The sequence below is a fragment of the Lissotriton helveticus genome, chromosome 6 (assembly GCF_964261635.1).
Source record: "Lissotriton helveticus chromosome 6, aLisHel1.1, whole genome shotgun sequence".
In the NCBI taxonomy this organism is placed as follows: domain Eukaryota; kingdom Metazoa; phylum Chordata; class Amphibia; order Caudata; family Salamandridae; genus Lissotriton; species Lissotriton helveticus.
Window position 1 is genome coordinate 2,062,936,892 of NC_136067.1, and position 144,179 is coordinate 2,063,081,070.

Below are 144,179 nucleotides of genomic sequence, written 5' to 3' on the forward strand. Positions count from 1 at the left end.
GAAACGAAGATGAAGGCTAAACACACTTCCAGCAAACATCACCTGGAGGACTAGTAGTAGCACGTCCTCACAGATAATTGTTTCTTAAAAGTGTGGGGAATAAACCATAGAGTGACCACCACTCTTCCCCATTTGATATAACTGGAAATTCTGCAGTGAGGATGATCAGAGACGATGTGCGCTGTAATTAAAAAAGGCAGTTTACTAGAAGCTTGAATTCACAAGGCAATGAGACTTTTACAAACATTAATGCATATAAAGTTCAGTGCACGACTCAACAAAATATGATCTTGGGATGTCTTGGAAATCTTCAGCAGCCTCTCATTGGATAATAGCCCTTAATGCAGGTCGGGAAGAGGATTTCTTCAGCTAGCTCAAGGGTTAAAAGTGAGGAGGTTACAAACTGGATCACTCTCATTCAAACACTCACTCAGGAATAGTCTGGGGATCACTAGATGATAAACACAAGTGAGAAGGATAACAGAGCAATGTTAGGCAGAAACTGGAATGATAAAGTCAGTTTTCAGAGGAGCAGAGAACACTCTATGATAGGGGTCAGAGCGTTCTAAAGAGGCTTCATGAATAACAGGTAGCGTGACTAACTCGCTCTTAAAAGACTGAGGAATGTAAGGCGTGCCGTCCAGCCCCGGGGGTAAGGAGAGGGCGGAACAGCCACGCACTTACGAGGGAAATGCCAGAAATTTCGTCCGGCTCCGGTTGAGGAGTAATGGAGAGGAACGACCATTGACAGGGAGGAAAACAGCAAAAAGGAAAACCCGGCGTGCAGTCAGGCTCCACGTGCTGGAGGAGCGGGACCACGTAGCACAGGCAAGGTCTCTTCATCCGGCTCCCGTGGAGGTAATTGGAGCGGAACAGCGAGACACTTGTAAAATATAAACAGAATGACAACCAGGCTAGTCATGTGACTCAAAGGGGTGGAAAAACGAGCGGAACAACAACGCACTGGCCCATAATGATAAGGCATGTCGTCCGGCTCCAGAGGGGTTCAAGGAACGGGACGCGCAAGCACTTACCGGGGCAAGAAGGCTTGCTCGGGGGAGTCTTCAGGAACAAGCTGCTCGGAGCTGAAGAACGCTAGAAGCGATAACAGGAATTGCAGGAAAGGAAGAGGGCGTGGTCACGGCGAGTCAGGAAGTAAGCCAAGCAATGCATTACGAGAGAGACAGCTTTTTACGTGCCTTAGGGACAGTCTCTAAATCACCCCTCAAGAGGGAGACACATCGCAATATATGCAGTAATGTCACTCTCTGGCCCTAAGAATACATTTGTTTCCTAACAGGTGTAGCAAGAATGAGAAAAATGGGTGGGGTCCTTCACCTTCTAGAATGGAAAACCTTATGAACCAATGAAATGATTTCTTTTAAAGTCACAAGGGAGTCGTGCACCCGGTGTAACTTTGCAAAAGTATTTTTAAGAGAAATATAACTTTATTGTAATTAGAAATATATGATTTTTATAATTAGTTTACATAATCTCTTGGTCTAATATACATATTGAACTACTATACATATAATTTTTTAAACATTTTTTGTTTTTTATGGGAGTCGTGCACCCATCGCGACCCCACACATACATAACGCTATATGGGGCAGGGCTGCGCGCACCCATCGCATACCAAACGCGCAAACAACACAATCCTATACCTATATGATGGTGCATGCCAGCAGGCACCACATACCTGTCGCTAACCCAACACGCATAGTTAATGACTTTGGCAATATGGCAGCTTCAATCTGCGCACACACCGAGATAGGTACACGATAGGTACGCGACTCCACTGTTTTCTAAAAAAACATATATTTAAATTTAAGAAACACAAGACATTACATAATTTTAATAAGAAACAAAAAAATAAGAAAAAGTATTTTAGGATATTCCATTTACAAAATATTTTAAAAAAACAGTAAAAATTACTGGAAAAACCATAGGCTTAATGAACATTATAGTTAAAAATTAGCATTTAAAAAACCTTTGAAATTCACTGAAACAACGTTTCAAGGACGTTATAGATAGAAATTAGTATTTAAAAAAAACATTGAAATGCACTGAAAAAACATAAGTTTCAGGGATGTTACAGTTAGAAATTAGCATTTAAAAAAACCTAAGAAATTCACTGAAAAAAACATAGGTTTCAGGGACCTTATAGTTAGTTGGACATTTCACACGTACAAAACTAACTGTATCTCATGCAATGCACTGCTGATGATGTCACATATTACATCATTCATGACATGGTCAGTGACCTTGAGTCAAAGAAAGGGACTAGAGGCGTATTACCCACTCATAGAGGAGTGGGGAGGTCCAACATAAAGATGCCTCAGTAGAAACAATACAAAAAAGGGGTTTTATGCTGTTCCTCTCTTAAACGATGCTGGTTGGAGACACAAAGTGGCTGGATCTCACTGTACCCTAGAAAGGGCATAAGTGGAGATCCATATGTTGGATCATAATGCCCTCACACACCCTTTCAGGCAACATGCTTCATCATCTGGTCTGCTCCTCGTTGGGGCGGCGGTGCAATCCCCAACGGGCCCCCTGAAAAGGGGCTCTTTGTTGGAGATCTTCTATCCAAATGCTGTATGGTGAAGTGCGGGTATGGGGCCAATTGTTGTGTAGGTGAAGTGAAGTAAAATAGGACTGGGAGTACCTAGAAGGACACATTTTTATTCTGGGGATCTCCTGTCCTAATTAAAACCAGTGTACAAGGCACTTGCCCGAAAAGGTTTTCGTGCGTCTTCGTGTCCTTGTTAAAGTGTGTGGGTCTACATGTTTCTTGCTAATGGTGTATTAACCCTGCGATTCGTCAGGACCTATGTAAAGAAATAAGCTATCTACAATTCATGGGAAAAACTATCTTCTAGGTCACTAATAAATAAATAAAATAATAATGGGATAAGTAACCATTTCAGGCCATTCAGAGTGGGTATTTCCTGGGTCAGTCCATTATCCCCACCCAACTGAACTTTTCACCATGTAGATGAGTGAGGGGCTATCATTAATCTTAAGAGGGCTGCTGGAATTCAACTATCCACTAGCTTCTGCCATAATGTGGGTCCATCTACCCTGTCGAAAAATGAACAAATGCACTATAAACCACCTGAGATTTAATAGGCACATGTTTGCAAAATTGCAATATTATCTGTCACTGAATTATCTGGTCAAAAACTGGAATGGACCATAGTAATGGCATTTCTTCACAAGGTGCAGTCTTTTAGATGGTCTAAGATGGTGGTTGCAAAGAGCTTCCTTGTGTTGTCCAGGAGAGCAAATTGACGGTAGTTACTTGGAGACAGGCGGAAGCCTTTCTTTAGAAGTGGAATAGCGATGCTTCGTGTCTAGGAACTTGGGTTATGGGCAGTTTTATAGCAATAGGTGAAAAGAGGGGTCAGATATTTACTCCATCTTTCCTGATTACCCCAGAAGAATGTTATAAGGATCATATCGGGTCCCAGTGCGGCAGTCGCTCTTGCCTTCCACATAATTTGTGCCATTTGTTTTTTAGGTGGAGCCATAATTTGCTGAACATATTCCATACAAAAAGTTTTTAAATTGCAGTAGTTGACTGCGTTTGATCTGTACAGATCAGAACATTCATTTACCCATTCTTTTTCCGGAACTGGTGTCACATTTGTTTTATTTTCTTCCATTCACTCATGTGATTAAGCCCCTAAAAGCCTTGATTTATTTTTTCATTACAGCCTCTTGTAGGTCTAGCCAGTTTTTACCCATTATGTCTATCTTATGTTTCATAAGAATTCTCTTTTTCCTTCAAATAGAGTTTTCTTCTTCCTGGGAGAGGAAAATGTATTACACTGGAGTCAAATTAGTTTATTTCATTGTCCCTTGCAAGGTCCTTTAGACATATCCCTTTTCCTTATAAAGATATTCTTGAAAGCCTATCGAGGTAAGGATATATACAAAATGCAGAACTGAATTGTTTCCTTTGATGACTTGGTTAAACAGTTGGGACTCTATTTTCTTATTTATTTCACTCATGTTCTCAGCATTCCATATGATTCGATCCTGTTTTTGTGGGATTTTAACTTCTCAGTTTCTATTCAAGACCATAAGTTTATATCTTGCAGATTTAGTTCAAATTCAAGGAGAAGGATTGCATGGTCACTACTATGGGTAAAATGAGTCTTAAGGTAACAAAATTTATGGAATACTACATGATTGCTAATAACGTAGTCTATTATAGAGGGCCCTTTCTTCTGAAGGTTGCTGGGATATCACCTTCCGTTCTTCCATTCAAGCTGATTCAGTTTATTCCATGTATTAATTCCAACATCATCTTACCATGCTTATCTGCCTTGGAGAAAACTGGCAGAACAGAAGATGGTATGGACCAGGTTACCTCAAGGGCTACATTTCTGTAAGCTTTCAATGAAGCATTAGAAATGTATGGGTTAAATTCCTCCATAACAAGGATCTGTACGTTTCCATTAGCTTGTAGAATCGTTTCAATTCAATTACATATTTGTATTAGTAATTGATTGTGTTCATGGCCCAGAGGAACATAGTAGTTAAAGAGGTGTGATACTTCAACTGAGCGGGTTCACTCATTCCGGAATTTTATCTTGATGCATTGTGAATTGTACAAGATAGATTGATTATTTCAAAATCACACCTCTCCTCCTCTAAGAGTAAAATAGACAAGCCTCCCTTTGCATGACCACATCGTACCCTCGTGGCTGGAATGTCAAAGATGGAATAATTATTTAGATCAAATTTTCCTGTCAACCAGGTCTCTTGGAGACAGACAATTGCAAGAGAGTTATCCAGAAGGTAGGTTAGTTTTGTTGGTTCCATTCCAGTGATTTGCCATGAAGTAATTGTAATACTTTTGCTAAAAAGTTAATTTTATTCCTCTTCCATGTCTATTACTATTCAGGTTACTCGGGAGCGAAGTCCTGGAGACATCCTTTTCTATATTATCTTTTTTAGATATGCTTTGGTTCCATATCTGTCTATCTCTATCATCAATGCAGATTGTTAGTTTTTTCACAGCCACATGATTGTTCTCTTTCTCTGGGCATAATGCTCAGATGATTTGTTGGTTTGTTCTTAGATTTTCCACATGCAAACTAGGAGGAGCAGTTTGGGATTTGTGGCTGGCGCCTATTACATCAAACACATATTTGTGTAACTTTTCACTTTATTGGAGCACCAAGGTTGATATCACACTTGACCAGAATTCCACATGTGCCAGGAATGTATTTTGCTTATCTGGGAACAACTTTATTTCGTAAGAGGCGAAAGACCGTAAAGTGTAAACATTATGTAAATGTTTTATAATCCTTTGTGGATTCATGGAATCATTTCCAGTGGCAAAAAAGTCAGTGGGTTCCCAAATACAGAGAGGATTCTGTACACTGATTGCATTTTTGTTGTCATCACATGACTTGTTACTCGCTGGAGAATGAATAGAAGACTAAGGATATTGAAGTCTAGTGCAAAGGGATTTAGTTGCATAAATACATCATTTTTTCACCGAGGATAACCCAATACTAACTCTTTTAAGGTCTTTTGAAAAGATGCATTTTGAACTTCATTATTCGTATCATCTTGTAATGCGTCTTTTGATGTGACTTTGTCTAGGTGATTATCATTAAAACCCTTATTTTACAAGCTTTGCTTTTAAAATTCTAAGGCTAGTTCACCTCTTCTTCTTTGCAAATTTTGTTTTTATTTTAGTATCGAAGGTCTTTGAAGGTGGTAAACTCATATCAGGCTCCTCTGCTTGTATATTCAATAGAGAAGCATCTGGTTTTGATTGCGGTAGGACCTCTGATTTCTTTTTTCTGTTGAATATCAGATACCAAGGGAAAACTTTTTTACCATTAGAATGATCAATTTCTCCTACTGGATCCATAAATAATTTACAAAGCGAGTCGACAGTGTCTGCATTACTTTTTTCCTTCTTGCCTCCTCCTGCATTTGTTTCACCGTTTTTTTTTTTTTAATAACTGTGCCTCTACCTTCCCCTTAAATTGTATTAATCTTGAATCTATGTCCTTCCTTTTTTTCCACGTTGAAAATTTTAAATAGTTGATTTATTGTGGTGATTCACTAGATATTGAAGAATGGTAGTTTGTATTTCTACTAAATGATTGGAAAAGTAATGATTGATTCTAATATCTTTTGCAGAGGATGGTGATTCAGAGATAATTACTTAATTATTACTGGAATGAACCGATGAGTTTAATGGAAAGTCTGGTGAATGAGAAAGATTTTCTGCAAGGTCAGAGAGATTGCTTGAGGTACAATTAACCAATTTGAGTGCCTCTTTGGGTTGTCTGGCATCATTAATGGGGGGAAACTGACAAATTAAAATCAGGAAGTGTATATTCCAGAACAGGTATTTCTCTTGTGGTTGCTTGCAGAGATTTGTTGCTCTGTCAGTATTAAGGAATTCAACTTGTTGTTTCCAGTGATTGCTTCTAAATGTGGATCTTATGTGTTCAGTTGATTTAGGAATTTCTTTCACCAAAATATCTCAAATTCCTGTTAATGAAGAAACTGGAAAGAAATCAGGAGTTGTGTATGTTCCTGGGATAGCAGCCATATGTGCTGATCTCATTTTACTTTTCCTTAATCATTGTGGTGTTTCCACGATCTTCATGAACACTGTATGGTTTCTTAATTTTGTAAATGCCATCATAGAGAAGGGTTACATATTACATCTTAATAGAGTAAGACGTAGTCCTCTTTCACTGGTGGCTATCATCTCAAATTAGTTATTTCTATTTACAAGGGAGAGCTATGTTGGTTATGGAAGTAATTAAGTGTTGATTCCACAAAGGATGGTCTCCGATAGTATTGACTCTAAAATGAACACAAGCTGCACTGTCCAAATGCAAGCCGCCTCTGTGACATGTCAATGGCACCGCCGATAGCTCAATTTAAGCAAACTTATCCCACCTGCTCCTTTCTGATATTCTTTCAATCTTTTACACTCCTTTCTATCTGGTGCTGCCTCACATCCCCTGTTGTGGATCTACCTAAAATGTAAGAAAGGATAGAGACGCACTGTGCTTCAATATTTTGATTCTGTACCAACTATGGGGTCTATTACGATGGTGGTCGGACACTTTCTGTCTCTGAAACCACCTCCCCATTATTTCAAAGTTCGAGAGTCCAGCAACAGCTGCACTAGCATGTTTTGGCTAGGTGCGAGGGTCTGTCCAGAACACAATACCAAGGGGCATTGTTTATCAACCTTGCTAACAATATTCAGACTAAACTCCAGGACTGGCAGAGAACAAACACAGTTGACTGTTATCTTGTGAAAAGCATAAACAGTTATTACAAAAAATTAAGTCATGCAGTAACGTCTGCAAAAGCTGCATCATGGCAGCAGGGCTCATGCTAACTTAGTGATGTCGACAATGCCCCCATCTGCCACGTGACACCCTCTCCTTGACCAGATATTAGTACATAGAAAAAGAAATGTGAAAGGTAAGCAGAGTGTTTGTCAAATAATGCCGAAATAAAAATTGCAAAAACAAAAATATATATATATATATTTTTGGTTCGAGTTCGGATAAACCATTAAATTAATCGGACCGTGGGATGCAAACTGCTCCAAAGATTCATCCCTGTCATTCGTAGCCTTCCAGTTTAGCAAGTCAAAGGAACCGACGTGTTCCTCATAATCCAATGCATCCAAGACCATAACCAGGCAACTTGTGTGATATTTGGTAAAACTACGATGCAAGACGATCTGTGCAGCCTCACAGGTTTTCCAATCTGCCAAAACTCCAAGTGCAGCTGCATGCATCAAACGACCATTCCCAGAACAGGCCTGGTCATGGGCCAACAAGGGACCCACTAACAGATCATAATTCAGGTAAGCATGCAATATATCCATGGCACAATGGAACGGGGATCGTCGACAATAGAACACAGGTTGAACTCAAATAAACTTACCTTTATATGCGGTGTCTCCGTGCTGCCCTCCTCCTCCTTGCCGTGGTCTCTGCATACCCCTACGTCATATGTACGTTGTGGTTGGGGGTGGAGGAACACAGCGGAGTTCCACTGAGTTTTTGCCCAAATCCGTAGAACTCTGTGTAGAGCAACTATGCTAGCTCTACCCGGGCTTAATTCTGATATGCAAATTTGTTTTTATGGTTGCAAATGCCTCCATCTATCAGTCAATGACACTTGTGAAAGTGCACAGCTGCTTCAAAGAAAGTGTTCGGGTGCTCCAGCAGAAAGTATAGGCAGGCCAAAATAGCGGAAAACTAAACAGAGTCAAATAGCCAAGTTTTAAGTTATCTTTAGAAGGCTGATAGAGACAGAACGTTCCATAATTTCAAAGCTTTGTTGTGCATACATTAAAGGAGATGCCACCAAGAGGAGACTTCAGACATTTTGGAGTCTGCAGAAAGCGGTTATTATTGGATTGAATTGCCCTCTTTTGAGTATATTGAGTCAGTCTATTCAACCTATAACGTGGGGCCTCACCAAGGAAATCTCTTCAAGCCAACGTAAGAGCTTTAAAATTGATACGCTGTTTCACTGGAAGCGAGTGCAGATATATGAAATGTGAAAAGATATGATGGCACCTCAGCACTCGCCTGATTATTTGTGATGCTGTGTTTTGAATTAGCTGAATTCTGCAAATAAGAAATGTGCAGGAAGATCAAGACACACCATGTTAGAGTAGTCCGGATGGAACGTGATCATGAACATTTTTGCTAGTTTTCATCTTCATAAAACAAACAGATGACATACATTTAATTTGCACCATAACTTCCACCTCGAGAACAATGATGACATCAACTCCACCACCCTGATCGACAACCTAGGCAACCTCGGACTCAGACAACTCGTCACAACACCCACCCAGTCCGCCGGTCACACGCTTGACCCCATCTTCTCCGCAAGCCCCCACGTCTTCTTCAACCATACCACCGAACTCCACTGGACAGACCACCGCTGCATCCACTTCACCTTCAAGAAACCCACCACACACCACCGCACCCAACAGATGCCTCACCGCTGCTGGAGCAAAGTCACCGAAGACCAGCTAACCACCACCCTCGCCAAAAGCCCGCCAGCCGGCCATACCGACCCCAACACCGCCGCCCGCAACCTTAGACTGTGGATCAACGACTGCACAACACCCTCGCCCCGATCAAGAAATCCTCCAACAATCATACCAACAAGAAAGCCAGCTGGTTCACTGAAGACCTCCGGGCCTCCAAGCAAACCTGCGAAAAGCTGGAGAAGATCTGGCTCCGTGAACGAACATCGGACAGCCACGCCGCCCACAAGAATGCCACCCGCAGACACCATCACCTTATCAGATCCGCCAAAAGGGCCTCCTTCAAAGACCGCCTAGACAACAACGCACACAACAGCAAAGAGCTCTTCAACATCGTGAAGGAACTCTCCAACCCCAGCTCCAACACCAACGACGTCCCACCCTCGCAAGACCTGTGCGACTCGCTGGCCACCTTCTTCCACTGCAAGATCACAGACATCCACGAGAGTTTCAATGCCAAGACCGCCCCAACAACCACTGAGACCTCCGGCCCCACGACCACCATCCGCACCAACCGCCTGCTCTACTGGACCAACATCAACGACGATGACACCATCAAGATCATGAATACCATCCACTCGGGATCTCCGTCAGATCCATGCCCACACCACATCTTCAACAAAGCCAGCACATCCATTGCACCCCATCTCTGGAAAGTCATCAACACCTCCTTCGAGACAGCAACCTTCCCGGAGAGCTGGAAGTATGCCGAGATTAACGCCTTACTCAAGAAACCCAAGGCGGACCCCGAAGACCTCAAGAACTTCCGGCCCATCTCCCTGCTCCCGTTCCCAGCAAAGGTCATCAAGAAGACCGTCAACGAACAACTGACCTCGAGGAGAACAACATCCTGGACCCTTACCAGTCCAGGTTCCGTAGCAACCACAGCACCGAGACTGCCCTCAGCGCCGCCACCGATGACATCAAGTCCCTGCTGGACAACGGAGAAACGGCGGCCCTCATCCTCCTGGACCTGTCAGCTGCCTTCGACATGGTCTGCCACCACACACTACGAACACGCCTCCACAACACTGGGATCCAAGAGAAGGCCCTGGACTGGACCACCTCTTTCCTCTCCGGCAGAACACTGAGCGTCGGCCATCCCCCCTTCCGCTCCAAAGCCACCGAGATCATCTGCGGCGTACCCCAGGGCTCAACCCTCAGCCCAACTCTGTTTAACATCTACATGGCAACGCTCAACCACGTCGCCCATCGGCATGACCTCAACATCCTCTCCTACACCGGTGACACCCAGCTGATACTCTCCCACCAAGGACCCCCACACCGCCAAAACCATCCTTCACGAAGGAATGAAGGCCGTTGCTGAATGGATGAGGAACAGCCGACTGAAGCTGAACTCGGACAAGACGGAGGTCCTCATCCTCAGATCCAACCCTTCGGCCTGGGACGACCCCTGGTGGCCAACCGCACTGGGAACCGCTCCAACACCCACCAACCACGCATGCAACCTAGGGGTCATCCTCGACTCCACCCTCTCCATGACTAAACAGGTCAATGCCATCTCCTCCTCCTGCTTCAACACCCTCCGTATGCTCCGTAGGATCTACAAGTGGATCCCCACTGAAACAAGAAGAACAGTCACCCAGGCCCTTGTCAGCAGCAGGTTGTCCTATGGAAACGTCCTCTACGCAGGAGCCTCGGCGAAACTCCTGAGACGGCTCCAACGAATCCAGAACGCCTCTGCACGCCTGATCCTCGACATCCCTCACCGCAGCCACATCACACCCCACCTGAGAGACCTGCACTGGCTCCCAGTCAACAAGAGGATAACCTTCAAGCTTCTCACCCACGCACACAAGGCACTCGACAACACCGACCCAACGTACCTCAACAGACGACTCAGCTTCTGCACCCCACCCGCCAGCTTCTCTCCACCGACCTCGCCCTCGCTACAGTCCCCCGCTTCCGAAGAGCAACCTCAGGTGGCAGATTGTTCTCCCACCTTGCCGCCAAGACCTGGAACACCCTCCCCATCCACCTACGGCAGACCCAAAACCTGCTGACCTTCAGAAAACTCCTCAAGACCTGGCTTTTCGAGCAGTAGCAGCATTCCCCACCCCAGCGCCTTGAGACCCTCACGGGTGAGTAGTACGCTCTACAATTGATATGATTGATTGATTGATTAAAGGAGAGGGTGGAGTCAAAGATAATGCCCCCATTTCTCACATATGAGGTAGGCTTAAGAGAAGTAACAAGTTCTGCAGGCCACCAACTAGAAGATGACAGAGTCCATTTTAGCTAAAACCCAGAGCTTCTGTTTTGTTGGAATTAGGTTTTAAATAATTTGCATCCATCCAAGTTGCAACACCTCTAAGGCATTTTTCACAATTGTGAAAAGCTTCCTCTGTGTTATCTTGGAAGGAAAAAACTATTTGCTGACATCAGGGTGTCAACATCTATGTGCTCCTGGATTTCTGGCAGGCATTTATGGATTTACTACTGCAAATTTCTGTCACGTGTAGTGAAATCTGCATTCATAAATCTCACTTAGAGTATCTTAAGTAGATCAAAGAATGATTAACATACAGGACTTGACTCTATGCAAGCAGAAATATGTATTCTTAAGAAGATCTAGAGTATAGTAACAAAAGGAATATGTTATGAATCTATGCCTGCCTGAGTAATTTGAAATATTTTATATTTAAAAATGTTAATTCCAAAACAATTGGACATGTCTAATTCAGTTTCCTTAAACACAAAAAGAGAACATAGATTGGGGCAAGGTCCTCAATATTTTATGTCACTGTTAATTCGATATGGGCTCATATTTTTATTTCTAGAATATACTGATCTTCCTAACATAATTGTCTCAGCCAAATGCAAAATGAATAGCTCATGATTCAAGACCAAGTTCATTTTCACAAGAAGTTGACAAAAGTATTGCTTACTGACAAAAGGAATCTTTATACATGTATTCTGCTCGCTTATCCCTCAAAGCACAATTTGGACTATTTCATCCATGCTTTTTTAAAGTTACCCATGTGTAGTGAAATCTGCATTCACAATCTCAATTAGGGTATCTGAAGTAGATCAAAGAGTGATTAACATACAGGACTTGACTCTATGCAAGAAGAAATATGTCTTCTTAGGAACATCTAGAGCATAGTAACAAAAGGAATATTTTATGAATTTTTGACCATTTCTTGAGCTAATGAATTTTACTTTTCAGGTATCTGTTGTATCAGCTCCTCCATTTCCTTAATGGCCTATGTGTATTGTCACATCTCAATGGGATATTTTATGAATTTTTGACAAAATAATCTTGGACTATTTAATCCATGCTTATTTAAAGTTACATATAAGAATAAAACAACAACCTACAAACATCCTATGAAATTAAAGAAATTTTTAGATAAGTGCACAGGAGATGGTAAAGACATATCTTTTTTCTCATGTTTTTATCATACTCTAGTGCATTTAGGTTGCTTTTAATTGTGCTTTACATTGCTCAGTTGTGAAATTAGTTCTATTGATTCTTTCTCTACCATTTCTTAAGCTAATGCATTTCCCTTTTCATGTATCTTTGGTATCAGCTCCTCCATTTCTGTAATGCCCTATGTTTTTGTCACCTCTCAATGGGTCTCCCTGGGTGAAGATGTGCCATCTCCACTCCTGATTTGCATTCCCCATAGGTATTTTTGCCTTGATCCTTTTAATGTTTACTCATTTATCCCTACTCTTCTCCTTACTCTCCCTCCCTTTTGTTGATGATTTAACAATAGCTCCCTTACCCTAACGCAATATGCTGTATCTTCTTTTTTATCTTTTCTTTTACCTCACACGTTATCGCAGATAATGCTTAATCTCTATTTAGTTCTTGATGTTTTATTGTTGTGGTACTTTAAATAGTCTTCTGGACTATTAATGGACATATATATCCTAATAAAAGAAAAATAATTATGCAATATATAAACGTAAAATTGGTATTTCTCTGCTGGAAGAAACTCATTTATGTAAATATGAATCTAAATAACTTCGATAGAAGTGAGTTGAGAAAGTCTTCTCTTCACATGTTCATAAGAAGAAAAATGGTGTTAATATTCTCTGTTCTAAACAGACCGTGAGTGCATAAAACAAGCGCCATCTTAGAGTATGTGAAGGGACGATAGTCCCAAAAAGCCTTGGGCTGTTGTTTTAGTTATATTTACTTCAATGACATGCAAATTCAATTGTTAATTGTTTAACAAGGATGATATCTTAAGAAATAAATATAATAATTTGTAACAATACAACCTTTTCTTGACTGAAAACACTTAGATTCGTATGAAAAATAATGTAAGTAATTCTACAGTATTTTATTGTTAATTTGTGTTAAATATATGAATATACTGTAAGTAGTGTGCACCTCTGTCCAAGTAGCCAGTTGGCTGCTGGCCCTAGTCTTTCCCTAAAATTGGGACACAATATATCATTTTATCAAACTGCCCAGGTGACAGTAGATTTATCCAAAGCATATTGCACTTTATCCTAATCTGCAGTTTTTACAAGGACCTTAGAAAACAATTTCTAGCACTGATTTTTAAAACTGGCAACTATATTTATTATCTGGACACTTTTTACTATTTATGTGCTTTGGAAAATGGGTATATTTGTCTACGTGTCATAGCATTCATCATATCTGCCCTGGGAAGAAGGAAAAACCTTAGACATTTGGAAGTCTTAACCTATGAGCCTGCTTTGTAAATTTGTCTTCCAAACACTGTCTTTGACTATAACAATACTTGGGGAATTGATTAAATTATAGTAAATGAGTAATGGGAGACCCCGGCGACTGTGATTATTATTAGAACCACTTTGTCATATAGAACTTGGTCTGCCTTTCAAGAGATGGAGCATTCGGGTATGAGCTTCTGCTTTTATTAAGTTATTTATTAGTTGTGCTGTTTTTATTGAGTACTGTTATGGTTTTATTTCTATAAACCGAATAAAGAGAATTGAATTGAATTGACAGTATTTTTGACAAAATAATCTTGTCACAATGTTTTTTCTTTGCTATTTCGATGGAATACAATCATGGGGATCTCTCAGGGTTTTTTTGTTTAGGTAATGTGTGGAGTTGCCGTCACAGAGAGACTGAGTGTGTCCTCAAGTCAATCTCTTTGTTAAGTCCAGGATAGGTGGTGGATTATGAACCTATGATCCCTGCAAGAAAACACAACAGCCTGGTGCCCTACCTTCCCATAACATCACTTTATACTTTTTTCAAGAAAAATTACATGTGTCAGCTGGATTTATGGTGTGATACATGTATTTATTGAGCACAGATTACTTATTTAGCTCCACAAAAAGAAAACAGAAAGCTCTCCTCAATGGTGTTAATGGCGTGTGAAGAAGGAGAAGTCCATGTAATAGGTGAACTGAACATTGTGAAATTGAGAACCCGGAGTTCAATCCCAGCTTCCTTGCTTGACCACATTGTATGATCCTAGTCAATTGCTGTACTTCCTGTGCCGTATTTTCCTTTATGAACTAATTTTGGTATGTTGGCAATTACTTATGGATATGCTTATTCAATGTTTCTGAAAGAACAGTCTTCCGGTCCCTACTGACTAGCTGAAGCTGCTTCAGAGTATTTTTGCATTTGTTTTGATTATGAGGGTGGAGATTTGGGCACTTCATAACTTTGCATTTAATGGTTTTCCCTTGCAAAGCCTGCTAGTCTACACAGCATACGCTTTGCAAAGAAAACAATACTTGACTACTAAGGATCAGAGGTGGTTATAAATGATGGGTTACACTGTGTATGAAAAATAATATTTTATATAATAAATTACTTTAATGTGAATCAAAGTGTAATTGTGTAAAGTATAATGGTTCTCATGAATACCAGACAATAAAACTGTAACATTTGCACGACTTTATTCATCCTCTCTTTTACAGCGTGAAAACCTTCATAAGGCATAGCGTGTACATAAGTAATACAGTCATAGGAAAAGGAGACAATGTACTAGATCAGGAATTTACTAAAAAAATCACCCGTTCTGATGGCAAAGAACAACAATTTAGAAAAACATTTGTACTGATTTTGATAAAATTTCAACACATGTTCACGATTGCATAACATGAAGCAATTATCCTTGAAGGTATATCATATATGTTTGATATGTGAGCCAATTGATAATATTTGATAGTAATAAAACATTATCCATTCAGAGAATCAAGCTATGAAGCAGTGCAAGTGGTGTGGTAAGCAGTGCCAGTTTTATAACCCTATGTAGACATTTTTATAAACTAAGAATGTTGACTCTCTTGTCATAGTGGTGAAGGTGTAGGATGCAAGTGTCCACAATCCCTTTGGTGCCGGGAATAGGGAGTATTCTTCATTTGAGACTGGATTCATGCCGGTGTGGGGAAATCTTGAAATAAAAAAGAATACAGTGAATGAGACATAAACCATGATATCTTTACTTACAACACAACTGAGAATGTCAAAGTAAAACTCTACATACACTACAGGTTGTTATAGGTTAGTATCAATGGACAAATTGTGGCAGGCGTCTTGAAAACAACATTCAAGAATTGGTTATTTGTGTAGGTTTACTTAAAGTTTGTCTCAAACTATGTAAACTCTTAACATAAGAAAAATAAAATACAAATATTCATCAAGCCTCTGATTTAGAGATTGGTGGACGGGTACTCCACTATAAACATAAGGATATCCCATGCACCTTATAACAAGTGCAACAGGATATAATTAAGGCTACCGGTTTTCCTTTTTTTACTAATTTTTAGAGATAAATTCAGACAGAAACCCATAGGAAAATCCAGAAAATGTGTATTCTTTTGAGTGACGCTGTGTTTCATAAATTTCAGACCAATACACAGCATGGGGAGTTAAAAAACAGGAATTCGATTTTCTAAAATCACTGCATGTGTGCTATTATGCAAATAATTGCATGTGTGCATTTTGTTTAAATATATTTGACTGTATAATGTGCTAAAACCTGGCAGGCATCAAATGTGAGTGCACATTTAATAAATAAATGGGACAAATATTCTTTATGATTTCATTTGTTCAGAAAACACATAATAAATACGTATACCTGTTAATAAGATGGACATAAAATAAAAATGGCTAAATATAAATGAACATTTTAAACACATAAACACCATTTAACATGTAGCCCTAGATATACTGCACTGGTGCTAAGAAGGAAATGAAATGAAATGAAATGAAAGAGGGATTTATAAAGTGCATGGCTGCCCGGGAGCGTCCCAGCGTTCGTGAGTGTGCTGGCGGTAGTGGGGAGAAGAATTATGGGAACAGCCAAGTTTTCAGAAGTTTGCGAAAGGTGGGGTGGTTGGGTCAGCACGCAGGGACAGGGGGAGGGAGTTCCACAGCTTGGGGGCGTTATAGGAGAAGAGAAGGCCTCCTGTGTAAGCCCTCTTGATTCTGGGTATAGCGGCTAGGTGGAGGTGGGCGGACCGCAGATTTCTAATGAAAGTGTGGGGTCCGATCATGTAGCTAAGGATGGGGGGTCCCTTGCCGTGGAGGATTTTGTGGGTTGTGCATAGGGTCTTAAAGTGTACTCTCTCCTGAATGCAGAGCCAATGGAGAGCTTTCAAAGCAGGTTTTGCTGAGCTCCTATTGTTTGTGCAGGTTAAAAGTCTGGCTGCAGAGTTTTGGACGACCTGCAGCTTAGCGATGACTTTCTTGGGGCCCTCCAGGTAAAGGGCATTACCATAATCCAATCTGGACAGTAGAAGACCCTGGATAAGGAGTTTCATGGAGTCTGGGGGAAGGAGGGGCAGGATTTTGCGGGTAGTCCGGAAGATGCCCTAGCAGGCGCCCGCGGTCTTCCTGGCTTGTGTGTTGAACGATAGTTCATAGTCAAGCCAGATTCCCAGGCTCTTGATGTCCTTTTAAGGGGTAGGTACGGGTCCCATGCAGGGCGGCCACAGAGTAGTGGGTAGTGAGAAAGATTGGTGGCCCAGTATGAGAATCTCTGGTTTGTCACTGTTCAGTTTGAGGTGTGAACTGTCCATCCAGTGGGAAATGTCTTGAAGGCAAGAATGCAGGTTGCTTGGTGACTGGCCCTGCTGGCTCAGAGAGACAACGAGCTGGAAAGGATATCCGTCAGGTTTGTGATGGAGTAACCTTTCCACCAACCTCTAAATCAGGCAATATGTCATTTTCTTAAATATGCAAAAGATTATCGGGTTCAACATCAGTGTCAACATGGAAACAGAAATGTGACGGACATTTTTTTTTATTAAAGAGCTTATTAAGGGAGATTCCCCTGTTTATAAACACTTCCATTCAGATGCCAATGAAAGCCTTGGGTATTATGGAGTTCTCTCATTGCTCGTTTCAACAAAACTAGACCACTTAATTATACACATTGTACATTTCCAACATTATTACCTTTACCACTTTTAATCCTACACACTGATAAAGAACATATTGGGTCACAAAGGTATTCGGAGCTTGCAGATCTTTGCAGACTGCACATTCTGCGGGGAATGCAGAGTTTAGGAAAAACTCCTACTCCGCAACAGAGCAGAGTTCTGAGCCCCGTGCCCCGCCTTTAGCTTCCCATCTCAACCCCCATATAAATATTTAAAAAAATAAAATAAATACGATTTACAAAAATACACTTACTTTTATATGGAGCGTCTCTGGGATGCCCTCCTCCTCCTCTTTACCAAGGTCTCTGCATACCCATACGTCATACGCACATTGTGGTAGGACTGCGTAAGCACGAGCAGTCCTACCATTATGTACGTATGACATAGGGGTTTGCATAGACCGCAGCAAGGAGCAGGAGAGCCGCCCGGAAACACCTCATATAAAGGTAAGTTTATTTTTTTAAATCTTATTTATTTAAAAATATATTTATATGTATTAGGGGAGGGTAGAGGCACAGAGCAGAGTTCCACTGAGTTTCTGCCCAACTCCGTGGACCTCTGCACAGAGCAACTATGCCAGCTCCACCCGGGCTTAATTCTGAGATGCAAATTTTTGTTTATGGTTGGAAATACCTCCATCTATCAGTCAATTACTGTTGTGAAAGTGCGAAGCAATTTCAAAGGAAGCATTCTGGTATGCTACCAGAAAGTATAGACAGGCCAAAGTAGCGGAAAACTAAATGGAGTCAAATACCCAAGTTTTAAGTTATCTTTTGAAGGCTGACAGAGACAAAACTTTCCATAACTTCAAAGCTTTGATGTGCATACATTAAAGGAGATTCTACCACAAGGAGACTTCAGACATTTTAGCATCTGCAGAAAGCGGTTGTTATTGGATTGAATTGCCCTCTTTTGAGTATTTGGAGTCAGTCTATTCAACAGATAACACAAGGCTTCACCATGGTAATCTCTTCAAGCCAACATCGGAGCTTTAAAATTTTACGCTGTTCCACTGCAAGCTGGTGCAGATATCTGAAATGTGGTGAAAAGATTTGATGGCCCCTCAGCACTCGCCTGATTAGTTGTGATGTTGTGTTTTGAATTAGCTGAACTCCGCAAATAAAATATGCAGAAAGACCAATAAGCACCAAATGGAACATGATTAAAGAACAAACTATTGTTTCCCTATTTCTTAAAGAACCAGATCATGAAACTTCTTTATAGTTTTCATCTTCAAAAAACAGACAGATGACATATATTTAATTTGCACCATCAAGGTTAGGGTGGAGTCAAATATAATGCCCACATTTCTCACAGATGAGGTAGGCTTAAGAGTAGGACCACGTTCTGCAGGCCACAAAAGGGAAGATGGCAGAGTATATTTTGGCTAAAACCCAGAGCTTCCGTTTTGTTGGAATTAGGTTTTAAACAAATTGTATCCATCCAAGTTGCGACAGCTCTAAGGCATTGTTCACAATTGTGAAAAGCTGCCTCTGTTTTATCTTGGAAGGAAAAAAAAGAAGTTGCTGACACCAGGTTGTCAAAATCTATGCCCTCCTGGATTGCTGGGAGGCATTTTTGGGTTTACTACTGCAAATCTCTGTCACATATATAGTGAAATCTGCATTCATAAATCTCACTTAGGGTATCTGAAGTAGATCAAAGAGTGATTAACATACAGGACTTGACTTTATGCGTGACGCTATGCAAGAAGAAATATGTCTTATTAGGAAGATCTATAGCATAGCAATAAAAGGAATATTTTATGAATTTTTTACAAAATAATCTTGGACTATTACATCCATGCTTATTTAATGTTACATATACGAATAAAACAACAACCTACACAGATCCTATGAAATGAAAGCAATGTTTAGCTAACTGCGCAGGAGACGCTAAATAAATAACTTTTTTCTCATGTTTTTATCCTACTCTAGTGTATTTATGTTTCCTTTAATTGTGCTTCACATTGCTCAGTTGTGAAATTAGTTCAATTGATTCTTTCTCAACCATTTCTTGAGCTAATGAATTTTCCTTTTCAGGTATCTTTTGTATCAGCTTCTACATTTCCTTAATACCCTATGTTTCTTGTTACCTCTCAATGGATCTCCCTGAGTGATGCTGTACCATCGCCACCCAAGATTTGCATTCATTATAGGCATGTTTGCCTTTTTCCTTTTAATGTTTTATGCTTTTATCCCTATTCTCCTGTAGCGTAGTTCCTATATTTCCAATAGGCTCTGCGCATTGGAATAATATCTTCAATAGTATAGACGTAGGACAGAGGTTAACTAGGTCTTCTACTGACGATATTAGACTTAAGTTTTGTGTGCCAGCTAGCTCAGAGTTCACTAGAAACTTTCTCGAATAGGCGAGGAGGATTTTAACCTCCCTGAATAGACAAGAAGGGATTTAGTTTCTGACAACCATAGAACATGACAACTTTGCTCTCCCTGATCAAGAGTATATCGCTAGAGTCGTGTGAAAACAAAAGACAGCTATTTTACTCAGTCAATACGTGCATACTTAGTTTCACCAGATTGCAGAGAAAAGGAGAGATGGGCGTTTTCAATAAAAGGTGTTATTTATTGATCAGTCTCTTTTCTCATACAAGAGAAATGAATCGCTACAATTGCAATACTTATAGTTAAGTAAAGTGCATACAGTAAAAGCAGGATCATGAAATAATACTGTAAAAGCATTGATATGGTTTCTTAGCCATATGATACTTTAAAATGGATAAAAGATATACATACATTTATACATTGACTAATCGTACTCAACTGGTGCTTCTAACTACGCCTACCCCGGTGTACCTGACCTAAGCCTAATACATGGGAAGGAGTAAGTAAGTAGCAGTTTAAGTTAAGTTTGGTTTGCCAAGAATCTGACTCAAGAATTCTCTGTAAGGGTTTAGTCAGTTCAGTACCTGGGGATTTGAAGGCAGGAGGGCTGGTATCTCTCTCTCAGAACTCGATATCCCAGTTCTCCCGCAAGGGCAAGCTGGAAGCGCCGGAAGCTGGATTTCTCGGCAGGAGAAAAGACAGCGTCTCTCTCAGCGCGTCAAAAGGCAGGGGCAGCGTCCGTGGGCTCTCATCAGCTGGGCTCTCGGCAAGTAGTGGCTGCTCCAGATTCACCACCACCGTGTCTCTGCTTAGGACAGCGTTGGTATATTTATACCTGAGAGGTGCTGGTTTTGACGTAAGGATGGACATAAGACGTCAATAAGGATGTCACTAAGAACTGAGCGTTCTTGCAGTGCTTTACAGGAGTTCTTGGACTAAATCAAAACATGGCAGGCGGGGATTTCCCAGGTTGCTCGAGGCATGGATTTGTTTAAGAACTCGGTGTGCTTTCTAGGGGGCTGGAGGAATAGTGCTTGCTTAATGTGACAGCATGCGCTATGACTAATTTATGAAACGGGTTTCTGTGCCGTTGTATGGATATTAGTGATTTATAACTGGGCAAGGGTCAGAAATAGGAGTATCGATACAGGTCCCTAGATAAATACACTACACTCCCTTTCTTCTCCTTACAATTCCTCCCTTTTGTTGATGATTTTACAATAGCATCCGCATCCTTTTCCTTTACCTCACAAGTTATCTCATATAATGCTTAATATCTTTTTTGATCTTGATGTTTTATGTTTTATCGGTGTGATACTTAAAATAGTCTTCTGGAGTATTAAGAGACATATATCTCCTATTAAAAGACAGCGAATTATGCAAGATATAAGCTTAAAAATTGGTATTTCTCTGCTGCAAGAAATTCATTTAAGTGAATATTAATCCAAGGAACTTCGATAGAAGTGAGTTGAGAAAGTCTTCTTTTCACATGTTCATAAGAAGAAAAATGGTGTTCATATTCTCTGTTCTAAACAAAAGAATGTTGTTGTAGTTTCTAAAGAACATTACAGTAAACAAAAATGGTTATTTGTTAAAAAATTATTGATACAATTCCTGTTTAAATTTTTGAACTTCATGGGCTTTTTTTGAATCTTTTACTTCTAAGTTAATGAAGTATGCTGAAGATAAAACAATTTTGGTACAGATAATAATCAAATACTTGATCCATACCTTGATAGGACTCACCAACCCCAGCTCCAACTCCAACACCAACGACATCCCGCCGTCGCAAGCCCTGTGCGACTCCCTCACCACTTTTTTCCACCGCAAGATAGCAGACATCCACAACAGCTTCATCACCCAGACAGCCCCAACAGACAGCAACACAAGAGACTCTCCGCACAACATTGACCACGACCCCCTGCTAGCCTGGGCCAGCGTGAGCATCAATGACACCATCAATACCATGAGCACAGTCCACTCCGGCTCCCCGTCAGACCGATTCCCGCAGCACATCTTCAACAAAGCCAGCAGCTCTATCGCACCCCACCTGGGCAACGTCATCAATCTCTCCCTCAAGACTACAACCTTCCCAGAGAGCTGGAAACACGCCGAGATCAATGCCTTACTTAAAAAACCCAAGGCAGACCCTAGAGACCTCAAGAACTTCCGGCCCATCTCTCTGCTCCCGTTCCCGGCCAAGGTCATCGAGAAGATCGTCAACAGACAGCTAACCCGATACCTCGAAGAAAACAGAATCCTGGACCCTTCCCAGTCAGGGTTCCGCAGCAACCACAGCACCGAAACCGCCCTCATCGCCGCCACTGACGACATCAGGACCATGCTGGACAAAGGTGAGACTGCAGACCTCTTCCTCCTGGACCTCTCCGCCGCCTTCGACACCGTCTGCCACCGCACATTACGCGCACGCCTCCATGCCATAGGGATCCAAGGCAAAGCCCTGGAATGGACCACCTCCTTCCTCTCCGGCAGAACCCAGAGCGTCCGCCTCCCCCATTTCCGATCCAAAGCCTCCGAGATCATCTGCGGCATACCCCAGGGATCCTCCCTCAGCCCAACACTGTTCAACATTTACATGTCTCCGCTCGCATACATCGCCTGACAGCACAACCCCAACCTAATCTCCTAAGCCGATGACACTCAACTGATCCTCTCCCTCACCAAGGACCCCATTACTGCCAAAGCCAACCTCCACGAAGGATTGAAGGCCGTCGCCGACTGGATGAAGATCAGCCGACTGAAGCTGAACTCGTACAAAATGGAGGTCCTTATCCTCGGCTCCAACCCATCAGCCTGGGACGACTCCTGGTGTCTGACGGCACTGGGTGCAGCCCTGACATCCACCGACCACGCACGCAACCTGGGAATCATCCTCGACTCAACGCTCTCCATGACTAAGCAAGTCAACGCCGTCTCCTCCTCCTGCTTCAACACCTTCTGCATGCTCCGCAAGATCTACAGGTGGATCTCAACAGATAAAAGAAGAACAGTCACCCAGGCCCTCGTCAGCAGCAGACTCGACTACGGAAACGCCCTCTACGCAGGAGCCCCGACCAAGCTCATCAAACAACTGCAATGCATCCAAAAAGCCTCGGCACGACTGATCCTTGATGTCCCACACCACGGCCACATCACCCCCACCTGAGAAACCTGCACTGGCTGCCCGTCAACAAGAGGATATCCTTCAAGCTCCTCATCCACGCACACAAGGCACTCCATGAGACCGGCCCAGCCTACCTCAACAGACAACTTTCCTTCTACATCCCTAACCGCCAGCTCCGCTCCGCCGCACTCGCACTCGCCACCGTCCCGCGCATCCGAAGAACAACCACTGGCGGGAGATCCTTCTCCCACCTTGCCGCCAAGACCTGGAATACCCTCCTACTGAGCCTACGACAGACCCAAGACCTGCTGACCTTCAGGAGACTTCTCAAGACCTGTCTGTTCGATCAGTAGAGGCCCCCCTCCCCTCTCCAGCACCTTGAGACCCTCACGGGTATGTAGCGCGCTCTACAAATGGTTGATTGATTGATATAGTTAAATGTATTCTAAAATCCTTGCAAAACCAATTCTCTAAAGCCATTGCCCTTGCCCAACACACCTTTACTAAGGCTTTCAAGAATTATATAATGAAAAAGATAACATATCCATATTATTCTCCATTTCATTGTTCCGCGTCCAGGGTAGATTACAATTTTCTGCGTAATGCACTGACAAAATAATAAATTAATTCTGAGATTGAGCCTATAGTAATATCATACCATGCTCCAGTACTCGTAGAATTAGACTTTTATTTGACAAATCTTTCATGCAACCATTTCATATTTTTACTGAAGATTTTTTTTAATTTGACCTGGTACTTGTTTTACATTTTCCTTGACTCCTTTTAAGCAGCTTCTGGAGAGTTCATCATGCAATTCATCTCTGATGAAAAGAAGACTAAACAGTGAGAAATTTGAAGTTCTACTCTTAAATACATTTTGATTTAAGCACATATTAAACAACTCAGGATTTTCTAGGAGTCCTATTAAAATAATATATTTATGGTTGTGATTTATGAATTCCATTAAAGCTATGATAACATTCAATTTCACTGCATCATTTAACAAATGCAATTATGTAGAGTTTCATGTAGAAAAACTTTGGGAGATCAGAAACTCCTATTTGTGACCACATAAAAAAATTTTGAAATGTATAGAAGCCAAATTGTGATATGATAACTTATTACCAATTCACAATCTCGGTTTGCTTTAGGTATTGGGGAGGGGCATGTTTAGGGCGTCACTTCCAAATACCAAATTGCAACGGTATACGTTTATGTTTTTTGACTGAACGATGGCTGTGAAACAATCTTTTTTTCCGACTACTGAAAGGTAGTGATTACAATTCACAAAGGCAAAGGGGTCCCCACAGAAACCCTTCCCTTTGGAGAATGTTAAACAAAATATTTTTCAAGAAGAGGCAGTGGTCCCACAGTTTCATATTTTGTTTTCCTTTTGAGGAATCCCCAATGCATAACAAAAATTCAAATGTATTTTCTCAAAAGCAATCACAGACATGGCGGTCTGCTGACCCCAGCACCCCACCATCCTTGTGATGGTTATTGATTCCTGTTGCAAACTACCAACCTACCTCATTAACGTTCATGCAGTAGGTTAATATGCAACCTTCTAGGAATCAGTAATTTTGTAAGAATCACAATTTAGAAATAGCAATTCTTCATTTTTGGACATCTGGCCCCTATGTTTTAGTTGGAACCCCTTTTTGGTGGGGTTGTCTGGATTCAATAAAGATGATGTTGGTTTAATTATCCTATAAACTCTTGCCATGATACCCCTAAACTTTCCAATTTCTTTTATTAAGAAATATAAGTCTCTGCTCATACATTTCTTATAGAATAATAAACAGAATCCCTGTTTCATTTTCCAGTGTAGAGCTGTCTAAATAAGATGGAGCGGCTCATTTTCTTGATTTTAAATGATATCACCAAGCTTGTATTCATAATCATCTTTTTGGCACTTAGAGACTTAAAACTCTCTTCTCCAATTATAGATGGACATGGGAATAGCCTTCTTATCTCCATTCATGAATTTTTACAATCTACCAGAAGACCATCTATATTTTCATTACCTATAATAAAATGTATGTCTAGTTTGCTTCAACCCATGGTTTTACTCACAAAAAATAGTAGACTGCTTTTCTTAACTCACTTATGCGATATAATAAATTCAATAAAATCAAGCAAACATCTAGATACTGGCCTACTTAGGGGCATATTAGCAAGAAAGGCGATAACATTATCCATACGTTCTGGTATGAACATGGGCTTCGATGGACATTCTCTACGGCGTATTATCAAGCCCATTATCGCCGCTTTAGCAGCAGTTTTCTGCCGCTAAAGGGGCAATAATGTTAATGCCGTGCTTAATAATATGCCCCCAGAGACTTAAAGGCCTTAAAGGGATTCACCAACTCATTTCAGACTACTGAAATAAAACTGAAAGATACCTAGCCACCATCAAACATCTTGAACATATTTAGGGTACTTCCGAAAAACCATATACTTTAAACTTATTTTAAGGTAAATTCCAGTTTAAAAGATGCTCTACTGAAAATGTCTCCTCATTTCTTCTTAAAGCCAGCGGTAGATATTATGGTGGTAAGACAAGACATGAAAACTACTAGCTTATTATATGACAATTGAGAAAGATCGTACAAAAATGAAAAGCCTCCATACAGCCAATATTAAGTTCATTTTAATGACTTAGAAATATCCCAACCATTTGGAGATTAATAAACTATTTACACTTCAGAAAAGTGTCTCTTCTGCAGATTAATGCCATTTTCGATTATTTTGATTCTTTAATTAACACGTTTTACACTGATTTTCATTTCAGGCCACAGAAAAATACATATTCTTAGATGGGTTTGCCTGAACCATTAGTTTAATTTGAAAAGATAAAGCTTCGGGCCCAGATGGTTTTACCATTGAATTGGATAAATGTTTCCAACTTTATATTACCTAAACATTTGTATCTCTTCGTTATTTCTCAAATTCTAACTCAAAGTACTTTTCAAAATTGCCCTAATTTGTTTAATTCCTAAATATGATTGTGGTCCCCAATTTTGCAACAATTATTGACCCATATGATGGTTACCACAGATTATAATATGTTTGCCAAAATGATTGCACTCTATCTTGATCTTCTGTTAGTAAAACAAATTGGTCATGAACAGAATATGCAAAGACTGCCTTTGGGAGCATCATCTCATTTAGTCTGTTGAGCTGTCATTTTTCCACTTGACACCACATACAGTATGATGCATTGGGTCATCCATCTTCAGGGTATGCTTTCGGAGGCTTGCATAAAGAGTGCAGAGATATTTCCATATGGCAAAGCATCAGTGGTAGATTGCTTTTGCTTGGGGATTGTTGTATGTGGAAAGGCTCTTTGCTGCCTCCCAAAACAATTGTGTTGCTTCTTCCGTTGGCTCTGTGCTACTCTCCTGTGACTTATGGGCAGGTGCCACTTTATGATGTGGTGAGGTGGCAGTAGTCCAGAGGAAGGGTGTTGGGGCCTAGATCAGGGATGATGCTTCTTCACAGGTCATGATGTCTCGATGTGGTCGGCAACCCCCCATTTATCCATTGAATAGGAGGCTGTCACTCGACCCATGCTTTTTGTTGCACACCTGGTCCTAAGATGGCAGATCATCTCTTCTGAATGAGTTTAATGGATCTGTGCTGTAGCCTGGATTTGGGCTGTTGTTTTTGGGTTGTAAAGGTTGTCCATATTTGGTGGGTACTATGAACAGCTGCATGTTTTGAGACGGAATCATTGCTGTGACAGTGGGGTAGAGTCTCATGTGGCTCATGTGAAGACATAACCAGTAAATTACTCTTTAAAACTGGGTTCTTTGGTAGAATGTGAGTCCAAGTAGTAGGTCCACAAGTTTCTATTTACTGGGAACCAAGCACTGCATCCATTGTAGCACTTGAATCTCTCTGATTAGTCTAAGGCAAACTCAGGGGAGGTGCTGTGGCTAATTATCCGAAATAAATCATTGTCCAGTCAGTGTTTTAAAAAAAAACAAAAAATCAAGAAGCACTGTTATTACACACAAAACTAAACACTTCTCCAGCAATTACAAATTACAAAGACTACTCCATAAATTACAGAGAGGTACAATTGGGTAGATTAAAATAACTTTGATGGCACTCATAATATTTCTACGCCCCAAGCGAACCCTGAATTCTAAAATCACTATACCTCTAATAGGCACACTGTCATACTATAAGGGGGCATGCATAAATAAGGCAGGCCTATTGGCCTTGTCCTGGTTTCAGTATCAACAGGAAAGGCCCATTTACTGGCCAGTGTCACCACAATAGTAAAAGCAAAAAACATTATACTTCTCATTTGCAATCCTAAGGGGACAGTACCAACAGTCAAAATTTATATGGCAACGTAAAACTTTGCGTATCAATTATCAATATTGCCCACGGAGCATCATACAAAAAATATGTAATTGAGTCATTGTTTTTATTAAATTGCTACTGCAGCTCCAGGACCACTCAGTAGAGGTCCCCACACCCCAAATCCTCTAAGCAAAAGCACAAGTTCCAAGAGATATTTAAATGGCAGCAAAGACTCTATTCAGCCCTGCACAACACATTTCCAAAACATTAGAGGAGCACCCCAGAAGGAAGCAAAATTTCCATGGAAAGTGTCCTCTCAAAGGCTTATGTGGCACTGATGGCCCCATGGGGGTGGGGTGTTGAATGTGCTGCTCCACGCCATTTGTCTTTTAACTTTGTGACACCCGCACTTTACCTTTCTGTTTTTTATTTTTTTTAGTGTCTCTGTACCATCTGCAAAGGAGGCCTCGCTCTGGAGACAATGCTCATTGTCTCAAATGCATTTTATAATTTCTTGATGGCCTCACAACACTAATCTCATTTTAGCAAAATACTTATCCCAGACAAATGACCTTGGCTGCTGCCATGGAGTAGCCCAGTCTGGAAATATTTGGCAAGAATGCCAGGAAGTAATGGGCGAGTTGCTTGTTTGTCAGCGGTGCCAATGCCACCCCCGGTGCTGACAAGGAGGAAACTGAAATGGTGCGCCATAACATTATGGCACATCAGACATTGTTTTTAGCAGTAGGCCTTTCAGCTTAATTTGCCAGGCCACACCCAACAGCAACACACTTTGCTGCTCCTCTGGCCCAATAAAGTCATGTTTTGTGTGTCTACTTGTCTGCCTAGCTGTTCCTCCATTCAATCTGATGTGCTGCACATTGGGTATGTGCCAAACACCCCTGCACATAGACATGTTTGGCTCTGGGGTTCTGCAGGTTTCAAGGGTCACTTTTAATGCATGGTCAGCAAATGATGTTCAGTGCCCTCTCAGTCTGGCTGCTGGCAGCTTTTGGTAGCTCTGGAGTGCGTCTAAATGCTAGTCCAGCCCTGTGCCTACTATTAGGCACAAGTAAGAAAAGGACACAGAAGCTGCTGCTCCTCCCCGCTCTGTTTAATCTAGCATCAGAATTGCACATTTCTGTGCATTTCTGTTCACACCTACACCCTGGGTGAGGGTCAGCCCTGGTGGAGATTTCTATGCCACACCTGCCACATACCAGACTAGTGTAGTCTGAGCTCCAGATCTTGACACACACTGCAGCATACCTGCACTAGAACAAGAGTGAGGCCACATTACAGCATTCCCTTCACAGGCGCTAGTGTCGCACCTTTTGACAACATATTTCAGTTTTACCTGCGTTAGCGTCTCACCTGTGGGTGCCTTACTGCATCATTACCTATGCTAGTCTTGTACTTGCTGACATCATACTGCACCATTCACTGCACTAGCATCGTACTTGCTGACATCATACTACACCATTCCCTGCACTGGTATCTCATGTACTGACGTCATATTACAGCATTCCCTGCAATACCATTTCTCCTGTTTGAAGTTTGAAGTTTTTATTACTTTAGCACAGTTACTTAAAACCATTGCTACAAAAGTCAGCATTAACACGTTTATCATATTAAAAAAGACAAAGCTAAAAAACAACTCTCTAGCCTTAATGACCATTACACTTGTAAGGAAACAGTCTTATAGTTGCCAAAGTAAACATATTACTGTGCTAGACCTAAAATAAAAGATAAATTATGACAAAGGATACTAAACCGGGGGACAGAAAAAGTCTGTAATGAGTTTTTGAGGGGGAGGGGGTGGGAACACAGGAACCAAAGAAGGTAAAAAAAGATTGTCCAAAGATCTCACAAATTTTCCAGACCTTGCAAGTACTTGAATGTCTGTGGACGTGAAGCACAGCATGTCCTGATGCCCCATTTTAAATACAAAGGTTTTAAGAGAGACCTAATAGGGGCAGCCAGGGCGGGGCAGCAGCACAAGAGATGCAGCCATGATTCAGAGTGATAATTACACAGTCTGCAAGCCCCCCCTCACTTGTTGGGGCCCATCTGTTAAAGGCCATCGAACGCAGGCCTAGAAGTCGCATAAACATTATGTTCTTCCGTGCCGCTGCATTTAAGTTTTCCTGGAGATAAGATTGCGGTTTCCCGGGAAAGGTACGAGTTGTTCAAGGGAAGGAAAATGGTAGATGCTTTCACAGCCTGAAGGTCCATGCGATGGGCGATTAGTTTGACCTGCTTATTGATAAGTTTTTTCCAGACTAAGTATGGAATGGTGTCTGAAAGAAGAGATAAGTTGTCAATCTCTAGCACTGTTATGGCCTTTACACTCTGAGTGTTCCAGGGGTTACCAGGACTAGAAAGAGTTTCTTTTAGCAGGGATTATAAGGTATTATCTCCAGCTTTTAGTGTCCTTATAAAATATTTCAGGGTGTCTGCCTCACAATAGATTGATTGTCTTTGTACACCCAGCTGTAAACGTAGTCTTGCCCGCTGGATGAAACTTGGGAGATGGAAGATTTTTTTAAAGGTGGAGATTTGAGCGAGGTCAAGACTGACAGAGCATGCGCCGGGGAAGGCCTGATGCCCGTAGGTTAGGGCAGGAAGTAGAGTAGCTTTGATCACCCTCAGAAGGGATTCTGCAGAGGGGCTGCTCAGCGACAGGTTCAATCGTTTCAGGGAGTATGTAATTGCTCCTGCTCTCTTTTTTTCAAGGCGGCTAGATGAGCTGCTGGTCTAGACGTCTCGTTGAACCAGACTCCCAGGTAATTATATTTTAGGGTTGTGTTCATCCTGGCAGACCCAATGTTCCACTTCAAACTTTTCTTATTCTTGCATCCGCCAAATATCAGTACCTTGGTCTTTTCCTGGTTGATTTTGAGGGCATTGACGGTATTGACGGTATTGTATGTGTGGAGCATTCTTAAGGCTCTTTGGAGACCCGATTTTGCATGGTCCATTATTACAATGTCATCAGCGTATTGTAATATGTGCAGAGTCCTTTTAGCAGGGCCCAATTTTAGCGGAAGAAGATTACTGTTCTCCAGAAATGTTCCAAGGTCAGCTGTATAAAGATTGAACAAGAGGGGGGGCAAGAACGGAGCCTTGCTTTAGCCCATCTTCAATAGCAATTTTTGAAGAGACTGTCTTTGGGCCAGTTTTAATTCGCACCCACGTGTTCTTATGCAGGGAGATTAGTGCTCCTAGAAGGCACTGCGGAATCCCCCACTTGTTCAGCTTCCTCCATAGGATGTTACGAGACACTTTCTCAAAGGCCGCACTGTAGTCTATAAAGTAGCAGTAAAGTGGGAAATGGTTTTTTTGTGCTGCTTGTTGACTCAGAATGGCTAGAGTTGTAATATTGTCTATTGTGGAGGCCGATGCCTGAAATCCTGTTTGGTAATAGGGTATGATGTTATTTTCTGCCACCCATTTTTCAAGAGACCTTAGAAGACACCGGGCGTATGCCTTTGCCTCAAGATCTAGTAGGGCGATAAGTCGATAATTGGCCGGTAGCGTGGGGTCTCCTTTCTTAAATATGGGGCAGCGAGTCGAGCCTAACCATGAGTCCAGTAGCTGACATGACTTAAACACGTTGTTATGTAGGGGAGTCAAACATTCCGCCCACTCTTCCAGGGCACATTTGAATACCCCAGCAGGAAGGCCGTTGGGCCCTGGGGTACCGTCATTCTTCATGTCTCGCAGATATTTGGAGACCTCGGCTACAGTGGTCAGCTCATAAATTTCTATTTGGATGGAATCAACATGGTCTCTTAATTCAATCACCACATGGTCCGAGGCGTCATTGCGATATAGCTGAGTTACGTGCAGGGCCCAATCTTCTTCACGAACCGCGTTTCCTCTTGTCTTGTTCGTGGAACGGAGCTTGTTCATGTAACTCCAAAACTGGAACTGATTGTTGCCTTTTAACAAGGCAAATATTTTTAGCCACTCATTCTGGTCTTTTAGTCTCTTGGCCTCCCATGAGAATTTCTTAAAGGCCTTTCGCAGGGAGGCCACATTATTGGCAGTGCATACAGTTCCGATCTCATTTCTCCTGTTGACACCACATTGCTGCATTCCCTGCACTCATTTCTCACCTGCTGATGCCATACTGTATCATTCCCTTATGAGCGTCTCACCTGCTGATGTCATACTGCAGCAGCACTTCCTAATTAGTGTGTCACCTGCATACATCATACTGCAGCATTCCCTGCACTAGCTTTCACCTGCTGATGGCATTCTGCAGTATTCCCTGACTAACTTTGCACCTGCTGACACCACACTGCAGTATTCCATCACTAGCTTTGCACCTGCTGACACCACACTGCAGTATTCCATCACTAGCTTTGCACCTGCTGACACCACACTGCAGTATTCCATCACTAGCTTTGCACCTGCTGACATCATACTGCAGCATTTCCTGCACTAGTGTCTCACCTGATGATGCCATACTACATGATTCCCTGCACTAGTCTCTCACTTGCTGACAACATACGGCAGTATTCAACACAATAGTGTCACAACTGCTAACAAGATACTGCAGCATTTCCTGCCCTATCATCTCACCTGCTGACACCACACTGCAGTATTCCCTCACTAGCTTTGCACCTGCTGACATCATACTGCAGCATTCTGTGACTAGCATCACACCTGCTGACACCATACTGCAGCATTCCCTTCAATAGTGTTGGCCTTCCTGACATCATACTGCAGCATTCTGTGACTAGCATCACACCTGCTGACACCATACTGCAGCATTCCCTTCAATAGTGTTGGACTTCCTGACATCATGCTGCAGCATTTCCTTCACCAAAACACCTGCTGACATCATACTGCCGTATTTACTGCACTAGCATTGCACTTGCTGACATCATACTGTAGCTTTCTCTGCACTAGTGCTGCACCTGCTGACATCATACTGCAGTATTTCCTGCACTACCATTGCACTTGCTGACATCATATTGTAGCCTTCTCTGCACTAGTGTTGCACCTGCTGACATCATACTGCAGTATTTCCTGCACTAGGTCCGCACTTTCTGACATCATACTGCAGCCACCCCTACACTAGCAGCACACCTGCTGACAGAAATCACTGACTAGCATCACACCAGCATTCCCCGCACTAACATTGTACCTGATAATATCATACTGCAGCATTCCCCGCACTAACATTGTACCTGATAATATCATACTGCAGCATTCCCTGCACTAGCATTGCACTTGCTGACATCATACTGCAGCATTTCCTAAAGTAGAGTCACACCTGCTGTCATCATACTGCAGCATTCCCTGCACTAGCAAGATTCATCTTGCATGCTGACATCATGCTGACATCATACCCCTGCATTCCAACACTAGCGTCTCAACCAGTGCTTCACCTGCTGAAGCCAAACTGCAGCATTTCCTGCACTAGCATGGCATCTGCTGACATCATACTGCAGCATTCCTTGCACTAGTGTCTCATCTGCTGATGCCGTACATCAGCGTTCCCTACACTAGCATTGCACCTACTGACATCATACTGCAGCATTCCCTGCAATAGGGCCATACCTGCTGACAGCACACTGCAGCATTCCCTGCACTACCATCTCACCAGCTGATGCCATACTGGAGCAATATCTGCACTAGCGTTTCACCTGCTTATACCATACTGCAGCATTCCGTGCACTAGCATTGCAGTGTTGACATCGTACTTCAGCTGTCCCGGCACTTGCTTTGCACCTGCTTACATCATACTACAGCAGTCCCCGCACTAGTGTCTCACATACCACCAAACACATGCAGCCACTGCATCCGGTTACTCCACAGTTCTTTTTTCTCTGCCCAGCATGGCTCCAAACTTGGTACTTAGAGATGCACATTGCAATTATCTGGAATACTGGAGGTGAGAAGGTAAGTGTGCAACACAAGTGATCCACAGGCCTTTTGTGTTTTACATCAATTGCAATGTTGGTGCCACATACCAGGCCTGGGAAGATTATTGTGTGCGCCATTGGACTTGCTAGTGAACTGACACTCCAGCAGCATCTATTTGCAACTGTGCATGAAATGTCTTGTGATGAGGATAAATGTCATACCTCTGTCCTACCCCTGCAAACACATGCTCCTCTGACCGAGTTTCCCTCCATAGTGCTCTACCTTCTTCCTACCGCTTCCTTGGCCAGGAGGTGGCGGGAGGCATCATGGATGGATTGCAGCAGCAGATTTGGGCACCATGTAGGGTAATTTGTGCACCATGCTGGGATAAAGAACAAGATGCTAGTGCAGCTGTGGTAGCATGCTACCCTTCAGGGTGTCCATGCCGAAGAGCAGACATTGCAGCCGGGTGAGAACACTTAGTTATGAAGTGACTAGTGAGGGGGAGACTGTGATAGACCACTGAACACCTACTTGCTCCTATCTATCAATCACTCAAAGATTTAACAAGTGCAACTACTTACCCATGAGGGTCTCAATCTGCTGGGGTTCTGGGTCTGCGGTTCAGTTGAAGAGCCGGGTCTTAAGGTCCTTACTGAATTGCGGCAGTGATGGTGATTGCCCGAGGTGCAGAGGCAGGGAGTTCCAGGTCTTCATAGTGAGCTATGAGAAGGATCTTCCTCCAGCTGTGGTCTTGTTGATCTGTGGGATGGCGGCCAGGGCCAGTTCAGCAGAGTGGAGATGTCCGGTTGGGGTGTAGTAGGAGAGGCTGTGGTTGAGGTATGGAGGTCTGGCACTTTGGAGGGCTTTGATGGCATGCATGAGAAGCTTGAAGGCGATTCTCTTGTTAACAGGTAGCCAGTGAAGGTCTATCAGTTGGCCGTTGATGTGATTGTGACGTGGGATATACAGCACAAGTCTACTGGAGGTGTTCTGGATGGACCGCTGTTTCTTTTAGAGTTTCTAGGTGGTGCCTCTGTAGAGTGGGGTGCAGTGGCTGAGTCTGCTGCTGATGAGCACATAGGTGACCATTTTTCCTGAACTCGGTGGGATCCACTTGAAGAGCTTGCAAAGGAGGTGGTCTGTTGAAGCTGGTGGACGTGATGTTGTTGATTTTGTGTTTATGGAGAGTGAGGAGTCCAGGATGATACTGAGGATTTGTGCATGGTGCTTGGCTGTGGGGGGGATTCTGAGTACTGCGAGCCACCAAGAATCATCGTAGGCAGAGAGGGAAAAGCCCATAATGAGGACTTCAGTCTTGTATGAAATAAGTTTGAGGCAGCTGTCCTTCATCCAGGTGGCAACTGCCTTCATCCCATCGTGGAAGTTGCTCTTGGCAGATATGGGTTCATCTGTGAGGGATAGAATCAGCTGGGTGTCATTGGCATAGGAAAAGTTGTTGAGCCTGTGGTTTCTGATGATGGCTGCAAGCAGGGCCAAGTAGATGCTGAAGAGAGTGGGCTCATGAAGGATCCCTGAGGCACCCCATAGCTGGTCACTGTGGGTTCTGATTTGAATGGTGGAAGTGTGACTCTTTGCGTTTGGCCATTGAGGAAGGAGCTGATCCATTCCAGGGCTTGGTCGTGGATGCCGGCATTGTCGAATCTTGTACAGATGGTGTGGTGGCAAAGAAGGTGAAGTCGAGGCAGATGAGGGCAGCAGTCTCGCCAGTCAAAGAGGGTGCAGATGTGATCTGTAGAAGCGAGGGGAGTGGTCTCAGTGCTGTTGTTGCTTCTAAACCCCGATAGAGAGAGGTCCAGGATGTTGTTTGTTTCATCAAACTTGTGGATTTGGGCATTGATGGCTTTCTTCATTACTTTGGTTGGGAAGGGGAGCAGAGGGATGGGTATGTAGTTCTTGAGGTCCTTCGGGTTGGCATAAGGTTTCTACAGCAGCGGGTTGATCTCTACGGGCTTCCAGTCTTCCATGAAAGTTGCAAACTCGATGGAGAAGTTGATGGTGTGGTAGAGTTAGGGAGTGATTATAGTGATGGATCTGTTGAAGATGTGGTGATTGCATGGGTATGAAGGGGCTCAGGAGTGGATGCTCTTCATGAGCCTGAGGATGTCTTCAGAGGTGAGGGTAGTCCAGTTGGTCAAGGTCTACTCTGGACCGCATCAATTTGGGTGTGATGGTTGTGGGTAGGGTGGGTGGCACTTGGGTTGGGAAGCAGTTGTAGATCTCCTTGATCTTTTTTTGGAAGAAGTCCTATTGTGGGGTGGTCCAATCGTGGGGCAGTCCAATGCCCTTCTTCAGTGGGGTTGAACATCTGTCCCTCCAGGTGGCACGGACTGAAATGGGTGATTGTGCAGAAAAAGGGCAGATGCTTTACTTCCCTTTCTAGGAACCAGAAATGGAGTGGTGAGTGTAAAAGGTGGGGTTACATTCAGGACTGTGATGCAAGTTGTGGCCTCTTAAGCCAGCATCATTGTCCCATGCTGTGATGCTGGCTTACGTGTAGGGAATGGCCTGGACTCAGATCCCTTTTTCTGTATGAATTAACCAGGTACCACATATTTTCTGAGTTTACAATCACTGAGCAAGTAGATCAGTAATATGGCTGTAAGTGTTAGGCAGGCCTATCTTGAAGGCCCCCAGGATGGGCTTCCTTCTCTTGTGTGGCAGTAACAGGTGGGGTGTTCAGGTCCTCATCAACATTGAGGAGTCACAGGTGGTGCAGGATGGACAGTGTCAAGAACAAGCACTCTGCATAGTTGGTGGAATTGAAATGAAGGCAGGTGCTCTCAACTCCCTTTTATTAGCAGGGTCATCTGACTGATGCACATTACAGCCCGTATGATTACTAGGGCCAGTGTCAATCATCTTGGCAGAGGTCATCTTTGAGTACGTAGCTCATCCTGTGATGAGTGCTCTTCCTACTTCTGAGGTCCCCAGCATCTCAGTGCACTTGCGGAAGCACAATTCTGTTCTATGTGATCATCATATTTTCCTCCTTTCAAGAAAAGTACAGTCGTATGTGAATCCTGGGACAGACAGAGTGCATGAGTGTTTAGCCACCAGGGGCTCGGAGCATGCACATGCCAATTGAACATCAAGAATGGAATTGATGCAGACCTTTCATCTTACTCAAAAGGCTGAGTCAATCCATAGAGTGGTCAAAGATTTTTTGTGTTCATGAGAAGTGAGCCTCTCTCTAAGTTGATTAGGGCACATCTCTATAAATATATGCCCTTCAGTTATCCATAGAGTTTACCTCTTCACAGAAAATGACAATTAAGAAAAGATCACTCAATGATGGAGACAACAAAAGATCAGATTTACTTCTCCGAATCATTCCTGCCTGCAGATTTATCAGGTGCCCACTGTCTGCTTGGAGCAGATTGTTTCCCTCAAATTCTTTCAGGGTGTCACTTGCTCGATGCATGGTTGATTAACAGAGCAAAACTCATATAAAGTGGATGTTTCTCATACTAAAGTTTTTGTTGAGGTTTCAAGCTTGGATACTGCAGAAAGTGTGGCTAACAGCATTGCCTTTTATTAGTAAAGGGGCTGGGTCATCAGACAATTGACATGGAAGAAAGATGTTTCAGAAGGAGAGCTTAGTGTCGGGCAGGGTCTCATTACTGCATTAAGTAGTAGGAAAAGTAGCATCTGTTTTGAAAGCGGGAGCGCTTAATCCTCGCTGCGCGCACTGCTCCCATAATCTTTGCCTGTTTTTCTAAATTGTAAAATCACATTTCTTTCGTTGGACTATATTGCTGTTTTTATTGTTTTATAACGCGCCTACCTGTTTCTTGGTCTTTTACTCCTCAAGCTGCTTTCCACCTCCTCGGTCCACCACAGTAATTAGCGGGCTGTTTGTGTGGAGGTCCTAGGATGCTTGATTCCGGTCCCTGGAAGACACGGCTTGGCAGTTTGGGCTGGACTGTTTCCATGAGGCACAGGGTCAAGGCTGATTTGCATATGGCCATGTCTGAACTGGGGTGGCATGGTGAGCAAAATAACGATGGATTAAACCCAGATCTGTGACTGGGGGTGAATGTTTTGCAAATGTGCAACATTCCGTCCATCATCTTGTGTGTTTTGCTGTTCGCCCTTTTGGGAAGGGTATGCCCAGACTTGGGTCCTGTTTTCACTACACCACTGGAGTCAAGCTATCCTGGCTGATGACGACTGATATACAGAAACCGGTCGCAGGATGCTTGATTCCGGTCCAGGGAAGACATGACTTGGCAATTCGGGCTGGACTGTTCCCATGAGGCACAGGGTCAAGACTGATTTGCATATGGCCAAGTCTGAACTGGGGAGGCGTGGTGAGCAAAATAACGATGGATTAAACCCAGATCTGTGACTGGGAGTGAATGTTTTGCCAATGTGCAACATTTTGTCCATCATCTTGTGTGTTTTGCTGTTCACCCTATGTTGGAAGGGTATGCCCAGACGTGGGTCCCCTGCTCACTATGCCACTGGAGTCAAGCTACCCTGGCTGATGACAGCTGATAGCCAGAAACAGGTCCTAGGATGCTTGATTCCGGTCCAGAGAAGACATGACTTGGCAGTTTGGGCTGGACTGTTCCCATGAATCACAGGGTCAAGACTGATTTGCATATGGCCATGTCTGAACTGGGGTGGCGTGGTGAGCAAAATAACGATTGATTAAACCCAGATATGTGACTTGGGGTGAATGTTTTGCCAATGTGCAACATTTCGTCCACCATTTTGTGTGTTTTTCTGTTTGTGTGGAGGGAGCACTGGAAAGCCTCAGCTGGGGGAACCTACTTCCGGTGGGCCATTTTTTGGTTGCCATTTTGCTTGGGGTGGCGCTCTAGTTCTACTGCTAGCCTGCATTGGAGACTCTATTTAAATGGCACATGGCGCGAGAGCGCAATTGAAAAGTAGCAGCTGTTTTGAAAGCGGGAGGGCTTAATCCTCGCTGCGTGCACTGGTCGCATTATTTTTGCCTGTTTTTCTAAATTTTAAAATCACATTTCTTTAGTTGAGCTATATTACTGTTTTTATTGTTTTATAACGCTCCTACCTGTTTCTTGGTCTTTTACTCCTCACAATGCTTTCCACCTCCCGGTCCACCGCAGTGATTAGCCGGCTGTTTGTGTGGAGGGAGCACTAGAAAGCCTCAGCTGGGGGAAACTACTTACGGGGGGCCGTTTTTGGTCGCCATTTTGCTTGGGTGGCACACTAGTTCTCCTGCTAGCCTCCATTGGAGACTCTATTTAAATCGTACATGGCGCGGGAGCACAGTGTACGCACGCAGCGGGCGAGCCAGCGGGGCGCCGAACGCCAGAAACACTGGTGGAATTGAGCTAGGCGTGCCTTTGTACACTAGAGAGGACTTACTGTCCATCAGCAATCTGGTAAGCCCATGCAACCAGTGACTGGGGGTTTCTTTGGAGAGGCCTTTCTGTTGCTCCAGCTGTGGATTTGATTCTCACCCTTAGCTACCCCCCTATCACCCGCGGTCCCCGCTCAGGCCCTCTATGAAAATCTTGTATCTTAACGTGCGTTCTCTGGCTAAACACCATATGGAAATCTATGATCTAATACAGGACGAAGTTCAGGATGTTTTCTTTTTAACTGAAACTTGGTTGTCAGATGCGATGGTGGCCGAACCTGGTTTGGCGCTTCCCCCCGGTTTTAGCATCCTGACTTTAAATAGGGAATCTAGAGGAAGGGGCATAGCCGTTATTTTTAAATCTATCATCTATCTTTCGCTGCTCATTTGTTAAGGAGGAGGTGGCGGGCTGCGAATGCGCTTGCTTCGGTCTCTCCTTTAGCGCTCATTTTACTATGATAGGGCTCTTAATTAATCGCCCTCTGGGGCCAGCCACGGAACTTAAAACTGCTATCCTTGAGGGTGTAGGCTCTCTGGCCTTGACGGCGGCTAATTTCAGTGTCATAGGCGATTTACATCTACTCTTTGATTGTTCTGCTGAATCGCAAATCAGCAATTTACTTGCTGACTTCACTGCTTGTCAATTAAATCAGCTTGTGGTGGGTCCGACCCATAGTGCTGGTCACCTGCTCGACCCCGTGTTCTTTAACATCTTGTCCCTTACTGTCAAGACTCCCAGCCCAGTATGCTGGTCGGATCATTTCTTGGTCTCCATGTCACTTCCGCTGCATAAGCTTGTTTACAGAGTTGATCCAACAGCTTTGTTTCAACAACGGTGGCACACATTGAATCTGGAGGTGTTTCATGCTATTCTCTCAATTAGTCCCCCTATTTTAGCCAGTGACCCCGACCAGGCATACAAAGCACTTTGTGACTGGAATCTATTTGTCCTAAATTCACTTATTCCAGCTAAATGGTCCAAGGGCCGTTGTACTAATTCCAATCCATGGTTCAATGATTCTTTGGCCACCATGCGCAATAAATGACTAGAACTGGTCTGGCGTAGGGACTATGATTTGGTGGCCAAAAAAGGCTACCAGGATGCCATCAAGACCTATTATAGGGCCATACGCTCTGCACGTCCAGAGTCCAGACAGAACCCTGCCAAGTATATTTTTAAAATTCTTAACGATCTTAAAAGCAGGAAAGATTCGGCTGCTTCTGTAATTACATCTGAGCAGCAGTTTGAGGACCTGGCTACTTTTCTGTGAATAAGGTGGAAGGGATTTATAAGTCCTTTCCTGGGGCAACCACATGTTTTCCTGGCTCACATGGAACCCCTCCCCCCCTATGTATAATCTGGCAGCAATTCCCTCTATCTCACAGGATGAGGCAGCAAATCCCTCTATCTCACAGGATGAGGTTCTCCTGTTAAGTAAGAAAGTCAAATCGGGCTCGCCTACAGATCCTATGAAACCTGCTCAATTTAGGGACTCCCTACCTGTGCTGTTCCTAGGAGGTGGAAGCAGGCTAGGGTAGTTCCTCTACCTAAGAAACCCTCACTGGATCCAGCAAAATTGGAAAATGTCCGTCCCATAACGTTATTGCCATGGGTAGCTAAAATAGCCGAGGCACACATGAATAACACCCTCGCATGCTTTTTTAATGACACCGGCTTCTTGGATTTGTCCCAGAATTGTGTCTGCCTTGGTCACAGCACGGAAACTGCTCTCCTAGCTGTGACTGAACATCTGCGGACCATTCTGGATGGAGGGCGCACCGCGCTGATATTACTTGATCTTAGCCCCGCATTTGACACAGTCTCCCATCGGATCCTTCTAGATCATCTGGAAGAGGCCGGTGTAGTAGTTCCGGCCTTGGAATGGTTTAAATAATTTTTGTCAGATAGAACTTTCCAAGTATCTGCTCCCCCCTTTCTCTCCCGCGACCAGGTCATCAGGCAGGGTGTCCCTCAGGGCTCTTCCCTCAGCCCCATACGTTTCAATCTGTACGTCCAACCCCTAGCCACGGTGGCGAGGGACAACAGTCTCACCATGGTCTCGTATGCTGATGATACGCAGATGATGGTGGCCCTCTCCGACGACCCTACGCAGGGCGCTACCAAATTTCGGAATGGCCTAGCGGCGGTCGTGGAGTTGATAACCACCAACTGCCTTCAGCTCAATGCCAACAAATCTGAGGTGTTGTTGGAGGGGAGAGATCAGAGACTATGGAGCGAGCATTGGTGGCCCAAGACCTTGGGCTGCGCTCCCACCCCCAAGTTGGCAGTAAAAAATCTTGGGGTTTAGCTGGATGCCACTCTCAGCTATCAGGACCATACCAAGAAATTGGCAGGTACCTGCTTTGGCCTACTCCAAGGGCTGAGACCCCTGTTGGGGTTCTTTGATCTTTCTACCCACTAGACGATAGTATAGGTGGCCATCCTGTCCCGATTGGACTATGCTAATTCGCTCCTGTTATGGGCAAATAAGGCAGAACCGACTCTTCAGCAGCGTGTTCAGAACATAGCAGCTTGTGTCCTGCTGAGGATTTCTAGTTCTGCGACTGGGGCGATTCGTCGCCTTCATTGTCTGCCTTTGACTAAAAGGATCGAATTTAATACCCTGTGCCTGACTTTTAAAATCAGCTGGGCAACACCTAGCTATGGTCCCCCAAGTGAAGCGTCTTCGAGCTGGTGGATGATCTTTTCGCTGCCTGGTGGCTTAATTGTGGAATTACCTGCCTACGCAGATTTGTTGTCTGGACAGCTTGATGTCTTTCCGTAAGGCCGCCAAGACCTTTCTTTTTCCTGTAGCTTAATCCCGTTCCTCTCCATTGACACTGCAACTAGCGCCGGGATACCTCTTCGCTGAGGCAGCTGTGCGCTATATAAAATGATTTAACAAAGCATAACATAACAAGTAAGAAATTGGGTGAGTAATGGGGATGAGGGGGGAATGTGCTAAAATGTGCAAACAGGTGTATTTTATTTGCATATGCTAGCATAGTAAAGCCGGACTTATTGGCTCTCCCAGTGCTTCACGTTAACATTAATGGTCTAATGGAATGTAATATATGGCCAGCCCACAAGGCAAGAGAATGAGCCAGAATCATTCCCAGGACATACTACAGCTTTCCTTGTTGAGGCATGATGGGCAACAGTTAGCATTGAGGTGGGTGAGTAAGATCAGGGGTTGTGCTCCACGGAAAGCCAATGGAGGGCAGGGATCATGGCCAAGTTTTATTCTCTACTCCACTCACCCCAATCTCTGGATTCTGGAGTGACACAGTCTTATATTTATAGGCCGTAACTGACACGCTTTATCAACAGCTCTGTAAAGGAATCTGAAAATGACATTGGCACCTCCAAATGTACATCCTATTAGGTCCTGTCCTAACTAATTGAAGCCCCTTCCAAATCCTATTCCTGACTCCAAACACTCCCCAACTGCATGTCATCAGCTCCCTTTCCACACCCTCCAAGAGCCATACCATTCCACCTGCAGTGTTTGACGGCAAATGCAAAGCGAGGAAAGTCCTAAGACGCCACAGCTGGGACAGCTAAGTGCTCACCAAGTACCAGACGCATAAGAAGGCAGACTTGTACAAACGCAGACCCACACATCAGGCTGGAGCCACTCCTTTCTGCTTCCATGTCCTCTACTCCTTCTACAGTCAACTGAGAGCCACCCAAGACCCACCCTAGACCACCATACTCTGATCCCATCAAGGACTCACCCTAACCCATCACACTCACGTCTCACTCTGATGCTACCCAAGGTTCACTATTGTCTCACTCTGATTCCACGGAAAGCTCACTATCATCTCACTCCGATTCCACCCACATCTCACCATTTTCTCACTTTGATTCCACACAAGGCTCATCATTGTCTCCCTATGATTTCACCCAAAGTTTACTGTCATCTCACTTAGATTCCACCAAACGATCATCCTAGCTTACTCTGATTCCAACTAGAGCTCACCATCGTCTCACTCCAAATCCATCCAATGCTCAATATCATCTCACTCCGATTTCTCTAAAAGCTCAAAATCACCTCACTCTGATTCCATCCACGGTTCACCATCTTCTCACTCTGATTCCACACAAGGAACATCCTATTGTACTCCGATTCCACAGAGAGCTCACCATCGCCTGACACTGATTCTACCCACAGTTCTCCATCATCTCACTCTGATTCCACATGAGGAACATCCTACCCTACTCTGATTCCACCGAGAGCTCACCATTCTCGCACTCTGATTCCACCCACAGGTCAACATCGTCTCACTCTGATTCCACTTATGTCTCATCCATTCTACTCCAATCCCATCTCAGCCTCACTCTGACTGATGCCACATCATCCTACCTCATCTCTCTGTAGAAGACATGTCAGCTCACCTTTCACCGGCTCTGGCTCCCCACCCCAGCTGTCTGTTTGCCTACTCTTATAAAGCTATTTATACATAAGTAAAAACACTAATGGATAAATGATTGAAAGTTGGAGACGCACCTCATGTGGACTTCAAACATGCTTTGCGACAGATTGCTTTCGTGCAGCACTTCTCATCATCAGCACAGCTGGAGTCATTTTGGCAGGTGTTATTTATCATACTTGGGAGACACACTATACCAATGTGACCAAAAATGACTTTAGGACAGGAACCAGCATGAACTGAAACCACAGAAATGAGGTAAAGATTAAAATGTGGATTTTACAAGCTCGGTATTTATCAAAACAAACCCTTGATCCCTTTACACAGCACACAAAGCACAGCAGCTTATTTCTCATTGTTCTCATAGGCCATGTTATCTCTGCCTCTCTTCCCTGTAATTCTGCCTCTTTATTCTTTGTCTCTACTCTCAATACATTTTGCCTCTTTGCCTCATGTTCCTCTGTCTTTCCTCCTCTGCCCATCTTCTCTGTGCATCTCTATTTTTCTGCCTCTCTTCCCTCTGCAGTTCTTCCCTCTACTTCTCTGCTACCCATAGCTCTTCCCTCCCTCTGACTAATGAATTCTTGTTTTCTCCATCTATCTTCTTCTATCCTTATTTCCTGGCTTCTTCTCAGACTCCTATCTGATTCTCTCCTATTTAGGTTCCCTTCCTGCCTCTTTTTCTTTGTCTCATGTTCCTGACTTTTCTCTTCTCTTCTGTTGCTTTGCCTTCTCATTGCTACATTCACATTTCCCCCTTCCTACTTCCCTGTACTTCTCTTCCGTTAACCTCTCTCCTCTCTGTGGATCTCTCTGGTTTGTTTCCTTGGTTTCTACTGTTCACTGTCAATCTTCTTTCATTCATCATTCTTTTTGTTTTCCTGTATTGCCTCTAATTCCTGTTACTGTTATCGCTCGCCCCTACTTTTCCTTATCCACTTTCAATCTCTTTTCTTTTCCTCTCCTCTTTCACCGAATCATGAGTCCATTTTTAGGGTGCATGATTTTCAGATCAAAATGATGAATATTCCTCATTGTGTCAAAAAGGGGTAGAGGAAAGTTCAGACATCTTCTACACCTAGGTGAATCAACCTGCTGCCACCTGCATGCTGCATGATGAGGTGGAAGAAATACAAGAACAACAGATACCTGGTGCAATCTGACCCTCACACCGGGGAACATCTACAGCAGCCAAGGCTATAAAGGGAATAGAAGAAATGCTGTCGGTGCCTGGACTGGATGGCATCAATAGAAGTGGCGCTGTCAGTGCCTTGACTGAATGTCATCAATAGAAAAGGCACTGTCAGTGCCTGGACTGGATGGCTCTAATATAAGTGGTGCAGTCAGTGCCCAGCATGGATAGCATCAATAGAAGTGGCGCTGTCAGTGCCTGGAGTGGATGTCATCATTAGAAGTGGCGCTGTCAGTGCCTGGACTGGACAGCCTCAGTAGGAGTGGTGCTGTCAGTGTTTGGCCTCAATGGCATCAATAGAAGTAGGGCTGTCAGTGCTTGGCCTGGGTGGCATCAATAGACGTGGCGCTGTCAGTGCCTGGCCTGGATGGCATCAATAGAAGTGGCGCTATCAGGGCTTGGCCTGGATGGCATCAATAGAAGTGGTGCTGTCAGTGCCTGGCCTGGATGGCATCAATAGAAGTGGCGCTGTCAGTGCCTGGCCTGGATGGCATCAATAGAAGTGGCGCTGTCAGTGCCTGGCCTGGATGGCATCAATAGAAGTGGCGCTGTCAGTGCCTGGCCTGGATGGCATCTATAGAAGTGGCGCTGTCAGTGCCTGGCCTGGATGGCATCAATAGAAGTGGCGCTATCAGGGCTTGGCCTGGATGGCATCTATAGAAGTGGCGCTGTCAGTGCCTGGCCTGGATGGCATCAATAGAAGTGGCGCTGTCGGTGCCTGGCCTGGATGGCATCAATAGAAGTGGCGCTGTCAGTGCCTGGACTGAATGTCATCAATAGAAGTGGCGCTGTCTGTGTCTGGCCTGGATGGCATCAATAGAAGTGGCGCTATCAGGGCTTGGCCTGGATGGCATCAATAGAAGTGGTGCTGCCAGTGCCTTGACTGAATGTCATCAATAGAAAAGGCAATGTCAGTGCCGGGACTGGATGGCATCAATAGAAGTGGTGCTGTCAGTGCCTGGCATCAATAGAAGTGGCACTATCAGTGCCTTGACTGAATGTCATCAATAGAAAAGGCAGTGTCAGTGCCAGGACTGGATGGCACTAATAGAAGTGGTCCAGTCGGTGCCCGGCATGGATTGCATCAATAGAAGTGGCGCTGTCAGTGCCAGGAGTGGATGGCATCATCAGAAGTGGCGCTGTCAATACCTGGACTGGACAGCCTCAGTAGGAGTGGCGCTGTCACTCTCTGTCTTGGATGGCAGCGATTGAAGTGGCACAGCTAATGCCTGGCCTGGGGGGCATCAATAGAAGTGGTGATGTCAGTGTCTGGACTGTATGGCATGGGCAACAGTAAAAAGGACACCATACACGTAGTCTATGATGTAGAGTTCTGCAGAGCACAGTGTGGCACTGAATCCAAATGCACCATCAATACTTGTGGCTAGCCAAGAAAAGTTACTTACAGCCACTGGTGCATCCACGATGTCCAAGGAGCAAACACCTTGCTGCGCTGCATTACAGGGAAAGGGCAGGAATGCACTGCATTTATCCTATCACGTTGCATTCCTGCCTTTTCCCAGTGCTGGCACACCAAAGTGCAAGGGAGCCTGCATTGTAGCCAGGGGCATCTTCCTGAACAAAAGCAATACCCTGAGGCATTTTCCTATTTCTATGTGCGCTGCAGAATGTCTTTCACTTTCCCACCAAGTCGAAGTGGAACTAAATCCTAAATCCAAGGCCTTCCAACAGGTTTAATGGGATTCTCACAGTGGAACTGTTGGTTTGTCAGAGAGAGTAACCAACACTAAATCCCTTGCCTACTAAAGTAGTCTGTGTGATTACATGTAATAACAATTGAAATCTGTAGGCTTTAATTCAGAGTAATACAAATCTACGTTTAAACGCCTACTGACTTTAACATATGCTTTTTACAATCAATATGCCATGCCTACTGTCTTTATCACCAGTCAGGCCTATAGCCTTTATCATTGGCATGTCACCAAACAACTCACGCCTACTCTACTGAGAATACGCTTTCTACAAGTCCATCATCTGACGCACAGTCATAAAATTACAAATACATACAAAATTAAAGTTGGCAAAGCTACATCTCTCTATCACTATAAACAATCTCTACAAAGAGAGTCTAACAAGGATTAATGAAGTGCATATCTTCTATCACTGCAGTTTGTTCAGATGAATCCCCAAACTAAACTCGTTGCCTACTATGGTAATCTGTGATGGTCCATGTAACAAAATACTTGTCCAGAGGGTTTAGCAGTGTAATAACCATACATTCTTAAAGCCTGTTGCCTTTACTGCCTGCTTTTCACAATAAATAGGACAGGCTTTGTTATACCACTGCATATTAGAGAGATCAAACCTCTGAAGGGTAGCATGACATTTTCCAATGAAGCCTATAGACTTTAGCTTTGGTTTTACACTTTCCTTAATACAGATCTATTCAAGTCCAACTTATTTCAAATGATCATGCATATAGTCATGAAATTAAAAAAAGTAAATGTAATAGAGCATGTTAACCCCATCCATGAGATCATCGGCCAACGGCCGACGCAAGCACTACCACCGCAGTGCTGCGCACGTCCGTTGGCCAACACGGCCCGCCCACTCTGCTAAACCACTGCACCGCGGCGGAATTGCCGCCAAGCGACTAATCAATATACAATCTCGTTCAAAAGGGCCTAATAAGAATCATCACAATGGAAAACTCCAGGGATTGTGGGAGGCCAATGAGTTTGTGGATGCAGATCTTTCATACATATATACCCTGGGGACCAGAACAACTTAGGGAATGAGTGAACAAATTCAGGCGCGGTGCGTCCACTGGGGAGTTGGGGCGCAGCCCCCCCGCTCGTGGCTCCCTCGGTGTTTCTGAACTAAAGTAAACTTAATCAGTTTACTTAAGTTCAAAGATGCCGAAGGAATACTGACAATCATGTCAGTCAGCATGACGTCGGACCCCACACCCCTTCAGAGACTGAAGGGGGTGGGGGGTCCGGCATCATGTTGACTGACATGATTGTGAGACCTCGGGCAACAGGCAGCAGCACAAGTGCGCATGAGTGGGGACGGAGGGCACATTTTTTGCCCGTGCCCAGTCATGCGTACTTGTGAGCCCCTCGGTCTCCTAATGGGCAGGCTGCGGGCGAAGAGAAACCATGCCCAAAGCCAATCCTGGCACTGCTGGCAGGGCCAGGATTGGCTGAGAGGGGCTGCCAGTCCACTCCAGTGCCATTCGTGGAGGTGCTATGGGGAGCAGAGGTAGCGCGGACCGGCTGTGAGGTAAGTTTTCTGCTTTATATTTAATTCTCACCCCCGCGCTACCCCCCTCCCACACCGTACCGCGACCCCCCCTCCATCGAGCTACGACTGAGGCTAGTGCCTAGAAGAAGCACACAATAGCTAGTTTCCCGGAACATATATTGCATAGCTTCCAAGCAATAAGAAGAGGGATAACAAAATATTAAGAAGTCGTATGTGCAGAATTCCTTGGTTAAGCAAGACTGAGGTGCATGGAGCTTCTTGGCACTATGAACGTTCATAACTTAGATAAGATGTACCGTGAGCGCGGCAGAAGCTGGACTGTATCCTGGTTTCATAAACATAGTTGTCCCATGCTCACTTACATTGATGCTTCATAGTTCATGGCTGCATGACTACACGTCCAGGCAGTAATCACACTATTTTGGAAAGAGCCATGCTTGGCAACCAGTCCCTCCAACCTTTCAGAGGGAGCCCCAAGGTATGCAGTGGGCAGAGCATCTGCAACGATATGTTACATATGGAATAATACTGTGAGGGACCGAAGGGTCTCAAGCTATAGGATGGCCAGCTTTTTACCTATATGAGACTGTGCGGCTTGCCTTTGGCTGGAGACTATCGTCTCTTCCCTGGTGCGACTCGCCTTGGCTCTGGATTCAAGAGTGAATTGTCTTGTACAAATGCAACTCAAAGCAATGCAACAAAGGGACGAATTTGATGGGTGTTTCCCTTTGTTGTAGATGTCTCTCTGCGCCTCAAAGAATATGTTATTGGTTGTCTTTATTTTCATCTTTAATCTTTCTATTATAACATGGGTGTGCTACAAAAACCTCTACATTCGGGTTTGGTGCAGTCCCTTGTGTTGAGTTAGAGTAGCTGGAGGCATGGCACCGGATATATTGATATTTTAAATGGTGCAGGCGCAAGCTGACTGTTCATTTGCCCCTTTACCACAGGTGTTACTATCAAGGAAATTAAATCAACTATTCGTTGAAACATGACTGACAGATTTCTGCACCCTGCACTAGACACACAAGGCTTTCTCTCTGCATTGAACTTAGCCCAGAGATGTACTTGTTTCTGACTCATTGGGTCATCCAGTGTTGCTTATAAAATGCTTCTGGTGAGCGATATCTGGAGATGTTGTTACTCGAAGGTGCACCGTGAGGCAGGTATTTTAAGCACTGAGGCCTTAGAGGAATGTTGGTTTCCCCACAGGGGGCATTTTCATAAAACCTCACGGTACTAATGTCTCGGATCTCAAGCTCATATCGGTGCTGTTAAGCATCGCATCCTTTCACCTGACAACAAAGAGGCTGGTTGGCTTTTTGTGTAAAAAATCTAAGCTGCAAAATGGATCGTGGTTAGAAAGTTGTGTTAAATTTGCCTTGAAAGATGGACCCTGGTACCCGACTTCGTCCACACCGGCGATGCTCAATGAACAGGGCTGATAAAGGTAAAGTTGTATCAGACGGACAGGTTTTACGTCAGCGACATTCCTGTTCTCGGAAAGGGTGGCCTTTTGGAAAAACATAAAGGTGATTGTTTTCAAATTTCAATTTACCTCTGACAATATTTCTACCGCCTCGTTTACTTGATTTCTTGGAGCTAGGGGTGCACAACACGAACAGCTGTGTACATTTTTATTGTTAAATGCTGTGGACAGTAACATCTGAATAGGTTCTCACTCAAAATCATTTACACTGTTGGTCTTTTCTACAAGTGTTTATGCTCAACCAGATCACACTTACGTGCACAGATGCGTCATTGGCCTCATTTAGTTTCCTGGAATACCAGGTAATTCCCTGATAATTCTATGAACTTGCATGGAATGCTGCTAGGAGAGCACTTAGATTTATGACATTACCACGGGAGAGGGGGGGGTGGGCTCTACCAGATTTAAAGTTTTACTATTGGGCAGCAGTCCTGCAAAACATGGGTGGTTTAGTGGGGGGTGCAGAAATAGATGGGTGGAATGTGTTGGGATCGTTAGCAATCTACGGTTTGCTGCTGGGCCCAGTAGCAGAAAATGTCTTTTTAAAATATACTGAAATTAGTTACTACAAAAGGACACGATTCAAGACACTCCTAGCTGCCTTTACAGTTTGGAAAGCCTTTACTAAAAGATTTGGGTTGGGGCGGTATCATTTCTACACCAGATTGAGAGGGAATCCAAATCTCCCCGCGGAAGTAGTCTCTGATAGTATATTTTTAGAATGGGAAAGAAAAGGAATTAGAAGAATGGGAGACCTAATGGGTCAGCAGGGCGTCTGTCAGTTTTCTGACCTACAAGCTAAGTATGCAATCGATAAAAGACAGTTTTTTAAGTATTTACAGATAAGGAGTCTTTTGCATAACAAACAAGGTGGTGCGGCAGGATTCAGCAAAAATGCAATTATGGAAGTGATTGAGGTTGGCGAGGAATGCACTATAAAGAAATTCTATGCTGAGTTATTAAGCTCAAAAGAGGATGATATTGAAAAATGGGCAAATAAATGGAAAGACAGTTTGGAAATAAGGGAGGAAAGTTTCTATATGTCTTTGGAAATGGGGTATACACTTTTATGCTCAGCATCTCTCCAGACACAACACTATAAAACATTATACCACCTATATCACACGCCTGCAAGGATAGCCCAATGGGGGGGGACAGTAGGAATAAACTGTTTTAGATGTGGAAGCTCAGAGGCGGATTTAATTCATGTATTTGCAGCATGCCCACATCTGCACCCACTTATAAAGAACATACAGGGATTTTTAAATCTAGAATTAGGAATAAACATTCATCTCACCCCCCCAATCATCCTACTGGGGATCAAGGATGAGGAGAGACAACACCAGTATAGCTGGGAACCCTTCTTATTCTTAGCTATGGCAGTCATGAGACTCTGTATTGCCTCTGCATGGCTGGATCCACTACCACCATCATTTCACCTATGGTTGGCTAAATTATTATCAATATACAATCTGGAAACTGAGATATATGCAAGGAAAGGGAAAAAGGGAAGGAAAACGGGCAAACATATCTGGGATCCCATTACTTGTTGGAAAGAAGGGAATACGGTCCGATAGGTCTGAAAATGTTTGAACAATATATAATTTGTTATGAAGATTATTATAGCTATTGAAGAAAAGTTAAGAGATGCTGATTTTGATCCATTGTGGGGGATAAGGCTTGTAATTTAATTTTGCCTGTCTGTACCTTAATCATCACTGTATTTATTTGTTTATATGGGGTTTTTTTTATTTTTTATTCTCTCACACCCAATATCATTTGCTTCTGTTCAATTCGACATGCCATGTTTTATGTAAATATTGTCGTGCCCTGCATATATATATGTAAAAAAGAGGGGGGGAAAAAACTTCTCAATAAAAATATTAAAAAAAAAAAAAAAGGAATGCTGCTGGTAGAATTCCTGTATCTGACACAGACTGCAGTGGGTTGTGTCTGCCCCTCTTTCAGTCCATGGCCTATGAATATTGGAGACTTGGGGGGCCCTTGTCACATTCTGGGAGACAATCATTTTGTTTTACACCACAGTGCTAGAGATAGAAAGATCAAAAATTATATACATTTACCAAGATCCCATATTCTTGCCAGGACTCTATTAGAATATATTCTTTGCTTTCAAACAATATTTTTTCACCTCCTGAAAATAAAACGGCAAACGGCAATAAATATTTATCTGAACTCCTGTTTTAAAATAGAAAAATAGGCTTTCCAAAGGGATGAACGACAATACTTTGAGTGGTGGATTTTATTTTAAGAAGCTGCGCTTGAGAAGGGACTTTGCTAAGTGGCAGTGGATGTTGCAATGATGGATTCATCTTTACTGTTGACAAATACAATGGAAGTGATTGTAGTAGGCTGTTTAAATAACAAAAGTGAGAGTATATAATCAGTACTGAAATTACCCGCCTGCAAGAATATAATGTAGTCTGTGCTTTTGACTGTCACTCAGTCTCCTCCCTGACATATGTTGCATCTTTTCGTTGATTTGGCTTGTGGCCTGTGATGTAGGGCTGGAGAGAAGTCTAGTCTTGAGGTTGTTCGAATCGCTGCTATGGTGGGTTGGTGGTGAGTGGGAATACTTGGAAGACTGTATCCTTAGTAGTTTTAATTTAGTGATTTGATGTTTTGACAACTGTTCCCTCTTGTGAGTTCAGATTGAGGCCAGCTTCAAACATGTTGTACTTTTAAAGAGGGAGTATTCATCCAAGAAAGTAGGTGAATGGAATATAGTTTTCCATGATTTTTAAGTATGTTAAGTGTAGTGCCACAATTTCTGTTTTGGAGCTCTTCATTTTGGGCCTGCTGTCTCATATCTCTGCTATCAAGCATCTGTGGTTATTACCTATTGTTTAAATTGTTTATGTGATCTCCTACATTCATGTAAATTCTGTATGTTCCTAAGAGTTGAAGTTGCGGTGGTGGTGGCAGGCTCATTACTGGTTTAATTCAGATGTTAAAGAGAAGGGGAGATAACGGTCAACACTGAGAAACTGCATTTGACCTTGTGTACAAGGGATTCAAGTTGCCTCAGCCTCATGCTTTGAGAATGTATTTACAGAAAGAAAGTAAAACGTGCAGGCATTGTTTGAGGTTTTGTCAATCACTTGAAGCATACACAATTGTAACTGCAAATCTACTTATTTATGATTACTCAACTTTCTACAGCTTTTCGAAATAACCAGACACTGGAAACTGATGTCACCTTCTCGCATTTGCTGCAACATATCAGAGCAGAGTGAATTGTACTGCATATCTGCTGTTTAGTGCTTAGAAGAGCGATGGAAATTGGTGATCTAGGCCCCTTATGTTAAAGACTTGTGATTTTACCCTCATTCAGTTGGAGAGTGAGGCTAGTGTGATGGTTATGGACAGAAAATGTGCTTAGCAATGTCTATTTTTGGTTAGACATATTGAGATCATATTGTCATAGAAGACCGCTCAGTGTACAAACAGGTATTTTGTCGTGGTTCTTCCAACCATCATCTTACTGTGCACTGTATGCTCAGTACCTTCATCAGCAAAAAACATAACCCAGTACTCTGGGTATTCCGTCACCAAAGTTTTGGCAGCCATCAACATTTTTACAAATGCCAAAGAGACATGCATTTTGGTAGGCATTTAGAAAACTGAACCATACAGCTCTTTATAGATTTTACTTTCTAATGTCAGCTCTTCTTTGAATTGGTTTATAGATCCTGTACAATTCTGAAATAATGTATGAGTTTTCTTCTATGAATGCCTAGAATAACTGAATTTTTAGTCCATTTCTCACAGAAATAGTGCTGAAAATCGCACAAAAAGATGACAATTTAAAAAAAAATCTTAATGAGGGAGAACCCCCCCGAACCTTCCTTATTGCCGTCGAGCTCGCTCGCTGTGCTCTCGCATACTTTGAATCGTTCTGCTTACGCCTCACCAGTTTAATATTCCACCAGCCGCCCCTGAACAAATGGTATATCTTCCTTACCAATCAAATGTTGACTTTATACTGTAAGGAGGTCACATTTGCCACTGAGAGAAATGTGCTGTGATTGCCATGACACCTAGAGCCTGATTTTGATATAGGTCAGAAACTAAACTGTCCGTCTCCTGTCTCCATTCTGAGTGACTCACGGTCAGCAATTCCACCTGACTGATTATGATGCTTCCGAACACCATTCGGAAGTACTCCCATTGGCTTCAATGGGAGACTGTGTTTTGACCGACAGCACGGCCTCCTATGGGGAAAATGGATCTCTGCAGAAAACCTTGCACCCTGTCGCGGGCACTACATGGCGCCTGCCACACTGTGCATGGTGTTACAGGGGAGTCCCTTGGGTACACCCTCGACCCCAAACCGGAGAACTCAGGATGAAGGGGGGACAGTTAGAGGCCCCCAAAGTCAGTTTCTGAAAGCCTTTTTGTGTCAGACAGACTGAGTCAGAAAGGCTGCTGGAATCTGACATCGTAATCGGTTTGTCAGAAACACTACCCATTGAGCTGTAGAAAATGGCTCCGACCGACTTGGATACTTAATACCAGTCGGAACTGATTCTGAATGACTGAGCGGTTCCCTTTCTGACCCCGAGCTTCGTAATCGATCGGTTGGAATTGTTTCCGACCAATTCGGTCGGATGGGTTCCTGACAATGCCTAGGGGAATCCAACTGTCTGTCAGAGGCTTTCCGACCGACATCGTAATCAGACCCGAAGTACATGTGGATGAGGTTGGGTGACATGGTTCACAACTTAAAGCGAAAAAACAATCCTGCAAGTTTTTAATATGTGTTGGTCATATGTCAATATTTTTATTTTTCCGGTCACATACATAAGAAGATGTAAGATTCTGAAAAAAGGGGATTATGTTATATACATAAGTAAACAATCCTACTTATGTTACAGTGGGCACCACCTCTGCACTTTGGGGTGCCACTCATAGTAGAGTAGGAATTTTTAGGCCAGATGTATCAAGGATTTTACCAGTCGAAAATGAGCCGATTTGCAGATTCGCAGAATCGGCCCGGTTGCGAACAGTGTATCATCCCAAAAGGCATTTGCAAAATAGGTAATCACAATCTGTGCGATTACCTATTTTGCGACTGCAGTTAGGGAATCGCAATTTGAGACTTCCTAAATGAAGAGTTCTCGGAATTCAACTTTGCCATAAGGAATCGCAAATTGCCACCAACTTTAAGATGGAGGTAATTGCAAATCCTTAGAAAAATGCCCAAATTTGGATTTTTCCAAGTGCTGTGTGGCGAATAGACATGCCGTTATGGTATGTGGGTGCGCCACATGTGCACACATAACATTTTTGGTGGTGCATCAGGTGGCATTTTGGCCCTGTATCACCCTTAAAATTGCAATTTGGTAATCGCAAAGTGCGAATGCCTTCCCATTCATTCCTATGGGCCTCTTGACCCAAATGAATGAATGGGAAGCCATTCCTTAATAGCGAATCACAATTTGTGATTCGTAATTAAGGAATATGTAGGAATCACTATTTCTTTTGCGAAACCTACATACATTGCATTTTGCGATTCGATAATAGCGAATCGGTGAAATTCACTATTAAAGTATCACCAAATGCAAGGTTGATACATCAGGCCCTTTGTTTGTAGTCCTAGTGGATTCCCTTTGACTCTCTATACAGCGCTACATGCGGTACCCTGGGACAGCTGACCTCCCAGATGGTCAAAACACTGCTTTTTTTATCCTTAACAAGGACATCATGCCAGAATAAAACTGATTTTGGTGTTCTTACATAATTTTTTTCATCATCAACACCTTGATCTTACTCTTTAATTCACCCTGTCAGGACAAAAGAACAACTGTTTTCAGACTGAACTCCATCAGATAAGCAGACAGGAAAAGATCTTTGGAAAGAGCCTCCTGGTGGACACTATTGGTCATTGCAGCTCATGCCCAACAAGGAGCAAGATCTGAAGTTGAAGAATACCCCCTTGGTGGTTGAGGATCTGTGCAGCCGGTAAAGGTTACTGGAACTGAAAGGAAATTGTGACCATAGTTTGTCCAATCGTACTTTTATGACAGAACTGCACGCATTGTTTTCTAATCACAGTATTTGACTGGTGAAGGGTGTTGTGGCTCTGATCAGTGACTATGCTTCTTCACAGGTGAATAAGGCTCTGTCTGTTGGCCAATTCCCCATGCATGAGATGGTGATGGCACTGCAGGAGGGTGTCATATGACGAATGCCTTTTATTAGGACAGCGCTTGGACGCCTCAGAACAGCTATGTGCGCTATACAAAACAAATTTTCATTTCATTTCCTTTCATTTCATTTCAAAGTCAAAGTCATTTCATTTCATTAGGATTGTACGCATGATCTTAAGACGGCAATTCATCTCTTCTCTGCTAAAGCCTGGATTGGGGCTATCACTTTTTTGCTGAGCAGTTTCTCTTATCTAGGTGGATTCTGCAGGCAGCTGCATGTTTATGAAATTGGAATACTGCTTTTTGAGTGGGTAAGAGTGTAATGTTATTTATGGTATGACGTGGGAATGAGCATCTTCTCTTATGATGGCAGTTGATCTCTTCTTCCCTCCTCGTATAGTCCTGCTCTATGCTCCAGTTCAGAGACTGTCATAACTATTAGAAGGATCCCAAACCAGATGAAAGTGTACAAGGTACACCAAGAAACACTTTTTACTCCATCTAACAAGAGCCCCTCACCTGATGCAGTGCTTCTAATGATAACTAATTTGGAATGGTAAAGTGTACATTTTATAAATGAGCAATACTCTATGTACAATGTGTAGGTGCTTTCTAAAACATGCATCAGGTCTACAATTAGGAATACATTTGGTAACTGTGTTACAATGTTTGTAAATGTAAAGGTCGGATTATGGACCACTGAGATTCGGCTTGCAGCTTCCCAACATATCTCCAGGGTGTGCACATCAAAACATTGCATTATTTAACAAGCTGTAATAGGGTTTGAGCACTGAATCTGTGTCCTGTTCCCAGACAGGCTTGCACTCGTAATGTACCTGTGCTCACGGGGTCTGTACAATCAAAGCCACAGGATTGCTGGCAGCACTTCTGGATCCCATCACAGTTGGTGTCAGTGTTGCAATGTCTGGGCAGAGGATACATCTCACAGGTATATTCTACCTTAGGGCACACACCTGACTTCTCTGTAAGTAAAACAACATATGCAGAAATATTAAATGAGCTGATAATGTAAATTAAAAACACCAACTAAATAAAATAGCACCACCTGTGAATTTCCTATGAGAACTGCACAATGTCCTCAAAAATTGATTTTCAATAGCAAAAGCATCCTATAAATTCCTTATAAAATCAGGACTTACCAGTTGCATTCCTTTGTTGAAATTATTAACATGGAAACTAAAGAGTTGTGTACATACTAATATAGGAGCCTGGAAAGATGTGTGTATCATTGCCTGCTTCAGAAAACAGAAACAGTGAGGAGTGGAGTTGTTTATTTTCTAACCTGCCTTGAATGAAGGTAAGAGGCAGGCCCTGCTCCCAAAGTGCTCTCGGGTCCCACAAAGCACCTTGGGGATGAGGGGACCTGGTAGCATAGAATGGTGCCTTTGCTGCCCTGTAAAAGTATCTCTGACCCACAAAAAAACATTCTGGTTAGATAGCCTGCTTCCCACTTACATCTGTGGTGCTAATGTCATAAAGTACAATTTGGTCAATTGTAAGATCTTTCTACCTAGTCAGGGGTTCCTTGTAATGCATCAACTGGGCACAGACAGAGAGATTTGGCCTTCTTGTTTACCAGTATGTGGTGAGATTACAGGGACCAGGTGCTAACAGGCTTATTACACAAATGGGGCAGTTATTTATTGCCTTCTCGTCATTATGCCCCCTCACCTTTGACTTGGCCCTTGGTTGGACAGCAGGAAATTAACATCAATTAAGGCTTTTCTAGGAAGGCATTATCACTCTGAGGAGTCTCAATATAGGGCAGCACAGACTTAATAACATTGATTTGGTTTATCAAGAGTGAAACACTTGGAAGTCAGGTGGTAAGCCAGCCAACAGTCTGTCGGAGGCTTTCTGCCCAAAATCTAGTGTTTCCCTCTACCTGCCGTATTATGATGACCATCAGAAGAGGAGCAGAATTGTAATCACTTGAATGTTTGTGGAACCAGCCTTGGCTCTGCTGTCAGGATTACGATGTTGGTTTCCAACAGCCTTTTAATGTCGGCCTTTCTGACATGAAAAAGGCTGTCAGAAAGTGAGTTTGGGGGCCGCAAGCAGGGCCTTGCCTTCTCTGACCCTCTGCTATGAGTCGTCGGGGGCACAACATTCCTGCAAAGGGCCTGTCACACGGTGCAGGGATTTTTACAAGCATCGATTTTTCAATGGAAGCTTGTGCAGTGGCCTTTTTCTTTCCGCCGCACAAGCTTCTATTGAAAAATGAATGTTTGCAACTGCCCTATGGGCAGTCACATCCTAATCCTGTGGTCAAGACCTCTGACCTAAGGTCGGTAGTTCCAAACCACAATAGTGTCAGGCAGGCGTAAGTTTGCCCGATATCATCATGAGGCCCTATGTGATTGAATGCGTTGAAATGAAGGCCGGGTCTGGTGGCTCAGTGGACTAATGCATCCACTGCAGGGACTTGTGTTCGACCTCATGGTCACAGGCTCAAATCCCAGCAGGTCCACTCAGCCTTTCATCCATCTGAGGTCCATAAAATGAGTACCATTGGGTAACAATAAACATCTGTTATTCAGCGCCAAGAGACCTCGTTAGGGTGAACGTGCGATTTACCAGTACACTTGTTATATATGACACCCTTTACCTAACAGTCTATGTTTACTCTGAGACCATTAGTTTCAAAATTATAGGGATGGCAAAATACAGTAGTATGAAAAACACGTGTGTAAACAAGTTTGAAAAAATGCAGAAAATCAAGAACTTTATATTTGAAATTGATCCAGGGAAAAACATTGATGCCTTTTATAAACCAATCACAGTGGTCAAAAAGTCGAAACGTGAAATTATGATTTTTCTAACTCATGACTTTAAATGGCCAACCTAGACAAAATCATTTTAAATGATATAAAGCCCACTTATATCTTTTTTAAATGCCAATGTTTGAAAAATAAATGATGTACAGAAATCAACAAAAGCATAATTTCTGAGAGTATTTCTACTTTCATGGTGTAAATTTGTTCAGTGATTCTTGTTGTTGCTTTCAATGAGAGCTAAGATGCTGAAATATGTATTTTTCTCATAAAGAGATTTGAATGAAATTTGATATGCCCGACCTTGTGGTAAGCGAATGTCAAATTTGATGCAAAACCACCCAAAAGGGCCAAAGGTAATGGACAAACAAAACAGTGCATTTTATTTGGAATGTGATACTGAACTGTGGCCTCACAGTGGTGACTGTCGTTGTGTAATAATGGAAGCTAATATGGAATAGGACCCTGACAGACAGGTTGAGTCAGCTGGAATATATAGAATACACAGCTTGGTAGCATGCTGGGGGGGGCAAGGTGGGATGGGGTGGGTCCTAGGGTAGTTGATACTCTCCGATAACGAGCGCCCTAAATTGATGGCCATCCGCTCACCAACGGGTGACATACTCATATCACAGTTGTCCTTTAATGGGGCTTTATTTGAGTACTATCAAGCCCTATACCAAGAGGATGCTAGGTTGGGTGAACCTGGCTTTTGGCAAACTTCGATATTATACCGGTCCCATAACTGGACCCTAACTCCCGTCAGTCATTGACACTCCTTTGACGCTCAGGAAGGTTTGCCTGCCCCTAGATCAAAAACAAAACTCTTTGGACAAAAGGACTTCCTGTGGAGTTCTGTACAATGTTTAGAGCCACACTTGCCCTACAACTATGGACTCTTTTCCAAACAGCAAATACAGCTGGTACTCTTTGGCCATTGGTGAGGGAGGAGCTCATAGTCCTGCTCCCCAAGACTGGGAAGGATCTGTTGGTCTTCTTGTTGCTCACCACTGATTCTAAGGTGTTGGGAAAGATCTTTGCTAATTGTCGGCTTCCTTACATGTCCACTTTGGTCCACCTAGACCTAAATTTATTTATTCCAGGAAGGAACATGTTTCTCATTCTTTGCAGGCTGTTTCATATTATGGAAGAGGAAGGTTTGGAGTCCACACAGGAGTAATGCTCCTGTTGGACATCAAGAAGGCCTATGATTCATTGGGCTGTTCCTATCTCGGGGGGGAGGGGGAGTCTTGAGACTTATTGAATTAGGGTCGGAGCTACTGTGTTGGAATGGCTTATTATACAATAACTCGGTTGCTAGGGAACGGATAGCTAGCAACATTTTGCCACCATTTGGGGAACACAAGGCACACAACAGGGTTTCCTGCTATCCTCTCTCCTATTTTTAATGGACATAGAGTCTCTGGCCAGGCTCTTCAGGCAGGAGGGCCCACAATGGAGCATATGTAGTGCTGTTGAAGAGATTATCTCTCTTTACAGGCATGATGTACCAATATTCCAAAGGGACCTTGACCGGGGCCTGCCAGGGATGATAGAGACTCTGGATGGCACGAGGCGAGCGACTGAATTATTCTAAGTCATGATTATTTCCCCTATGGGAGGTCCCTGAGCCTGGGGCCCGCACCACACTGGGCTGCTATGGCAATGCAACGCTTTCCACTGCCTTGGAGTGAACATTTCCCATAAGGGGTGGGACCTGGTGAACAGCAATCTAGGACAATTGTTAGCGGCTACTGACGTTTTGACCACTCTATCCCTTTCCCCAATGAGTGCATTCTGCCCAGCTGTTGTATCATTGCCGGTCACTCTTCCCTAGCATTTCTTAGGGACTTGAATGCACTCCTCACAGCCCTAGTCCTTGATGCATATTTGACTGAGTTGTTAGACAAGACTGACAACCATTGCCCTTGAATGTTGATACCGACCACCCATGGGACACACCTTTGCTCATCAAAGACACAATTGATTTTCTTTTTGTTCTTTATTTTTCAATCAACGTTCCCACCCATTCCCATCCTTTTCCCACCTTTTGTTTTACCTCAGGGAAGAATGTATGTGTGATGTATGTACTTCACAATGTTTCTGGAAAAGGGTACTGCCAGATCTTTTATTTTTCAGTGGTGTACCTATGGATGGGATTCTACAGGCACAGTTGTGGGTGATTGCCCAATGTTGGCCAATTTATTGAATACTTCTTATTAACATTGTCAACTACATCATTTTGTGATGCCCTAGTCAATGTATATTTTTGTATCTGACCTATCTGTCTTCTTTTGTTTCTTCCTGTTTAATAATAATAACAATCAACTTGAAAAGATAGAAGATAATATGGAATAGAATGCTTTTGTTCCTTAAACGAAAGAAAAATGGGGTGATTAAGTAGAGTAATACTCAAAGTATTTTGAACAGCTTTTTAAAACCAAATTCAAGTGCTATTCCATTTAGTGACACGATTAGATACATTTTTAGGTGTTGTATACCAAGAAACAGATTGGAACATCAGGAGAAAGTAACCAAACATTGTGTGTCCAACGAAAATGTAATGTGCTGTTATGCTATGTCATGCCATGTTACGCTACCTTATGTAATGTTATGTTATTTTATGTCATGTTGTGTTATGCAATCTGAGAAAGCAACAGAGCTTAGTAATTGACTCCTGACCCCCAAGAAGGTAGGTTGCTGAATATACTTTACCTCTGACAGCAGGCAAACATTTTTTCCCGCAGCGGTTGCAGCACTTCTCAGTATTCAGGCACTCACTGTCGCTTTGACACTGTGGGAGAGGCAGAGGCCGTCTGCACAGCAAATTCATGGGGGGGCATGTACCCGGATGTGAATCACCTGCAACACATCATCAGGATTGTTAACATTATGAATTAGAAACGGGGAGCCTCAGATTGTGACAGGATTGGTGTACATTTGCTTAATAACCCACCTCTAACTTCTCCGGACTTTTTAATTTCTAGTTCAGCTAGGAGTAGCCCTCTATTGGAAGCTGTCGAAGTAGTCTCCATGGCCCAGCCTGGGTTCATCTAAAGCCCTAACCCTAACAGTCATAATGCACATGGTGGTAATCTTATTCCCGGCCATAAGTTAAGGGTTTTATCATGGACCATCGGTGGAATAAAAAGTAAACTGCACTGCCCAGACTGGGACAATTTGTAGGCAACCATGATGTCTGTATGCTTCAGGAGACATGGGCAAGGGAGGATATTGTGAGGGGGGTTATTCAACTTTCAATGTGCTGGCTACGACAGGGGGAATAGGTCTCCCTCGGGGGTTTATGCACTTGGGTTGCTACTCACCTGGATTGTACCGTTGAGCAGTTGAACAACCCATCTGATGACATCCAGTGTATTGTACTCACCTTTTCCTCCTGGATTATAACAGCCTTCATTAACATTTATTCCCGGTCTGTAAGCATCGCACAGGAATCCCCGACATTAGATCTATTAAACACATTTATTGAATCAGCACCCTTGAATGCAAGGCTGATTATAGGGGGAGATTTTAATTGTCAATGTGAGCCCCTCGCTGACCCCACGGATGCTGCCCCTAGTGATGAGGATTGTTTTTGGCTAATTACTGATCCTCAAATTTCACCAGTAAAGGTCTGGACCACCCTGGTGCTCCAGATAAATACAATAACACTAACCCATTCCTTGAGGGCATGCAACAGCCGCACCAAGTTAGACCAGCCAGGGAAACTAACCTTTAATAGAACAGGACAATCTCTCTGTTGGATTATATTCTAGTGGAAACAAGCATATGGCAGAGGGTTGTCAACTTCGCTGTCATGCCGAGACATGACAGTGATCACAACGCGTTGGTACTGGTGTTGGAGCCTCCAGTATTCTACAATCCCACTGCCATTGGTAACCCTGTAGGTATCAACGTAACACTTGCTAACAATGGAAGGAAAATCAGATGGGGAACACTCATGCAGTCACCAGAAAAAGCAGCCGCATTATATTCAATATCTATTTCGCCCTTAATGGAAATGGAGGAGGCTGCAATGTCACTTAACTCTCCTCAAAACATCAGTAGATTTGAGGCTCTGCACGTTGAATTGTCAACTAGCCTGACTTATATTTTTAATCTAAAGATCAAGTTGGGGGGAGAGTGGACCACTTGTCCTGTGTCACCGGGGTCTCAAATAACGTGGCAAACCATCGTTGTAAAAAACCCTCATATACGGACACAGGCGTTGGGCGGTATATGTTGAATCTCCGCCATTGTGTACCGTAACAGCATGATCACCGGGTCTTTGTCCTTTGTTTGTTATGCTGACCTCCACATGGAGGAAGACCAACTGGGTTTACAGTAGTGGCCAGAAATCAAAAGCTGGGCGTGCTCATGCTTAAAAAAGTGGGTTTAAAATTCCTAAATTCAAGTCTCCTCTGTTTTGTTCTCGAGGCATGTGAAGTAGGAAACTAAAAACAGTGGTGTGCGTGTTTAGACTTAGTTATTGGTCTATCGCACTGGTGATCGTGGTCATTATGGTCAACATGTTTCAGCCTCTTGGGACCTCTAGATGCTTTCGTCAGTACCAGCAGTTTAGGAGCCTTATTGTAGCTCTTAATGTGAAGTAAGGGGTTATTTATTACTCACCACCTTGATTAATTAAGGTCAGATCTATGGTATCTGTACGAACAAGTTCATGGTGAAAGGTAACATCGGGGTGCCACCAAGTCGGGATAGCCTTTTACGGGGCTCCGTCGGAACGACTTGTTCTGACTCTGGTCGTGGTTCCCGGGCAATATTTTTAATCCTCTGACGCATTCTAAGGTGAATAAGGATGCCAAACAAACTTGGTTCAACAATACTTGTCTTGCCATCAAAAGTAATGATAGCTCCTTAATCAAATGAAATAGGGCCCTTTATCAAGATAGTATTGAGTTAGAAAACCTGAGAGCTTGAAAGATGGGATGCCATTAAAACAGCATTTTCTAAAAGGGACATGAAGACGTTCTGGTCACTAGTGAGTACAGACAGTAGTATAGAGAACTCAGCCTTAGAGCCGAAAATTGCTGCAGCCGCATTGTGAGAAGTTGGCCTGGAATATGCTGTCCACTATTCTAGTGGGCACCTTGCACATGTCCAATTGACTCTCATTGATGATAGGTTAAAGACAACCTTTATTGAAAGCTATCCTAGTGGTAGCTACGGAGAGCAGCCTTCAGGCTGTCTTGGAGGAATGTAAAGCAGCCTGTTTTACAAATCTATAATCTCATGAATGACCAAATGAAAGGTGAACCACATCAGGTATATATGTAAAATATATGTATTTATTCTAAACACATCCCACTAGACTCTTTATGAGGCTAGAGGCAAAAGTACATACAGAAAACGTAATAGCACACAGTAAATTAGCACACTATAAGTTGAGCCCTAGGGGCGTACCAAATCATACATTAAGACTTGACTAGACACAAGGCATAGAGCCTGTAGAAGTGCTGGGGCCACAAGGAACCACCCAAGGTAGTGACACAGGGGACCCACAGGGGACACGTGCAGTGTCTGAACACAGCCACGGATCGCCGTTAACTTCAAAGCGGAAAGTCGCAGTTGGAAATTTAAAGAAAAGAGACACTTATGTTGCGATTACACTTCATAGACAGGAAGGGTGGGCAGATTGGGCACACACGCGCCATACACTCTTTCCCTATATGTGTGGAAGCCGGTTTGCCTGTTGCACTAGCCCACAGCACTACAAGTCTCATAAGGCAATTGGGCACAGTAGAGGAATATGGAACCGATTTGTCCAGGAACCGCCCCTCACGATATAAGCACCGCCTCTACAGGAAGTAGGTGCTTGACTATCTTTGTAAGATCATGTTTAGCGGAAGGTTTTGCCCGCTGGAGGACTTTTGAGTGCGACGTCTCTGAGGCACTGCTTTCTTCTTGAGGATTTTCCTGGTGATCGTCGGAGCACTCGTGTGCTCATTTTCAGACTTCAAGGACTGCGAGGCTGAACTCCCGGCCCGGGAGCATTCAGGTATTTTCGTAGAGAGAGAGATGTGCAGGAGCACTCTCCTCTCCAACCTGTCATGTTTCTTTTGTGATGCTTGGAGCACAAATGCTGGAACTGTATCAGCGAACTTGTGTTTATTGTTTAAACACCCTTAGTTCTAAGAACTGTTTTGGAAATTGGTGTTTGTTTTCCTTTGTGCCAAGACTACTTCCTCAACCAGGGAAATCGGATTCCTGGTGCACACGCTGTGAAATTCAACAGCGGGGAAGGGTTTTCCGCTTGTATTTTTAAAGTGACATTGCTTGTTCCCTGTGTACGATTTCAGTGCACAACCGCAGTTGGCAGTTCGGGTTGGACTGTTCCCATGAAGCACAGGGTCAAGACTGATTTGCATTTTGCCAGGTCTAAACTGGGGTGGCATGGTGAGCAAAAGAATGGTTGATTTACCCCGGTCCCTCTTGACTGGGGATGAATGTTTTGTTTTTTCTGCATTCCGTCCATCAATTGTGTGTCTTTTGCCTCCAATTATAATATAGGCAGTCTTTATTTGATATTTGTTGATCTGAAATCGGCCTTTGATTTGGTCCCTGAGCCAAATTGTGGGAGGTTTTTGAACAATTGGTTATCCCGCCCTACCTGATTTCATTGATCATGCGACTGCATGCATTTAATTTTGCACGAGTAAGGTGTGGGAAATACGGGGAATTGACCCCCCGCTTCCCAGTCAACAGAGGAGTAAGGCAGGGGTGTGTGCTGACCTCTATTCTGTTTTGTCTCTTTATCAATGCTTTGGTGTCTCAATTAAATGAGGTAGTGGACAACGATGCCCCAAAGCTGGTGCATGGTAAGGTGCTAGCAATGATGTTTGTGGATGACACCTTGTTGATATCTAAGTCCCCTTTGGGCTCCAAAGCATTCTGGACAGTTTCTCTTTATTTTGTAAAAACAGGGGGCTGGAGATTAACACATCAAAGACCAAATTTATTGGCTATAACCCAGCCAAAACATCTTGTCCAAACCCCTCCTTAAATGGCACCCCTAACTCTACTGCTCTTCTCTATATCACACCTGACTCTACTACTGTTTTCTATACCTCTCTTGACTATGCTGCAATTCTATATACCACTCATGACTCAACTGCTCCTCTCTATACCTCACCTGACTCTACTACTGTTATCTATACAACTCGTAACTCTACTGCTCTTCTCTATATCACACCTGACTCTACTACTGTTTTCTATACCTCTCTTGACTATGCTGCAATTCTATATACCACTCTTGACTCTACTGCTCCTCTCTATACCTCACCTGACTCTACTACTGTTATCTATACAACTCGTAACTCTACTGATCTTCTCTTTATTACACCTGACTCTACTGCTCTTCTTAATACCTGTCCAGATACTACTGTTCTTCTCTTATACCACTCCTGACTCTACTGCTCTTCTATTAAATATTCCTGACTCTACTGATTAACATATACACACTGGGTATGGGGCAATATTGACCGCACCTAACTCCTTAGATGGATAAGGTGATTGGTTTGGGTGCGAGGAACATGAAACGCAATGCCCTTCCTTCTCCCATGAAACACTCCACAATAACTTCCTCAATCTAATAAATGGGGAGCTTTGTGTATGATAATGATGAGTCCAGAGGTCACATTCATCAAAGATCGCGGTGCTATGTTTGTATATTTCAACCTTTGAGTCCAGCACTCTTGTTCAGAAGCAGTCCAACGTTACGGCGGCATTTTACAAGTAAATATACAAACATAGCACCGCGATCTTTGATGAATGTGACCTCTGGACTCATCATTATAATACACATGGCTTCCCATTTATTAGATTGAGGAAGTTATTGGAAACACATACATTTACCGGTTTCATGTGAAAACTGCTGTTCGTAACTATCGAAAGGGATGTATTAGAGGAACTAAATTCGGCCTGAAGAAGTCCGTAAGGACGAAACGCGTTGGCTCCCTCATGCTTGGCTACTCTGCACGTTTTATAAGAAAGAAGAATTTTTTAATAAAGAAGTCATACCATGAACTGCTCTTTCGGTTCTTTGGAAAATGTATGTGTCTTTATATGTTCTAATTACTAAATGGCGTGCCGGATCATTGTATATTCAAAATACCTGACTCTACTGCTCTTATCTATACCTCTCCTGTCTCTACTGTTCTTCTCTTATGCCACTCCTGACTCTACTGCTATTCTTTTTACCACTCCTGGCTCTACTGCTCTTCTCTTATACCACTCCTGACTATACTGCTATTCTGAGTACCACTCCAGGCTATACTGCTCTTTTCTATAAAGCTCCTGACTCTACTACTGTTCTCTATACCACTCCTGATCTTCTACTCTTCTGTATACCACTCCTGACTCTACTACTGTTCTCTATACCACTCCTGATCTTCTACTCTTCTGTATACCACTCCTGACTCTACTACTGTTCTCTTTACCACTCCTGACTTTACTGCTCTTTTTTCTATGCCACTCATACCTCAACTGCTCTTCTCTATACCTCTCCTGACTCTACTACTGTTCACTATACCACTCCTGATCTTCTACTCTTCTGTATACCACTCCTGACTCGACTACTGTTCTATTTACCACTCCTCACTTTACTGCTCTTTTTTCTATGCCACTCATAACTCAACTGCTCTTCTCTATACCTCTCCTGACTCTACTACTGTTTACTATACCACTCCTGACTTTACAGCTCTTCTCTTGATAACTCCTGACTCTACTACAGTTCTCTATACCCCTCCTGACTCTGCTGCTCTTCTCTATAACACTCCTCACGCTACTGATCTTCTCTATACCTCTTCTGACTCAACTGCTCTTCTCTTATACCACTCCTCACTCTTCTGCTGTTCTTTTTACCACTCATGACTCTACTGCTCTTCTCTATACCTCTCCTGACTCTACTACTGTTATGTATAACACTCCTGACTCTACTGCTCTTCTCTATACTAGTCATAACTCTACTGTACGTCTCTATGCCACTCCTAATTCTACTGCTCTTTTCTGTACAACCTCTGACTCTGCGTCTATTTCCTTCACCTCTTATGACTCTACAGCTCAAATTCAAAGCCTATGATGTGTTTTCTTTCCATCATTCTGAATCATATTTTTCTAAAACTTGCATTAAATCTATAGCTATTTCCATACCTGCTGTAAGTACGCCTGCTTGTTTGAAGTCCCCTATTGTGCTATTAAAAATATAGGCAATGGTTATTTATTTTCTTTTTTGGCACTGCTTATTATCATGTTTTTTCCTTTTGTGGCAAATGCTTGCAAATAATAACTAATAGACCATCAGACAATCTGCCAAAGTCAGGAGAAAGGCTACTACTTTATGATCTGTATATGGTGCCTCTGAACGGCAGCCAGGTTCTGCAACTGTGTGCAGATGCCTTATGTAAGACTGGTTTCGTGCAGAGGCATCAGGATTCAGATGTGAGCAATGTTGAATGCTGCAGTACGTTCACACATAGCAGTGGGTCTGAGAAGACAGTGAGTGGGCATGGAACAATACCTACAGTATCAAACTCAGAGCTGGCACCTTCCCCGCACCAAGGAGTGCATCAGAAGAGACCATGAATGGGCATGCAACAATAACTACAGAGTCACACTCAGAGATAGCACCTTCCTTCATACCCACAGTGTGTCAGATGAGACAGTGAATGGGCATGCAGCAATAACTACAGGGTCATAGTCTGAGATAACACCTTCCTCCACACCTAGCAGTGGGTCTGAGAAGACAGTGAATGGACATGCAACAATAACCACCGGGTCAAACTCACAGTTTAAAAATGGATGTGATCAGTGTTTGTACATGTCTAAGAGGAAAGAGGTGACTGAACTTTGTCCAGCCTCTGGGTCCCTAATATTTTGATGGGACCATTAGTTTTACTTGCACAATTTTCACAACTACGTGTTAGAAGGAGCACTGTGAATGCATGCAATACAGCACAGATGTGACACAGCTGGTGATAACCATGTTCACAATATCATGTCCCACCATGTACTCCATGCGTTTTCTCTCATTGGAATATGTTGGTGTAATCCAGCTACAATGGTATTCAGCAACACGCGCCACCAGGAAACACAGCGGTGGCGCAAAGCAGACTCCCCAAGCCCTCCAGAAAATGACACAATCTCGATCACTCAGATGAATTGTGAACTCAGAGGCTGAAGGACTGATCCCTCTTTTCTCACCTGCAGGATAGTCCTCTTCCTCCATTGGACGCGCCTCGTAGGACCCAAGAAGGGCGGCAAGGAGCAGGATGGCACCTGGAGTCTTCATCCTGGGGTCTAGAGCAATACTTGAATCCCTGCTTCACCTGTGACTGGGATTTATAGGCTGACAGAGAAAGAGAAGGAGGGACAGAAGATACTGGCAAAGACAGACAGAAACCAGCTAAGGATATTTTAAAACCATTCCTGGAACAACCTTCAGCCTGATAGACACTCCCAGGCAAACCAGTTCACTTAATTATTTCCTCCATTCATCAGAGACAGATTCGCTGTTTGACTACTGCATGTAACCTTGGAACTCCCTGAGGGGATTTGATTGTGAAATACAGGCTAGTAATTGCACAACTAATATTTAGGTTACTGATGATAAGATCTATGTGCTGTTACTGGAAAGCGTCTTTCATCAGAGTCCAGTACTTCCGTGTAGGAGAGTATTTTGGAACAGTCAAAACTGTTGAAATAATGATCAGAGCAGCACGTGAGTACTGCACCAGGGACATCTAACCAGCTGGGATGTGGCCCTTGCAACCCCTGGAGCTGCTTTCAGGATCCCTGGCAAAATCGGTCAAGAAAAGAAGGAAACCAATAGCTTGATGAGCATTATTTACTTTCAACAACATCCAACGGAACTGGGACTTTAGGTTCTGTGAAAACAAATGCAGCATTGCAATGGGTACTCCTATGAAATAAACACTGGCCTATTTAAAAAATAAAATATTTTTTGCCATGTTTTATTATTGCAATAACATGAAAAGATATCAGTTTGATCAAAGTCTTCACCTTTTTGCATTGAATAAGTGATAGTGTCTCACAAAAATGAACATAAATCAAAAAGAATCAGACTAATTTAAGCCAGCACTATATTTCATTAGAAATGTTTGGGGACTACTGCACAAAACAAATAGTAAGACTACACATCTGAGTGAAGTTTTACTACTTTTTAGAATGTGCTGGCACAGGTAGTCATGGCACAGATTTCCATACAGATTCCTTGGGAATTCATGTGATTTTCAAGCTTGCACTCCATATCCATAGTACACAGCTCTCTATACCAGAGAACTCTGCTAAGTGGAAATGGATTCCCTTTGTGCCATTATACATTTTTTATTTCTTTTTTTTTTATCTGCCAGGAAAGTATGTTTCCCCTTGGACAACTCTGTCTATTTGTGCCCCAATCAAATTTTGGTGATGATGCATTCTTCTTCCCACCTTGGAAAGGGATTACACCAACACGCAGCTGGAGCAAAAACAAATAGACCTGCTAGTTTCTGGGAGTTCACAAACTTTCAAGACAAAACAAGCTTAGAATGCCCAGGAACACTCAATGTGCCCATCCTTCGAAATAATTTATGGATTCAGAGAACTCCACACTCATGGTGGAGTTGTCAAGTCCCTTAAAAAGGTTTACGCCTGGCAGTATTACCTTTGTGAATTTCTGACAAGCATAAAAGAGGAAGTTTTACTCACCAATAATGAAAGAAGTTTTATTTTTGGGAATAAGTCCCATGATGTGCCTGAATTAATACAGGTGGACATATCAATTATTGTTTTTTAAAATCTCTTTTTCCTCTACATATGATTTATCGGGTGCCGCTCGCAGCCGTGGACATAAGCGCTTTGTGACCCTGTCCCCCTGCCTGTATTCTTTAACCCTGGGACTTTGTTTTTAATTGATTTAACCGGATCCCTTGCCGATTGAAGGGTCTGGGGACCAGAGGAACTACTGCCAAACTTGCCGTGGGAGCGGGACTGCGAGGACCAGCAGTCTGTGCGGGAGCACATCGGCCGCACCTGCGTTCTCTTCCCGCCCCCTCTAGCAGCGATAAATTCAACTACTGATCCGCGTATCGCGGTACGCGCGCGGGCCGGGCGCCGGGTGAAGCCCGGGCCAAGGGTTGGCCCGTTTTAGCCCGGGAGAGACCGGACCGGGCCACCTCTCTGGCCCCTTTTTGTTGGAAAAGCATACTTAGACTCTGAGATTTCCGAGTGCTCTGTTTCTCTGGAGATTTAGACACCCCAGGATTAACGGACCATGACAACAAGGGATACACGGAGTAAAGCAACGGCCATGTCCACCATGGCCACAGGTACTTTGGATAGTTTGTTTATCAGAGCTAATACTGTTGTAAATAATGAACTGTCGGCCCTAGAAAGACAGATAGCAGACGGCATTGAATGTACTAGCCACCCCCAAACTCTAACTCTAAATACTGCACCCCCAGAGTTAATGGAAGCCTCTCACCTATCCCTTTTGGATAGTATTGACCAAACTATTGATGCTGTCTTACAACAGCTAAGGTCTTCCTTAACCTCTCAACATGACTTTCAACAATCTATACTCGAAGTCACCCCGCCTCCAACATCTAATCCAGCTCTGAACCAGAGTGAAGGGAGTGAAACAAACCTACATCATGTACGGGGCCTTCGAGAGGGTGCTATTCCTAAAAGGAAAAGAACTAGACAATCTAAGGTGGTTAAAAGGTCAAAACTGGATCATGCCTCTAGTACTGTTGTTAATATCCCGGACATAATGGAACCCTCTTCTCTCACGACTGTTAATGAAATTGTGACTCCAATACAGCCTTCCCAATTGCCTGTGTTTGGGGAGGCGGGTCCATTTATTTTTGGTTAGGGGTCTTGTGGAGGGGGGGAACAGTCACCATCACTTATTGCCAATGTTATGCGGAAGCTTTTAGAACCCATCCTTGTGAGACTCGATTGTATTGACATCAGATTGCAAGCAATTGAAAATGGCACTGGGTCATTGAAGGAACAACTAATAACCCTGGGTAATAGCTCTGATATAACATTAACGAATGTGGGGAGTTTTCCTCACTCTAATTCAGCTACTATCGCAGCCACAGGACTTACTACATCACCTATGACAATAGCTGTACCTATAGTTAGTCCTTCCACCTCTGTCCCTGTTCCCCCTCCGAGGCAAGTCCCCCCGGTGCCCCTAGTGCGGAAATCAAAGCTACCCGTGACAACAATCCCGCCAAGGCAAGAAAAAACTCAAACCAAGATCGCCGACCGCCCTGCTCAAAATACCCCCTCTTTAGATCGCTCACACATAGTTAATCTCCCTCCTGAGGCGGCAGCCCATACAGTAATCCTGGCCGGAGTACCGGAACTCTCCACCTCTGTACCAGAACCCTTTGATTCCTTAAGAAACAAGGTGATTAGCTCAGCTGGCTAAACATCCACAGACCTTTGCCACCAAATTTAAGAGGGGAAGTACTAATGGTCAGGCGGGTTCCTTGGGTCGGGCATACAAGAAAGGAGATTAACGGTGATTGTATTCTGGTAACTTTCAGGGGTTCTCTGATTGCTCTGCATATTACTAACTGGCTGGGCAGTTCGGGAAATACCATGATCCAATTGCTACCACTGTCCTTCTTTTACCCGCCTAGAAAACATAACCCGCATCCCAGGGGCATTGATGGTTGGACTAGGGTGGGTTTTGCCATTGATGGTACTAGGTATAGGTCCACACGGCATGAAATGCCAATGCAGAGTCACTATCTCCATCCCAAAAGGTACAGTTGTCTCGAAGAGGTGGATTGACTGCAACGAGATGTATCTAAGGGAGGAAGCGATAGGGCGGTGCCTTCTGCAGTAGTACTAGAGATTGCTCCGGACATCACTGACACTGAAAATTCCCCCGTTGTCTCTGTCCTTAACGGTCCGACGACTATTATTATTTCAGAATCCCGTACAGATTCTTCTAAAATCGCCCCTGGTTCCCATCTATTAAAAATTCTTTCCTGGAACATAGCGGGCATAACTAATAAATTGGCTTGCCCAGACTGGGGTTCATACATTTATTTGAAGGACATATGCTTGTTCCAAGAAACATGGGCACGGGAGGAACAACATCGTTTGGGATTCACTTCATTTTGGTTGCTGCTAAATGGGCGGGTAAAGGTCGCCCATCCGGGCGGCTAACAATTTGGGTGGCAACTCATTTGGGTTGTAGTGTTAAAACCATGGACACAGCCACAGATGATGTCCAGTGTCTAATCTTGGAATGGTTGAATGGTTTTAGATTGGCAGTGGTTAATGTTTACTCAAGACCTGTGAGTGCCTCGTCTGAGTCTGGAACCATTGAGGAACTATCCTCCTTTCTATCTAGCATACCCGAGGGTCTTATGTATGTGGTGGGAGGTGATTTTAACTCTCAGTTTGAACCACTCGACGGTCTGTTAGATGCTATAAATCAGGAGGAGGATGATGTCTGAAAAATCCCACAAGTATCAGGGCCCCCAGTAAGAGCATGGACCCCTCTAGCTCTACAAATTACTTCACTGATGTTGTCTCGTTCCTTAAGGGCGTGCAACGGGCGTTTAAAGTCTGATATACCACCTGCCTTCACTTTCAATCAGTTAGGGAGGAGGACACGCCTTGATTACATTTTTGTGGAGTGCAGGGCTTGGAAAAGAATCCTAGATTTTAGGGTCATACAGAGGGGGGAGAGCGACCACAACCCATTAATCCTAGATTTTATAATCCCGGGTCCCGATAGGGCCACTCTATTGCCCCAACCTGACATTCCTAACACGTCCACCCTTTCAAGTAACGGACGCAGGATAAGATGGGACTCGTTGGCTAAAAATCCCAACGGTTTGGCCAATTTGTATACCCAGATAATCCCAGTATTGGAGGACGTTGCTGTACTTGAGGAAGAGCACCCCCTGGACTCTTTCTATGAAAAATTGGGAGAACTACACTCTGCATTATTAAGCACAATAAAAGAAATTTTAAATCCCATAAGACCAACTAACGAAGAGCCCCATAGGAACCCATCCTTGTACAATAAGGCATGTAGGCAGGCGAAAGCTGACCTCCTAGAGGCTCTAAAGCAGAATAACAATAGGGACCTCATAAAAACTAGGAGACAAGTATATAGGTACCTCATACGTCATGCCAAGGAGGAATGGGAAAGTGAGAAATGGGTAAATTTAACCACTGCACTCGCGGTCAAAGATGCGCGTACGTTCTGGTTAATTGTGAGCACTGGCTCATCTGACCCAGATCAGGCCGTAACATCTAACATCGCTCCTAAGGTATGGGAACAACATTTTGCTGAGCTTTATAGGGAAGATACCCACGGCACAAATGCCCATACGATGGACATAGTAAGCACTCTGGTCCCTGATCCCCATGACCTTAAGTTTTCTCTAGCTGAGGTCCATGCGGCCATAGTTAAGCTCCCAATGGGAAAAGCCCCAGGGTTGGATAAGGTCCCGGGGGACCTTTATAAACAGGCACCCGAAATATGGGCCCCCTACCTTCAAAACATTTTCAATGCAGTCCTCAGGGGAATGGCACCTCCCAATACTTGGTTCGGAGCCGAGCTGGTCCCAATCTTCAAGAAGGGGTCACCTCTCCTTCCACTCAACTATATGCCAATCAGCCTAATACATGTATCTCAAAAACTTTTCTCAAGGCTGATTTTGGACCGTCTTTTAGATTGGGTTGAGGAGGCAGAAATCCTGAGGGATTTTCAGGCAGGCTTCAGAAGGAAAGTGTCCACAACTGACCAGATCTTTAGATTAAACATGCTCCACTGGAAAACGGTCAAAGTCCAGGGCGGCTCGCTTTATACTGTTTTCGTTGACCTCCGTGCGGCCTTCGATTTGGTCCCACGGGGGAAATTCTGGAGCGTACTGAGGGATTTAGGCATTCCAACCCCCCTATTATGTTATGTTATGTTATGTTAATTTCGATTTATATAGCGCCAAATCACCGACAGGTCTCTTAGCGCTTGCTTTGGGAACCCGTCCTGGCTTTCCCTGCGAGGTTACCCCTACTGGGCATCCCCAAGGTGAAGACCAGGCATCCCGCCGCGGGGGGCCGTAGTGGAGATTAAGCAAGCTATTGCCCAGAGCTGCAGAGTGTGAACCCATGATTCGAGTAGGCACCGAGGCGAGAATTATCGAGTCCGTGGACATTTGGGCTCAAGACCCTGCCGCGTCGGGAATTGAACCCTGGTCCCGGGTCTGACCTCTGCATCAGGGTCTGCCTCCTCTAACCAGTGAGCCACACTTCTCCACATGTTAATTCGTCTCCACTCTCAGAACTTCGCGAGGGTAAGGTGTGGGAGACATGGCATTTTGTCATCTAGCTTCTCCGTTGGCAGGGGGGTAAGGCAGGGTTGGGTTTTGGCACCAACCCTGTTTTGCCTCTTTGTCAACGGAGTAATCAACCACGTGAACTCGGTCCCCAATAGAGACGCTCCAAGGCTCGCTGGTGTGGGGATCTCTGCGATTATGTTCACAGATGATACCCTGTTGCTGGCTAAGACACCAATGGGCATACAGCGAGTCTTGGATGCATTTGTCTCATTTTGTCATGATCGGGGACTGGAAATAAATAAATCCAAAACGAAGTTCATGATTTTTAACTCACCGAAAACAACCCGCCCGAATCCTGCTATAGGAGGTGTTCGTTTAGAGAGAGTCCAAACATTTAAATATTTGGGACTAACCCTAAATGAGGATATGACTTGGGCACAACACCAGATCAAAACCCAATTAAAACTCTCCCAAAAAGCAGGTGGGATTCTTAAACTTCTGAAGCAATCAGTCTCTAAACCTATTTCTCCCCCCCTTGAAATCTATAAGATGCAGGCACGGGGAGCGGTGATCTATGATGGTGAGCTATGGGGCTATAACTGCAACCCTGAAATCAACACCATAGAAAACATGTTTCTCAGGCAGCTGGTCTCTTTGCCAGCCAGCACGCCCCTGCTTCCCCTCAGGATGGATTTGGGTCTCAGACCCCTTAAAGAAGAATTGGGACTTAAACCCCTTACCTTCTGGAGACGTCTTTGGGTAACACCAGAACTTGCCAGCTACAGGCAAGAGCTCGCAGAACTTTTAAAAACATCAAATGTCTGGAACCTGCCGTGGTTGAAATACATTAGGCAAGAATTTGATAGTTTGGGATGTTCTGTACTATGGATGAACCCTGAAGAAGCGTGCAGTGGTCTATCCAGACGGGAATTGGTTAGCCTGTATTATGAAAAAAATATGTCTGCTTGTCTAACCAATGCCAAAACTGGAACACTGACGAGATCATTTTTGGGTCAAAAGGACTACTATAAACTAGAGCCTGTTTTTGACATTATTAGCCCTAATGGCCAAAGGAAGCTATATCTCCAATGGAGACACGACTCCCTACCGATAAGGGCCCTGACCTCACGCTGGCATCCCAATGCCCCTAGAAACTGCCCTGCGTGTGCTGCCGAAACAGAGTCCGAATTACACATACTATTCTTTTGTCCTTCCTATAAGTACTCTAGGAAGAAGTGAATCATCCCTATCTGCAAAAATGTGGGTATTAGGCAGTGTTCTCACTCCTATCGAATACTAAAAACAGATTTGTCCCCAATTATTGTTTTTGCGGTCACAACATTTCTGGCTGCCATGTGGAACACTAGAAGGAAAATTTTGGAAAAATGAGATGTACTACATTTGTGTAATTTCCTTAAGGAGTTCCGTGGTCTGTGATGATATGAGGCCTTCTTCGGGGGATAGTCCTATGATCTGTGGTCTGACAATGTATTTTAAATCATTTTAACACCGGAACATATTTTCTTTTAACAATTATATTGATATATGATGTTTTATTGTGCACTCTTTTACGACATTGCCTTTGTCGAAATAAAGATGAATTGAATTGATTTATCTATACATTTCTTGTTGAAATATACTCGTTGGCAATCATTAAATCATGACTGGTTTTTAATAAAACATTTTAATTGATTTTACAGCAGTAACAAAACTGTACACAACATTCAGTACACAACAGTATTGTCACTGAAAATCACAAACAACAAATCATGCTTTCCATACATGACCGGGATTAGTACACCATTCATGTTTCTCAGTATCAACATCCATAAAGAGACTATTCATGTTCTGATCTCAACGCATTAGGGTTACACAGGGTCAACTTTATTTCCCTATGCATTTCAATCTGTTCAAATTTTGACGTACTTCAGAGGGCACTCTCAAACAAGGGAAATTTGTTTTTCTAGATCCATGTATTAATCTAAGCCTTTGCGCCATTTCCTCAATGTCTGCAGGTTTATGTCATTTCTCTTCCAAGCAGTTTCTGTCTTGGCACCCAGGAGCCCCATCCATGACCATGCCATTTTATATCTGTTAGTCAGGATCAGTGTTAATGTGGAAGATAACCAATTTGGTGTCACTAAGTAGCACCCAACTCAACACTGCAGTAAGAGCCTTATAATGAGTCTGGCGGTCCATGGACTGCTAGACTCAAGGTGGAGGTCCCCAGACTGCCCTAATATTTCTAGGGTGGTCGGGCTACCCTGAGACCACCTCAAATGCCAGGGAACTGCCATTCTCTAGTGGTCATGGTGCGGTATAAGGGTACCAATATGCTTGGTGAGCTAGCATATTACGAGTTTCCTCATCGCCACACTTTTCATAGCAGTGCGACCGCCATAAAAAGTCTGGCAGTGAGGAAACAAATGGGGCCCCAAAGGGTCCCCTGGTGACTCAAGTCATGTGGAAGCGCACACAGGGATACAACATGTGTCCCTTGTCTGCATGCACACCAGTACCTGCACTGCATATACTGCAACAGTCCATGCCATGCATTTACTGCCCTTGACGTTCCCACTGCGGTGCCTATTTCATAAGCACCGCCGTGGGAACACCAAAGTAACACCTGCCAGACCAGGAGAAAACCCATGCTCTTGCGCGTGGTTTGTACATGGGTTTGGCGGTGCGGGCGGCCCCGCTACTACACCGTAAAAACTCATATGAAGACCCTAAGAGGGGAAATCATCAATAATTACTCCTCCATCAGTGACCAAAACAACATGAAAAGCCAACCATATTACAAAACACAGCACAAATATCACAAACACAACCACATTATGTACCATACACCACTAGCAGTTACTCACACAACCAGCTACATCTACCACCATCTCACATCCTAACTCAGTAGCCCGTGAACCAAACATAGATGACATTACTATTACAAAGACAAGTGTGATGCACATGATTTTTGGACAACAAATCAATTTCAACAATTCAGACATATCAGTTAATATTTACAAGCAATCAAATGCATTCAAGCCACCCAAAGTGCAAACAAAAATGATATATAGCACAGACATTTTAATGTTTAAATAGTTTGATTACAAGTTTGTTAATGAAACATAGAAAAAGATATAACATATTGTTTAATTATCTCACTGTGCTTTTCAAACTTAATAAAATATCAAATGTATACATAGTATTATAATGGATAAAGTATCCTCTACACTACAATATAAGGATATTGCATGTCAACTTGGCTGCATACCTCTATATGTAATGGAACTCCTCGATGACTTGCAATATCCTTTTAATGTATGGTAGAGGGTACATTTTGTCATAAGGGCAGTTGCCCCAACCCTCTTCACCCATTGGTCTTTTCAACTGCAATCCATATTTTGCCTCCACTTATTACAAAATACGCCATAGGGGAATAGGAAAACCCTCCTCAGGCACTGTCTCTCTTGCACTGTGAGTAATGCCATTGTGCCTGACCACATGTGCTCTTCTGAGTTCTGACTCAATAGTTTTGTTGTTGGTAGGCCAATATTTGACCTCACAAATGCTTTTTTTCCTTACATTTAAAAAAGCACTTTTTAAGTTTAAAATTTGTCTTCGAGCTAAAGTCATTCAAAGCGTATAATGTGATTTATTTGCCCCAATACGAATCATGTTTTCCTATTACTTCTTTTGTACTCTTTGGGGACCCTTAGACAAGTATCTTGTTGGCCGCCACAGGATTGAAATGACCTACATGTTTATATTAGAAGTGCCACTACTTTCTCCCTATCCCCTTCTTTCTGCCCTTTTCCAGCTCTCCACCCCCAAAAAAGATGCTGTGGTTTTCGGCCTGCCAAGGACAGGAGAAACACTTGCACATTATCCTCTGCATGCGCTGCCTGAGAACAGCGGACATGGTCTTTGGCAGTGTGCTAATGCCTTATGTCAGAGTGGTGTCCTGTAGAGGTATCAAACGTCAAGTAGGAGCAAATCTGGATGCTGTAGTTCTTTCCTCCACACATAGCCGTGTATCAGAGGAGACAGTGAATGGGCATTCATCAATAACTACAGGGTCACACTATGAGCGAGCACCTTCCTCCACACCTAGAAGTGCATCAGAGGAGACAGCGAATGGGCATGCAGCAATGACTACAGGGTCACACTCAGAGATAGCACCTTCCTCCACACTTAGCAGTGCGTCAGAAGAGACAGTGAATGGACATGCAGCAATAACTACAGGGTCACACTCAGAGATAGCACCTTCCTCCACACCTAGCAGTGCGTCAGAGAAGACAGGGAATGGACATGTAGCAATAACTACAGGGTCGCACTCAGAGATAGCACCTTCCTCCACACCTTGAAGTGCATCAGAGGAGATAGTGAAAGGGCATGCAGCAATAACTACAGGGTCACACTCAGAGATAGCACCTTCCTCCACACCTAGCAGTGCATCAGAGGAGACAGTGAATCGAAATGCAGCAATAACTACAGGGTCACACTCAGAGATAGCACCTTCCTCCACACCTAGCAGTGTATCAGAGGAGACAATGAAGGGGCATGCAGCAATAATTACAGGGTCACACAGATATAGCACCTTCCTCCACACCTAGCAGTGAGTCAGAGGAGACAGTGAATGGACATGGAACGATAACCACAGTGTCGCTCTCAGAGGTAGCACCTTCCTCCACACCTTGCAGTGCGTCAGAGGAGACAGTGAATGGACATGCAGCAATAACTAATAGTCACACTCAGAGACAGCACCTTCCTCCACACCTAGCAGTGCGTCAGAGGAGACAGTGAATGGACATGCAGAAATAACTACAGGGTCACACTCAGAGATAGCACCTTCCTCCACACCTTGAAGTGCATCAGAGGAAATAGTGAAAGGGCATGGAGCAAAACCTACAGGGTCACACTCAAAGACTAAACATTTGCAACATTTTCATCAGTACATTTGAGATGGAGTACTCAGCATGCATGCAGCACAAGTGTGCCAGAGCCGGCGATAACTGTGTATACAACATAATTTCCCACCATGTTACTTTACTCGCTAGCACCGAGCAGAACACTTACGATTAATTCAGTTACTATAATATCCATCTGCCTGCACCACAATGAAACACCACAATGGTGTAACGCAGACCCCTGCAGCCCTTCAGAAAAAGAGACAGTCTCTATCACGCAGATGATTTGTGCAGTCAGAGGCTTAAGGCCTGATCCCTGTTACTCGACTACAGGATGGTCCTCTTCCTCCACTAGATGCACCTCATAGGACCCAAGGAGGGCGGCAAGGAGCAAGATGGCACATTGGGTCTTCATCATGGGGTCTACAGCAATATCTGTATACCTGCTTCACATGTGGCTGGGGTTTATAGGATGACACAGGAAGATACTGGCAAGGCCAGACAGGAACCAGCCAGGGATGTTTTAAAGCCATTCATGGAACAACCTTCAGCATAAAAAACACTCCCAGTTTAACCGGTTTTCTTCACTCTTTCCTCCTTTAGTTAGAGACAAAATATATGACTACATTATCTAACTTTGGAACTTCTTCAAGAGACTTGACTGCAAAATAAATGCCAATGATTCAAAAATCAACATCTAAGATTACTCATGATAAGACCTGTGTGCTGTTGTTGAAAAGAATCATTTCTCAGAGTCTGGTACTCCTGTGTAGGAAAACATATTGAGTCAGTCAGAGCAAATGAAATAATCATCAGGACAGCAGGAAATTACTGCATCAAGGATTCTAAAATGTACAGCATGGACATGTCCCTTGCAACTCCTGGCACTCTTTTGGAGACCGCAGTTAAAATTTGTAAAACAAAGAAGATAATTAGTATCTTGATGAGCTCAGTTTATTTTCTACACCTTCTACATCTACCAGGAACTTTAAGCACTGTAAAAATAAATACATTCAGTGAGGTCAATTGACAAATAACTAGATTAAATGAACTGCACACACATTTTAAAAAACTGGTAGAAAGTTATCACAATTACATGACATTGTACACGTTTGAACAAAAATTTCACCTTTATGCTTCACAAAAGTAAAAGTGCCACGCAAAATAAAAATAGAAATGAATCAGCAAAAAATAAAAATAAAGTATGTCAACAGCATAGTTCATAAGCAATGTATGGAGCATGGTAGAGGAGCCACTATCACCATGGGGGCTTGGTGCCCCCCTCCACAGGCCCTCAATGACCCCTCAAGTTATGGATGACCCGGGTGTGACAGAAACACCCACAAAATATTTTAAAAAGTAAAAAGAATCACCCACAATGCAATGTCCCACCGCTTAACCACTCATGAATGATGTGTTCTTTGTGGTACCTGAACGAGGGACAGAGACGCCAACAATAATTGATGTAAATGTTGCTAGAATCTACAACGAGAGAAACAGACCCCATGAATATATTTTATGAAAACTTACACTAAGTCTGCTTTGTCATTGAATTCTTTTCCCCAGGAAAGGTTTTGCACTCCTAGAGTTCAAATGTTTGTTCTTGGGCTCTGGAGGGTATTGGTCCCTAGTGGTTTATGCTATGTCTGCAGTATGATGGCTGGAAAGCATAAAGAGAGATTCTATCCCAAGTTAGAGGTTCTTTTGAAAATAAATGTTTGATCAATAATTTAATTGGCAAACATTTAAAGGTGTATTTGTTAATTAATGTGTTTTAATAGAATTCTACATTTCATTGGTTTTAATGATGGATGTGAGTACTGTTGTATTAATGTAGTGCACTCTTGATAAAGCCAATGGGCCTGCCTTATATGTTAATGTTGTGCCCCCTTGACAAGGCCTATAAGCCTTCCTTAAATATAAAACACCCCTGTATATTGTGATGTTCGGTTGATATAATGATTATGGAGTTTAGGACCCACTACGGTTACAATGTGATTTAAGGGTGTCAGCCAGGTTTTTCATGTAACTGAAGTATATATTTGTAACTTAATATGTAGTACATAGCAATGTATGTAATACATTTCTTTTTTAATTTCTACAAGAACCAGCAGTACCTGGACAATAATTGCAATGGGATCAGAAAAGCAATAAAAAAAAGTGGGGTGATTGTTGATTCGGTTTTGCTGTCTGAAGGAATGGAGAGTTAGACGAACACCAGGGCTCAGTTGGAGTTGGGTACAGTTGGTGGGTTGGCATAGTTAGGAATGATAATACAATCTTACTTTACGTTAAAAAAGTCCAAGAAACCTATTGACAAACCCAAAGATTAATGTGTTGTATAGTGAGGTATGTTAATATTATCTAGCTTTATATTGAAAAAAATATCCCTCACAAATTCACAAAAAACAAAATACATTGACAACATCACTGATATCATCTCAAATTACATCATTTATGAGAATACTGTTGGGGGCACAAGTTCTGGTTAGGGCAGTAAACTGTAAGTAATCAAATTTTTTAGCTTAAATGTTACATTTTAACTGACATGATTACTCAACTATAACATGGCTTTAATCTCTGTTTTTTTCAGTGTTTCATTGTGTTGCCCTTTGCCCCCCACACCAAGGGTAAGAAATAGTATAGTATAGTTTGCTCATATGCATGTATTGTTTATGCCATGGTACATTTTCATGTGCACTTGTAATGACAACATATATTTAACCAAAACCAATTTACAAGGGGTTCAATTTGAGCAGCTGTTACATGCAATCTATGGGGCATATAAATTGTTTTTATCATGTCAATTTTGCTGTATTGTGCTAAAAAACAGTTGAAATTGCTATTTTCATTGTAGTAATAGTAGTAATGTGTGTTAGTACAGCTGCTCCAAATAAAGTATTATTAGGGTCACATTATATATATTCCAAATTTGGAAGTTCTAAGGAGTAACCTTGGATAAGAAAGTTGTGCAGGACTGATAATGCTAAATGGCCCTCCTTCGAACCTGACTGTCGAAGCAGTAGTAATTCATGAACTTGTCCACTGATGACCATATCGGCAGATGTTCAGAACTGGTATCCCTCTTCTCAAAGCTGTGGTAGGGCCTTGGCCAAAGTGGAATGCACCCACAGGCCTCTGAGTACCCTTTCTTTGCCAGTGCACAGCAAACTTTAATGCAGAGGATGATCTACATTAACAGAGTACTCTTTAGTACTATGTTACCATATGCAGAAGGGCGGGCACCTGAGGAATATTAGGAAAAGGATTCAATTAAACTGTTGCATGACGCAGAATCTCCTAGGAGATTGGAAGCAAGATGCTGGATGCTCAAGCATCTGAGTGAGCGGCCTGTGTTGCTTCTCGACGTTAATCGTACCCTTCTTACCTGACGACTTTTTCTTTAAACGGTTTGAGGGATTTCTGGCACCCGGTTAGCTGCTGTATCCACGGTGGAGCCGGGGATGCTCCTTGACAATGTCTTCTATACTGCCGGGTCCCCCGCAGTGCTCGTCATTTCCCGGGATCTACCTCCGAGCGTTCTGTAGGTGTGGTCGGTGGTCTGCGGTTGGCTGTTCCCGGCCCGCACTGCTTGGAGGCGGCACCTGGTTTCCTGCGGACAATCACGAAGAAGCGGCCTGTTGGTGGGGGCGAAGTCTTCCAAATGAGATGGTGCCTAAAAACTCCAATAATCAGTCTAAAGGGCCAAGACCGAAGACGCGGGCGGCGGCCGCTAGCCACAGGGGGAGCACCCGAAACACCAGCATTACAGGTTAGCAGTATGGTTCTCGAGGCCAGTGACACTGTTACGGATAACACTGCTACTGTATCTGCTCCAGAAAAAATTAAATGAGACCGGAGGAGCTGGAGGCACTCCCAAAATTCCGGGGATGTTTAAAAAAAAGAATCTATTTAAGGGTATGCAGCAATCTCCAGATTTTATAAATACCCCGGAGAGTACTAATGGAGATATTACTGCTGATGTGACTGATGTGACTGTTATGGCTCTTACAACCCAAACAGAAGGTGTAATACTGCCTGTACAGTCTGGAGAGGGGCTGCCATTGACGTTGATCCCGGAAAAGGTATTAGCGACCCCCCAGCATCAGTATTACCAAACACAAATGCTAAACTACAGGGAGATACAGCTTATCAATCTGCTAACTTGATACCTGCTTCTGGAGGGCAGATAAATCCAGAAGAATTCTTGGGAAGAGCTGGAGGCTCGACCACAACCAAAAAGGGGGATACAGTGGCAGGCTCTAATGATCTATTTAAAGCAGTGGGCGATACAGACTGTATTGACTCTGCTGGTAATTTTAACTCTATGTCAGATCTTTCTAATGCTTTGGAGACTGAGAGCCTGGAGGGGGATTGGAGGAATGACAGAAGCTTTACAAGTGTAACAAGCTCAGTGCAGCTAGAGGATGATGATACCACACCGGCAAGGAGGGAAGAGTGGGGTGCAGAGGAGAGTACTGTGCGCAAAATTACAGAGGACAATGGAAGGCCTATTCTTCCTCTCGGAGACGGAGGTGGAAGTGAAAATCAAGGATCTCCAATATTGGGCCACTCTGGCGTACCTGCTAAGGATCTGGCAGAGGGACATCATGATTCTAAAATTACACTAAACACCATTTATCAAGTAATATTACTGCATCGTGAAGAGATGAAGGCGGAGAACCTGCGAATGCAAAGAGCGGTTCGCATGCTCCAAAACACTGTCCGACGAGTTGTTAAGACCTGTAATGAGATGGTTTCTAGGGTAGTGGAGGCTGAGGGAAGAATCTCTGCAATCGAAGATGAAATGGTTCATCATAAAACTCTGATCTCCTACTTAGTGGCCTTATGTGAATATATTAACTGGAAACTAATCGATTTAGAGAACAGATCTAGGAGAAATAATCTGCGAGTCCTGTGTATTCCGGAAGGAAGTGAGGGAAGCAATATTCGTCAATTTATTACGGAACTGTTCACAGAAGCCTTCCCCGAGTTAACCCAGTGGCAAATAGAACTGCAAAGGGCTCACCGATTCCCTTTCCAACAGAAAAACACTAGAGGGACTACAAATGCCAAGCCAAGAGCTATATTAATATGTTTGAATAATTTTCTGTCACATGAAGCATTATACGACCTAGCTAGGCCTGACCGCAAGCGAAAGTGGAAAGGGCTTGAATTTTTTGTCCGGCCTGACTATTGTCAGGCTACGGTGCAGCAGAGATGGCAACTTCGTCAGCTCATGCCCCTCTTTCAGACTAAAGGTGCACAGGCATACCTTCTAAATCCCTCTAAACTGAAGATAAAACACAAGGAGAAAACACACTTACTGATATCTGAGAGTAATGCCAAAGAGTTTTTGGCTTCTATTTAGTGAAATGCTAATGTAAATATAGCTATATAGATCTTTTTTTTGGTATAGATTTTATTTGCTGAGTGAGTTTTTTTTACCTTGTGACTCTTGCTTTTTGGCGTCAAGGGGCTAGGTGCGATCAGTGAGACGCATCATACCTCTCTTTCCATCACTGAGAGGGACCTTTCAGTCCCTTTGCCTTTTTTGGGTGGGAGCTAGGGTGGATGAGGGTGGGGTGAGGGTGGGGTTTGGGTGGGCAGTGAATGGGGTTTTAAGAGAAGATTTCATATGTTATGTAATGTAATTTGTACTTGTAAAGCACACTAATACCCCAACTGGAGTGTCCTGGCGCTGTAACGCATACCGCTGTGGAACCCTTCCTGGATTTTCCCTGTGAAATGTCCACTCCTGGGAACCCCCAAATTGTAGCCAGGCATCCCAGCACTGTTGGGGCCGTTGTGGAGATTAAGCAAGCTATTGCCCAGAGTTGCAGAGTGGGATCCATGATTAGACTAGGCACCGAGGCGAGAATTATCAGGTCCGAGGAAATTGAGCCCAAGACCCGCCAAGGTGGGAATTGAACCCTGGTCCCGGGCCAGACATCTGCATCAGGGTCTGCCGGTCTAACCATTGAGCCACACTTCTCCATATCGCTGTTAGGAAACTACCTGGTATATGATAACGGTTAAACTGGGGGTTTGCTCTTGGAACATCTGCGGGTTGAATGATAAAAAGAAAAGAGGAATAGCGGCTCAAATTCTCCAGGCTATGAGGGTTGATCACCTTTGTTTACAGGAAACACATTTACCGTGGAGCAATAGACACTGGCTTAATGATTTAGGCTTGGAAATTGTTGGTTGAACCCGACAAGGTACTACCACAAGAGGTGTGGCAATTCTGAAAAGACAGGGGAGAGGGGTCTGTAAACAGGTAAAAACCTATTCTTATGGTCGATGGGCGATAACCAAAATTCTTATTGAAGGCTTGTCATGGACTATCTGTGCTAGCTATGGTCCTAATCTAGATGACCCAGAAATGTTGAATCACCTTAGCATTGAGCTTGCTGGATGGCCCACTCCATTAATACTATGTGGAGACTTTAATATTCACCTTGAGGGGCATTTTGATATAGCCAGTGATCTTTTGTATCCAGGTAAAAAAAAGAAGGTGTACAAAGCTATGAGAGGGTTAGTTAAGGAATTTGGTTTATCGGATGTAGTTCCTATTAAAGGTATGGGTGCTCCTGTGTATACGTTTTTCTCAGTTCCCCACCAGAAATTTGTCTGTTTGGATTATTTTCTTATTAACTACGGACTGCTTAAAAATTCTAGGTTTGATATCTTTCCCAAAATAATTTCGGACCATAACCCCATTAGGTTAGAATTTTAACTGGAACCAGGCGGTACTCCTATTGGCAGTCCATGGACGTTTGAACATAAACTATTAGCCGACCCACTTTATATTGAACATATTGGGAGGTGTATTACTGAATTTCTGGAGTTTAATCGTGGTTCCACGTCAGCACAGATGGTTTGGGACGCGTTTAAGTCTGGGGTACGCGGGTAGATGTTTTCTTATTCAATAAATAATCAAACGAAATTCCGTGACCAATTAGCAGTCCAGTTTAAGCGCGTACAGGAACTTGAATCTAAACTTATAATAGCCATTAGTTCTTTTCAAGATACAGAACAAATAATGCTGGATCTGGCCATTCATAAATCAAGGCTTTATGAGAATTTTGCTAGAAAATTAGCGGCACAGATAGCATTTCATCGCTCGCAAGTTTATGGGGTGGGAGAAAACGCAGGCCGCATATTAGCCAAAAAGATTCGTCAAAAGGTGGCTATTAATTGCATAGATAGCATTCAGGACGAGGTAGGACAAAGTCATGAAAAACCTGAAGAGATCCTCGAGGTTTTTAGACAATATTACAGTAAACTATATAAGGATGCGGTAACGTCGGCACGCCAGCGGCACGCCCTCTGAGCGTCTGGGGGGGCATCTTGTTTAAGTCCTTTCATGGCTCCCGCCACTAGCCCAACAGCCAGCTGGAAGTTGGGGTGGAGTGGGTGTGAAGGGGGTATGGCCTACAGCGTTTCTCCGTACAAGCAGCACAGGATGCCATGTACTCATGCAATGACCCAGGCACTAACTCATGCACTGCTACAATCCCCTGAGCACTACCTATGCAGGCCAGCCATCATTCTGTCACTACCCATGCACTCTTCCAATCACCCAGCCAGCACTAGCTACTTATACAATCACTCCAACAAAAGCCAAGCACTTTTAAATTCACCATGCAATCTCCTTGCAGTACCCTAATCTTCCAGTTAGTACCCATGTACTCATGGAGTGACCCAGGCACTAACACATGCACTGCTACAATACCCTGAGCACTACCCTTGCAGTCCAGCCATCTCCATATCACTGCATATGCACTCCTCCAATAACCCATTCACCACCATGTTCTTATATAATCAATCCACCAAAACCCAAGCTCTTATAAATTCACCATGCACTCTCCTTGCAGCACTCTAATCACCCTAATACTACACATGGACTCACGCAATGACCCAGGCACTAACTCATGCACTGCTACAATCCCCTGAGCACTACCCTTGCAGTCCAGCCATCATCCTGTCACAACCCATGCACTCCTCCAATCCCCCAGCCAGTACCATGTACTTATCCAATATCTCTGCCAAATCCAAGTATCTATAAATTCAGCATGCACTCTCCTTGCAGTACTCTAATGATCCAGTCAGTACCGATGTACACATGCAATGGCCCAGTCACTAACACATGCCCTGCTACAATCGCCTGAGCACTACCCATGCAGACCTCTAACCACCTACACACTACTGATTCACTCCTCTGATCCCCTGTGCACTACCCATGTAGTCCAGCCATGCACACCTTCAATCACCCAGCCACTAACACATGCACTGCTACAATCCCCTGAGTCCTACCCATGCAGTTTAGTCAACTCCTTGTCACTACCCATCCACTCTTCAGATCCCCCAGACAGCACCATGTACTTATCCAATCAATCCGCCAACACCCAAGCACTTATAAATTCATCATGCACTCTCCTTGCTGCACTCTAATCATCCAGTCAGTAACCATGTACTCATGCAATGACCCAGGCACTAACACATACACTGCTACAATTCCCTGAGCACTACCCATGCAGTCCAGCCATCTCCGTGTCACTGTCTATGCACTCCTCCAATAACCCATTCACCACCATGTTCTTATATAATCAATCCATCAAACCCCAAGCTCCTATAAATTCACCATGCACTCTCCTTACAGCACTCTTATCACCCTGATACTACACATGCACTCAGGCAATGACCCAGGCACTAACTCATGCACTGCTACAATCCCCTGAGCACTACCTATGCAGGCCAGCCATCATTCTGTCACTACCCATGCACTCTTCCAATCACCCAGCCAGCACTAGCTACTTATACAATCACTCCAACAAAAGCCAAGCACTTATAAATTCGCCATGCAATCTCCTTGCAGTACTCTAATCTTCCAGTCAGTACCCATGTACTCATGGAGTGACACAGGCACTGACACATGCACTGCTAACAATACCCTGAGCACTACCCTTGCAGTCCAGCCATCTCCCTGTCACTGTCTATGCACTCCTCCAATCACCATAATGTACTTATCCAATCACTCTGCCAAAATCTAAGTACTTAAATTCACCATGCTCTATCTTTGCAGTACTCTCATCATCCAGTCTGTACCCATGTACTTATACAATCACTCTGCCCAAACCCAAGCACTTCTAAATTCACCATACACTCTCCTCACAGCACTCTAATCATCCTGTCACTACTCATGCAATGACCCAAACACTAACTCATTCACTGCTACAATCCCCTGGGCACTTCCTGTGCAGTCCTGCCATTACCCTGTCACAACCCATGCACTCCTCCAATCACCGAGCCAGCAGCATGTACTTATCCAATTACTCCACCAAAACCTAAGCAGTTATGAATTCACCATGTACTGTAATTGCAGCACTCTAATCATCCAGTCACTACCCGGGTACTCATGCAATGACCCAGGCACTAACACATGCACTGCTACAATCCCGTGATCACTACCCATGCAGTCCAGCCATCGCCCAGTCACTACGCATGCCCTCCTCCAATCACCCAGCCAGCAGCATGTACTTATCCAATCACTCTGCAAAAATCTAAGCAACTATAAATTCACCATGCTCTCTCCTTGCAGCACTCTAATCATCCAGTCTATACCCATGTACTCATGGAGTGACCCAGGCATTAACACATCACTGCTACAATCCCCTGAGTACTACACATGCAGTTCAGCCATCTCCTTGTCACTAACCATGCACTCCTCAGATCACCCAGCCAGCACCATGTACTTATCCAATCAATCCGCCAAAAACCTAAGCACTTAAAAATCCACTGTGCACTCTCCTTGCAGTACTGTAATCATCCAGTCAGTACCCATGTACGCATGCAATGACCCTGGCACTAACAGTTACCCTGCTACAATCCCCTGAGCACTACCCATGCAGTTCAGCCAACTCCCTGTCACTGTCTATGTACTCCTCCAGTCACCCAGTCAGCACCATGTACGTATTCAATCACTCTGCCAAAATCTAAGCACTTATAAATTCACCATGCTTTCTCCTTTCAGTACTCTCATCATCCAGTCAGTACCCATGTACTTATACAATCACTCAGCCAAAACCCAAGCACTTATAAATTCACCATATACTCTCTTTGCATCTCTCTAATCTTCCTGTCACTACCCATTCACTCAAGCAATGACCCAAGCACTAACTCATGTACTCATGCAATGGCCCAGGCACTAACACATGGACTGCTATAATCCCCTGAGTACTACCCATGCAGGCCTCTAACCACCTACACACCACTGATTTACTCCTTCAATTACTTAGGTAGTACCCATGAAGTCCAGCCATCACCCTGTCACTACCCATGCACTTCTCCAGTCACCCAGCAAGCACCATGTACATATCCAATCACTTCGCCAAAACCCAAGCAGTTATAAAATCACCATGAACTGTCCTTGTAGCACTCTAATCATCCAGTCACTACCCATGTACTCATGCAATGGCCCATGCACTAACACATACACTGCTACAATTCCTTGAGCACTACCCATGCAGTCCAGCCATCTCCCTGTCACTCTATATGCACTATTCCAATCACCCAGTCAGCACCATGTACTTATCCAATCACTCTGTCAAAATCTAAGCACATAGACATTCAACATACTCTCTCCTTCATGTACTCTCCTCATCCAGTCGGTACCCATGTACTTATCCAATCACTCTTCCAAAACCCAAGCACTTATACATTTACCATACACTCTCCTTGCAGCACTCTAATCCTCCTGTTACTACCCATGCACTCATGCAATGACCCAAGCACTAACTCATGCACTGCTACAATCCCCTGAGCACAACCCATGCAGTCGAGCCATCGCCCTGTCACTACCCACGCACTCTTCCAATCACCTTGCCAGCAGCATGTACTTATCCAATCACTCCGCCATAACCCAAGCACTCATGCAATGACCCAGGCACTAACTCATGCACTGCTACAGTCCCCTGAGCACAACCCATGCACTTCAGCCATCACCCTGTCACTACGCATGCACTCCTCCAATCACCCAGGCAGTACCATGCACTTATCCAGTCACTCTGCCAAAGCCCAAGCACTTGTAACTTCACCATGCACTATCTTTTCAGTACTGGTATATAAAGAGTTATCCTCACTGGCCTCTATTGGGGAACCGGAGGCTGGCTCTGCGGAATCTTGTAATCAGATAGCAGAATTTTTTGCCAACAAAGTGAAGGATATTTACTCTACCTTCCCGAGGGAGGCTAAGGTCCGATCTGGTGGTGAGGAGACACCCATGGGTGGATTAACGGAAGAAGAATGCCTGAAGGTGTTCAGGGTTCCAGATGATGATATGCTGCATAAAGTAGCTAGGGGTATGAAATCCAGCTCACCTAAAGACCCCGCTCCAGCTAAAATCCTGAGAAGAAATTTTGAGACCAATAGCACCTTACATTAAATACTTGTTAGAGCTGTCTTTTGGGTCTGGCACGGTGCCGATAACCTGGAAAGAAGCAGTGGTTCTTCCACTAAAGAAAAAGCCACAGATTAGTATGGGTCAGCTGAGTAATCTGCGTCCCATATCACTCCTTCCATACTTTGCTAAAATAGCTGAAAAGTTGGTTAATCAGCAACTGACAGCTCACATTGAAATCCATAGGCTCTTACATCCATCACAGTCGGGTTTCCGAGCCTGCCACTCTACGGAGTCAGCTTTGCTCTTCTCCACAGAGGCCTTACGGAGACATGTGGATGAGGGTCATACCGCGGCACTGATTCTCCTTGATCTCAGTGCCGCGTTCGACACTGTGGCGCATCACACCTTGCTGCTGTGTCTGAAGAAGGGTGGAGTTGTAGGGAAGGCATGGAATTGGCTGGAATCATTTCTCCACGAGCGTAGTTTTCGTGTCGAGCAAGGGTCCCACAGGTCTAAGGCTATTAATCTGGATCAAGGGGTTCCACAAGGTTCCAGCCTGACCCCTGCCCTTTTTAATCTTCATGTGGTGCCTGTGGCGCTAATAACTGAGCAATATGCGGTGGAAGTGTTGACTTACGCAGATGATACGCAGCTGGTTGTGGCTTTGGCACAGCCTGCTGAGCGCGCAGCCAGCACTTTTGTGTCTTGTCTCCAAGAACTTGCTGGCTGGATGGCCGATAATTGTCTCAGACTGAACAGCACAAAACGGAGGTGTTGATTGTGGGTAAGACTCCGTCAGTCTGGGTCCTCTACCTGTGCCTAAGGATCAAGTTAAGAATCTTGGAATCTGGATCGATTCTAAAATATCTTATGAGTATCACACCAGACGTGTTGCCGGAACTTGCTTCGGCATTCTGCGTAGTCTTAGAAAGACGCTGGATCTGCTCCCTCTTACAGCTAGGAAGGCCCTAGTCCATGCTTTGGTTACTTCCAGGTTGGACTATGGGAATGTCCTCTATTTGGGAGCTAATGTGAAATGTCTCCAGAGACTACAATATATCCAGAATGCTGCCGCCCGCCTGGTGTTGATGCTGCCTAAAAGAGGCGCCTCAAAAAAAGCCTTGGAGTCGCTGCACCGGTTACCCATTAGGGAGCATGTCCTGTTTAAAGCCTTCTGTGTTAGTCACAGGATAGCGCGGGGGAAAGGTCCTTGCTTCCTTCGCAATCTGTTAACATCTTATACTCTGACTCGGCTGCTGCGATCGCAAGGGGCTGGCATGATGCAGGTTCCCAAAATTAGAAGTGCCAGATTGGGAGGAAGATCCTTCAGTTTTTTGGCTGCCCGGCGCTGGAATGCCCTACCCCATAGGCTTCGTGTGAAAGCCTCAGAGGTGGTTTTCGGTAACAAACTAAAAACCTATTTATTCCCTAGGGTCTAGATTCATTGGGGCGGGTTGGGGGAGCCTGTAACAGTTTGGTGGCTGGGGGCCAATGACTAGCGCGGGGACACACTGGCTAGTGTAACCAGGCGCTGTATATGCTCAGGATTATTATTATTATTATTACTCTAATGATTCAGGCTGTACCCATGTCCTTATGCAATGATCCAGGCACTAACCATGCAGTGCTACAATCACCTTTGCATTACCGATGCAGGTCTCTAATCTTCTCGACACTAATCATGCAGTCTTTAAATTACCCAAGTAGTACCCATGCAGTCCAGAAATCGCCCTGTCACTACCCATGCACTCCTCCAATCACCCAGCCAGTTCCATGTACTAATTCAATCACTCCGCCAATACCCAAACACTTATAAATTCACCATGCAGTAACCTGGCACTACTGTAACCATTCTGTCAGTACCCATGTGCTCATGCAATGACCCAGACACCATCTATGCACTCATGGAACCACCCAGGAACTACTTATACGCTACTCCAATCACCCATGCACTACTCATGCACTCCTCCAATTAAGCAGGCACTACACATGTACTGTTCCAATCACCCAGGCACTACCTATGCACTCTTTCAATCAATCAAGCTCTACGCATGTACTTATGCAATCATCCGGGCATTGACATGCACTCATTTCTCTTTTGTTAACAGATAAGGTAATTCTGAAAAGAACACTTTCTTTTCTTCTTTTTTGTTTTTATATTTTTTTAGTTTTTTAACTATTTTTAGTGGGTTTTTTAAAACAGAAAAAACAACAGAAATAACTTTTAACTTTTAGAATTAAACAGCCATTGCAACCATAAAAAATAAATTAGCAGTGGTGATTTCTTGCTGCAGAAACCACAGCATCTACAGATTGCGCCCCACAACAAACATCAGCCTTGAATTTGATGCAGTGTTTCTGAAGGTTCGCAAATTCAGGATGAATGTCCGGACCTCGAGATGAGGAGCTTAGGCTCCTGAAGTTCTTGGAGCAGCTGCCTAGTCATCCTGCTGCATCTCTTCTTGGGCACGTCAAAGTTGTTCACGCACCAAAGGTCGAGGGTGAATTGTCTGAAGATGCTTCATCATGCTAGATGTTCTGCATGAACACTTTTTACCACTTTCCCTCAACAGTACTCTTGGGCAAAGAGTGCAGCTGGTCTTGCAGGCATTTATTTTTTTCACCATCTGGAATGGAGAAAAACTTTCACATGGTGGATTCCTTCTTCTTTTTCAAAGGCTGGTCTAAGTCCTCTTCTTCAGATGGAACATCCACAATAGGATTGGAAGAAGTCATTTCTGTTCAAGAAGGAAAATACCCCAAAAATATACAAAGCAGCTTAAAAAATACAGCAGCTGTGTCTCCTGGGATGGTGTTGCAAGAATGAGAAAAATAGGTGGGGTTGTTAAAAACCTTATGAACCAATGAAATGCTTTCTTTTAAAGTCACTTGAGAGTCGCGCACCCAGTGCGACTTTGAGAAAGTATTTTTAAGAGTAATATAACTTTATTGTAATTAGAAATATATGATTTTTATAATGAGTTGACATAATCTCTTTGTCTAATTTACATATTGAACTACTATACATATAGTTTTTAAACATCATTTTTTTTACAGGAGTATTGCACCCAGCGCGACCCCACACGTACATAACGTTACAAGGGGCAAGGCACTGCGCACCCGTCGCATACCAAATGCACACACGACGCGATCCCATTTGTATATGATGTTACACAGGGCAAGGCACTGTGCACCCGTCGCATACCAAACGCGCACATGACGCAATCCTATATGAATATGACATTGAGCGACAGCAGGCAGCGCGCACACGTCTCTAACCTAACACGCATAGTCCAGTGATGTCACTGACCATGTCATGAATGATGTAATATGTGACATCATCAGCAGTGCATTGCGGGGGCATGGGTTTTAGTTAGCTCTACTAACTATAACACCCAAATTTCTCTGGTTTTGTATGTGTGAAATGTCTAACTAACTATAACGTCCCTGAAACCTATGGCTTTCTCAGTGAATTTCTAAGGCTTTAAAAATGCTAATTTCTAACTATAATGTTCTGAAACCTATAGATTTTTCAGTTGTTTCCGCCCAGTGTTTGGTAAATGCATTTAAAGGGAGATGCCCTAGTCAAAGCATGAATATACATCACCTGACTCTATGGTTTAGTGGAAATCTGAGATATTTTTGAATGATTTTATACTCTGTTTTGCCTGCAAAAGTTCTGTAATGAGGTAACTGAGAACAGTGTTCCTCATCAAGTTAAAAACGTAATCTTGAAGTTGATATTTTCAAGAAAAACTTCAATAATGCCAGTGGCCAAGACTGCAAAAGATTGAGGGAGCATTGAAAATGCACCAAAGCAATATCAATATTTTCTATAAAAGTGAACAGAGTTAGATTATCTTCCAAAGTTTCCTGGTATAGATGAGCTCTTAGGGAGCCGTTTGGGGCATGTAGGAGATTGTACGCCCATCTGATTATATTCACTAGGGCTCTAGTATATGAACTAACTACTGATAGTTCAAGGCTTAGCATTTGAACAGCTGTGGGTTGACTCATGGTCGTGATCTTACCTAAAAACGTCCCTCCATAAGGATTAGAAAAGGCAACTTTTTTTATAGGAATATATTCTAATGCATAGATTAAGATCGGGGGAATCTTAACACAATAAATTTCAAGAGGAGGATAAAAGTGTCTATTTCATGAGGATAAATAAATACAATCTCTTTATCGCACTTAGGTGAGCTACGGCCTTAAGTTCCAAGTGCTGGAGAAGGGGGTTGCACTTAATGTCTGAGAAAAGACTCTACCCAAATAGGTGTACATCTATGCAATTATAATTGGTCTCCCTTGAAGCTTCCAGACAAAAAGAGGGGAACTTATCCTACCCCTAAAGGGATCACTTTTGTGTTGGAGATGTTTATTTTTAAAAAGTTAGTTTCTGCATACCTAAAAAGTGCATCCATATTACGCTGAAGACCGAGAGGAGTAAGGTAGAAAATAACTATGCCATCTGCGTACATTAAAATATGAATATTTTTGGATACTATTTTTGGGGGGGTAATTATTTTATTCGAAGAAACTATCTGGTAGGTCACCAAGAGATAAAAAAAATAATAATGGGGCAAGTAAACATCCCTGCTTAAGGCCATTCAGAGTGGGTATTTCCTGGGTCAGTCCATTAACCCCACCCAACTGAACTTTTCACCATGTAGATGACTGAGGGGCTACCATTAATTTTAAGAGGGCTGCTGGAATTCCACTATCCACTAGCTTCTTCCATAAGGTGGGTCCATCTACCCTGTCGAAAAATCAACAAATGCACTATAAGCCACCTGAGATTTAATAAGCACATATTTGTCAATTATGGTTGGCAAAATAGCAATATTTTCTGTCACTGAATTATTTGGGCAAAAACCTGAATGCACCATAAGAATGGCATTTCTACACAAGGTGCAGTCTTTTAGATGGTCTAAGATGGTGGCTGCAAAGATCTTCCCTGTGGTGTCCAGGAGACCAATTTGACGATAGTTACTTTAGAAGTGAAAACACAATGCTTCATGTACAGGAACTTGGGTTATGGGCAGTTTTATAGCAAGAGGTGAAAAGAGGAGTCAGATATTTACTCCATCTTTCCTGATTACCCCGTAAGACTGTTATAGCGATCATATCGGGTCCCAGTGCTGCAGTCACTCTTGCCTTTCATATAATTTGGGCCATTTGTTTTTCAAGTGGAGACATATTTTGCTGAATATATTCCATACCAAAAGTTTTAAAATTGCAGTAGTTGACTGGGTTTGATCTGTACAAATCAGAAAGTTTATTTACCCATTCTTTCTCCGGAACTGGTGTCACATTTGTTGTTTTTTCTTCCATTGACTCTTGCGATTAAGCCCCTAAATCCTTGATGTTTTTTTCAGAAGAGCCTCTTGTAGGTCTAGCCAGTTTTTACCCAGTATGTCTCTCTTATGTTTCATAAGAATTCTCCTTTTCTCTAAAATAGAAGGTTTCCTCTTCCTGGGTGAGGAAAATTTAATAAACTGGAGTTGAATTAGTTTATTTGATTGTCCCTTGCAAGGTCCCTTAGACATATCCCTTTTCCTTATAAAGATCTTCTTGGAAGAGACTGACTTCCACTGTATAAAGTGAAATATAGAGGAAAGGATATGTTCCAAATGCAGAACTGATCACTTGTTTAAACAGTTGAGACTCTATTTTCCTATTTATTTCACTCAAGTTCTGAGCATTCCATATGATTCGACCCTGTTTTTGTGGGATTTTAACTTCTACGTTTCTATTTGAGACCATAACTTTATATCTTGCAGATTTAATTCCAATTCAAGGAGAAGGATTGCATGGTCACTACTGTGGGGAAAATGAGGCTTAAGGTAACACAATTTATGGAATACTACATGACTGCAATTAATGTAGTCTATTATAGAGGGACCATTAGGCACCTTTCTTCTGAAGTTTGCTGGAATATCACCTTCCATTCTTAAATTCAAGCTGATTCAGTTTATTCCATTTATTAATTCCAACATCATCTTACCATGCTTATCTGCCTTGGTGGAAAATGGCAGAACAGAAGCGGGTATAGACCAGGTTTCCTCAAGGGCTACATTTTGGTAAGCGTTCAATGAAGCATTAGAAATGTATGCGTTAAATTCCTCCATAATAAAGACCTGTACATTTCCATTAGCTTGTAGGATCGTTTCAATTTGATTAAATATTTTTATTAGCAATTGATTGTGTTCAAGGCCCAGAGGAGCATGGTAGTTAAAGAGGAGTAATACTACGTGGGTTCACTCATTCCAGAAATTTTACTTGATGCATTGTGAGTTGTTACAAGATAGAGTGATTATTTCAAAATCACACCTTAACTCCTCCAAGAGTAAACTAGACAAGCCTCCCTTTGCATGACCACATCGTACCCTCGTTGCTGGAATGTCAAAGATGAAACAATTATTTAGATCAAATTTTCCTGTCAACTAAGTCTCTTGGAGACAGTCAATTGCAAGAGAGTTATCCAGAAGGTAGGTTAGTTTTGTTGGTTCCATTCTAGTGATGTGCCATGAAGTAATTGTTATTACTTTTGCTAAAAAGGTAATGTTATTCCTCTTCCATGTCTATTACTATTCAGGTTACCCGAGAGCCAAGTCCAGAATACATCCTTTTCTATATTATCTTTTTTAGATATGCTTTGGTATCTGTCTATCTCTGTCATCAATGCAGATTGTTAGTTTTTCCACAGCCACATGATTGTGCTCTTTCTTGGGGCATATTGCTCTGATGATTTGTTGGTTAGTTCTTAGATTTTCCACATGCAAACTAGGAGGGATTGTGGCTTTGTGGCTTGCGCCTATTACATCAAACACATATTTGTGTAACTTTTCACTTTCTTGGAGCACCAAGGTTGGTATCACACTTGACCAGAATTCCACATGTGCCAGGAATGTATTTTGCTTATCTGGGAATGAGAACAACTTTATTCCTGAAGAGGTGAACTACCGTAAAGTGTAAACATTATGTAAAAGTTTTAGAATCCTTTGTTGATTCATGCAATCATTTCCAGTTGCAAAAAAGTCAGTGGGTTTACAAATAGAGAGAGGATTTTGTACACAGATTGCATTTTTGTTGTCATCACATTAATCTTTAATCACTGGAGAATGAATAGAAGACTAATGATACTGTATCGCATTGTTCTATTGAAGTCTAGTGCAAAGGGATTTAGTTGTATAAATGCATCATTTTTTCACAGAGGATAACTCAATCCTAACTCTTTCAAGGTCTTTTGAAAAGATGCATTTTGAACTTCATTATTCGTATCATCTTGAAATGCGTCTTTTGATGTGACTTTGTCTAGGTGATCATCATGTGAAAACCTTATTTTACGAGTTTTCTTTTAAAATTCCAAGGCTAGTTCGCCTCTTCTTCTTTGCAGATTTTGTTTTTATTTTAGTATCAAAGGTCTTTAAAGGTTGGAAGCTCTTACCAGGCTTCTCTGCTTGTATATTCAATAGAGAAGCATCTGGTTTTGATTGCGGTAGGGCCTCTGATTTCTTTTTGCAGTTGAATATCGGCTAACAAGGGAAAACGTTTTTACCATTAGATTGATCAAATTCTCCTACTGGATCCATAAATAATTTACAAAGCGAGTAGACAGTATCTGATTTACTTTTTTCTTTCTTGCCTTCTCCTGCATTTGTTTTACCAGTTTGAGTAGCACTTGTTTTTTTGTAACTGGGCCTCTACCTTCCCCTTAGATTATATTAACCTTGAATCTATGTCCTTCCTTTTTTCCATATTGAAAATTTTAAATACGTGGTTTATTGTAGTGATTCACCAGATATTGAAGAACGGTAGTTTGTATGTCTAGTAAAGGACTGGAATTGATTGTAGTTTTTTCAAGTAAAGTAATTTTTGATTCTAGTATCTTTTGCAGAGAGAATAGTGATTCAGAGATAATTACTTGATTATTACTGAATGAACCGATGAGTATAATAGAAAGTCTGGTGAATGAGAACGATTTTCTGCAAGATCAGCAAGATTGCTTGGGGTACAATTAAACAATTTTAGTGCCTCTTTGGGTTGCTTGGCATCATTAATGTGGGGAAACTGACTTATATTAAAATCAGGTAGTGTATATTCCAGAACAGGTATTTCTCTTGTGGTGACTTGTAGAGTTTGCTTCTCTGTCCGTATTAGGGAATTCAACTTGTTGTTTCCAGTGATTGCTTCTATATGTGGATCTTGTGTGTTCAGTTGATTTAGGGCTTTCTTTCACCAAAATATCTCTTGTTACTGGTAATGAAGAAACCGGAAAGAAATCAGGAATTCTGTATGTTCCTGGGATAGCAGCCATATGTGCTGATCTCATTTTACTTTTCCTTAATGATGTTGGTGTTCCCACTATCTTCATGAATACTGTACGGTTTCTTAATTTTTTTAAATGCCATCATAGAAAAGGGTTACATTGTTCTTAATAGAGTAAGACGCAGCCCTATTTCACTGGTGGCTACGATTTCAAATTAGTTATTTATATTTACAAGGGTGAGCTACGTTGGTTATGGAAGTAATTAGGTGTTGGTTCCACACTTTTACAAAGGATGGTCTCTAAAATGCACACAAGCCGCACCGGTCAAATGCAGGCCACCTACGTGACATATCAATGTCACCGCTGATAGCTAATTTTAAGCACACTTATCCCACCTGCTCCTTTCTGATATTCTTTCAGTCTTTTGCACTACTTTCTATCTGGTGCTGTGGTATCGGGTTCTGTCAGGTCTACATACTCTGCAAAAACTCTCGAACACCTTAGAAATAGAAGTTGGCACGGAAACTGGAAATGCAAAAGACAAGTTTATTAAGACCGCTCAGCCCTCCACAGGGCTTGGTCGCCCCACTCACTGCTGCCACTCCTGCCTGCCTTTGCCGCCTCCTGCCTGCAGATTCCTTCGCTCGCTGCCCGCTGCTCCTGGGAATTTCCCGCTGCTCCTGGGAATTTCCCGCTGCCTGCTGTTTCTTGGAATTTCCCGCTGCCTCCCTGCGGCCCCGCCCCCTGTGATTCCATTCGCCGCCCCGCTCCCGCCACCCAGATGCTCCTCCCTCCTGGCTCCTTACTTATGACGCCCCCAGAGCGACCGCGCAGCAGACACGCGCAGCGGGAGTGCCGATTGAGCGCCGAAGGTGCGCCAAAGGTAAGCCCGTCCGCGCCCGTCCGCGCCTGGCCCGCGCCCAGCGCCAGGACCCCTGGCCCTCCCCGCCGAGGCAAGACGACCCGACTGTCCTACGACGACGCCACTCTCAACGCACTCAATGCCGGCCAGACCCACGCCTGCTGCCGAGCCACCCCGAGATGCATCCACGGACCCTTCACCTGCTGCACCTGCAAGTTTACCTGCCTCCGAACCTGCCCCACACCCGCCAAGACAAACACCAGCAGCAACCACCTCAAGTGCATCCTGATCAACACCCGCTCCGTCCACAGACACACCGTGGAACTTTGGAACCTCCTCGACGCTACATCACCGGACGTCGCCTTCCTCACAGAAACCTGGATGAACGCCTCCTCTGCACCTGACATCGCCATCGCCATCCCGGACGGGTACAAGATCATCAGGAGGGACTGCATCAACCAGACCGGAGGTGGCATCGCCATCGTCCACAGGAACACCATCCGCATCACGACCGACGCCAACGACTCCTTTGCCGCAGCCGAACATCTCCACTTCCAGATTCACACCGACCCTAAGACGACCCTCAGAGGCACCCTCGTCTACAGAGCCCCGGGACCACGCACACAATTCAGCGAAGACATCACAGACTTCATCAGCCCGCACGCCCTCCCCTCCACTGACTACATCCTCCTCTGGGACCTCAACTTCCACCTGGAGAACAACAAGGACCGCAACACCACCGCCCTGCTGGAAAACCTCGCCAACCTCGGACTCAAGCAACTGGTCAACACCCCCACCCACTACACCGGCCACACGCTTGATCCCGTCTTCTCTTCCAGCAAGTACATCACCTTCAGCCACGCCACCGGACTCCACTGGACCGACCACAGCTGCGTCCACATCAGCTTTAAAAGATCCACGACCCACGACCACCCGCAACAGGTACCTCACAGGAATTGGAGCAAGATCACCGCAGACCAGCTAACCATCTCCCTCAGCCAGAGCCCACCCGCCAACACAACGGACCCCAACGAAGCAGCCCGCAACTTCACACAGTGGCTGACCGCCTGCGCCGATGACCTCGCGCCACTAAAGAACCCTCCCAGCAGACCCAGAAGCAAGAAGGCATCCTGGTTCACCGATGACCTCAAGGACTCCAAGAAGACCTGCCGCACCCTCGAGAAAGCCTGGCTCCTCGACCGGACCACCGACAACATGACCGCCCTTAAACACGCTACCTGCAAGCACCACCAGCTCATCCGTACCACCAAGAAGAAATCCCTGAAGGAAAGACTGGACAACAACGCCCACGACAGCAAAGAGCTCTTCACTATCGTCAAGGAGTTCTCCAACCCCAGCACCGGCACCAACGACATCACTCCGTCACAAGACCTCTGCGACTCCCTCGCCTCGTTCTTCCACCGCAAGATCGCCGACATCCACAACAGCTTCGGCGCCCCACCCACGCACCCAACCGTCGAACCAACGCCCCCCTCCGCCACCCTTCGCACCTGGACCACGGTGACCACCAAAGACGCAGCCCGCACGATGAACACCATCCACTCCGGATCACCGACCGACCCCTGCCCACACCACGTCTTCAATAAGGCCGACTCCACCATCGCACCCCAACTCCGGAACATCATCAACGCCTCCTTCAACACTGCCACCTTCCCGGAGAGCTGGAAGCGCGCCGAGATCAGCGCCCTCCTGAAGAAATCTACAGCGGACCCCACCGATCTCAAAAACTTCCGCCCCATCTCGCTCCTCCCTTTTCCTGCTAAAGTCATTGAGAAGATCGTCAACAGACAGCTGACCGCCTTCCTCGAGACGAACGGATCCCTCGACCCCTCGCAGTCCGGCTTCAGAGCCAACCACAGCACCGAGACCGCCCTCATCGCAGCCACCGATGACATCCGGACCCTGATCGACAAGGGGGAAACAGTGGCCCTCATCCTCCTGGACCTCTCCGCTGCGTTCGACACGGTCTGCCACCGCATCCTAGTCCAGCGCCTCAGCAACATCGATATCCAAGAGAAGGCACTGGAGTGGATCATCTCGTTCCTCGCTGGAAGAACACAAAGAGTCTGCCTCCCCCCGTTTCGCTCCGAGGCCACCGAAGTCATCGGTGGCGTCCCGCAAGGATCTTCACTCAGCCCCACCCTCTTCAACATCTACATGAAACCTCTCGCAGCCATCGCACGCCAGCACAACCTCAACTTCATCTCTTACGCCGACGACACCCAGCTGATCCTCTCCCTCACCAGAGACCCCAACACCGCCAGAACCTGCCTACACGAAGGGATGAAAGACGTCGCCGAGTGGATGAAGGACAGCCGCCTGTAACTGAACTCGGACAAGACGGAAGTCCTCATCCTGGGATCTTCGCCCTCCACCTGGGACGACTCCTGGTGGCCCCCAGCCCTGGGCACCGCACCCAAGCCAACCGACCACGCACGCAACCTGGGCTTCATCCTGGAGCCCTCCCTCTCGATGACCAGACAAGTTAACGCCGTCTCCTCATCGTGCTTCAACACCCTGCGTATGCTTCGCAAGATCTTCCGCTGGATCCCGACCGAGACCAGGAAGACTGTCACCCAGGCACTCGTCACCAGCCGACTGGACTACGGAAACGCCCTCTACGCCGGAACCACAGCCAAGCTACAGAAAAGACTCCAGCGCATCCAGAACGCCTCCGCCCGCTCATCCTGGATGTCCCCCGACGCAGCCACATCTCCAGCCACCTGAGGAACCTGCACTGGCTCCCCGTCGACAAGAGGATCACGTTCCGGCTCCTCACCCACGCACACAAGTCTCTCCACGACCTGGGCCCCAAGTCCCTCATCGACCGCCTGACCTTCTACACGCCCACCCGCCAGCTACGGTCCACCAGCCTAGTCCTCGCAGCCGTACCACGCATCCGAAGAGCCACCGCCGGAGGAAGATCCTTCTCTTACCTGGCTGCCAAGACTTGGAACTCCCTCCCCATCCACCTTCGGCTGACCCAAGACCATCTCGCCTTCAGGAAACAACTCAAGACCTGGCTGTTCGAGCAGTAGCATACCCCTCCCCCAAGCGCCTTGAGACCCTCCCGGGTGAGTAGTGCGCAATACAAATGGCATGATTGATTGATTGATTGATAAGACCCCATGGGGTGGTGGTACAATCCTACAGCACCCTTCGGTAATGCAAGCAGTATCACACCGAACATCGGTGAGCGACCTCTTTTATACAGTTTAACAGCAATAAAAAGGTAGGCGGTATACTTTTGAACAGTTTAAGTACATATAAGGGCATTTTTGGAACACAGCCAACATGTGGGAGGAGTTTAGTACCACTGGTCAGTTGAAGAGAACATTCCTGAGAGATGACCACTCGTTAGTCCGTTCGTGCGAGTACGCATGCGCGAGATTGACCAGTGCTAAAAATAGCCTGTTGCTGGGCAGGGTAAATGGTCATAGGTACAGAGAAAGGACGAAAGGGCATGCTGACCACGAGGCAGCATGTTCTTACAAAATGGAAGCCAGGGAATACAAAATGGCTCCCGCATGTTTGGTCAAGTTAACGAAGAAAGCTTGTGTAGCTGAGCTAAATGCCAACTCAGGTGCTGCCAAATTACGACCCTTTTGGCATTTAGCTAAAGCTACCTCATAATGGAAGTAATCAGGATATTCTTTATCAATATTAATCTGCATCAGTTGTGCTACCTCTTTGTTGATTATTTTTTCATGCTTAACAATAGCTCGTTTGGATGGAATGCAGGCAGTAATACATATAGAACATAAGGCAGGGCCACATTGAATACAAAGGCAAAAGAAGAACAGAATTCCAATAATCACACATAGGATCGTTAATAGTTTCCAACCCCAAGTACTAAGCAAAGTCCAAAACCAATAGGAAAAAGTCCATGTTCCATTCCCTGGGTGTATTTCAGCAGCAATTTTGTGCAATTTAGAAATAGCATCATACACAGAAGGCGAGTTATCAGGTACGTAAACACAACAACTACTTCCGATGATGCGGCATGCACCCCCACGATCAGCTAATACTACGTCTAGAACCATCCGGTTCTGGAGCGTAACAATTCTAGTAATTTGAAGTTCTTCAGTCAAGTTCCCTAAGGCGGAGGCAGTTTCATTTGCAACAGCTTCTACAACACGTGTTAATCGTCTTATTTTTCTGCTGTTTAAAGCAGCACCAACAAAGGAAAACAGGCCTAAATTCAAATCTACATATTGCTGTAGAGAGGTGTCGGTTTGGTCAATCTTGTCAAGTTCTAATGTTCTCTTATCCCTATTTAATATGAAGTCGTGATATAATACAAAATCATTATAGTACAAAGGTGGAGCAATAAATACATGGGGTAACACAAAAGAAATGTAACAAGTTCCTAACCACCCAATAGGAAGACGGTGGTATCCCTTATTTCCACAAATGAAGTAAGTGTTATGTGTTGCTACAAAAGTAATACCATTTGGTGTGTCAAAAGTGAGAGTAGTGTTACATTCGCTCTTGCCTACTGGAATATTGCCTTTATTACGGATGCATAATTCAGCTTTAGTGTCAATAACTGTAATTACGGAGGAGGAGCTTGGCGGGCATCCGAGATGGCCGCGTGAGCACAGCGCTCCCCGGACCCCCGCCGCTCCCGGCATAATATCCTGCATGAATCCTGATTTTTCGCGAGGATTGGTATAGAGGACGTTGGGCTGATCTACCTGGACCTTTCAGAACTTTATTTTGACACCGGGTGCCTGAGTTATGGTGAATTGAACTTTTGGGCTCTGCCCTTGAGGTGCGCCCTGGACTGGGTGAGGTTCGGTGGCCGTCTTGGAGTTGAACAACAACGGCAGGGGGATTGGACTGGTGGGTCCCCTTCTTAAGTTTCGGTTTCGATTCTGCCTCTGACTGGGACATCGGCGAGAGGGTCGGGCCAGAGCTGGTTCCAGGACACGCGTCGGCTGTCGGGCCTTTGGCTGAACTGTTCTTCTATTTGGCTGCCCCTATCCTGGTGATACCTTTGTCACGGTCCTTTGGTCCCGAGGCCCCCATTTCTGGTGCCCGGTCCGTTGACCCTGGTGAATCTCCTTGTGACGCATCTCCAAAATGGCGGGCAGAGGGGACCGGGAGACGCGCAAGACGAAGACACCTCTGCGCGGGGGTCCGGTCCAATCCAACGTTATGGACCGTTATACCCATTCTAAGGGGTCCCCCGGAGCTGCCCTGCCTGGTCCTAGTGCATCTGACCACGTCGTAGATGCGTCGACGGAGCCTTCCTTGCAGGATATCATGGGCGCCATTTCTGGCATGAGGGAGTCGATAGGCCAACAATACGAAACCTTGACCCACAAAATTGACACCGTGGCAATCGATGTGACTCTAATTCGAGCCGATCTCTCCAAAACGAACGAAAAGGTGAAGTCGTTGGATATCAAATCATCCAGCCTCACGGCGGACGTCTCTGAGATACAGACGGAGATTGGCAATCTCCGTAGGGTGAACGATTTCATGACCCGGCGCTTGGAAGATTTTGAGAACAGGGCACGTCGCTGTAATGTTCGCGTGGTTGGTGTACCGGAGAACCCTGAATCCCACTCGGTTGATCTCATGGTTGAAGACCTGATCCAGAACCACCTTTCTCCTTCTGGCCTTAGTAAATTCTTCACAGTGGAGCGTGCACATCGTGTTCCGGGGGGCCAGGGTAAGCCAGGCGCCCCGCCGAGACCTATTGTTGCCAAGCTTTTCCACTATAGAGATCGGGACGCTATCCTGCAGGCGTCGCGGGTGAAGGGCCCGGTGGCCTTTGAGAATGCCACAGTGAACTTTTATCCGGACTTTTCCCAACAGGTCCAGAAACAGCGGATGGGATTTCGTGGTGCCAAGAAGCGTCTTAGGGACATGGGGATGCGCTACGCTATGCTCTTTACGACCAGGCTGCGGGTTGAGTATAATGACCGAACTTTCTTCTTTGATCGGCCGGATGCTGTGAATGACTGGCTGGACTCCTTGCCTAGCCGACCTCCTGAGACTGAGTCCGATGCCCACCCGGGCGGTGCTGAAGGTGGTGTAGAGAGCTGAACATTTCGTCTATGCCTGGTGCCTTGTTTTGAATGACTCTTCCAGGAGTGTGTGCCCTTGTTCCTCTACCGCTTATGTGATTTGATGTATGTTCTTTTCTCGTCATTGGTCTTGTTCGGGGTGGCGGGTGGGACGGAGCCTTTCCTCCTCCGGGGTCTTTGTGTAGAATAGGGGTTCTTGGGCGACAGGCACACTGCAGGTTGGGGTGGCTTTTTAGCTTTTTGCAGGGGTGCAGGGTGGGGGGTGTTTTCATGTTATTTGGGGGGTGGGTGGTTGGGAAGTTTGTTGTTCGTGTGTTCTGTTTTCAAGGCGACTTTATCCTGTATTTGAAGACGTTTCTGGTGTCATGCTCATTGGTGGGGGGTTTTGGCTTTGTTGGGTGGGATGGGGAGTAGCGTGTTGAGATTTGTTTCGTGGAACGTTAACGGTCTGGGAGATCGTATCAAACGAAGTGTGGTGTTGAAATGTATACGACGTTTATCTCCTGATATTGTTTTCCTACAGGAGACTCATTTGGTAGGCAATGTTTGTCATGCAATGAATAGGTGGGGCTATCGCCTCGTAGCACATTCGGGGTTTACCTCGGGTTCTAGGGGGGTGGGTATCCTTGTTCGGGCTTCCCTCCCCCTAGCTATTGATGATGTCATTCTGGATGATATGGGGCGATATGCTGTCCTTGTGGGTCGCTATGAGGGTCGTGCCCTCTCCTTATTTACTGTTTATGTGCCCCCCGGCTTGCAGACTTCTACCTTTTCAGATTTGGGCCGTGTCTTGTAGGACCTCCCTGATAGTACGCTCTTTCTGGCTGGTGATTTTAATTCGGTGTTCTCCGGTCTCCACGATCGCTACCCCCCTAGGGATACTCCTGCAGCCCAACAGTGGTTGGGTGGATTTTTGGATACCTTTGGCTTGGTAGATTGCTGGAGGCTTTTGCATCCTACTCAGCTTCAATACACTTTTCATTCTGGGGCCCATGGGAGTCTGTCTAGACTGGATTATTTCCTGATGCCTGCGGCTCAGTCACCAGCGGTGCGTGAGATTGTACATCTACCCAGGGGTATTTCTGACCACTCTCCGCTCTGGCTTCGTTTTGAGATTGGAGTGGAGGCAGTGGGCCGGGTAGCTCCCATCAATCCGTGGTACCTTACCTCCCCCGAGACCCGCAGCCTTTTGCTTAAGTCTTTGGACGCGTATTTTCTGGATAACGAGGGGTCGGTTTCCTCAGCTGTGTCCCTATGGGAGGCCTTTAAGACGGTGATTCGTGGGCAGGCCCTCTCCCTTATTGTTGAAGCTAAGAGGGCGAGGAATAGGGAGGTGGTGGACCTTGAGGGAGAGATTTCTGCATTGGAGGATGCTTTGGAATCTGGTGTCACGTCTGCGAAACTCCACGCCCTGGGTCTGAAACAATTTGCCTATAAATCCATGGTCACGGATGCTGCTAAAGTGATGTTTCGGGAGCAACAGGGTCGTTTGTATGATGTGGGTGACAAGGCGGGTAAATTGCTGGCATGGCTGGATAAGAAGGAGAGGGCTAATCGTGTGGTGCCCGTGATTCAGTCTTCGAGTGGTGAGAGTGTGACGGACCCGATTGGAATAGTTGAACGTTTTGCTGAATACTTCCGTGTGGTGTATACCCCTGTGTCGGTGAGAGATGTGGTTGACTCTCGCCTTCTATTGCGTGATATAGCTCTGCCCAGTGTCTCTGATTTGGATCGTGTGGCGTTGGATTCCCCCTTTACTGTTGATGAGATAGCTACTGCCATCCGTTCACTCGGTTCGGGCAAAGCGTTGGGCCCGAACGGGTTGCCAATTGAACTGTACAAGTTGCGTCCCGACAGAGTGGCGCCATATCTTCGCGCCATGTTTCTGGAGTCCCAGGAACGGGGTATTCTCCCCTATGATCAGCGACTGGCCACGATAGTTGTCATCCCCAAGGAGGGTAAACCGCGGGACCTTTGTTCATCCTATAGGCCCATATCTCTTCTAAATGTTGAACCCAAGGTATTGGCGAAACTCCTGGCGTCCCGCCTCCTGACAGTCATTGGTAGCTTGGTCCATCCAGATCAATCCGGATTCATCCCGCATCGCAACACGGCTCTGAACCTAGGTCGTCTCCACGGCGCGATTGCGAGGGCGGGGCTTCTGACGGAGCCGGCCATTTTGGCATCGTTGGATGCCTCAATGGCTTTTGACACTGTGGAGTGGCCTTATCTTTGGGCGGCTCTTGAGAAATTTGGTTTCTGCCCTGAGTTTATTGGTTGGATCAAGTTATTATATGCGGAACCTCTGGCACAAGTAGTGGTAAATGGTAGAGTATCGGCCCCTTTCACCCTTGGTAGGGGTACCCGTCAGGGATGCCCCTTGTCTCCGTTGCTATTTGCACTCGCCTTGGAACCATTGGCTGCTTGGCTTCGGTGGGAGCCTTCGCTCAAGGGGATTCGCTGGTCTCCGGACTTTGAGGACCGCGTTTCGCTTTACGCGGACGATATTCTTTTATATCTCACTTCCCCGCGCAAATCTCTGACAGTTTTGTTTGACGTTCTCACTTCGTTTGGTGCCAACTCAGGCCTCGTTATTAACTGGGCCAAGTCCTGTGTGTATGTTCTTTCGGGTGTTTTACCCCCACTGCCGAGCAGACTTCCTGTCCAGGTGGTCCAGTCTGGCTTCAAATATTTAGGGATTTTTATTACGTTGGACTCCTCGCTCCGATTTGAGCGTAATCTCCTCCCCCCGTTGTTTAGATTGCGACTGGACGTGGCCCGTTGGCGTAAGCTTCCTTTGTCTCCTCTGGGCAGGGCGGCCCTGTTTAAAATGATGTCCTTGCCGCGGTTCCTATACGCGCTCCAGAACTCCTATGACGCTATCCCCAAGACCTATTTCCGAGAGATCGAGAGTCTTCAAAGGCAATTGATTTGGGACGGGCGTCCACGTATTGCCCTCGCGAAACTCACCATCCCTTGGTACGACGGGGGCATGGCGCTCCCCGATATCAAGCGATATTATTGGGCTTCCCAGCTGTCTGCTATTAATCACGTGATGTCTTCACCGGGTCGAAATCCTGCATTCGAGATGGATAGACTTCAGCTGCCGGGTGGGGACTTTAATAGAGCGCTTTATTCTCGATCAGCCGGGCGCCATCTTGTGGGCCCGTCCAGGATTGCAGTAACTGTGTGGCGAGCCGCGAATGTGAGTTTGGGATGGGAGGATCGACTGACGCTGGCGACGCCGCTTTATGCCTCGGAACGTTTGGGGTGTCTCTGGTCTACTAAGGGCTTCGACCACTGGGATATGATTGGTATATGTAAGGTGGGTGATGTATGTTCGAAAGGTAGTGTGAAGTCGTTCCAGGCCCTCCAGGAGGAATATGGTTTGGATGGTAGGGAATTTTTTCGTTATCTGCAGGTCCGGCACGCCCTCACCTCAGTCTTGACTCCTGATGAGGCCCTGCCCGAGTCTTCCCCCCTCGAAGATCGTGTCCTTGATGGTCACCTACCTGATAGCACTATTTCCCTGATCTATAAGAAGCTGATCAATAATCGGGCTGACTTATTGGTCCGACTTCGGGAGGCTTGGGTCGGCGATGGGTTGGAACTGGACGACGAGGATTGGCAATCGGCACTCTCTTCCCCCAAGGAGGTGGCCATTCCTGCCCGTCTCCGTTTGGTTCAACTTAAAATCCTTCATCGAGTGTATGTCACTGGTCCGCGTCTGGTAGCGATGGGCTTTTCCTTGGATGGGTTATGTAAGCGTGGTTGTGGGTCGAGTACTACTTTTTTACACATTCTTTGGGAGTGCCCGGTTGTGGTGGCTTACTGGACTGCTGTGCTCGAGGTGACGACTGCTGTGACTGGTGTTGCCCTGCGGCCGGAGCCTCGCCGATGTCTGTTGAATGTGTGGGAACCCACTGACTACTCTGTGGCCCAGACCAGGTGGGCGACCTTGGGTTACATGATTGCGAAACGGGATATTGCGCAACTCTGGGGCGCATCCAGGCCCCCTGAGGTCTCGAAATGGGAGGACAACATGGACTGGTCCATGTTTCGTGAGAAGACTGTTTATGTGGCCAGGGGCAGACCCAGGGCGTGGACGAAGATTTGGGGCCAGTGGAATGAATATCGTGGGGATATCTGTACACCTCCCCTTGTAGGCACTACTGATGTTGTCCTATCTCCCTAGGCGAGCGTTCCCGGAACCCTTTCATACTGTTTTTTTTTTAATTTCCGATTCTCCCCGCTGCTCCCCCCCCCCCCGATTTTGTTGGAGCCTCAGGGCTCTTGGTAGGTCCTCCTGATTGTTGACCATCCCCTCCGTTCTTTGGGCTGACCTTGATTACCGTGCATTCGCCTTTCTTGTGTTTGTTTTTCTTTTTGTATAAAATAAAAATTTAATATGCTCTGTGACATGTTGGGAGTAATGCTTGGTGCTAGATTTGTGCCTGACCACGGGTGTACACTTCTGATTCGTGCCTTGTGCCTTATTATTAGCGGCCAGCCCGTGAGGTTGTAGGCCCATTCTTGTATTTTTCTATGCTTGCTCAAATAAAGGTTTTTGAACAAAAAAAAAAAAAAAAAAAAAAAATAACTGTAATTACATGTAAACTAGACATATTTATAGTTCTTAGATTGGTGAAAATACGAGGTGTAGACACATTGTCCGGTCAGTATTCTTCCCACTCGAATTTAGTTCCTTCTGCTTGTGGATGACCATCTCTATCATTGTAGCATACTTTGTTTAATCGAAAGAGTAGTCCACCTTTAGTTGGCCATCTTAGAGTAAAAAGAAGAGTATACCAAGCATTACATGAACCATTATGAGAAAATGGAAGAGGAATAAGTGGAGTTCCTCCTTTCTTTTGATGTCCAGGCAACATTCCACATACCCAACAATTTGAAGTGTTTGTCATATTATGGGTGTGGTGTAAAATCTGAATGAAACTGTTATTCAAATAAGTCTGTATATGTCTCTCTTCATGATAAGGCAGAGTAAAATGAAAATGTTCAGATGGGCTTGGTGTGGTAGGCAGTAAATATTTTCGTGCAGGAAGCAATCGTTCTATAATCCAAGCTATTACTGCTATTACCACTATAGTCGCAACAAAAAGCACAGCACCAAGAATTCTCTTGTTTCTCGTCGTAGTAGGTGCCATAGTTCACAAAACCAAAATCTTCAAAGCAAAACTAAAAAATAAGAAAATGAGTGCTAAGGACTGAGGCTGCCGCTGGTTTCTTCTCCAAGATTCAAGACGGGTGTCGCTACACTGGACAGAACTGACCCCCGGCCCCTTGATATTCTCGGCATCCGTTTTCACAAACCTCAGAACGGTCACTCAGCCAGTCTTGGACAAAACAACAGCTTTTCTTGAACGCAAATTATACTTCGCTGCATCAGAGACAGTGTGGTCCGGGAAGGCTCCCTCCGATTCGTTAGGCGTGGCAGCTGGGCTCTTTTCTGCATCCAGGATGTCTCGGTAGTCAGACAACACTGCAGGATTCACCAGATCGGGAGAAACACGGCGGCAATGAGTTGAGTGCACCCACTGCTTCTTATTCGTGACTCGCACGGCCGTCCGGGTTGCCAGCAGCACTTGTTCAGGGCCACGCCATCTCGGCTCCAAACTGCTGGATCTCTCGAATGAGCGGACCATCACGTGGTCTCCAGGACGAAGACCATGAGCCTCTCCAGTGGAATTGTCGGGGAGCGCTTCTCGAACCTGTTGATGAATAGAAAGTCAATAATTTGTTAACCGTGCCAAATAATCGTTCATCATTATACAAGGCACATCATGTATCAAACGAGGTTTAGGAACTCCCCAAATATTCATAGGCCTTCCAAATACCACTTCATAGGGTGTGAGGCCAGATCGTGAATGTGGCACTGATCTAATAAACAGAAATGCCAAAGGCAAAGCGTCTGGCCATTTCAAAGACGTAGATGCCACGATCTTTGCTAGCTTCAGCTTCAGAGTAGCATTATACCTTTCTACTAGACCTGTTGACTGCGGATGGAATACAGCATGAAATTTCTGCTTAATTCCCAATCCTTTCAAGACGTACTCCACCACTTTCCCAACAAAATGAGGTCCATTATCATTCCACAAAAATTTACAAACACCATAGCGTGGGAAGTACTCATTAAGTAACACCTTAGCTGTTGTCAATGCTGTATTATCTTTCGTGGGGTAGGCCTCAATCCACTTACTGAAGGCACACACCACCACTAAGACATACTTCAGGTTATTACAGTGCTCCAGCTGGATGTAATCCATTTGCAGTACTTCAAACGGTGCAGTAGGTGGAACAAACCCTCCTTTAGGAGTATAAGTCCCTTTTGCAGGATTGTACTGTAAGCATATCAGACAGGTCTGCACTACTCTCTTGGCAGTACTAGCAATCTCAGGATGCTCCCAAACTCGTGTAAGTAATTTGGTAATTGCAAGAGCTCCAACATGTGCCAGCCCATGTGTCATTTGAACCATTGCTTGCAAATAAGCAGCAGGCAATTTCCATCTTTCCATATCTTTGCTACGCCAACAACCCTCATCATCCAACACTCCCTCTGTCGCCCAGGTTGTAAGTTCTGCTTCAGATGCTGATTTTTGTATGTCTAGTATTTCTTCTCTAGCATCATGCCATCGCTCAGCCTGTGATTTCACCACATACATAGGAGAGACATTTTGTAACATAGCAGTCTCTCTCGCTATGCGATCTGCAAAAGCGTTTCCTTGTCCTATTTTGTCTGTCACTTTCTTATGTGCACTACATTTGATTATCGCTACTTTCTTTGGACATATTAGTGCATTCAGGAGATCGCGTACTAATTCTCCATGCATAATATGTGCTTGTGGGCTTTGGGTTTGGGCGGACCGGAAGAACAGGCGTGGAGGCCGTATGTAGTGAGCTATATCTTCAGCTCTTTTTATTAACACAGACAGATATAGAGTTCGTAGAGGTAGAGGAAACACAGGATTGGAGAGAGAAGGCTCCGGAGGGCTGTCGTCAGGGAGGAGGGATCCGCGATGAGCAGGTGCGGTACGTCTTCTTCTTCCAGACTTGGGGATCCGGTGGCCCTCGGAGTTAAAGAGAGACAAAATAGGGCAGTTTAGTCCTCGTCGTTGAGTACTGACCAATGACACCAACACCCGGTTTGTGATGGGGTAGAAGAGAGAGTGAGGAGGGGTCGGAAGGGTCGAAGACGGAAGGGAATTCAAGCGGGAAAGGCAAAGAGTGAAAGCCGTGAGGGGTCCGGTGGCGGTATTCACTATATACAGGGTCTCGGGAAGTGCGCGTATATACAGTGCTCCTAGGAGTGCTATACAGTGAGGGGATTGCTTATATACACTATGATACAAGTCGACCTGCAGTTCAGGAGACAGGGTACTTACATGCCCCGCCGCAACTCTTCTCCGAGTTGCGGCCGCTCTCCAGCCACCTCCACAGGACTCCACCAGTCCACGCTCCAGATCTCTTCCTCCTCGCCTCCGCTCTTCGCTTCTCCGCTTTCTCCGTCCACCGCCTTCAGTTCTTGGTATGCTGTCTCCTGCCACGAGTCCGCCGTCAAGAACTCTGCTCCTTCTCCGCGGCGTCCTTTTCCGTGTTCCGGTCCGGGATCGTAGGCGGGACTTCCGGGGTCAGCAACAGGTACTTCCAGGTTGCCGTCACTCGTACTCGATTCCTGCATGGAAAGAGAAAGGGGAATATGCCGGGTTGCCAGGGACGCGGTGAGACCATCATCGGAGCCCAGAGAATCGGTACTGAGCCACCGCCCAATAGAGGTAGGGGAGGGGTCCGTTCCACATCCCTTTCCCCTAGCCATCTTTCTACTAGAGTTAGTTGGGGGTGGGTGACGAGACAAGTAGTCGGCATTTCCCTGCTCCACCCCTTTTCGGTGTAGTGTTTTAAATCTGTAGGGCTGAAGAGTAAGGAACCATCGTAGAACACGGTCATTGTGTCCTTTGTTTCTTGCCATCCATTCTAATGGCGCATGGTCCGTATACAGGGTGAATTCGCGACCATCCAAGTAGTAACGAAGGCTTTCTACAGCCCATTTGATAGCCAAGGCCTCCTTTTCGATAACCGCATAATTCCGCTCCCGGGGAAAGAGTTTTCGACTTAGGTAGAGGATTGGTCTCTCATTACCGTCCCTGTCTTTCTGGGATAGCACGGCCCCTATACCCTGGTCTGACGCATCCGTTTGAAGGATAAACGCCTTGGTGTAGTCGGGACTAACTAGAACGGGTTCGGAAACCAGAGACTGCTTCAGTTGGCTGAAGGCATGAAGCATCTCCAGGGTTGGATGGCAGAGGGCCTCCTCGGCTTTTGTGGACTTCTTGAGGAGGTCTGTTAAGGGAGCGGCTGTTTGGGAAAAGCGGGGAATGAACCTCCTGTAGTAACCCAGGAGGCCCAGGAAAGCCCTCAATTCTTTCCGTGTTCGCGGGAAAGGGATAGATTGTATGGCATCTATTTTTTTATTTTGAGGTCTGATGACTCCCTTGCCCAGGAGGAACCCCAGATATTTTACGGTTTGAGCGGCCAGCATGGTCTTGGAGGGATTGATGGTAAAGCCATGGCTTCCCAGCGAGGAAATGACTTCTTGTAAGTGATGTAGGTGTTGGGTCCAAGTGTCACTATAGATGATAATGTCATCCAGGTACGCCCCGGCGTATCGGGAATGAGGATGGAGGACCTGATTCATGGCCCTCTGAAAGGTGGCGGGGGCACCGTGAAGGCCAAAGGGCATCACCTTGAATTGAAACAGGCCATCCGGGGTTGAAAAGGCTGTTTTCTTTTTGTCCTCTGCGCGGAGTGGGATCTGCCAATAGCCTTTACAGAGGTCAAGGGTACTGATGAACTTAGCCTTGCCTATGCGTTCCACCATTTCATCAACCCTGGGTAACGGGTATGTATCAAAACAGGATATTTTGTTGACCTCCCGGAAGTCGATGCAGAAACGTACCGAGCCATCCGGCTTCGGTACCAAAACAATAGGGGAGTTCCAGTGACTGATGGACGGTTCAATGACGCCCATTTTTAGCATCATGTCAGTCTCCTCCTTGATTACCGTCCTTCGAGCCTCTGGAACTCGATAGGGCCGTTGTCTCACGGTTTTCCCAGGTTCAGTCCGAATACAGTGTTCTACAACCTTGGTATGGCCCGGCAAGGAGGAAAACACCTGCTGTAGGGAGGTCAAGGCAGTACGTAGTTCTTCTCTTTGGGGGTCCCGCAAGTCGGGATCAAAACAGACCTCATAAGGGAGGGCTGTTGGGGTTGCAAGACTGGACAGAACAGGTCGGGGTCCTTCCCATCGTTTTAGGAGATTTATATGGTAAATCTGGGAGACCCTTCGTTGGGGATCCAACTCTATTTCATAGGTCACAGGGGTTACCTGACGTAGGACTTCAAAAGGACCCTGCCACTGACCCAGGAGTTTATGGTCTGAGGATGGCAGAAGGAGAAGTACCAGATCACCTGGGTTGAATGAACGGGCCCTAGTCCCCTTGTCATATTGACGTTTTTGAGATGCCTGTGCCGTCAACAGATTCTGACGCACAATTTCTCGTATTTGTCCCAAGTGAGTTTTTAGGTTAGCCACATATTCTGGGAGGGGTTTGGTGCGATCAGGTTCAGCCTCCCACGCTTCTTTTGCCATGTCCAACAGGGTTCGGGGAGCCCTTCCATACAACAATTCGTATGGGGAGAAACCGGTGCTTCTTTGGACCTTGCATCGGATTGCAAACAAGGCTAGGGGTAGCATCTCTTCCCACCTTTTGCTTTCGAGGGCCAGTAGTTTCTTTAACGTAGTCTTTAGGGTGGCATTATAGCGTTCAACCAGGCCATCGGTCTGGGGGTGATAAGCAGAGGTCCTTATCTGTTTGACACCAAGCTGTGAGCACACCTGTTTCATGAGGGAGGAAACAAAGGGGGTCCCTTGATCCGTTAGGATCTCTCGGGGAAAACCTACTTGTGCAAATATTGAAATAAGTGCTTTTGCAATGTTCTGGGTGGTAGGTTGTTTTAAGGCCACTGCTTCTGGAAACCGAGTGGCGTAGTCCACCAGAACCAGCGCATATCGACACCCACTTCTGGAAGGAAGCAGAGGACCGATAAGGTCCATGCCAACCCGACTAAAGGGTACGTCTATGAGGGGCATAGGCAGGAGGGGTACTCGGGGAGGGCGATATCGGCTGTTTTTCTGGCAGACGGGACATTCTTGACAGTAGCGTTTTATCTGCTGATGGACCCCCGGCCAATAGAACCGGTCGAGAATGGATTGTCCCGTTTTTACATCACCAAAATGTCCCCCTAATAGGTGGCTGTGGGCCAGGAACAACACTTTCTCCTGAAAGGGGCCAGGGATTAACAACTGTGATGCTTGCTGAGGGCTGCCCTTCCTGTATAACAGTCCGTTCCGTTTATAGAAGTAGGGACCTACTTGAAGAGGGTCTTCGTTATCCAGAGCCTGGTTCCAGGCATTCTGTAGCATGGGATCTTCTTGCTGAGCCGCTCGGAACTCCCTGTCAGTCTCCCAAGGATGGTCGTTCACTTGCACGGGATATGCGGTAGCGTGCTTTCTTTTCTCCTTCTTCTTTTGGCTCTTGGTTTTGTAGGGTTTGTCCGGCATGTTTGGAGTAGCACTGGATTGGGGAAACGGTGCTTCTGCCCACCACTTCTCAAGTGAGTCTGTTGTTTTCTGGAGGAGGTGAGGAAGACCGCTATAGTCACTGCCCAGTATTATTTGTTCCGGTAAAGTGGGTACCAGGCCTACGTTCAGAAGGCTTCCTTGGTCTGCATGATGTTGTACCCGCACCCTGGCAGTGGGATATGTCTTAGTGTCGCCGTGTACGCACTGGATGGCGACAGTACCGGTCACGGGTCCTATGCGAGTGGGCAGTTCCTGAGGGCGCAGTACGCTTTGCCGGCAACCGGAATCAGCCAGAGCGCTCATTGGTTGACCGTCAATCCTCACTGGACAGTGAAAACGAGGGGGTTCCATCTCCGGGGTGTCACATACCAGATTCCTAACCAACCCCACCTCCATGGGTTCTTCTCTCTGGGGGCAAACCCTGGCGATGTGACCGTATCCTCCACAATGGTAGCACTGGGGTCCGGGGTTCGGTGGTCGTGGTAGGACAGGGTAAGGAAAAAGGGGAGTTGGTTCTGGTTTTCTAGGCGGTGGAGGTCTTTGGGCTCGGATGTGATTGGGGTGATGACCTCGGGTTGGGTGCTCATCCTTTATCCTTTGTGTCTCCTGGGCATGATTGAAAGCGCTGGCGATTTCCACGGCCGTTTCTAGCGTTAAGCGGGCGTGCTGGCGTACCCACTTCTGCGTGGAGGGATGCAAGGAAGCCAAAAATTGCTCCAAATATATTTTGGCCAAAATATCGTCTTTGGAGGAGGTGGCGGGTTTCAGCCAACGATTAGCCAAATCCTGGATACGGAAGGAAAGAGCCCTGGGGTTTTCTTGTGGTCCTTCCTTCACTTGTCTGAGGCGTATCCTATAGGTGTCCTCGTCGATTCCTAGGCGTTCCAAAATGCATGTCTTTATATCAGCATACGGGGTCTGCCCCTGGACGTTGGCCTGCTGGTAGGCTGCCTGTAACTCTCCGGTAAGCAAAGGACCCAAATAGTGACCCCAGCGGTCGGCTGGCCAAGCAGCAGCATGGGCCAAGCGTTCAAAGTTTGTAAAGAAAAAGTCTGGGTCTTCGCCTGGAACATACTTTTGTAGCACTACCGACGGAAGGGAAGTAACGGGCCTCTGTTGTCCCAACACGTCAGTTAGTTTTCCTAGGGCTTGGTCCTGGGCCGTGCCTTGACCCTTCAGGACGTCGTGTAACTGCCCACGGTCCTCTTCGGCAGTCTTTAGGAATTGTTCCATGAGCTTTCCCATCTGCTCCTGGGATTCGGCCAGCTTTTTTACTGCAGCCTCCATGCTTCCGGTGTATCCCACTTCTGACACCACCTGTGGGCTTTGGGTTTGGGCGGACCGGAAGAACAGGCGTGGAGGCCGTATGTAGTGAGCTATATTTTCAGCTCTTTTTATTAACACAGACAGATATAGAGTTCGTAGAGGTAGAGGAAACACAGGATTGGAGAGAGAAGGCTCCGGAGGGCTGTCGTCAGGGAGGAGGGATCCGCGATGAGCAGGTGCGGTACGTCTTCTTCTTCCAGACTTGGGGATCCGGTGGCCCTCGGAGTTAAAGAGAGACAAAATAGGGCAGTTTAGTCCTCGTCGTTGAGTACTGACCAATGACACCAACACCCGGTTTGTGATGGGGTAGAAGAGAGAGTGAGGAGGGGTCGGAAGGGTCGAAGACGGAAGGGAATTCAAGCGGGAAAGGCAAAGGGTGAAAGCCGTGAGGGGTCCGGTGGCGGTATTCACTATATACAGGGTCTCGGGAAGTGCGCGTATATACAGTGCTCCTAGGAGTGCTATACAGTGAGGGGATTGCTTATATACACTATGATACAAGTCGACCTGCAGTTCAGGAGACAGGGTACTTACATGCCCCGCCGCAACTCTTCTCCGAGTTGCGGCCGCTCTCCAGCCACCTCCACAGGACTCCACCAGTCCTCGCTCCAGATCTCTTCCTCCTCGCCTCCGCTCTTCGCTTCTCCGCTTTCTCCGTCCACCGCCTTCAGTTCTTGGTATGCTGTCTCCTGCCACGAGTCCGCCGTCAAGAACTCTGCTCCTTCTCCGCGGCGTCCTTTTCCGTGTTCCGGTCCGGGATCGTAGGCGGGACTTCCGGGGTCAGCAACAGGTACTTCCGGGTTGCCGTCACTCGTACTCGATTCCTGCATGGAAAGAGAAAGGGGAATATGCCGGGTTGCCAGGGACGCGGTGAGACCATCATCGGAGCCGAGAGAATCGGTACTGAGCCACCGCCCAATAGAGGTAGGGGAGGGGTCCGTTCCACAGTGCTCCATGCGAGGTCAAGAACCCTCGCTCCTTCCAGAGTAGGCCAAAATCATGCACTACTCCAAAAGCATAACGACTATCAGTGTAGATATTTACACACAATCCAGCACTTAACTCACATGCTTTCGTTAAGGCTATCAATTCAGCTGCTTGGGCCGATTTCTGCGGTATTTGTGCTGTTTCTACCACTGTCTTAAGTGTCGTGATCGCATAAGCTGCGGAAGTCGTACCATCTGGCAACTTTAAACACGATCCATCAACCCACAGTTCCCCATCTACGTCTGGAAGTGGCGTATCCTGTAAGTCGATACGACCCTTTGTTTGTTCTTCAGTCAGGAAAACACAATCATGGTGTTCTTCCTTCTGGGTCTCAGCAACAGGATAAGGCAATGAAGTAGCAGGGTTCAAAGTGGCGCATCTCTTTATGTAATATGTGGCGCCAACAGTGTTAGCTCGTATCCTGTTAAACGAGCACTAGTTAGATGCTGTGTTTTCGTTTGGTCCAACAAAGCATCTACCGCATGGGGAACTAACACCAATAATTTGTGTGACAACACTATTCCCTCACTCTGTCGTATAGCCACTGCTGTTGCTGCAACTGCTCGAAAACATCCAGGCAGTCCTCGAGCCACTGGGTCGAGTACTGCCGAGAAGTACGCACAAGGTCTCTGTTTGTCTCCGTGTGTCTGCACTAAGACTGACAATGCGCACCCATCCTTGTCGTGTACATACAGTGTAAAGATCTTCGTGTAGTCAGGTGTACCTAACACTGGTGCAGAACAAAGGGCTTGTCTCAATTGTTCAAAAGCATTCTGACATTCATCTGTCCATTCAATAGGAATCGGTGTAGTTTTGACAATAATGCTAACAAAGGTTTTATAATGTGTGAGAATCCTAGTATCCATTGCCTACAAAAAGACGCCAAACCTATGAAGGCACGAACATCTTTCTGAGTGCAAGGGACTGGCGTATCTAAAATTGCTTGAATTCGATCTGGTGTCAGTGCACGCCCCTCCTTAGACAAAAGATGACCGAGGTAGGTCACCTTTGGTCTACAATATTGCAACTTCTTCCTCGAAACCTTGTGATTGTTCCGGGCAAGAAAGGAAAGCAGAGAAAGTGTACTCTCCTCACTTTGCTTCTGTGTATCTGCTGCTAATAAAATATCGTCCACATATTGAATAAGAACCACCCCAGTTTGTAAATCAAAAGAATCAAGCTGTCTGTTTAATGCCTGACTATAGATGCTAGGGCTTTCTGTGTAGCCTTGAGGAACCCTACAAAATCTATACGATTTATTATTTAATGTAAAGCCGAACAAATATCGGCTATCAGGATGAATGGGAATCGAAAAGAAAGCGTTTTTCAAATCGATTACCGTAAATGTAGTGGCTGTGGGTGGAACCAAAGTGAGTAATGTAGTAATATCAGACACCACTGGATACTGGGGCACTACTATCTTATTGATTTCTCTCAAATCAATAATAAAATGATACATTTTAGTGTCCGTGTCTTTCTTGAGGATCGGCAGAATTGGACTGTTACACACATTATAAGAGACTTCCTCCACCACCCCTGCTGCAATCAGGTCATTTACAATATGTGTCAAGGCAACTTCTCCTTCTCTAGAGATTTTGTACTGCGCTATACGAGGTAAAGACACTCCCTCCTTTACAGTAATGAGTACTGGAGGGATGATCATTTGACCCACATCGGTGTCAGAAGTGGCCCATAAAGTGCTTGGGAGAGAGGCTAACGCATCGGCCTCTTGCATGAGGCACAATCTCTCAACCTCCGGGTAGTTCTCATTCAAAATAACCCACACCCCTTCAGGGGCACAGCGTATAGTTGCTCGAAAGTGTTTTAACATATCCAATCCCACAATATTATCTGGCGTGTTTGGAGATAATAAGAACGGACATGGAGGAACAAATTTATCAATGTGGAATGTAAGCGGTTGGGATAGTGGGCTAAGGGAGGATGTTCCATCGAACCCTATTGACGTAATCGTTTCGCCAGACAGGTCAAGCCCTTGGAACCAAGTGTTTGGACAGAGCGCTACGAGTAGCTCCTGTATCGACCAGAAACTGATCAGTAGAACCCAAAACATTCGCTGATATATAGGGACCCCTTTGATCTACTGGTACTTCCACCGATTCCATACCCCATCCTACGCAATCCTATGCAAAATGACTATCCTGTGCCTCAGCAGATTCGCCCTCAGCTATCTGATACTGATTCCGTCGATCAAAAGTATTATAATCAGTCTGACCACGACCTCTCGCTTCAACCCTTCCGCGATCACTTACTCCTCCTCCCCTCGATCCTGTATAACTATTCCGAAACCTTCCACTCCCTCGACCACGCTGATTTCGCTGTTCTCGAAGCACCGGACAATCCGAAGCCCAATGTCCAAACTGTTTACAGTATGCACACTGATCTTCAGAAATATCGGTACGGGGAGAAGACGCATCATACGATCCTCGTCTACCCCTATTGTTCCCTCTCGGTTGCGTAGCATAAACCTGAGCCAACATCACCTTCATTTTCAAATCCTTCGCTTTCTTATCACTACTTTCCTTAGCCTCCAATTCCTGTCATTCATAGTACTGAGCCATAGTCAATAAAGATGCAGGGGTTGCGGTGGTCCATGAACTTTCACTAGTTTTTAACCGTTTTGCAATCTCCGGTAGAAGATTAGCCACATACTTATCAACGAACAAATGCCTGCCCGTGTCTTCTGTTAATAATTGACCACTGTAATCATGAAACGCTTCCTCGAAACGTGAAAAGAAGTTGGAGACCGTTTCGTCCGACTTCTGTTTGCAAGACGCCAACATTGTCCAATCAATTTTCTTAGGGGGAACAAGCGTTTTTAATTTATTCAAAATAGCCTCTGGGAGGTCTAAGATTAATTGACATGGTTTACATGCGGGTTCCCTATCTAAATCAGCTCGAGCTATGTCCTTCCAATCTGCACCTAAAATCGCTCGGTCATCAAACTTACGAATCGCCCTCCACATATCAGGAGGCAATATCAATCAAAAGAACAGATCAATATCAACTAATGTCATAACACACGAAGAAATAGCACCTTCCACCCCTTCATAGAAAGCTGCTGAATTTTTACGAGGGTCAGGCAAAGCATTCTTAAGCGCCATAACATCTGTTCTATTCCACGGTGTATAAACCCAATTATATATGAAATAGCCCTTTGAATCTTTGGACCTTTTAGCATCATCTGTACCCAGCCCTTTAGGAGGGACATACAAAGGCGCGGCTTCTCGCATAGGCATAACATTAACCGCAGCGCTCTTATCTGTTCCCGAGATAGGCCACTCTTTGGAAACTTCTGTAGTTCCAGACGAAGACGAATCCTGTGTCTTTTTCAACACCGTAGCCGTGACGCTTCATCCCGTAGCTGAACCAAACGCTGGAAAAACTTATCCGCATCTGCAAGAACAAAGAGACCTTTACGAAAATTATCATGACCAACTGATATATCCTTAGGTTCCAACTCAGTGCAATACCGTCTAAACCGTTCAACAACTTCATCCCCAAAATGATCCAGAAAGTACAATCGTTCTTTTTTAGTCCATCTACCCATATGATCATCAATCTCTGAAACAGGTATAGAATTTGTGTTAAGTTTACGAGCAAACCCGCGCAATTCCGTAGCTCGGTCAGCAGTTAACCTAGTACGCTGTTTATTCTGATCATCCGAGTCCGAGTCCTCATACGGAGCCGTAGGCGGAACATACGGAGGCGGGCAATGATCTAATAATGAAAAATCATCCAATTCATTAGTAAGGACAGGATAAAGAGGATGTCAGACAGGAAACTGACCATTAACCTGTAAATTACGTTCTCGAGTCTCCCTCTCTTTCTGTTCCTGCAATTCTTTTTCCTGCAGCTGTTAAGCTTTATCACGAGCAGCCTTTCGCTGCTCCTTATCCGCCAAGGCTTGTTCACGCTTCATTCGTTCACGCACTGCTTTCTCCCACATACGCACACAATCAAACATATCCTGTCTAGACCTGCGCTGAAACAAACATTGTTCCACATACTGAACCTTTCGTAAATCAAATGACCCATGTAGTGGCCATTGCAATTCACGATCGGTTTTCGTATATCTATGCCATAATGTACTATACATTATAATGGGAAGGCCAAATTTTATGTACTTTTCGCGAGTAGGGGTTCCCTCTGGGGGAGCCGGGTGATATTCATTTAATCGATAATTGGTACCATTTCCAAGACAGCACATTCCTCGGAGTGTGCTTAAAACAGGCATGTCAAAATATCACAAAAACGCAATATTACAAAAATGGCACTTAAATATGCTTTTTACACATGGTGCGCCGTTCAAACAAAGACAAAATCAGAGAAATATCCCTACATGCCTGCCTATCTGAGGTGCACTCCACATATAGATCAAATCATAGGTCCAAACGTTAGCTAACTCAAACAAATTCAAAAAGCCACAGTAAGTGTCAGTAGACTACCTTACCAATCGCAAGCTTACCAAAGATTCTCAAACCCCCAGGTTCCAACTGCCAAGTTCCTTTAATCGAATCAGCCAAACGGGCACTGCACGACAACCCAACCGATCAGGATCTCAGTCGAGGAGCGGCGCCACCTGGAAGGTCAGGTCGGAAGGAAAGGAAGAAACACCGTGGGTGCCAAGACTCGGGTCACTCAGTGGCAGCGTACGCGTCCATGGCGAGTTTCCAATCCTTCGTCACGACCACTCCTTCGGGCATCCGAGTCGCCGATGAGTCCCTTCGTGGTCGCCAATTGTGGTATCGGGTTCTGTCAGGTCTACATATTCTGCAAAAACTCTCTAACACCTTAGAAATAGACGTTGGCACGGAAACTGGAAATGCAAAAGACAAGTTTATTAAGACCCCATGGGGTGGTGGTACAATCCTACAGCACCCTTCGGTAATGCAAGAAGTATCACACCGAACATCGGTGAGCGACCTCTTTTATACAGTTTAACAGCAATAAAAAGGTAGGCGGTATACTTTTGAACAGTTTAAGTACATATAAGGGCATTTTTGGAACACAGCCAACATGTGGGAGGAGTTTAGTACCACTGGTCAGTTGAAAAGAACATTCCTGAGAGATGACCACTCGTTAGTCAGTTCGTGCGAGTACGCATGCGCGAGATTGACCAGTGCTAAAAATAGCCTGTTGCTGGGCAGGGTAAATGGTCATAGGTACAGAGAAAGGACGAAAGGGCATGCTGACCACGAGGCAGCATGTTCATACAAAATGGAAGCCAGGGAATACAAAATGGCTCCTGCACGTTTGGTCAAGTTAACGAAGAAAGCTTAAGTAGCTGAGCTAAATGCCAACTCAGGTGCTGCCAAATTACGACAGTGCTGCATCACATCTCCTGTTGTGGATCTACCTATGATGTAAGAAAGGATAGAGACACACTGTGCTTCAATATTTTGATTCTGTACCAACTATGGGGTCTACTACGATGTCGGGCGGACATTGTTCTCCCGCCACTGTACCAGTGCACGGGAGTGACCGCCAGAGGTGTCGGTCCCACCTTGGCAATTAGGATGCAACCACCACCCTGGCGGTCGGATCCTGCATATTTTACATTGCAGCGGGAGGTGCTGTAAGCAGCACCCGCCACAATGCAAAATATGGATGTTGTGCATTGGCATGCACAGTGTGATAGGCACCGCATAGGGCTGCCAAACCTCGAAACAGCCCAGACCTCCCCCACAGGCAAAGGGTTATGGATTACTACCCACCATGGGTGCAAGCCACGCTAGCCTGATGCTGGCCGTTTCCGCACCACCAGAGGGGCCACAGGTCTGACCCACCTTTCATGCCTGCAAACCGCTCCTGTTTGACCCAATCCACCGATCACCGTTCACTGGGAGAGGGGCCCTCTGCTTTCAGCTTCTTACCCTCCAGCAAATTACTCTCTACCTTGGGGGCTGGAAGGGGCCGGAGCTGATGCCGCAATTTGCCGCTGGGGTAAAAGGGAGCCGCCATGCAACTGCCAATCAGCCGCCTAGCACAAGATTGCTGGTACCTATATATATAGTCGCCAGTAAGTAGCTATAGTTAGGACCTAATTCCCAAAGGAAAAACATATTTTCACTTGGCTATAACTTTGGCGTTGTTTGGCCTATCTTCGTGAAAAAACTGTGAAGGTAGGTTCTTGCTGTAATGGAAAGTTTGGAGGATGACCCGTGCAGTGGGGATCAAGAATTTGGGGGATGAACTAAGGGTACGTTTGTAATGTTAATTCCCATAGGAACCTGTAGCTACAGAGACTGCCTGAGCCGCTGAACAGCCTTACACCAAATTTGGCAGGGAGGTAGATGTTTGTTCAAGGAAGTGCCTTTTGCTTAATTGGTAAAAATCCCTTCAGTAGTTGTTGAGAAATGTAAGTTTAAAACTATAGTGAAATATCCGGTTGCGGATATTTCGCAGTTGTTTCACGATTAAGCGCAAATACGCGCCAACGTGAATAATCTGATTGGCTAGATGGAACCTGATCAGAAAGTTGCGGCTGCCATTTTATTGCTTAGGAACAGTCCTGGGGCTCAAAATCTCAGACAAAACGAACATAAGGGTTCAGAGTAGAGGTACTCTGACCCCATGTTTAAGAAATGGGGGTGTTAGTGACACAAGTTATGTGTTCAAAATAGATTTTTTTAAACCATGCATGATATTCGCAAACATGCCACAACTGCCAGCACAGCCCCTGTGTACCATTGCGGGGATTGTTGCAGGGATATAGGGGCTAAGCCTTCCTACCACCTTAGTGCCCACAAGCCCAGGACCGACTAGCAATAGTGTCTCATTTACTCTCCTACACAGTGACAAAGATGCAAATGACTAGACACCTGGGAACATATCACTCCCTTTTCTCTCAAGAATTGTGGTAACAAGACATACCTTATCGCTCACACTCTTATGCTTGTCCACAATGAGAACTGACCAAAACACAAGTATAGTTTAAAATGTTTATTTTAACTATTGTGTTCTAACATGCAGTATAAGAGCCACAACAAGCAGTAAAATGCATAATCCTATTATTTTAAGCATTGCAGCTAGGCGATATTTCATAAAGGAAAATGCCGTTGTATATAGACTTTGGAGAAAGGACTATGGTGCCCAACCTCCATCCCCTTGGCAAGAAGACGTATTATTATATATTAGAAGATCTCTGGGCTTTGTCAGCAGACCCCATACCTTGAACCATCAATGGTTTTTCTACACCGTAGGTGCGTGTTGCTCTTCTCTCCAGTAATCTCCCTCTCCTTCAGTCTGTGTCTGAACCCACCTCCCCATTATATCAAAGTTTGAGAGTCCAGCAACAGCTACACTAGCATTTCAAAATTCCACCAAGCACTCAATTGTAAATTTCAATAATTCTAAATAAAAAAGTGTCTCTGAATGAACAGGTAATGATAGTAGTCATTCGAAATAATTCTAAGTAACATGAACAGGAGTACACGTTCATAACAATTATACCGATTCCCATATAAACAGCAAGAAACGTACACAGTGACAGAAGCCTATACCATAATAAGTATCTTAACAAAGAACTACGCGACTGAAGTACATCAACGCGCCGCAAAAGAGAGTAAGTAGGTCATAGTCAGCATCTTACACGTCTAAGTATAAAAAACGTCCTCAATAATCCAAAATTACACCTCTCCCCCGGGGGATGTCAAATAATAATAATAAAGGAAAAGTAAGCAGAAAATCAAGGAGAGGGGGGTGGGGGAGAGAGGGGGAGAAAGAATAGGTGTGTAGGCAATTTGTAATATAAACATAAAATCAATACAATGTAACAACAGTCAATAACTGAAGATAAACAATGTGAACACAGTCACAAACGACGTACTCACATTGGTAATTTCATTCTTAGTTACATATTCATTCATCAAGGTCAGTTAAAACTAACAGCAATCAGATCCTCAAGGAACACAGTATAGAAGCTGCCACATAATGATATAATCAATTGAATGAGAATACAATAGTAACAGTTTCAGTCATTTCCCAAATAGTATTCCATCTCATGATCAATATTCAATCCCAGTTCAACCGCTTTAAGTTTCATTAGCCAAAGAACCTCTCTCCTTCTTAGTTGTAACTGTCTATTCCCACCTCTCGGATTTCTTTCAATATGATCAATACCATGGTAGGTAAATTTATGTTTCTCTTTCTCATTGCAATGTCTGACTATGTGAGAAGCAATAGGATAGCGGGTATCTCCTGTTTTTAACGCTCTGAAATGTTCCACCATTCTTTCTTTTAGTTTCCTAATGGTACTGCCTACATAGATTTTTTGACAGGAACACACTATGACATAAACCACAAATGTGGTATCGCAGTTAATGAACATATTTATTGAATGGTCACCAGTATCATTATAGTTAAAGGTCTTCACCTTTGTTCTCGCCCATCTACAAGAACTGCATTTACCACATTTATGGAAGCCAGTCGTACTTGCAGTAAGCCAATCAGGATCAATTTTCTTTACCGGGTAACTAGGACTAATAAAGTTTGACAAAGTACGCCCCTTCCTAAAAGTCAATCCAGGTCTATTACCAATATATGGCACAAGATCCTTGTCCATACTCAAAAGGTGCCAATGTCTATTGAGTATACCATATAGTTTGGCACTATCACTACTAAAATTAGTAATAAGGCGAATCCTTTCATCCCTCTTCTCACAAAGTTTTTTATCCAAGGTTTTGGATCTTTTGAGTTTTTTAGCTCTTGTAACAGCATTGTCAACCACTTTATTTGAATAACCTCTCTTAAGAAATCTCTGCGATAGGTCAATGAGGTTCTTTTCAAATTCGTTATCAATTGAGCAGTTGCGTCTCGCCCTCACCATCTCCCCATAGGGAATTGCGTTTTTCTGACGGCTGGGTGACAGCTACGGGCATGTAAAACAGCATTGCAGCTGGTAGGTTTTCGATACATTCGGCTGCAAATCTTACCCTCTTGAATGTATAATTCAATATCCAGAAATATGATGCTGTTAGTATCATAATGGGTAGAAAACTCAAGATTAAGTACATTGTCATTCAAATAATCAAAAAAGCCTTTAAGATCATCCACTGATCCAGTCCAGATTAAAAGGCAATCATCTATGTACCGCCCCCAATAGTAAATGTGTTCTATCCATTTTTTGCCTGATGGGCCCCAGATTTTCTCCGCCTCGAACCACCCCATAAAGAGGTTCGCGAAGGACGGAGCAAATCTGGAACCCATCGCAGTACCAAGGCGCTGTCTGTACCATTTACTATCGAAGAGAAATACATTATTCTGTAACACCATTCTTGTCATCATTAGTATCATCTGATTATGATCAAAAAATTCCGCTGGTCTGTTGCTGAGAAAGAAATCAATAGCACTGATACCAAGTTCGTGATCTATATTGGTATAAAGTGATACCACATCTAAGGTTACCAATATCATTCTGTCGTCCCAAGCTACATCATTTATTAAATTCAGCACATGTTTAGAATCTTCAATAAATGACGGTAAGTTCTTCACATACAACTGCAAATAAGTGTCAACATATTGGGATAGGCGTTCTGTAGGCCCCCCAATGCCCGAAATAATGGGTCTTCCTGGCGGTTTGATCCTGGACTTATGGATTTTTGGCAGTATGTACATACACGGTGCTTTAGGTGTCACAACCTTTAAATAAAGATACTCATCATGATCCAGTAACGTCAGATCGTACCAAATTTTAAGTTGATCATTGATGAGTTTAGTTAGAGGTAGCATGGGATTCACAGATAATGTTTCATAGTATTTGTTGTTATTCAGTTGTGAGTAGACCTCGTTATTACACTAGCATGTTTTGTCTAGGTGCGAGAGTCTGTCAAGAACACAATAGCAAGGGGCATTGTTTATCGACCTTGCTAACAACGTTGAGACTAAACTCCAGGAACAGGCAGAGAACGAACACAGTTGACTGTTCTCTTGTGAAAGGCATAAACAGTTATTACAGAAAATTAAGCCATACAGTAACGTGCGAAAAAGCTGCATCATGGCAGCAGGGCTCATGCTAACTTACTGATGTTAACAATGCCCCCATCAGCCACGTGACACCCTCTCCTTGGCCAGGTAGTAGTACATGGAAAAACAGAAGTCAAAGGTAAGCAGAGTCAGCAGTGTTTGTCAAGAAATGCCGAAATAAAAATTGCACCCCCCCCAAAAAAAAAAAATATATATATATATATATGCACAGCAAACTCGAACCAACACTCCAGCAATCCTGCAGTCTTCAGGACACCACCAGAGAAGGAAACAAGAGCCAACCCAGCTTGCAGGTGAAAAAAATATTTATTTGATTTTCTCGCCACCAGCATAACATTTCGGCCTGCCCAGAGGCCTTGATCACACAACGCTAGAAAGGGAGCAGTTGATTTTTAAAGTGCTAAGTGCTCATAATAATGTTCCATGATTGGTTGTCAGCATGACCCGCATGAATAAACATAGAAAACATCCTAACTATGGATTCAAAGCATTGAATAAAAATTCACAATGTAGCCAAGACCTAAGCAAATATAAATATAATTCCTATGATAAAAAAGCCTGCACAATAAATAAAGCTTGCTATATATATATATTACCTACTGGCGGTTGCCAGTAGGTAGTTATAGTTCGGACTTAGCTACCATAGGAAATCCGCAACATTCTGTTGCGAATAACTCTGGCGCCGGTTGAGGAGTTTGCGTGTAATTTTCCAAAATGTTGGCCATCTCCTCTCCGCTCCTTCCCTGAAAGTTTCGGGGGGATTCGTGAAGTGGGGGCTGAGAAAAAAGGGGGGTCCCAAAACGTGTTTTCCCCATGTTAATTTCCATAGGACGTTCTGACACGTCTACAGCCCGAACCACTGAACGGAATTACGCAAAACTTTGCAAAATTGTAGGGATTGGTACGGAGATGTGCTTTTAATATATTTGGTGAAAATTGTTCCAGTGGTTTTTTGAAAATTAACTTCAAAAACACATATATATCTATAGGCGTGCTCCGAGCGCTCACCGGTACGTATACCGGGGAGCGCACCCGGCGCGCTACGGGAGTGCGTGAGTGGAAAGCTGATTGGCTCTCGGATGTCTGTCAACGTTCTAAACAGTCCAGAGAGTCCGCCATCTTGTGTCTCGGTAGAATCGAGAAACAAGAGATTAAAAAAAAGGGGGAAATGATTCAAAGGGGGCAGGGTAGACCCCCCCCTGACCACCTAGGTTTAATGAGGGGGGCCAAGAAGGACTCTGAAGGGTAAAAAACCTTTTTTTATTTTTTTATTTTCACGGAGTAAGCGCTGGGTGCGTTCCCAGGTGCGCTCTCCGGTACGCACACCCTGAGCGCATCACGGGGAAAAACAGTGCTAGAAAATATAGTGAAAAAATTATTTAGAGTGCTTAGAGGTAGGGTAGCTCTGAAAAGAGCTGTTGTGTTATGTGGGTGTTTTTGTACCTACAAGTAGATACCAATGCAGAGTTTCAAATTCAAGAGGAAGACTCTATTCCCCTCATCTGTACACCATCTCTCCTATAGATGCCTTGCATGTTGTAACGCAAGTTGTTGTGGTAAATGGAACCCATACCATAGTCTCTGAGGAAAGCAGAAACAGATTTATTTACATGTTTCCTTTCTTTTTCAATCTGCGGACAAAATTGGTTGGACAAGTTCCATTTTTGCCTTTGGCATATATTAGAAAATGCCAAGGCAGTTTTTGGAAAAAGTGACATCAATTGCCCAAAGATGTCCTTTAAAAGCATTTCCAGACCTACCCCAGTCAAAGTGCCTAGGTCATGTCCATCACAGTGCACAATTATAAGGTCAGGGTGTGGAAGATGCATAAAGGATTTTATCAATGGTATCAATTGGTGACTTCTTAATCCTCTCTGTCCAATCCACACAATGTCCACATTTGGTAAATCAAGGTTGTAAATACCTCTGTTGCTTGCAAATTTTTCACTCCAGAAGACATAGCTATGACCCACAAACCAGACTTTTGGCATCTTGAAGGTAGATGTGCTTGTATTCAGATGAGTTGTGGAAATGAAATGGCAGTTTGATTATGATAAAAAGTGGTTGAGATTCAGTGCACTTGAAAAACCAGAAATGATTGGTGCTTTCTTAAAAATCCCCACTGAAAATTAGGGTGCATGTTTTTTTTTTAAAGACATCATTTCAATGGTTGAGAAAATGTCATTTAAAGAAACATTGCATTTGATTAGCTAGTACATTGAGAGGTCAAACACCCTTGATGGATTCTTTTGGAACATAGTATGATAAACTTCTGAACTGTGTGCTGGGTTAGGAGGGAGTTACCATGGTAACAGGGTGAATGAGCACAGGGAGGATGGGTGAATGCTATGTGAGTTTCAAAGTGTTCAAATGTACAACCAATTAAAATGTGCAGTTTGGTTTTGAATTTGTGTGGGAAGAATTTTGATTGGTTATGTACAAGAATATGGGTCTGAAATGAGAAAGAATCTGTGCCATTATTCTGAGGCTCCAGTGAAGGAAACATTATTCAGAGATTCTGCTTAAAAAAATCTGTTGTGTGTGACTGACACTGTTCTACATCTTACAAAGCATTTTTAAAGGTGGGTAATGATTCTTTTAAAAAAGATAGAGTGCTGTATGAACTATGAGGAAGATTAAAAAGCATATTGTGCTTCTTTATTCTTGCATTTTGTGTTATGTTTTTTTGTAATGTTGTTTAAAAATAGAATGATGCATATTGGAAATGTATTTTGAAAATGAGTTAGGTTTCTGCTTTGTTTCTGTAGTGGTCATTTAAATGAGCTGTGCTTTGTGGCAAAAACGATTTAGTATGGAAAATATTTTCTGGACAAAAGTCTGCTTTTTAAATTTTGGTGAAGCATCACACTGACTTTCTGTTTGAAATAAGAGAAAACATTTTCACATTTTTCAATAATGTCACCTGTGCTTTGTAACAGTTTGCCTCAATTAGCTTAAAGAGTATTCTGTGCATGTGTCTCACTTTACAATGCGCCTGTGTGTTATCTGATATATGATTCATTTAATGAAGATACACTGCTGTATGCAGTAGAGGGAAGATTAAGAAGCATATTGTGCTTATTTATTCTTGCATTGTGTGTTATTTTTTTTGTAATGCTGTTTAAACATTGTATGGTGCATATTTTGTATTTTGGAAATGAGTTAGGTTTCTGCTTTGCTTTGTAGTGGTCATTTAAAAGGGCTGTGCTTTGTGTGAAAAACAATTTACTATAGAAAATGTTTTCTGGTAAAAAGGTATGCTTAGTTGATGTCTTTAAAAATATGGAAGTACATGTTTTTTAAAGACACGGTAGATTACATGTAACATCCTGGTCATGTGCCTAAGATCACACTGATGGGCGAATCAAGCTTCACTCACAGTGTGATCCTAGGCACATGATCAGAATGTTACATATAATCTACCATGTCTGTCTCTGCCAACAGTATGTGTGTCTCTGCCTAAGATCACACTGAAGGGTGAATCAAGCTTCACTCACATTGTGATCTTAGGCACATGATCAGAATGTTACATATAATCTACAATGTCTGTCTCTGCCAACAGTATGTGTGTCTCTGCCTAAGATCACACTGAAGGGTGAATTAAGCTTCACTCATAGTGTGATCTTAGGCACATGATCAGAATGTTACATATAATCTACCATATCTGTCTCTGCAAACAGTATGTGTGTCTGTGCCTAAGATCATACTTATGCGCGAATCAAGCTTCACTCACAGTGTGAACTTAGGCACAGGATCAAAATGTTACATATAATCTACCATTTCTGTCTCTGCAAACAGTATGTGTGTCTATGCCTAAGTATCACACTGATGGATGAATCAAGCTTTACTCACAGTGTGATCCTAGGCACATGATCAGAATGTTACATATAATCTACCATGTCTGTCTCTGCAAACAGTGTATGTGTCTCTGCCTAAGATCACACTGATGGGTGAATCAAGCTTCACTCACAGTGTGATCTTAGGCACATGATCAGAATGTTACATATAATCTACCATGTCTGTTTCTGCAAACAGTGTGTGTGTCTCTGCCTAAGATCACACTGATGGATGATTTAAGCTTCATTCACAGTGTGATCTTAGGCACATGATTAGAATGTTACATATAATCTACCATGTCTGTCTCTGCAAACAGTATGTGTGTCTCTGCCTAAGATCACACTGATGGGTGAATCAAGCTTCACTCACAGTGTGAACTTAGGCACATGATCAGAATGTTACATATAATCTACCATGTCTGTCTCTGCCAACAGTATGTGTGTCTCTAACTAAAATCACACTGATGGGTGAATCAAGCTTCACTCACAGTGTGATCTTAGGCACATGATCAGAATGTTACATATAATCTACCATGTCTGTCTCTGCCAACAGTATATGTGTCTCTGCCTAAGATCACACTGATGGATGAATCAAGCTTCACTCACAGTGTGATCTTAGGCACATGATCAGAATGTTACAAATATTCTACCATGTCTGTCTCTGCAATCAGTATGTGTGTCTCTGCCCAAGATCACACTGATGGGTGAATCAAGCTTCACTCACAGTGTGATCTTAGGCACACAATCAGAATGTTACATATGATCTACCATGTCTGTCTCTGCAAACAGTATGTGTGTCTCGGCCTAAGATCACACTGATGGGTGAATCAAGCTTCACTGGCAGTGTGATCTTAGGCACATGATCAGAATGATACATATAATCTACCATGTCTGTCTCTGCAAACAGTATGTGTGTCTCTGCCCAAGATCACAGTGATGAGTGAATCAAGCTTCACTCACAGTGTGATCTTAGGCACATGATGAGAATGTTACATATAATCTACCATGTCTGTCTCTGCAAACAGTATGTGTGTCTCTGCCTAAGATCACACTGATGGGTTAATCAAGCTTCACTCACAGTGTGATCTTAGGTGTAGGCACATGATCAGAATGTTACATATAATTAAGGCTCCCGGTTTTCCGTTTAAACGGATTTTTACACATAAATACAGACGGAAAAATATTTTTTTTCCGTCTGTATTTATAAATAGAAATGGAAAAATACGACCAAACTAGTGCTCCAGCCAAGTAGTTGCCCGCACTCCGCTCTTCCTAATTTCAGTGTCTGCCTGCCCACTTTAACACCTGCTGGGCCATTAATCTTTGGATATGCGCGGGGAAATTACTTCCAATGAGGCTCTTGTATTGACCTCTGGCCTGCCCTCTGTAGCCCTTTTGTTTTACTGTTTGCTCGTTATGGAGGCTGGGGACGCGCTAAGTAGCTGATGAAAGGAAAGTAGAAATGAGTGGATGGCAGGATAGATTGTGAGGATCGGCAGGGTGAAAAAGCATTCAAAAACTTTTACTCCTTTCTTTTACGTGTGGCTTCAGTTATTTTCTTTTTTTTTTAAACAAATTATTATTGCCACACGCTTCCAATAAGCAATTAACCAAATAGTCACTGAGTCACCGTGAGAAACAAAAATGAATCTTTTGAATGTGACCTGAAAAGGGCTAAAAGACCCACAGCATAAACACAGGGAAATTCAGTTGAATTAACATTCATATCCTTGCAGGCCATAAAACAAAAGTTTCCACCCTGACTTTGATTGGCATGAAGAAACACAACAAGAAAACAATAGCAGAATGTAAACATTCCTGTGAGGTGCATCTTGCCAGAGACAGCCAGGGCATAACTGTAAATGCTATTGAAAGTTAAATCGTTTTTTTTCCACTGTGGTCACAGTTACACTGTGTGATATAGTGCACTAATGCACCAAAACATCTTCAATAAACAGAACTTTGCCCTAGATGTATCATCGTTCCTATTTGCGATTTCTTAATAGCGTTTTTTACCGAATCGCTATTAAGAAATCGCAAAATGGGATGTATGTTTAAAATCGCAATTTTTTTGCGTTTCCATATTATTCCTAATTTGCAAATTCGCAAGTTGCGAATTCCCAAGTAAGTAGTAATTTCCCATTCATTCCTATGGAGGCCCATAGGAATGATTGCGAAATAATTCTCAAATTGCGAATTCGCAATTTGCTAATCGCAATTTGAGAATTATTGCAAGGGTGCAGGGGTGTCTCATGGACACCCTGCTGCACCCCTGAAACTTACATGTGTGTGCATATGGCGCACATACATGCCCTATGGGCATGTATGTGTGTCACATGCCACCCTCAAAATTGCCAAATTTTGGTTTTTGAAAGGATTTCGCAAATTAACACGAACCTCAAGTTGGTGTTAATTTGCGATTCCTTAACCTGAATTTGCAAATTAAAAAAGCTTCATACATGGCATTTAAGGAATCGCAAAGTTGCGATTCCTTAAATGCTTAAGCAAAATAAGGAATCGCAATTTTTTGCGATTCCTTATTTTGCTAATTTCACTTACATCCCAAAAGATGCAAAATGTCCGTTTGCGATTCGTTAAGGCCGAAATTCTGCGAATTTCGGCCTTAATGAATCGCAAAATGCTTGATACATCTAGGCCTTTGTCTTCTAAATTCAGTAAAAGGTTCAAGGCTACTAGACAGTAAAAAGTAAAATAAGGCAAATGAAACACGTCTAAGGCCCAGACTCTTCAATGCAGAGATTGTATCTCTCTTCTGGAAAATGTATTTTGCACTAGTGAAGAAATTAGTTGAAAAAAAAGTGATTCAAAAGATGCCAGCTCATGTGGGTGTTCATTATTTCAGGCTTCAGAAGTGTGAGGAAAATAGAGCCTGGAAGGACTAATGCAGGGCCTTAATTTCTGAGGAGTGCAACTTTATTCCCACATTAGGTGGACGATTTATACTCAAGACTGCCCTAGCCACATGGGAGACTATGGCGAAAGGCGGAGATGGGACAAAGGTGTGGGCATGATGCTTTAAAGATACTTGGTCTTCAGAAATAAGAGCCCTCTGCCTCAAAGGAGGTTGCTTGCTCGCTCAGCTGTGGGCAGCAACTTGCACCGCAGAGTATGCTGCGGAGAGGACTAGCAATAAGAGCAATGAGGCACCCAATATATCTATATTATCATGAAAGCTGTCCGCTCTTTCACGCCCCCTTTGACCAGGTCACTGACAGTCCACTGGTACACTCATCTAAATTCTAAACATGTTTGCATCTAATAATCATGACTAGTGGCACAGTGTTTCCAAAATTGTAACAGCAGCAGCTCAAGAATGTATTGTATTCACTTAATTTGGCATGTATATATAAATGTAGCTAAACCTATAACAACCGTGTCGCACTGTATTTAAATAAATGTGGAAAAATACTAGCTCCAGAGTCTTATCTTGCTTGTGCCCAAAATAAATGCAGATATATACAGATAAAATGACAAAAAAATAAATATGGATAAATACAGACGGAAATGCTAAAAAAATAAATACCATAAAACCGGGAGCCCTACATATAATCTACCATGTCTGTCTCTTCAAACAGTATGTGTGTCTCTGCCCAAGATCACACTGATGGGTGAAATAATCTTCACTCACAGTGTGATCTTAGGCATACGATCAGAATGTTACATATGATCTACCATGTCTGTCTCTGCCTAAGATCACACTGATGGGTGAATCAAGCTTCATGCACAGTGTGATCTTAGGCACATGATCAGAATGTTACATATAATCTACCATGTCTGTCTCTGCAAACAGTATGTGTGTCTCTGCCTAAGATCACAGTGATGAGTGAAGCAAGCTTCACTCACAGTGTGATCTTAGGCACATGATGATAATGTTACATATAATCTACCATGTCTGTCTCTGCAAACAGTATGTGTGTCTCTGCCTAAGATCACACTGATGGATGAATCAAGCTTCACTCACAGTGTGTTCTTAGGCACATGATCAGAATGTTACATATAAACTACCATGTCTGTCTCTGCAAACAGTATGTGTGTCTCTTCCCAAGATTACACTGATAGGTGAATCAAGCTTCACTCACAGTGTGATCTTAGGCACATGATCAGAATGTTACATATAATCTGCCATGTCTGTCTCTGCAAACAGTATGTGTGTCTCTGCCTAAGATCACACTGATGGGTGAATCAAGCTTCACTCACAGTGTGATCTTAGGCACATGATCAGAATGCTACATATAATCTACCATGTCTGTCTCTGCAAACAGTATGTATGTCTCTGCCTAAGATCACAGTGATGAGTGAAGCAAGCGTCTCTCACAGTGTGTTCTTAGGCACATCATCAGAATGTTACATATAATGTACCCTTTCTGTCTCTGCAAACAGTATGTGTGTCTCTGCCTAAGATCACACTGATGGGTGAATCAAGCTTCACTCACAGTGTGATCTTAGGCACGTGATCAGAATGTTACATATAATCTACCATGTCTGTCTCTGCAAACAGTATGTGTGTCTCTGCCTAAGATCACAGTGATGAGTGAAGCAAGCTTCACTCACAGTGTGATCTTAGGCACATGATGATAATGTTACATATAATCTACCATGTCTGTCTCTGCAAACAGTATGTGTGTCTCTGCCTAAGATCACACTGATGGATGAATCAAGCTTCACTCACAGTGTGATCTTAGGCACATGATCAGAATGTTAAATATAATCTACCATGTCTGTCTCTGCAAACAGTATGTGTGTCTCTTCCCAAGATTACACTGATGGGTGAATCAAGCTTCACTCACAGTGTGATCTTAGGCACATGATCAAAATGTTACATATAATCTACCATGTCTGTCTCTGCAAACAGTATGTGTGTCTCTGCCTAAGATCACACTGATGGGTGAATCAAGCTTCACTCACAGTGTGATCTTAGGCACATGATCAGAATGCTACATATAATCTACCATGTCTGTCTCTGCAAACAGTATGTGTGTCTCTGTCTAAGATCAAAGTGATGAGTGAAGCAAGCGTCTCTCACAGTGTGTTCTTAGGCACATCATCAGAATGTTACATATAATGTACCCTTTCTGTCTCTGCAAACAGTATGTGTGTCTCTGCCTAAGATCACACTGATGGGTGAATCAAGCTTCACTCACAGTGTGATCTTAGGCACATGATCAGAATGTTACATATAATCTACCATGTCTGTCTCTGCAAACAGTATGTGTGTCTCTTCCCAAGATTACACTGATAGGTGAATCAAGCTTCACTCACAGTGTGATCTTAGGCACATGATCAGAATGTTACATATAATCTACCATGTCTGTCTCTGCAAACAGTATGTGTGTCTCTGCCTAAGATCACACTGATGGGTGAATCAAGCTTCACTCACAGTGTGATCTTAGGCACACAATCAGAATGTTACATATGATCTACCATGTCTGTCTCTGCCTAAGATCACACTGATGGGTGAATCAAGCTTCACTCACAGTGTGATCTTAGGCACATGATCAGAATGCTACATATAATCTACCATGTCTGTCTCTGCAAACAGTATGTGTGTCTCTGCCTAAGATCACAGTGATGAGTGAAGCAAGCGTCTCTCACAGTGTGTTCTTAGACACATCATCAGTATGTTACATATAATGTACCCTTTCTGTCTCTGCAAACAGTATGTGTGTCTCTGCCTAAGATCACACTGATGGGTGAATCAAGCTTCACTCACAGTGTGATCTTAGGCACATGATCAGAATGTTACATATAATCTACCATGTCTGTCTCTGCAAACAGTATGTGTGTCTCTGCCTAAGATCACACTGATGGATGAATCAAGCTTCACTCACAGTTTGATCTTAGGCACATGATCAGAATGTTACATATAATCTACCATGTCTGTCTCTGCCAACAGTATGTGTGTCTCTGCCTAAGATCACACTGATGGATGAATCAAGCTTCACTCACAGTGTGATCTTGGGCACATGATCAGAATGTTACATATATTCTACCATGTCTGTCTCTGCAAACAGTATGTGTGTCTCTGCCTAAGATCACACTGATGGATGAATCAAGCTTCACTCACAGTGTGTTCTTAGGCACATCATCAGAATGTTACATATAATCTACCATGTCTGTCTCTGCAAACAGTATGTGTGTCTCTGCCTAAGATCATACTGATGGGTGAATTAAGCTTCACTCACAGTGTGATCGTAGGCACATGATCAGAATGTTACATATAATGTATCATGTCTGTCTCTGCAAACAGTATTTGTGTCTCTGCCTAAGATCACACTAATGGATGAATCAAGCTTCACTCACAGTGTGATCGTAGGCACATGATCAGAATGTTACATATAATGTAACATGTCTGTCTCTGCAAACAGTATGTGTGTCTCTGCTCATATTATTTCACTGTCTCTACAGACAAAAAAAGGCTACCTATATATTAGCAAGACATAACATTAATTTCTCATTACATGTAACATCCTGGTCATGTGCCTAAGATCACACTGTGAGTGAAGCTTGATTCACCCATCAGTGTGATCTTAGGCACATGACCAGGATGTTACATGTAATCTACCATATCTGTCTCTGCAAACAGTTTGTGTGTCTCTGCTCATATTATTTCACTAATCAACTAAGCATATTATTCAGCCAGATCCATTTAAAATCAACATATATAACACATCCTGCATCTTGATTGCACAGCTTTGAGTCTATTTCAGAAGAAAGAGACATAACAGACATGCTGCCTAAGATTTCCTACTAGTACATGTACTAAGAAAATTATTCATCCAGATCCATTTAAAATCATGCTTGACTCACAGTGTGATCTTAGGCACATGACACACATGTAATGACAGACATACAAAGAGAGAAATGACACATATAAAAAGAGATATTATGCACATGCATAGTGACATGAGATACAGACACGGAGTACCTTGTAATTCCTTCTTTCACACAGAAACTCAGTGTTATCTTTGACAATTTTTTTTTAAAGCCAGACATTTTACCAGAAAACTTTTTACATAGTAAATCATTTTTGACACACAGCAAAGCACATGTAATGTAAATCAGCCTTTTGTTGTATACTAGTGTTTATATCATTTATTTATTGTAATTGCTATGTAATATGTTTGTAGAGGTCTATAATATGTTATTTTTTCTTTACCACAGATTATAATCATCTCTGCAAAGGAAAAACAATATACCGTCTAAACAAAGACGTGAAAAGCAATATAAAACGGATTTAAGGTATAAGGAAAGAAAAATACAAGACTCATCTAAAACAAAATCTTCAGTGAAAAAAAATAATGCTCCTGGTAGGCAAACTAAAAATTTTCTCAGGAACTTATTGAAATGTCAAAAAATAAAACATGTGACTTCAAACAAAAGTAAGACACCTTTAATTACAAAAAAGAAAGTGTGTCCCTCCAAAAATGTTAGATCTCTAGAAGGAGATGATATTGTCTACGGCAATAGACGGAAAAATCAATTTATTGAAATTCGTAGACAAATGTTTTATAACAGAATTATATCCAATTTATTAAAAAATTTAAAAAAGGTATAAAAAAAGACTGCTTTTTACAAGAAAAAAAACATAGTTAAGATTGTGGATGAAGCATTTAAAGTGAAAAATAAATTGTTTAGTTTAGTAATGAATAGAATTCGTACACTAGATAAAGTAATCAATGTGTTCAAATCAAAATGTAAGTGGAGGAGAGTACTTAATCAGACTAATTTTTGTGATGTTTTTTCTGGGGAAAGGAAGCATAGTTCAAGTTGTGAGCCATTTTTTAATGAAGAAAGTTACTTTCAGGATAATGATTTGGTGCATGCAGTTGACACCAGTGGTCGAGCATATGAGGTGAAGGACGGTTGTCTGGTTGAAAAAGAAAAGATTCTGCCTAGAAATACAAAAGAGGTGTTAGCTGATGAAGTTTTAGGGAGATGTCCTAAGGCTCCAGTGTATACTTGGAATTGTAGTAGTATTTGTAGTGTGCGACAGGATTCAATTGATTTGTTTTGCAGTTTCTTACGGACATATACTAAAAAAAGTGTAAAACAAAAAATAATTTTTTTACAAGAGTTAGATCCTTGTAGAGTGAGAGAAAAAACAGGTTTGCAAGCGCATTCACTGGCTTGTCTTTCAAGAAAAGTATGTCAGAATGTTTTTCACCATTTTAGGATGTTAGCAGTGCATCATAATAAAGTGAGGAAATTAGTGAGAAGGTTGTATTATGCAAAAAGTCCAGCACTTAAACTAAAACAGTAAAACAGTGCTCTTTTGCATGGAACTGAATTAGATGTGAAAAACATTTGTGAAGAAATTGAATTTTGTTACTTTGGTGAAAAAGAGGACAGTGCAGAAAGTGATACAGTAATAGAAGGTAATGTAGAAGAGAATTTAGAGATTTCAAGTACAGAAAAATGTTAACATGAAATTACAAAGTTTAAGGTCAATTCAAGTGAAAGGCCTAATTTTACTTGTGTGTGTTGTCAACGAACTCATTATAAGCATCAAACTAGATTAGTTGATTTATATGTAAAAAGTGAAAAGATAAATAAGAATGAGTGGAAGGGTTTTGCAACTTATTTGTTGGTAGAAAATAGTTTTGATTTGGGTTCTGACCAACATATTTGTAAATATTGTTATAATAAATGAAATGAAAACAGAATGCCTGCTAGAGCTGTTCATAATAATCTGGAGTTGGTAGACATTCTTTCTGAATTGATGGATTTAAATACTTATGAGTCTATTCTGATTCAATGTGTGCATCCTTTTCAGGCTATTGTTCGCATGAAGCCTAAGACAGGGAAATTGCCTCCTTCAGATTTACAAAGAGGATTAAAGGGAAGAGTTGTTTATTTGCCTCTAGATTTTAAGAAACATATTGATACAATTGGTGTCGAAAAAATAGAAGAGGAACCTCTGGTTATTCTAGGTAATGGTGTTCCGACAAAGAGTAAGAAAATCTGGCAAGAATTAGTGGATGTCAGGAAAGTCAAGAAGGCAACGTTGTATCTGGTAAAAAATAATCAGTACTATAAAAATGTGTATGTGGAAGAAGAGGAAACAACTGTAGAAGACGACACTGATTTCTCAGCTGGGCAAATTGAAAAAGTTGATGTCTCTAGAAGTGAAGAAATTTATGAACATTATAGTGTTCATCCATTGCATTCCAAAGAAGTAATGGGGTATGCTATTGACTTGTTTCAAATGAAAGAAGCCAAAGGAAGTCCCATTAGTGTATGGGAAGAAAGTTTGGAAGCTTGTTGTTTTCCACAGTTATTCCCAACAGGTGAAGGTGGACGATATGACGACCGACCTGTTCAAATTCCTGCATCTGAATACCGGATTTCAAGATTATATGCAGAAGACCCAAGGTTTCGTCAATGCATTCCATATTTGTTCCATCTACTGTTTGAGAGTGACTTGTCTGGACTTACTTATGCAGTAAACCATATACTGAAAAGTAGAGAACATCTACAAAATGTTTCGGCAAGGGACTTTATGGATAAAGTGAAACTGCAAGACAATGTTTTGGAATCTCAGCTAATTAATCTCATGGCATGTCAGCGTGGTACTAACGAGTATTGGTACCGTCGTCATGGGGAATTGAAATGTATGCTAAGAAACTTAGGAACTCCTACATGGTTCCTCACTCTTAGCTGTGCTGAGGATGCTTGGGAAGACTTACTTGAATTTCTACGAGAGGCAAATGAAAACATTGAAAATATTGAATACAAGACTCCTGGAGAACTGTGCTCTTTGGATCCAGTTAATGTATGTAGGTATTTCAATCATAGGTTTGAAGCTATGATGTCTTTTATTACAAACAAAAAAAATCCTCCGCTTGGAGAGGTGTTGGATTTCTTTTGGAGAAGGGAGTATCAAGGAAGAGGTGCTCCTCACATACATATGCTGCTATGGATTAAAGATGCACCAAAATTTGGAACAGATTCAGATGAGAAAGTGATGAGTTTCATTGAGCAGTATTCTACATGTGCTGTTCTGAAAAGTACAGAAGAAAACAATTTAAGACATCAAGTTTTACGCTTTGAAACCCATCGTTGTGGGAAATACTGTCGTCGAAAATACAAATCCAAGGACAAGTTCTACACGAAATGTCGTTTTGCATTTCCACGTCCAGTAACATCGAAAGGAAGAGTGAATACTTTTATGTCTTCTCTACGACATAATCCATAAAATTATTTCCGTTAGGCAGCATGGGTTTGTCCCAGGGAGATCAACCATGGACCATGTCCAGTGGGTGATCACTCTCTTCGACATGGCAGAGGTAGCAGGAGATCCTACGGGCCTAATATTGCTGGGTGCAGAAAAAGCATTTGATAGGGTCTCCTGGCAGTATCTATGGTCGGCCATGTCTAAGAGCGGGATCGGGGACCAATCCATTCAAGCTGTTCGGAAAATGTACGTCACACCCGAAGCAGTGGTTATGGTTAATGGGGACACCTCTGATACCATTAAAGTGACGAGAGGTACAAGGCAGGGATGTCCCTGCTCTCCCCTACTGTTCACCATATTTATCGATCCATTTATCGCAAAACTGGAGATGAACCAAACTATACAACCCATTAAGACATCTAATGGCGAAACTAAGACCCTAGGTTTCGCAGATGACATTGCGATTGTTACAGCCGATCCCAATATAACAGTCAAGGAAATGGAGGATGAAGCGAAGAGGTTCGGGGAGATCTCTGGGTATAAATTTAACCAAATAAAAACCCAGATTGTAATCAATAACAAGATTAACCTTGCCGATGGAAGAGTTGTGGACAATGCATCATATCTTGGCGTAACTATCACCTCCGACCTAAATAACTTAGTGACACTAAAATCGGCCCCACTATTGAAACAAACAAACAAAAAATTAACTAGGTTACATAATTTACACTTAACAATCATTGGAAGGTGTAACCTTATTAAAATGGTATTCTTCCCCAAATTTTTGTACTTCTTCCGTGCAATCAACTTTGATTCCTCGCTTTTCAAGGAAATTAATAAAGTTTTCTCTTGCTTTATCTGGGGATACGGGAAAACACGAAGAGCCCATAGATTTATTACACATTCAAGGGAAAGAGGTGGTTTAGCCCTGCCTAACTTCAAACTGTATTGGGGGTCTACAACTATTAAATATAGTCGTCTACTTCTAACCCCCAGACAAGATTGTATTTCCATCTGGTCAGTCCCAACTCCACAGGAACTTATCCTCGGCAATAAGGCCAATAACCATCTATGGAAATTACCATACGATTGCCATCTTAAAAAAGAGCATTTTAAAACACTCAAGGGTATTTATACCGTTTGGAATGAGGTTCGAAAACTTTTGGGGATTGGTAGGTTTTCCTACTATACAACGCTAGAGAATAATACTAATCTTCCTGGAATTTTTATGGATTCATGTATGAGGCGATGGGTCAGATGTGGAATTTCACAGTTCGGCTCGTTATATGATTCTATGGGTTTTTGTTCATTTGAATCCCTAAAAACCAAATATGGGTCGGACTCCCACGACTTTTTCAAATATTTGCAGAGTAGGGATTTCATCTTAAAAAAGGGGGGTGGCAGCGGTCATTTTAGGAAAACTCTAGCAATCGATACTGTGGTTAGATCAGAAAGTGCCAAAATTGGAGATATCTATAAAGACTTAGCTGCAGCTTTACCAGATGATGTGGATAAACATGCATGTAATTCACAAA

The 144,179-nt window shown here is 43.9% G+C and overlaps 1 protein-coding gene across 2 annotated transcripts; it reads right to left on the reverse strand.

Annotated features, from left to right (window-relative positions):
• Nucleotides 1–14,939: 14,939 nt before the first annotated feature.
• On the reverse strand, nt 14,940–68,173 carry LOC144764003 (uncharacterized). 2 transcript variants are annotated; one of them, XM_078650127.1, is made up of 5 exons: nt 68,019–68,173; nt 60,513–60,659; nt 55,839–55,985; nt 42,995–43,156; nt 14,940–15,453 (listed from the first exon to the last, which is right to left on the reverse strand). In XM_078650127.1, the coding sequence occupies exons 1-4, from the start codon at nt 68,104–68,106 to the stop codon at nt 42,996–42,998; spliced, it is 543 nt and encodes a 180-aa protein (XP_078506253.1). In that variant the 5' UTR covers nt 68,107–68,173; the 3' UTR covers nt 14,940–15,453; nt 42,995. The 2 variants fall into 2 exon arrangements, with proteins under 2 accessions (XP_078506253.1, XP_078506254.1); XM_078650128.1 differs by lacking the exon at nt 42,995–43,156.
• Between the last annotated feature and the right edge of the window lie 76,006 nt (nt 68,174–144,179).

What these genes read in the sequence shown, in the direction of transcription:
- LOC144764003 (XM_078650127.1), bottom strand. Translation starts at nt 68,106, where the DNA reads ATGAAGACTCCAGGTGCCATCCTGCTCCTTGCCGCCCTTCTTGGGTCC. An exon ending in GGAAGAGGACTATCCTGCAG is followed by an intron (nt 60,660 to 68,018) that starts GTGAGAAAAGAG and finishes GATGTGTTGCAG; the next exon opens with GTGATTCACATCCGGGTACA. An exon ending in TACAGACCCCGTGAGCACAG is followed by an intron (nt 43,157 to 55,838) that starts GTACATTACGAG and finishes CTGTGGTTTCAG; the next exon opens with TTCATGCTGGTTCCTGTCCT.